The sequence below is a fragment of the Petaurus breviceps genome, unplaced genomic scaffold, assembly GCF_028583685.1.
Source record: "Petaurus breviceps papuanus isolate PSGF00001 unplaced genomic scaffold, PetGlider_PUasm1.0 126, whole genome shotgun sequence".
NCBI lineage: Eukaryota > Metazoa > Chordata > Mammalia > Diprotodontia > Petauridae > Petaurus > Petaurus breviceps.
The window spans coordinates 67728047-67872225 of NW_027185655.1; the positions used below are offsets into that span (position 1 = coordinate 67728047).

The 144179-nt window shown below is 36.3% G+C and overlaps 1 protein-coding gene across 1 annotated transcript; it reads right to left on the minus strand.

Annotated features, from left to right (window-relative positions):
- Positions 1 to 95563: 95563 nt before the first annotated feature.
- LOC138171004 (microtubule-associated proteins 1A/1B light chain 3A-like) lies at positions 95564 to 96154 on the minus strand. Its single transcript, XM_069100448.1, has 2 exons — positions 96114 to 96154; positions 95564 to 95882 (listed from the first exon to the last, which is right to left on the minus strand). The coding sequence occupies exons 1-2, from the start codon at positions 96152 to 96154 to the stop codon at positions 95564 to 95566; spliced, it is 360 nt and encodes a 119-aa protein (XP_068956549.1).
- Positions 96155 to 144179: the final 48025 nt, after the last annotated feature.

Consider the following 144179-nt stretch of genomic DNA (forward strand, 5'->3'; position numbering starts at 1 on the left):
ATAATTGATCATCATATGATGCTGTTGTTACTGTGTACAATGTTCTCCTCTTTCTGCTCATTTAGTTTCCATCAGTTCATGTAAATCTTTCCAGGATGTTTCTGAAATCTTAGTGTTCATCAAAACTTATAACACAAGGGTATTGCATTACATTCACATACCACGATTTGGTCAGCCATTCACCAATTTTTTACCACCACAAAAAGAGCTACTATGAGCATTTTTGCCTAAGTAGGTCCTTTTCCCTCTCTCTCACTTTTTAAAAACTCTTTGGAATAGAAACCTAGTAGTAGTATTGCTGGATCAAAGGATTTGCCTTAGGTACTTACAAATTGCTCTCCAGAATGGTTTAATCAGTTCACAACTCCATCAAAAAAAGTATTAGTGTCCCAATTTTCCCACATCCCGTTCAAAATTTATCATTTTCTTTTTCTGTCATATTAGCCAATCAGATAGGTGTGAAGTGCTAGCTTGGAGTTCTTTTAACTTACATTTCCCTAATCAATAGTAATTTAGAGAATTTTTTTTCATATGGCTATAGATAACTTTGATTTCTTTGAAAACTACATGTTCTTATGTTTTGATTACTTAGTAATTGGGGAATAACATGTATTCTTATAAATTTGACTCAGTTCTTTATATATTCAAGAAATGAGGCTTTTTTGAGAGACACTAGCCATGAAAATTTTTTCCCAGTTTTCTTCTTTCCTTCCTTCTAATGTAGACTAAAGCACAATCTTTTGCAGAAAAAAAAACTTTCATTGTAGGATTGTAGGTAGGGAAAGTATTATCTCCCTGATTCTATTCTTCTTTTCCAAAAGGGAGACAAAATATGTTAAGTAGAATATCCCTGAGACTAAAAAGTTGAAGAAGCTATTGTTTATAATATATACTCTGCAATCAATTTCATATTTAGTGACTATGAAACTGGTCCTATACTTTGATGTAATCATATGTAACTTAGCATCATCATAAATTACCCAGCCATCCAAGAAGGCAAGTAGAGATGCAATTCTGGAAGCAAAGAAGAAAAGAAGGAAGGAAGAAAGGAAGGAAGGAAGGAAGGAAGGAAGGAAGGAAGGAAGGAAGGAAGGAAGGAAGGAAGGAAGGAAGGAAGGGAGGGAGGGAGGGAGGGAAGGAGGGAGGGAGGAAGGAAGGGAGGAAGGGAGGGAGGGAGAGATGAAGAAAGGAAAAAAAAGGATAGATAGCCATTTATATTTTTATTTTAGTATTTCTTAATTCCCCCAGTTACATGTAAGAGCTATTTTCTTTTTTTATACTTTCATTTTAAAAAATAATATTGATTATATATAAATATATTAAACATTTGATTTTAAAATTTTGAATTCCAGAATAATTTCCTTCCTCCATTGTCACCAACCCTTACTGGGAAGATAAGCAATTCAATATAGGTTGTACATGTGTAGCTATGCAAAATATTTCTATAGTGGATATATTTTAAAAGATTGACTATATTTCACTCCCTCCTATCCAACCTCCCAATTATTCTACTCTACTTTGATCCTGTCCCTTTTCAAAAGGGGGTGGTTCCAACTTCCATCCCCCCCCACAAGCCTGACCTCCCTTCCATCATCCCCCCTCTCATGCCCTTCCCCCCAATTCTCCTGTAGGGTGAAATACTCTATTTAATGTTTATGCCATTCCCTCCCAAAGCCAAATTCACTGAGAATAAGGTTGGCCTGTTCCCCTTTGCTTTCCTGATCTTCCCCTCAATTGCAACCATTTCCCCTTACCTCTTCTGTATGAGATAGTTTACCCCATTACTCCCCATCTCCTGTCAATACATCCCTCTCTCACCTCTTAATTTCACCTTTTAAGTATCATCCCTTCCCATTAAATTGGTCCTGTGTCCTCTATCTATGAATACCTGTACACATATACACACATATTCACATATGTATTCATACGCACATATACCCTCCTATATAGACATATTTATGTATGTGTGTGTGTATATATATATATATATATATATATATATTCTATTCCCTTCATTTGTTCTCAGACTGAAAAAAAGTTTCATAAGTTAAAATGATCATTTTTTCATGTAGGGATATAAATAGTTCAATTTTGATAAGTTCCTTATGATTTCTTTTCCCTATTTTCCTTCTCATGCTTATCCTGCTTCTTATATCTAAATGTCAAATTTTCTATTCAACTCTGTTTTTTTTTCATCAAGAATAATTGAAAGTCCTTTATTCCAATGAATCACCATATTTTCCCCTGAAAGAGGATACTCAGTTTTGCTGGGTAGGTGATTCTTGGTTTTAATCCCAGCTCTTCGACATCTGGAATATCATATTCTAAGCTCTTTGATCTCTCAGTGAAGAATCTGCCAGATCCTGTGTTTTCCTGCTTGTGTTTCCAGAATACTCAAATTGTTTCTTCCTAGCTGATTGTAATATTCTCTCCTTGATCTGGGAATTTCAGAACATGGTTATAATATTCCTAGGAGTTTTCTTTTGGGGATCTTATTCAGTAGGTGATTGGTGGATTCTTTCAACCTCTATTTTGCCTTCTGGTTCTAAAACATCAGTGAAATTTTCCTTGGGAATTTCATGAAGGATGATGTCTAGATTCTTTCTTTGATCATGGCCTTGAGGTAGTCCAATAATTTTTAAATTCTCTCTCCTGGATCTATTTTCCAGGTCAGTGGTTTTTCCCATGAGATATTTCACATTGCCTTCTATTCTTTCATTTGTTTGGATCTGTTTAACAGCATCTTGATTTCTCATAAAGTCACTGGCTTCCATTTGCTCCAATCTAATTCTGAAGGAATGATTCTCCTCAGTGAGCTTTTGAGATTCTTTTTCCAACTGACAAATTCGGCTTTTTAAGGCATTCTTTTCCTCATTGCCTTTTTGAGCCTCTTTTGCCATTTGAGTTAGTGTGATTTTTAAGGTGTTATTTTCCTCAGTCATGCTGTTGAATCTCATTTCATAATTTTCTTGCATCGTTCTCATTTCTCTTACCATTTTTTCCTCAACTTCTCTTATCTGCTTCTTAAGGTCCTCTATGGTCTGTAACCAGCTCGTATTTACCTTGGAAGCTTTTGGTGCAGGAGTTCTGACTTTGCTGTCTTCCTCCTCTTCCATGCTTTGATCCTTTTTCTCCCCAAAATAGGAGTCCAATGGATTCTACTGTTTTCTTTGCTTCCTTTGCCTGGTCATGTCAGCACTCAGTCACTTGACCCCTGGGCTTTTTGCCACAGTAGGACTCTGGCACTAGAGAGGCGAGCTTCATTCCAAACACTAGGGTTTTCTAAGCTGCAGGAGGTATTAGTTGGGTGCCCTCTCTGAAGCCTCCACACAATCTGGCAAGTTGGTCACACACCCCAGGACCTCCACCCTAGACTGCAATCCAGATCCAAGCAGGTTAAAGCAAGAGTGATTACCCCTCACACTGGTTGCTTGGTCGCCCTACAATCTGTAATCCAGGAGCTGAAGCTTCTACATGGGGGTGGCTACATGGCCACGGCCCCTCAGTGACTTCTCCCTCCAGGGAATAAAGGCTGACTTCACTCCCAAACTACTGAATCCCAAAGTCCACACGGCACTGATCTCTCACTTTGTCCTTAGCATCTATGTGTTGAAAATTCTGGAGATTCCCACAGCTGCTTGCGATCTGAAGTCCCTGAAGCCAGTGGCTGGTCAGGATGCCCTGGGGCTAAGACATCCAGCTCTCTCAGGGCTGGGGTCAGCTCCCAGAGTGCTACTCTGGCTGCTTCCTGCCAGCCTGTCCTCAGTGAGAGATTAGCTTCTCTTTGTCATTTTGTGGGTTCTGTCAAGAACAATTTTCAATATTTGTTTTTAAAAGTTTGATTTTCCAGTTCTCTCCCTCTCTCTTCCCCTACCTCTCTCCCCAAACCCAAACCCCTTCATTGAGAAGGCAAGCAATTTAATATAGGTCAAACATGTAAAACATGTATAACAATCAGTAATACTCACATTATGAAATAAAACATAGACAAAAACAAGATAATTAAAGTTTGTTTGTTTGTTTGTTTTTAAGTATGATTCAATCTATATTCAGAAACCATCAATTCTTTCTCTGGAGATGGAGAGTATTTTTCATCTAAAGTCCATCAGAATTGTCTTGGATCATTGTATCACTTAAAATAGCCAAGTCATTCTCACTTGATCATCTTACAATATTGCTGTTCCATTGTATATAGTACATTTCACTTTTATATCAACCCATGAAAGTCTTTCCAGGTTGTTCTGAAAGTATCCTGTTCATCATAATCACATAACACAACTTTTTCAACCATTCTCCAATTGATGGCATTTGCTCAATTTCTAATTTTTTGCCCCCAGAAATGAACTGTTATAAGTATTTTTGTACATATAGGTCCTTTTTCCTTTTTTTAATCTCTTTTGCGATACAGACCAAGTAGTGTTATTGCTAGGTCAAAGAGTATTCATGGTTTTATAGCCCTTTGGGAATAGCTTAAAGGTGTTCTACAGATTGGTTGAATCAGTTCACAACTCCACTGACAGTGCATTAATGTCTTATTTTTCCCACATCCTCTTCAATGTTTGTCATTTTCCTTTTCTGTTCTATTAGCCAATCTAACAGGTTTGAGGTACTGCCTCATAACTATTTTAATTTGCATTTCTCCAATCAAGAATGAGTTAGAATATATTTTTAATGTGACTATCGGTAGCTTTGATTACTTCATCTGAACACTGATCATATCTTTTGATCATTTATCAGTTGGGGAATGGCTCTTATTTTTTGTAAATTTGACTCAGTTCTCTGTATGTTTGAGAAATGAAGCCTTTATCAGAGGACTTGCTTCAAAATGTTTTTCACAGTTACTATTGCTAACTCTATTTCCCTTAACCATATCCCCCCACCATTTATACTATTTTATCATTTCATCCTGTCCCTCCTCAAAAGTGTTTTGCTTCTGACTGCCCCCTCACCCAATCTGTCCTCTCTTCTATCAACTCCATTCTCTTATCCTTTTCCTTTCATTCTTTCCTGTAGGGTAAATTAGGTTCCTATACCCAATTAAGTGTGTATGTTATTCTCTCTGAACTAATTCTGATGATAGCAAGTTCCACTCACTTCCCCTTACCTTCTCCTTCCTTCCTTCCACTGTAAGAGCTTTTACTTGCCTATTTTATTAGAGATAATATACCACATTATACCTCTCTCTTTCTCTTTCTCCCAGTACCTTCCTGTCTCTCACCCATTATTTTTATATTTTTTCAGATATTATTATCCTGTCACACTCAACTCAAACCTGTGCTCTCTCTCTCTCTCTCTCTCTCTCTCTCTCTCTCTCTCTCTCTCTCTCTCTCTCTCTCTCTGATTACCCTAATAATGAGAAAGGTCTCATGATTTTCAAATAAACTCTTCCCATGTAGGAAGTCAAAGAGATTAAGCTTATTAAGTCCCTCATGATTTTCCTTTCCTGTTTACCTTTTCATGCTTCTATTGAGCCTTATATCTGAATATCAAATTTTCTCATTTAACTTTAGTATTTTCAACAACAATGCTTAAAATCCCACTATCTCATTGAATGTCTATTTTCCCCTGAAGGATTATACTCAGTTTTTTGGGTAAGTGATTCTTGATTTTAACCCTACCTCATTTACCCTTCAGAATATCATATTCCAAGCCCTCTGATTGTTTAATATAGAAGCTGCTAAATCTTGTACCATCCTGACTGTGGCTCCACAATACTTGAATTGTTTCTTTCTGGCTGATTACCATATTTTCTCCTTGACCTGAGAACTCTGGAATTTGACTATAATATCCCTGTGAGTTTTGTTGTTGTTGTTGTTGTTTTGGGATCTCTTTCAGGAGATGATCAGAGCATTTCTTCAATATGTATTTTACTATCTGGTTCTGGAATATCAAAGCATGATAGCTCATACTCTAAATATCAGAGCTTAAAAACGTATTGAAAGATGATGCCTCGGCTGTTTTTTAATCATGCTTTCTGGTAGTTCAGTAATTTTAGAATTATCTCTTCTGGTTCTATTTTCCAGCTCAGTTGTTTTTGTTATTTCTTTGTTTGTTTGTTTTTAAGATATTTCATGTTGTCTTCTATTTTTTCATTTGTTTGATTTTGTTTTATATTTTCTTGATTTCTCATGAAGTCATTAGTTTCCATATGCTCCATTCTAATATTTAAGAAATTATTTTCTTCAGTGAACATTTAGTCCTCTTTGCCCTTTGAACTAGTCTGTTTTTATTTTCTTATTTCTTATTTTTTTAGTGTTTTTGCATCTCCTTTATCAAGGTGCTGACTTCTTTTTCATTATTTTCTTGTATCACTCTATTTTTTCTTCCCAATTTTTCCTCTACCTCTCTTCCTTGATTTTCAAAATCCTTTTAGTTCTTCCATATCTGATACAATTTCAAATTTTTCTCAGAGGCTTTGGATGCAGAATCTTTGACTTTGTTATCTTCTAAGTGTGTGTTTTCTTCTTCCATGTCACCATATCTACTTTCTATAGTCTGAGGTATTTTTTTTTCAATTACTTGTTCATTTTCCCAGTCTATTGCTTCATCTTTCTCTTTTAAAGTAGGGCTCTGTTAAGGGAATGGGAATATAAAATCTTCCTTACCCCTAGGCCCTTTGTTAGGTTTAAGTGTACTTGGAGACTGCAGAAGGAGGCTTGGTTTTCAGGAAGGCCCACTCCTTGGTGCTCTGTGATTGGGCAGTGGGTCAAGAGGGTTGTGACATTCTCTGAGCCAGGAGAAGGCTATGTATACCCTGATGTGGGATTTAGTTTTGAGGCTCACTTTGAAAAGTATTGTGTGATTTGACCAGATGAGACTCTGGGCAGCCATTGAGCTGCCTGGCTTTGAAAACGCAGATGTCGATGCTTCCCTCTCTGTTAACCGTGACTAAGTATGGATGTAATCGTCAGACAGTTGGAAGCCTGACTGCTGAATTTTTTGTCTGTCTGCTTGTAATTTCTGTCTGTATACTATGAAGTTCAGGGTACTGACTTTTTCCCATGAACTAGGTAAATGATATGTTTTATTGATTAAAGCAATATTGTTAACCCATTTTGAGTCACTTTCCTTTATAAAAGCAGATTTAAGAACCTGTGTTGGCAACCACCCTGGGGATGATGGGGTGCTTGCTGCTACAAATGGCATCATGAACAGGATCTGCAGAGTAAAAAGAAAGTATGGATGCTGGAATTATTGTTTGTTTCCCAGTTGTGGTAGCTGTGACTCTGACAAGCTGATGAGGTATGGGCTCTAGGAGCCCCCTTGAGCTCTCCTTCAGTCCTTGAGGTACAGGCTCTGGGGACCTCCCTTGGACTCTTGATTAAGTTCTCTCATTTGATGAGGCATTTGCATGAGGCAATTAGCCTTACATTGTGGCTGGGCCCAGACCTCTAGCCTAGTTACTAACTGCTAACTACTAGCCTAATTACTAGCCTAGCCCTCTATTGTTCATCTACTTCCCACCCATGAGGCTATCAAAATATGAATACACCCTTGAACTGGCCTAGCCCACCATTGTCTGTAGCCTACAGCTACAGACCTCCCTTAATTTGACCTCATTAACTCTTCCTGAAGACCCTCCCCAAACTTGTCCTCTAGACCAACCCTAGATTCTTCCCACAACTTTCTGCATACAAGACACCATCTCACACCATGTGATGTGAGAGTGCCAGAGAGCACCATGGAATAGGGAGAGCACTATAGAATAGTGAGAGAACCATAGAATGCCATAGAAGAGTGAGAGCAGCATAGAATTGTGAGAGTGCCATAGAATGATGACATAGCACAGACTTACTCTGTGTCTAATTCAAGCTAACTTTTAATAAATTTTACTTTTCTTTGGCTGAGAAGACTTGAGTCAAATTCATTCAGCAGGACCCAGCATCTTGGTATTTTAGGGTCTCCAGAGCAACCCTAACCCTTTTAGTGGGTAACCTCTTCAGAGCTATGGAACAGGAGAAAAGACCGGCCTGCATGCTGACTTCACTGTGCTGACAGCAGGAATGGTGAGCTTCCTGCATCAGGACCTGGGCAGAAGCCAGGAGAGGCTGCCTTCTGTGGGAGGAGAAGGAAGCCAGGAGTTCAGAATTCAGCCGCAGGACAAGATAAGGACTGTACAACAAGGCAGGAGAACTGAATGTGTTTTCTTGCTGCAGCCCACAGTTTGGGACCCAGGAGGAGGATGGAATTGTGTCTGTGGTGTGTGGGGTGAAGTGCCATGGACCCCCAAGGACCCCACCCTGTTGGTTTTGTTGCCAAGTCACCCTTCAGGATTTGGAAGCATGGGCTCGAGCAGTGTGGGGGGAAGAATACCCCCTTCCCCCCAAGAGAACTTTATTTGGACATTTTTGTTTTGGATTGAAGAGATATTAATGCAATGTACAATATGTGTTTTTTTAAGGCCCTGTGGCCACTTTGTAAAACTATGTATGTTGCAAATACAGGAATGGGAATTTGAGATCTTTCCTGCCCCTAAGCCCTTTGATAGGTTAAGTGTACCTGGAGCTTCGTTTTCAGGAATGCCCACTCCTTGGTGCTCTGGGAATGGGCAGTGTGTCAAGAGGGTTGTGACATTCTCTGAGACAGGAGAAGACTATATATACCCTGATGTGAGATTTTGTTTTAGGCCTCACTTTGAGAAGTGTTGTGTGATTTGACCAGACAAGACTCTGGTAGCCTTTGAACCACCTGGCTTTGAAAACCCAGATGTTGAGGCTTCCCTCTCTGGTAACTGTAACTAGGTATGGATGTAATGGTCAGACAGTTGGAAGCCTGTCTGCTGAATTGTTTCTCTGTCTTCTTGCAACTTGTGCTTATAACTTCTGTCTGCATACTCTGAAGTTCAGCTTGCTGATTTTTTCCGCTGAAATAGGTAAATGATATGTTTGATTGATTAAAGCAAGATTGTTAACCCATTTTTGGTTGCTTTCCTTTATAAAAGCAGATCTAAGACCCTGTGTTGGCAGCTCCCCTGGGGATCTGGGGTGCTTGTTGCTACAGGCTCTGCTTCCAGGGTGAAGAGAGCACTGTCTCAAGCTTCAGGAGTTTTGTGCAACTGTTTTCAGAGATACTTCTATGAATCTGTAAATTTTCAGTTCTTCCAAAGTAGAATGACCTAAGAAGAGGTATTTACTACTGCTCTCCTGACTTGTGTTCTGCTCTGTGAGTAACCACAAGCAAACTTTCCTGTCCTGATACTGTCAGCTGTGTCCCCCTATTATTCTGCTGCAAACTCTGCTATGCTAGTAATCCTCCTCACCCTGGGACAGCCACTCAGGACTAGGACCTGGATCAATGTATGGACAAAGCAACAGATTCATTGCTCGGTGCTAACTGAAAGACTAGTTGTTCAACCCCCTTACCCTCTGTGGTCTAAGAGTTCCTGAAGTAGCCACTTCCACTGCTGCTGCTGATTTAGTCACTCTAAAGGCCTGCCTCTGGTTGACTGTGACTAGGCCTGGACTTGTGGGGACTATACCGTATTATGCTCCACTCTCATCCAAGTACAGCAGACTTTTCCTGCTAACCTTATGAGTTGTTTTTGTTGTCTGTGGGCTGAGGATCTGGAAATTGCCACTGCTGCCACTGATTTAGTCACCCTAGGCTTACTCTGGGTTTACTGGTGTCCAGTCTGTTCCTACAGCCTGTGCTAGACTGTGCTCCTCTCTCACCCTGATGATACAGATATTTCCTTCTGACCCTCTAATTTGTCTTGGGATAGATATTTATTTCACTCCTTTTTTGGGGTTTCTGCTGCTTTAGAATTTGTTTAGAGTCATTATTTTTTCAAATGCTTTATTAACTTCTGATTTACATCATTCATTTCTGCCAGATTTTGAGTTACAAATTTTTCCCCCTTTTTCCCCTACCCAATGCCCCAAAATAGCAGTCCCACAGGATATCTATCCCCTCCTCCAATCTGCTCTCTCCCATATTTAGTCCCATACCCCTTTTGACTTTTCCAGTGTATCTCTATGCCCCTATGGGCTGTATATCTTATTTCCTAATTACATGTAAAATAGTATTAATAATATATATTTGAACATTTGATTTTAAAACTTTGAATTCCAGATTCATTCCCTTCCTCCCTTGTCACCCACACTTACTGGGAAGATAAGCAGTTCAGTATAGCTTGCACATGTGTGGCTAATAAAAAACAATAACATAGTATATATATTTTAAAATACTGATTATATTTCCCTCCCTCCTATCCCACCTTCCACTTGTTCTATTCTCTACTTTGATCCCATCCCTTTTCAAAACTGGGTACTTCCAACATCCCTTCCCTCCAGCTTGCGCTCCCTTCCATCATTTCCCCTCTCATCCCCCTCACCTCCTACTCTCTTGGAGCATGAGATACCCTACTTAGTGTGTATTTCTTTCCCTCCTCAAGCCAAGATCAATGGGAATAAAGTTGACCCATTCCCTTTTGCCCACCTATTATTCCCCTCCATTGCAACCATTCCCCCTTGCCTCTTCTATATGAGATAGTCCACCCCATTCAGTCTCTTCCCATCTCCTCCCATTATATTCCTCTCTCACCTCTTAATTTCATGTTTTAAGTACCATCCCTTCCTGTTAAATTTATCCTGTGCCCTCCATATATGTATACTTGTAAACATATATACACACATTCACATATATATTCATATGCCCATATACCCTCATATATATTTCTATTCCTTTCAACTACTGAGAAAGTTTCATAAGTTACAATTATTGTTTTTCCATGTAGAAATGTTAATAGTTCAACTCTGATAAGTTCCTTATGATGTCTTTTCCCTGTTTACCTTCTCATGCTTCTCTTGCTTCTTGTATCTGAATGTCAAATTTTCTGTTCAGCTCTGTTTTTTTTGTTTTTTAGCAAGAATGGAAAGTCCTCTATTCCACTGAATGACCATATTTTCCCCTGAAACATGATACTCAGTTTGGCTGGGTAGGTGACTCTTGGTTTTAATCCCAGCTCCTTTGACCTCCAGAATATCATATTCCAAGCCCTTCGATCCCTCAGGGTAGAGCCTGCCAGATCCTGGTTTATCCTGATTGTGTTTCCACAATATTCATATTGTTTCTTCCTGGTTGATTGTAATATTCTCTCCTTAATGTGGGAATTCCAGAACCTGGCTATAATATTCCTAGGAGTTTTCTTTTTGGGATTTTTTTCAGGGGGTGATAGGTGGATTCTTTCAACCTCTATTTTGCCCTCTGGTAATAAAACATCAGGGAAGTTTTCTTTGAGTACTTCCTGGAAAATGATTTCTAGGTTCTTACTTTGATAATGGCTTTCAGGTAGTCTAATAATTTTTAAATTATCTTTCCTGTATCTATTTTCCAGGCCAGTAGTTTCGTTTTGTTTTCTCCCCATGAGATATTTCACATTGCCTTCTATTCTTTCATTTGTTTGGATCTGTTTAACAGCATCTTGATTTCTCATAAAGTCATTAGCTTCCATTTGCTCCAGTCTAATTCTGAAGCAATGATTCTCCTCAGTGCGCTTTTGAGATTTTTTTTTTTTCCATCTGGCAAATTTGGCTTTTTAAGGCATTCTTTTCCTCATTGTCTTTTTGAGCCTCTTTTGCCATTTGAGTTACTCTATTTTTTAAGGTATTATTTTCCTCAGTCAGGCTGTTGACTCTCATTTAGTAATTTTCTTGCATCATTCACATTTCTCTTCCCAATTTTTCCTCCACTTCTCTTATCTGTTCTTAAGGTCCTCTATGGCCTGTAACCAACTTTTATTTTTTTTTTGAAGCTTTTGTTGCAGGAGTTCTGACTTCCCTGTCTTCCTCCTGTTCCATGCTTTGCTCCTTTTTGTCCCCCAAATAGGAATCTAATGTTGGAATCTTCTGTCTGCTTTGTTTCCTTTGCCTGGTCATGTCACCCCTCAGTCACTTGATTCCTGGGCTCTTTGCCACAGTAGGACTCTGCCACAAGCCAGGGGAGCTTTCATCCCAAACGCTGGGGTTTTCTCAGCTGCTGGAGGTTTTTGATGGGTGCTCTCTCTGAGTTCTCCACACATTCTGGCAAGCTGGACACACACCCTAGGACCTCCACCTTAGACTGCAATCCATATCCAAGAAGGTTAAAGCAAGAGTGATTACCCCTCAGAATAGTGCTTGGTCCCCCTACACCCTGCAGGCCCAGAGCTGAAGCTGCCATGTGGAGCTGGCTGGCTATGCTGGTGTCTCAGCAGCTTCTTGCCCTGGGGGAAAAGCTGATGTACTCCCACTTACTGGGTCACAAAGTCCACATGGCACTGACCTCTCACTTTGTCCTTAGCATCTATGTGTTGATAAATCTGGAAACGCGCACAGCTGCTGCTTATCTGGAGTCCCTCTGGCCAGTGGCTGGTCAGGCCCACCTTGGGGCTAAAGCCTGGGCCTGGAGCTGGACTGGGCTCCCACAGAGCTGTGCTGACCAATTCCTGCCAGGCTGCTGGGCTGTCCTCAGCAGGAAGTTAGCTTCTCTGTGTGATTTTGTGGTTTCTACAGCTCCAATGTTTGTTTAGAGTCCCCATTTACATGGATTGGGGAAGGTGGAAGCCAGAGCAGCAGGGAGGTCCTGCTCCTACTCCTAAAGAATGATTTTCAATGCTATTCCATAAGTTAAGTTTTTTAGTAAAACTTTCTGTTTCATCTTTTAGGAGAAATATGTTACAATTTTCCTTGAAACTAGTAGTTTACATCACTGAGTTTTTTTTATATCCAAATAAATAACAGTTTTGAAAGCTATGTCATTATGAAAGAAATTAACAAAATCAGATTTTTGGGGGCAAAAATATGTAATTTCATATGTCAGTTTCAATAATCTGTTTAAACTTTGCTCTCTTGATAGCCACCTTACATCCATATATAGTAATAAACTTTTATAATTGGAGTCCATGTCTTTCCAAAGGTTTAAAAACAAATAGCTGCTAATTGCACAGCTTTTAAGGAGCTTAATGATTTTAATATCATCATGAAGCACAACATCTAACTCTGGTGATTTTTTTTTGGCTATGATTTACTTCCAATGGATCATGTAGTGAGTAAAAGTGATACCATTACCACCAGTTAAAACTTGCTACAAATCCAACATTCTCACTCATTATTGCTTCAACACCATCTATACATACTCTAATGAAATTTTTCCTCTGTAAACGTGCATTTGTGAAAAAAATCATAAATATGTGAATTCATTCTTGTGTGCATTTCCTAAAGAAAACAAAACAATAATTCTTCATGTGTACTTCTTTCGTAAACATATCTTACATAAAGTAACAACTGTGGCATTTTAGAAATAGCAGTTGTTTCATCTAACTGAATTGCAAACTTTGGACTGCCCCCAAGCCTGATAATAGGCTGCTGGAGTTGTTCATTACTAATTTCAGAAATTCTTTTGGAAACCATATCATTTGATATAGAAATTTTACAAATTTCATCTCCATACTTTTTACCATGAACTATTTTTGACATTTTAATAGCAACAGGTAGCATGAGATCTCCTATTGTGTCTCCTATGATATAGGGCTTTTTTTGGAATTAAATATAAAATTTCATAAGATGCAAATAAATACATTTTTGTTGAGAGTAATGAATTTCTCAAACCATTATTTTTCTTTATTTGAAAGTTTTAAAAGTAATTCTTGGTATTAAGATGTCATTTTAGTTTGGCTCTTTTCATGTCCCCTGTAGCAAAAATTTCATTACAAATTAAACAAAGAGGTTTTCCATATCAGGATCATTATTAGAAGTAAATGCATATTACAAAAGTGATTTCAAATTTTTCTCCTTGTCAGTGTGGGTGTATTATCACCTATTAGAAAAGACTTTGCCACATGATCATCAATATTTTTACCTCTTTTTTTCTAAATATCCATAAATGAAAAAATATTTTTGTCCTAAAATATAAATATTCTTAATACTTTTTTCAAATAAATGCTAGCTTAATATATGAAATGACATCTTTGTGCTTAATATTTCTTTAAATTGATGTTCACATTTACATACCCATACAGTGTTGATGGCAGAGAAATATTATTAAAGTAATTTTGTCTTTACTTGCTGCAATTAAACATTTATGTTTCTGTAAAAGAAGAAGATATAAGCAATTTTGTAAATCAAATATTCTAACACAACACAATCCAAAGATATACTAATTTGATGCTTACATCCAGAGGAATGATGATAAAAAATATTGTCGTTATTTTCCTTAATTAAACTATTATGTTTCTGTAAGAGCAAAGCACTTTGTATGAACAGTAAATAAAGCATTGCAATTCATAACATACAACATTCTTGAATCTGAGCCTAGGTGTTTCTAGCAGTGTCCACTGGCATTTCATGGTGTGAGAGCACGCACAGTGCAAAGTGTGCATGCTGTGTGCTCAGAACCATGGCTTCAGTGAAGTTGCAGGATGCATCACAGGCAAGCTCTGCCAAAAACACCTCTGACTCATTATTCATTTGATTTTAAAATAATTATTGATCTTTGATCTTTCAGAAACCTTTTACTGTTGTCAAATGTTTTGCAACTCCCATATTCAGATACATGACCCTACCTGGGACTGCAAGCCACTGTTTAAAAAGCACTAGTCTAGTAAAGTATGAGATAATGATGTTGGGGCATTATTTAGACTATTAGCAGTGAATAAAAATGGATCAAGAGGGAGAATAAAGACACCAACTTGACAATTCTTCAAACAGAAACCATAGTGCATATGAATCCCACTATGAAAATAGGGTTAGAGTAAGGGAAGGGAATAAGAGAATAGCTCTCCTTTAAGGTGTACCACCCACAATAAAATCTGACTAGGTTTTACTTAAATTTGGATCAGATAACTTGCACTCAGAAAAGGTCTCCCTTGGTGGTACTTTTAATGTCTCATTGACAGATAATCTGGGATACAAGTTATTGTACTCATCACTTTCCCTTATAGACATCCTCTAAACATAAGAAATCCCTTGCCAGTCTCTTACTAATTCTCCTATGTGTTTCTCCAATCTATCTCTTTCTTTTCAATCCCATAGTCACAAAGTTCATGACTTCGTCACCTCTTACCTGAACTCTTGAAGTCAGTTTCTAAGTGGTCTCCACTTTCCATTCATCTATACAACTTCCCAATTGATATTCCTAAATGACAACTCTGAACTTCGTCACTCTTCTGCTCAAGAAGTTTTGATCGTCTCATATGTCTTCTATGAGAAAATTCAAGCTTGGACTAGCATTTAAAACTCCTCACAATCTGGATTTTTTTTTATAGATTAATTTTGCACTGGGTCATAGAGATCCACCATGCCCTGCTGGGAAAGTCAAAGGGGACATGGGAGAAGATATGGGAGAGAGCAGATTGGAGGAGGAGATATCCTGTGGGACAGCTATTCTGGGTCAGTGGGCAGGGGAAAAATGGGGAGAAAATTTGTAACTCAAAATCTGGCAGAAATGAATGATGTAAATCAGAAGTTAATAAAGCATTTGAAAAAAAGGAAAAATAAAGAAATTCTCCCTTTTACATAGCAGAAGTCTTTCCCAATTGCCCTTAATTTTAGTGTCTCTTTCTTTTAATTCTCTCTGATTTATCCTGCATGGAATTTGTTTGTACATATCTGCATGTTCACACATATTTGCTCTGCTATTATATTGTGAGCTCCTTGAGGGCAGGGACTATCTTTGGGCTCTTTCTTGTCTGCCAAGTATTTAGCACATTACCTGAAAAATAGTAGGCACTTAATAAATGTTTATTCACTGAATGAGTACTCTGCTTTTAGCCTGATAGAATATAAGCTTCTTGAGGATAGAGACATTTCATTTTGTCTCTACCTTTAAAATCTTGCACATTTCCCAGATTATGGCAGGCACTTAATAAATGTTTGTTGAATTGAACTGAAACTGAAAACAAATTAATTTAGTAAAAGAAAAGACTAAATTCTCAGGAAAACCTTTACTAAAACCAATAAAATCTCCCATGTATCCCTAGCACTTTAATTTCTTTCTCTGGTTGGAGAGTTACCCAACACACTGAAGGTTTTTGTCTTTCTTTTGATATTTAAAAAATCCAGACTATATGTTTCATCCATTCTATTTTTTCCTATGTGAATTATGAGACCAATCTCTTTCGAGATTAGGTATCAATTAGGTGGCCATGCTGTATTCCATGGTCTTATACAATCTAGACAGCGCAGGGGGGAATTATAGATTGAGTACTGCTACTGGAGTCAGGAAGTCCTGAAATCGAATTTAGCATCAGACACTTACTATTTTGTGACTATGTGCAAATCACAACTTTTGATAGCCTCAGTTTCTTTAATTATAAAACAGGGATAATAATAGACTCTGACTCCAGAGTGCTGTGAAAATTGATACTATGCCATCTGTAAACAGGATGGCCTAGTGCAGTGGTGTCAAACTGAAACAGAAATAGGGTGCCAAACCACAGAGATCCTTCCAAGGTGCAGATTATCTTAAGAAAACATAAATCATCTATGTTCTTTTGTATTTTTATTTTGTCAAATGCTTCCCCATTACATTTTAATCTGGTTCCACTCTTTCCAACGGGTCACATGCTTGATACTTCTGATCCAGAGGGTTTCATCCTCTATATAGAATACCTTTTCCTTTAGATTTAACTCAAGGAATTCCTCCTGATAATTACAAAACTTTTTGGTGAACAGCCATTGCCCAGACTTCTCTTACTTTATATTAATAATCAGAAGATCATTAAATAATTGTGTCTAATTGAATTTTTTCAAGGAACCTTGAGTGATTTTAACATATTCAAGAGACTTCTCATTAGAGAAGAATCTTTATTGTTTTATCCTATTGAGCCAAGTATGTGTTTGTATGTATTGGTGGTGGGGAATAAAAAAAAAAAGTAGACAGAAGGACCATGAATCCTCAGCAGATTTCAACCTATTCTGGGATTATAATAATGTGTTCCACTGTAGAAAATAATTTGCAAAAGTTTGCATTTTCAGTGAGCATAATCTGTAGATGAGTAGATCATTTTCTATGGGCTTTATAAAGAAGAGTAAGTAGGTGAATTATTAGGAATCACTTTCTTGTCAATCACATTTTCTGAGAAGCAATGTCAACCTTAATGTTTTTCATTATTGTGCTATACCCTCTCCCCCAATGTACAACACAATCTTTTGCTGCTTCAAAGATTTTATATCACTGCCAGCATGGATTTCTTCTATGCGTACTTTGATTCAGCCACTCTTCCAGATCTCATCCTCTTAAACATCATTATTTTTTCCTTAAAACAAACAAAAAACAGAGGACAAAACACATTAAGGTGTTAGAGTACAAATGTGGTATTCCCGCTGTTATTTGCAATGAAAATAGATTAAAATAAAGATAAATCTGTTTCATTTTCCTATTTGTTATCCTCTTCCAAGAATCATCCATACATATTCTTGTGAACACTAATGTATTTAGGGCTATGAAAATCTGTTACTTAATTATCTAGCAAATATTAAGTACTTACTGAGTGACAGGCCCTGTGTTAAACAGGTGGAAGGTAGACGTCACAGTAAATATAACTTTAGGCCTAGAAAAAGGAAAACCTGACATAAAATCTTGCCTGAGACATATTTATCTGCTTCAGTTTCCTCCGCTATAAAATGAGGATCGTGATACCGCCTACCTCACAGGGTTGTTGTGGCAATCAAATGAAATGATATTTGTCAAGGACTTAGGCCAATGTCTGGCACATAATAGGCACTTAATTGTTCCTTAACCCCCAAGCCTGCCAGGAGATTACAAAGAAAGGCAAAAAATTTTGAAAGGTCATTCTTCTCAAGGACTTCAGAGTTTAATAGGGAAGACAACATGCAAACAACTATCAAAAAAAATTGAGAGATTTGTAGAATAAGTGGAAAGGAGGCAACTTAGAGTGGATGCATGAAAATTAAAGATGCCTTGGGAAAGCATAGTGCAGAAAGTGGCATCTTAGTAAGACTTTAGGAGAGCCAGGGGAAGTAGGAGACAGAGATGAAGAAGGGCATTGCAGACAGTGTGGGGGGCAGCCAGTGAAAATGTGCAGTCTGGAGATGGAATATAGTGCTTAAGGAAGACTAAGGAGGGCAGTGTCACTGGATACAAAGTACACAAAGGCAAGTAAAGTGTATCGGTGGAAAAGTAGGAAGGAGCAACTTTACAAGAGGCTTTGAAACACCACCATAGGATTTGGTATTGGATTCTGGAGGTGATAAAGAGTGATGGAGATTATTGAATAAGAGAATGATATAGTCAGACATTCATTTTAGGAAGGTCAATTTGATAGTAGAGTGAAGGATGTGTTGGAATGGAGAGATATATGAGACAGGGAGAACAACCAGGAAGCTATTGCAATATTTTGGGCATAAGGTGATGAAGGCTTTTGCTAGAGTGATGACAATGTCAGATAAAGGAAATGGGTATGCGTGAGAGATGCTAAAAGGGGTGGAAACAACAGGACTTTAATACTGATTGGACATGAGGGGTGAAAGAGTGAGAACTTGAGAAGAAGCTCAAATTTGGAGGCCTGGGTGACAGGGAATATGTCTATTCCAATGTCTTTACCCAACTCTTGCTCTTTGATAACATATAAGAGCAAATTATCCCTCTGGGAAGACTTCCAGATTGATTTCCTCAGGGGAAATTTTTATATTCCTTGTTTTGTTTTGTTCCCCAGAGTATTTTGTCTACATCTTTTGTCTACTTCACAGCTTATCCTTGAATTTCATTATTTGTATTGTATCCACTTAGGGGCAGCTAGGTTGCCTAGTGGATAGAATACGAGACTTGAAATCAGGAAAACTCATCTTCATGAATTCAGATCTGGCCTCAGATACTTACTAACTTGTGTGACCCTGGAAAAATCACTTCAACCCTGTTTTCCTCATTTCCTCTTCTCTAAAAAGAGCTGGAAAGGAAATGGTAAACCACTTCAATAGCTTTGCCCAGAAAACCTCAAATGGAGTCACAAAGCATTAGACACAACTAAACAACAATCTTATCCACTTCTACAATTCAGTAAATTTTAAGATTCTCAAGGCAGGGACTGAATTTTTTTTCCCTGATCTTGCTTCAATGCCTAGCACTTTGACTTACAGATGGCAGGTATTAAATAAATGTTTTTGAATGACATCAAATGTTCACTCAGTATGCTAGGATTTATTCTGAAGACAAAAATCAGGCTATGATCATATCTACACAATTAACTTGAAGACATTTTCAAATGAATCCAAGCTATATAATCAGTTAGGATAGAACATTTCAGTTTAGATTGAGCTGAGTGACTCAATTATGTAAATGCAGTAATGCCTCACTGGTTTCACCCCTGTTTTGTGAATGTTATATACGTGCAGATAAATACATGTTATCAAAAATGTGTTTGTATATCTTAAGGCATTTCCTTGCAACATGAGGGACTTTTATTCCACAGACACACACTTTTTAAAGTAGCCTACTGCATGGAGACTTCAACATAATAAATGTTTAATACATGGCTATAGATTTGATTTTTCTTAAACTACTTAGTGAGCTATTTAAATGAATAATACAATTTATGAAAATTTACTCGTGCCTTAGGATAATGTTAATAGAATAACACATTGAACCCCGTTCACATATTTGCAAGAGAAATGCCTTCAAAATATCAATGAGTTCAGATTAAATGCTGTGCTTATCACTTTACCCACATGAGGCTAATTTTGGAATAAGTTGGAGAAAAAGAAGGTTATTAAATTTTAGGATAAGAAGAATTTGAATGTAGTTTTTTTTTCACTATCTTGTATAGTTTGCCACAAAGGCAAGAAAAAAAGTTTAGAGATATGGATAGTAGGAAAACAATAAAATAGAAAGAACAAATTTAAGTCTTTTCAAAACTCCTTTGTTGTCTAGCATCTAAATTGTCATTTCCATATAAACTTATGATAAGAAACCATTCAAAGCAGTTATAGTGGTTGATTAAGATCCATTGGGACCAAAGTACCAAAATTTGGCCAGGTGGCTAGATAGATGGATGGTAGGGACTTACATGCTTTATCATTTTCTTTGCTGGCCATCCCTTCCAAATGCCAAGTAACAAACACTCAAAAGGCAGGCAAGTCAGCTTAACTAAAGCACCAGAGTACTCTGAAAGAGAAATGGGAGGCAGCTAGAGGAATTCTTGTCTCAGCTACCACTGGGGTGGGATCCTATAGGTCTTCCCAAAGGTTGTTCCTTGTTCCTCAGGACATCCATCCTGGGCTAGCTGCAGCATTTGGCCTGGAATGACCTCTGGTTTCCAACATCTTGTTCTACCAACCTTTGAAAGACCTAAGGTCGGAGACTCCTCTCCCTTCACTTAGAATATAAAAGAACAAACCCAAGGGCCAAGAAATGAGCCACATGACCCCAGAAGAGAGAAGCCTTCAGGTCCTATCCCTTTGCAGCATAGTCTTTTACTGAACACCATGAGCTAAGACATGATCTAAAGAATCCAAAAGTGCCAGTATGGAAGAAAGATGAAATAAATGAATCTGAGATTCCTTTCTGAATGCTTCTGCTAATAGTCCAAGAGCCTCCTCCTAAGCCTGTGGTTAGCTGAGAAGAATCAGGAATGGAATATCTATCATGTTACATAGTTTCTCCCTGTTATTTCCTTTACCGGTCATCACAATTTTGCCAGATTTAAGCTCCCTAGACTCTTCAAGTAAAGAGATGCCTTTCCAGGTCCTCTATAGTATGTCATACCTCCATTACATGTTTATGTATGTATACATGTTCAACACACACTAATAATTGTATACACATATTCATAAAGACCTGTATACATACATATACATGCACACATGACCACATGCATGTTTCTGAGGTATGCGTGTGTTATGTATTTGCATGTGAATATGTTGATGTACATAAATATGAATATGCACACCTAAACATATAGATATAATATATGTGTGTTGTGCAAGTACGTGTATGTATGCATGCATGCATGTATCATGGACTTTCAGAACTCCGAAGCTTTTCCATGAAACAAAGGTTCACCTGCTTAACAAAAATGTTTTCCCAGTGATGCTGTGTACCTTTGGGTGATGAAATATCACAATGAGCTGTTCAATTTGGTAGCTTTTTCTTGTGAATAAATGAATGAAGCATTTATTAAGTATTATATATGTGCAACCAGAGATACATGTAGAAAAGACATCTTCGGGGAGGAGGAAGGAGGTGGAAGTATAGGGCAGACTATATCTAACAACAATTATAAGATCCTATACTTAAGCTTTAAGAGACCTCAGAGACCACCTACACCAACCCCCTCACTTTATAAATGAAGGAACTCAGGTCCAAGAAGATTATCTGTTTTACCCAAAGTCAAATAGATAGTATCAGGGAGAAGTTATTAACCTAGGTCTTCAGACTTCAGAAACAGTGTTCTTTCTACTGTTAAGCTATAAAAACACATCTCGATGTAGGATTTTTTTTTTAATATAGAGATTGTAAAATAAATGACACTATGAATGCATAATGAAAAACAGTTGTTGATAAAAGCTAAAAATCAAAAAAGAAAGTTAAGGAGTCTTTAAAAAATCTACATTTTTTCAAATACTAAACAATAATTTCACATATTAATTCTACCAACACCCTATTACCCACTGAAGAAAATATGGAGAAAGGAATTTTGGTGTGGACAGGGGTGAGTGGGACAAGATTGTGCAGAGTCGAACATGTAGATGGGTTAGCTAAGGGTCACCTCTTCATCATAAATTGGGGGAAAAGATTATCTGCTCAATATTGCTATGGGCATTTTTCTAGATGTCTTACATGGATAACGGAGGAGTATATGGCACAGCCCAATTTTCTCTTCTACAGTCACATGATTGGCCCACCTTCTTATCTCATCAAAAGCATCTCTGAAAAAAAAATTAATAGTTCTGAATATATTCTTTATATAGCTCCCCAGTTCTTTCATTCAATTCATATTAGCTCAGTTCAGTTTAGTTTAGTTCAGTAAGCATTTACCAAGCATCTATTCTGTGTCATACACTTTGTCAGACCCTGGAGATTCAAAGGGGAAATGAAATGATCTCTTCCCTCAAAAGAAAAAGATATATGCAAAGTAGATAACGTAATAATTGGAGAGGAGATGAAAACAATTGTCAGGGGATGAGAAAGGGTCTCATGTAAAGAAGTGACCTTTAAAGTGAGCCTTGAAGGGAGCTTGGAATTCCAAGATATTGGTATAAAGGAGATCACTTTTGTAAGGTACAGAGTTGAGAGATGGAATGAGAGGAAAGCAAGTATGACTGAAACAAATGGTGGTACAGTCTGCTCAGACTTGCCATGTGCTATGCCATTACTATGTGCAATGCCATTTTTTAATCGTGTTCTTCTTCTCCAGAAGTCAACAACTATTTATTCAGTCAATCAGCATATGTTAAGTGTTTGCTATGTGTTAGGCATTGTGCTTAGTGCTGAAGATGCAAAGAAAGGCAAAAACACTTTCCCTAAAAGAGTTCCTATTTAATGCCTCAAAGACTGTGATATTTTATCAGTCCCAAACATATAGCATTACTGAAACATTATTCTTTAAAAGATAAGCCTTTGTTTCAGGAAGATTCTTGATGTTGTTTTCTTTTTAAAAAGAAACTTTTTGCAACTTTCCCAAAGGCAATGTAGTCTTTTCTCTGCCTCCTCTTCAAGTCTGGGTTCACCTGATTGTCCAAGATATTTGTATAATTGCAACAGCTCTGTTGGTTGTCCATCCAAAAGCACATCATAATTCTGACTGCCTTTATACCTGAATTTATTCTTATCTGATCTTTGCTTTGGATTTTACCACCACCTTCTTTCCTAGCTTACTTCTGATATTACTTTTCTTGGGCCTAACACCATTTAATTCTTCCTTGAATTGTATTCTCTTCATGAGTTCATTTCTCATTTTACTTATTCCTAATATCTGTTCCTCATGCTGTTAGCCCTGGGTATGAAGAGAATCCATACATTAGCTTCCCAAGTACTTCCTGTTCATTTATTCACCAGTGTGTTCACAATGTTTTTCTATCCTTGACTAGATTTAGATTTCTTTTTAAATATGGAGATGGTAAAATAAGTGACACTATGAATGCTTACCCAAAAAAAGGACTTTAGCAAAAGCTAATAATCATAAAAAGAGATGCTTTTTGAGAAGAGGAGAAATGCTATCTGAGACTTCAATCCTTGTAGGCTTTAAGCTAACACCCACTTTTTTAGTTTTGCATGTGAGTTGAATCTCTTTTCTAAAAATAAGCAAGAGTTTTGACATTTTAATTTCATTCAAAATCCTTACAGTTGCATGAGCCTAGTAATGAGAAACATGGTTTTATAAACATGGGCCTTTAAGAATCCAAGTGAGTGCAGTATTTCAATATTAATGCTATCTTGTCCTTGGAAGTTGATTACATTTCAAATTTAAAACCTTTATTATTTCTGTAAAATTTACTCCTTTAGGTAAAATTTCCCAGTGTGCCAACTTAAGTTTCTTTTATCTAAATGGTTATGTGGCTATTGTGACTATAAACAAGTAAGAGCATTATCAGTATTCATAAATTCAAAAGGAATCAAGAAATTTATAATAGAAAAAGGGACAACCCCATTTTTCCCAGAGACATGGATTAAATATAAATACTAGTCATTACTAGACTACTATTAAGTCCTTGAGAAAAGAAATATCTAATTATACACTTAGAACCACAGAATTCCTCATATAGAGGCATAACCTACTTTGTGCCATTAATTGGTTTTGTGAAAACAGGATATTTGGGTAGATGTTGCTTGAGGATACAGGGAGTTAGTTCCAATGGAATGATAATATAAACAGGGAATCAAGAACATGATATTCATTAATGGGTCCTTCCCTTATAAAACTCTATTAAATATATGCATGGATCACCTGGGGACAAGAAGAATGACTTTTCACTTCTGTATTGTGAAAATTTTATGCAGATTTCTAAGTGAATGGGTTTGCCTAGCATCAACATAATAGTAATAATAATAACTAATATTTATGTAGCACCTACTATGTGCCAGGCACTCTACTAAGCATGTTATTTAAGATTCTTTAAGATTATCTTATTTAATTCTCACAACAACCCTGAAAGGTAGGTGCTATTATTATCCCAATTTTACAGTGAAAGAAACTGAGACAAATAGAAATTAATGCTTGTCCAAAGTCACTCAGAGAGTGAGTCCAGATTTTAAGTCACATCTTCCTGACTGAAGAATCAACACTCAAACCTAAAACCTCTCAGTTTTATCAGGTAGGTACACCTGATACATTTTAGGAAACTTGTGTGGATAATAATTTCATTGACTTAACTGAACATGTATTTACTACCTTTTAGGTACCAGTCCCTATCTAAATGCTAGGGTTACAAAGATAAAAATGGGGGAGGGGAGCAGAGTCAAGATAGAGAAGTAGAAACAGGAATTCCGAGAGGCTCCAGCTTCTACCTCCTCCAATTCATGTAAAAAATGAATCTAGACAAACTTTGGAGCTACAGAACCCACAAAAATGACAGACAGAAGCTACCTCCTGCTGAAGACAGTGCAGCAGGTTGACAGGAAGGGGCCAGCACAGCCCTCTAGAGGGGGAGCCAAAACCAGCCCCTGTGTGAACCTGAGGTTATAGACTCAGGCCGGCCTGACCAGCCACAGACTGGAAGGACTTCAGATCACTAGCAGCTGTGGCAGCTTCCAGAATTATCAACCCATAGATTCCAAAGAAAAAGTGAGAGTTCAGTTTAGAATTTGTGGGAACAGGGAGTTCAGGAGTGTGATCTGGCCATTGCCCCCAAGGGGGAGAAGCAGCTGAGACTCTGCGGCCATGCAGCTTAAGAACTGGTGGCATGAAGTTTGTAGGGGATGAAGCAACCAATCTGAAGGGTAATCACTCTTGCTCTAACATGATTGGATCTGCATCCCTGTCTAGGGTGGCAGTCCAGGGGTTCATGGCTGGCTTGCCAGAGTGTATTGAGGCTTCAGAGAGGGTACCCAACTAACACTGCCAGCAGCTGTGAAATCCCCAGTGATTAGGATAAAGCTCCTCTTTCTGGTAGGAGAGTTCTACTGTTGCAAAAGTCTCAAAAGTCAAGTAATTGAATGGCAACATGAGCAAGCAAAGGAAGCAAAGCAAACAGAACAATCCAACATTAGATCCCTATTTTGGGGATAAAAAGGATCAAAGAATGGAAGAGGAGGAAGACAACTAGGTCAGAATTCCTGCACCAAAAGCTTCTGAGAAAAATATGAGCTGGTTATAAGCTGTAGAGAAGGTTAAAAAGGATTTTGAAAACCAAATAAGAGAAGTGGAGGAAAAAATGGGAAGAGAAATGAGAATGATGCAAGAAAATTATGAAATGAGATTCAACAACATGACTGAAGAAAATAACACCTTAAAAAGATACTAACTCAGATGGAAAAAGAGGCCCAAAAAGGAAATGAGGATAAGAATGCCTTAAAAAGCTGACTTTGCCAGATGGAAAAAGAATCTCAAAAGGTCAATGAGGAGAATCATTCCTTCAGATTAGATTGGAGCAAATGGAAGCTAATGACCTTATGAGAAATCAAGATGCTGTTAAACAGACACAAACAAATAAAATAATAGAATGAAATGTGAAATATCTCATTAGAAAAACCACTGACCTAGAAAATAGGTGCAGGAGAGAGAAATTAAAAATTATTGGACTACTTGAAAGTCATAATAAAAAAATGAACCTGGAAATCATCCTTCAAAAATTCTCAAGGAAAATTTCCCTGATGTTTTAGAAAGACAGGGCAAAATAGAGGTTGAAAGAATCCACTGATCACTGATCAGGATAAAACAGGATGTGGAAGCTTCTATAGTGAGGGATCAAAGGGCTTGTAATATGATATTCCAGAGGAAAAAGAAGCTGGGATTAAAAGAAAGAATCACCTACCCAGCAAAACTGAGTATCATGTTTCAGGGGAAAATATGGTCATTCAGTGGAATAGAGGACTTCCAAGTATTCTTGATAAAAAGACAGAGTCAAACAGAAAATTTGACATTCAGGTGCAAGAAGAAAGAGAAGCATGAGAAGGTAAACAGGGAAAAGAAATCATAAGGAACTTATCATAGTTGAACAATTCATATTCCTACATGGAAAAACAATAGTTGTAATTTATGAAACTCTTCTCTGTATGAAATAGTTGAAGAGAATATAAATGTGTTTATATATATATATGTATATATATTTGCACATATACATATATATGTATTTGCACGTATACATACATATATGACTATATAGGATGGTATATGGGTATAAGAACACATATGTGAATGTGTGTGTATATGTATACATATAGGACACAGGACTAATTGAATAGGAAGGGATGATACTTAAAAGGTGAAATTAGGAGGTTAGAGAGGAATATAATGAGAGGAGATGAGAAGAGACAGAATGGGGTAAATTATCTCATATAGAAGGGGCAAGTGAAAACTGTTACAATGGACGGGGATAACAGGAAGGCAAAAGGGAATGAGTCAACCTTATTCTCATTGAATTTGGCTCAGGGAGGGAATGACATACACACTTGTAATGGAAATGCAAATTTAAAGATCTTCCTTGCCCTTAGGCCCTCTGGTAGGCTTAAGAGACTCTCAGAACCTTCATTGATTTGAAAATATACTCTGCCTCCTACTAATCTGAATGTGGTCACATGGAGCTGTGGCAGGAGGCTTGGTTTTTAGGAATGCCCACACCTTGATGCTGTGTGATTGGGCATTGAGTCAAGAGGGTGGTTACATTCTCTGACCCAGGAGAAGGCTATATAATCCCTGATGTGAGGCTTTGCTTTGGGGCTCACTTTGAGAAGTGTTCTGTGATTTGATCAGATGAAACTCTGGGAAGCCGTTGTTGAGAGCCCTCTGGCTTTGAAAACCCAGATGTTAATTTGGTACAGATGTGATGGTTGGACAGTTTGGAAACCTGTCTACATGATCTTTTAATCTGTCTTGATAATTCTGTCTGTATACTCTGAAGTTCGGGGTACTGACTTTTTTTCCCCTGAACTAGGTAAACGATATATGTTTGACTGATTAAAGTAAGCTTGTTAACCCATTTTGAGTTGCTTTCCTTTAGCAAAGCAGATCTAAGAACCTGTGCTGGTAGCCACCCTGGGGACACTTGGGGTGCTTGCTGCTACAACATTAAATAGGGTATCTCACCCTCCAGGAGAGTAAGGGGGAGGGAGATGAGAGGGGGTATAATGAAAGGGAGGGCAGACTGGGGGGAACGGAAGTTGGAAGCACACACTTTTGTAAAGGAACAGGATAAAAGTAGAGAATAGAACAAGTGAAGGTGGAACAGGATGGAGGGAAATCTATTCAGCCTTTCTCAATATATCCACTATGGAAATGTTTTGCTTAGCTACACATGTACAACCTATAATGAATTGCTTATCCTCCCAGTAATGGTGTGTGACAAGGGAGGAAGGGGAAAGAATCTGGAATCCAAAGTTTTAAAATCAAATGTTTAAATATATACATATGTATATATGTATGCATGTATATATATATGTGTGTGTGTATACATATATGCTTGTGTGTGTGTGTGTGTGTGTGTGTATATATATATATATATACTATTATTACTATTACTTTATATGCAACTGAGAAATAAGATATACAGGCACTGAGGCATAGAGATCCACCGTGCCCTACTGGAAAGTTGGAGGGGGATGGGGGAATATACGGGAGAGAGCAGATTAGGGGAATGGGTATAACAGTGGGATCGCTGTATTGGGGTGGTGAGTAGGGGAAAAATTGGGGAGAAAATTAGTAACCCAAAATCTTGTATAAATGAATGATGTAAACTAAAAAATAAAACAAGAGAGAAAAGAGAAAAAAAAGATAAAAATGTAAGAGTCCCTTCTCCCAAAGAGTTTACAACCTCCCTCTGACAGCGTTGGAGGGGCAGGTAAGAGAGTGAGGGATAAAACATATACAACTATAAATAAATACAAAGTTTTACAAGGTAGGATAAGCACTGGTTCATTATTTCATTTATACACTGAACACTTTCAGCAAATTTTCAGCAATTTATATAGTGCTTGGGGACTACTTAGAGCATTCAGAGTTTAACTGACTTGTCCAGATTTACACAGGCATGTGTCAGAAGTAGGATTTGAAACAAGTTTTTCATGGCCCTAAAGGCTTACTTTTTATCCAGTATACTATGGCTCCATCTACACAAAGTAATGTAATATAACTTAGAGAGTAATGAGCAAACTAGAAGTTAAAAGGAGAAAATCAAGAAAAGATTCGTGTAATATTTTCCTAAGGCTCTTTATTTACACAGATAGAAATTCCTTCTATGTGAAAAAGGACATAGCTATTTATCCACAGCTGGGATGGCTAGTACGTTAGCCTGACACAGTTGCATCTTAGTCTGACTTTGAAAAGAAAAGACTGGGGCAGTACTGGAATGATTCAGAATCAGACTGCAAATGTATGTGGTGAATGGAGTTATTGTAAACCAGCTGAATCATTTAACCTCAGTTTCATGATCTATATTAGAATCTCTAGCCTTCTCTAAGTTAAGCTCAAGCATTGTCTCCTCCGTGACAACAGGAAGATCCTGGGAGCTACTAGTGTTTTTGTCCCATAAATTGCCTTGCATTTATTCACATCCACTTACATTGGTACATGTGGTTTTCCTTAACATGACAAAAGCTCCTCAAGGGCAGAGACTGTTTTATTTTTGTCTTTATGTTGTTGAAATCTAGTATAGTGCCTATTGAGTAATAAGTACCTAATAAATGTGTTGGTTACTTCATCTGTAAAATGAGGGAAATGGGTAAGATCATCTCTGTGTTCCCTAGAATATCTAAAACTTGATGATTCTATTGTCAGGGTGAGAGGTCATGAACTGAATTGATCAGTTATCCCCACCCCATGTAAAGTAATAAAATGTTACACCAACTAGGTGAAAACACATTTAGATTGAATCAAATCAAAGACATTCTAAAATGCATACAGAGAAGTTTGTCCTAATTGGATGAAAGGCTTGTTCATGCCCTATGGAGGTTATAAAATAGCACCACTGAGAAGGAATTGATTAGAGGTGAGGATTGGAGGGTACCTTAGCCTGATGCTTGGTCAAAAATGTTCCACCCTGGGGGCGCCTAGGTGGAGCAGTGAATAGAGCACCTGCCCTGGAATCAGGAGGACCTGAGTTCAAACTCAGCCTCAGATACTTAACACAAAAGCCAGCCATGTGACCTTCGGCAAGTTGCTTAACCCCAATTGCCATCCAAAAAGCAAAAAGAACCAAAATAATGTCCCCCCCTAGCCAGAGGAGTAACAACTGAACATCGGAGAATTTTTTTGGTGGGGGGTGAGGAATTACATAGTACATACCCATTTTCAAAAGTTAGTTAAATGTGACTGATGAATTTCTATCAGTGGATAATATTGCCATTGGGTGCTTATGAGATTAGAAAAGCAAACTTCCAAACACTCAGGGCCAACAGTGGAACTGAAGGCCCCTGAGCTCTGGGGTCCTGACCTGCCAGTGCAGGTGGGGGTTGAGAGAATAACCCCAGGGTCTATCTGTTCTATGTGTTACACAGTAAAACTGTGGGATGATCCCTTGGAAGAAAGGAAATGCAAAGGGCTAGTGAGAGGAAAACAGAGGATACATTGTTCTCACACTAAAAACAAGGGAGTTAGTGAGATTTTTTTATGGAGAGAGAAAGCTACCCTTGATACCATTTGGACAAGAAGCAGAGAGGTGTGCATGAGGACCAAAATCAAAGGCAATTATGCTACCTACTCTTTATTTTTAATTAATTTTTATTGCAGGCGTAAGTATCAACAAACAAAAAGATAAAGAAAAAGATTATATTAGGTACTGTTGTTATTGACTTTGTTTCATTTTAATATGAAGTATAGGTGTGTCTTAAATTTAAGAAGATTACAACAAAACAACTCTCCTGTGATTTTTGGTTTCTCTGAACATTAAATAAAATATATTTTGTTGGTTCCCTTTTTTGTCTATTCCTTAACACCCATCAACTTACCCTCCCACTCCTACTCCTGAGAAGTCTTTCCTTGTAACAAATGTGTGTACTGAAAAAAAAAAATGAAATCAACATATTTGCCATGGCTGGGAATGCAAGGCTCATTTAGCATCTCTGAAAGTAAACTAGAGATTGGGAAGAGGATTATCTTAAATGAATCCAAATGATAATAATAGATCGAATTTAATAGCACTTTAACATTTGCTAAAGCAGCATGGTGGAGTGCATTGGGATCTGGTCTTGGATGCAGAAATATTTTGGATTCAAGTACTTCCTTTGATATCCACTGGTTGTGTGAATGTGGACAAATCACTAAACCTCTCAGTGCTCCAATTCAACTCTTAAATTTTAAGTTGGTAGGAGTTTACTAAACTGGGAGTCCCCTGTACCAATGAAATCACAGGTCCCAGCCCTAATCATATTTCCTTTAAATTTTGCAAAGTACTTTAAAATATTATCCCAGTGGCAGGGGTGCACAGGAAGCACATTCCAAATAGAATATCAGAAAGTCTCCTTTGGAACTTTGTAAAAGTAATGATTATGATTCAGTTCAAATGTTTCTTATTTGAATTCCTTTACACTTCAATCAAGTTTAATTGTGCCCTAAAACAATCTGTGTGTGCTGAACAGCAGTGAGAAATGGAACACTGCTGGAAGAGACCATAGGGAAGATTTGGGATGGAGAGAACATGGTATTTGATGGACAAGTCTCTGCCTTCTCTTTCTTGTATAGTGATAGTAAAAAGTTAACCTGAAAGCTACCAAAGGGAATTCTGTGCATAAGAAAAAAAAAAAGATTGTTTTTTAGTTCCTTGATACCCTCTGGCTCCTGACTTAGATGACCTAAGGAAATCAATATCCTTCCTGTTACTCAGGGCTCTCCAATAAAGTTCTTGATCATTAATCTATCCTACCCACTATTCCCGTGCTCTATACAACAAAAGTTGCCTAATTTTATCTACTTCTTTCAGGATCCTATTAGTCTTATAAGGCAGAAACCAGCCAGTCTTATACATTATACTGAAGTATCTATCCATTCCTGCACATCTTCTTGGATATTTGACTATGTCTTGCCATGAAATCAAAACAGGAGGTCACTTAATGTTCTGGGAGAATGATGCCTCTGTTTCCATTAATGTTGCAAGATTCCAGTGATGAATATGGAACATTCACCTGTTATCCTTTGCTCTCATCTATGACCCAACTTTTTTTTGCTCACCTTTTACTCAGGTTTTGTCCTTTGTAGTCCCTTGTTTCTACAGTGTCGAAGCCTGCTCATAACCCCTGTACTCCTTTCCAACATCCTGTACATGACGCTTATTTCTGTATCTTCAAGCCAGATCTTATTAAGTCTTGTAAATGGACAATTGAGCACAGAATTAAATGGGAGGAAAAGGAGGAAAGTGAACTAAGTTTCCTTTAAGAAAGAGGACCGGCCCCGGCGTCGGGAGACCCGGGATCAGTTCCAGCCTCAGATACTTGGCACCCACACAAAATAACTGGCCGTGTAACCTTGAGAAAATTACTTAACCCCAATTGCTTATCAAAAAAAGAAATTTCAAGAATACAAAATTTCTCCTTGAAATAAAGGCACTTGAAGTGTAAGTGTTGCTGTATGGTCAAGAATCATAGAATACAGACTTTCAAAATATTAATAGATGTTGATGCATATCAACATATGGTAGCAAAGGAAGACGAGTCCCAAGATGTTCTCTCCTCCCTTTCCATTTTGGCAGTAGCCTTCTGGAGATATCTGAACCAGAGATTAGGCAGAAAGGAAATACTATGGTGTTTCTTGAAAAAGTGTATGCAGTCACTGCCCTGGAAGAAATCAGAGAAATCCTCAGTTCCCAGAATGAGAGAGAAAGATAAGAGGCATTGTGCTCACCACTAAGTATACTGTGATGAAGACAACAGAATCCCCCATATCTATTGCCCACACAATAGTTATCAGGCAAACGTGGAAATGTTCTTATGGGGTTTTTGATGGACCAGTTTATTGGCATTAGTGTCATGATATTTTAGATCAATCTAGAAATAAAATACTAATCATGCATTTCTTGTGTTCAAGGCTGTAGGGAAGTTATGAAGAATTGAGGTTCGTGTCCTGGATTTGAAGGACAAGGACCTCTAATTGAATCCTGGCTCTTCTTTACAGGGGACATTTAGTGAGGAGAATAGAGCACTAGACCTGCAGTGAGGAGCATTTTGGCTGCAATTCAGGTTGCATTGTTAACAAATTGGGTGAATGTGGATAAGTCATCTAACCACTCTGAATCTTGTTATCCTTATTGTAAAATGAAGACAATATCAATTTTACCTATCTCAACAGTTTAAAAGGAGGCTAGAATGGGATGCTGCATGGAAAACCTGTAGTCATTTCTATTGCATATTAAGTGAAGGAACTTGGGTAGGGCACTAATTCTTGTTGGGCTTCAGTTTCCCTATTTACAAAATAAAGCAGTTGTATTAGATAATTTCTTGAGATCTTTTTCTTTTCTTCTAAATAGGCTCACATGATCCTGGGAAAACAGGATATAAATAGTTTTTTGTTGTCGTTTTCAAACTGTTCAAGACAACAATGGAAAAGATACCATGGTGCTGTATGTGCTACCACCAAATTAATTGTCCAGATGAAAATTCAGAGTTCAAAGTAGGGAGATTTTATCGGATGCTGGAGTGGAGCAGAGGATCAAGGAATGAGTTAGATAGACAAAGTAAAAGAATGATAGCCCAGCATATGGAAGAACACTGGCAAAGTAGGAAAACACAACACATTTTTGGATATAATTAGTGAAAAAAAATCCTTTAGAGAGGAGAGATTCTGAAAATAAGTATTTAAGTACATAGATAAACAGCTTGGTTAGGGGCAGATTTCAGAAAACCTAAAACAGCAGGTTAAAGAGTTGGATCTTTGTTCTGTAGGAAATTGGGAACTCTTGAAAGTTTTTTAATTCTGAAATCAGTATTAGTGTGTGCAGGACAGAGTTAAAAGGAAGGAGTCTGGAGATACAGATGCCATTTAGGAGACAGCTGCAGGTGTACAGATATGAGGTGAAAAGGAATTAATTATGTGTGGAAGATGTTGGAATTTTGAGACTACAGTGATACTAGATTTTTATTTTGACAAAATAAAAACTATTTTGTTCTAGTCAAAACTTATAAAATCACATTTTCATGAGATTTTCTTAATCTTATGAAATCTTAATCTCCACCAGATTTTGTGTTAGAAATTTTCTCCCCGTTTTTCCCCTATCCACCGCCCCAAAATAGCAGTCCCACAGGATATCCTCTCCTCCAATCTGCTCTCTCCCATATTTCCTCCCATACCCATTTAGACTTTTCCAGTGGATCTCAATGCCCCAGTGCCTGTATATCTTATTTCCCAATTACATGTAAAATAGTATTAATAATAGTGTGTATATATATACATATAAATATATATATATATTTGAATATTTGATTTTATAACTTTGAATTCCAGAACCATTCCCTTCCTCCCTTGTTACCCACACTTAGTGGGAAGATAAGCAGTTCAGTATAGGTTGTACATGTGTAGCTAATGCAAAACAATAACATAGTAGATATATTGTAGAAGACTGACTATATTTCCCTCCCTCCTATCCCACCTCCCACTTATTCTGTTCTCTATTTGATCCTGTCCCTTTTCAAAAGAGGGTGCTTCTTAACCCCCCCTACTTTCCTGGAGGGTGAAATACCCTACGTAGTGTGCATTTCATTCCCTCCTCAAGTCAAATTCAATGGCAATAAGGTTGACTCATTCCCTTTTGCCTTCCTATTCTTCCCCTCCATTGTATCCATTTTCCCTTGCCTCCTCTATATGAAATAGTTTACCTCATTCTGTCTCTCCCCATCTCCACTCATTATATTCCTTTCTCACCTCTTAATTTCACCTTTTAAGTATCATCCCTTCATGTTAAATTGGTCCTGTGCCCTCTATCTATGTATACCTGTAAGCATATATACAAACATTCACATATGTATTCATATGCCTACATACCCTCATGCATAGATATATATGTATATATATATGTGTGTGTGTGTGTGTGTGTATGTGTGTGTGTACATATTTCTATTCCCTTCAACTACTGAGAAAAGTTTCATAAGTTACAATTATTGTTTTTCCATGTAGTAATGTTAATAGTTCAACGTTGATAAGTTCCTTATGATTCCTTTTCCCTGTTTACGTTCTCAAGCTTCTCTTGCTTCTTATATCTGAATGCCAAATTTTCTGTTCAACTCTGGTTTTTTCAGCAAGAATGCTTGAAAGTCCCCTATTCCACTGAATAACCATATTTTCCCCTGAAACATGATATTCAGTTTCGCTGGGTAGGTGGCTTGGTTTTAATCCCAGCTCCTTTGACCTCCGGAATATCATACTCCAAGCCCTTTCATCCCTCAGTGTAGAAGCTGTCACATCCTGGGTTATACTGATTGTGTTTCTACAATATTTAAATTGTTTCTTCCTGGCTGGTTGTGATATTCTCTGCTTACTCTGTGAATTCTGGAACCTGGCTATAATATTCCTAGGAGTTTTCCTTTTGGGATCTTTTTCAGCAGGTGATAGGTCATTCTTTCAACCTCTGCTTTGCCCTCTAGTTCTGAAACATCAGGTGAATTTTCTTTGAGAATATCTTGGAGGATGATTTCTAGGATCTTACTTTGATCATGTCTTTCAGGTAGTCCAATAATTTTTAAATTATCTCTCCTGGATCTATTTTCCAGGTCAGTGGTTTTTCCCATGAGATATTTCACATTGCCTTCTATTCTTTCATTTGTTTGGATCTCTTTAACAGCATCTTGATTTCTCCTAAAGTCATTAGCTTCCATTTGCTCCAATCTAATTCTGAAGCAATGATTCTCCTCGTTGAGCTTTTGAGATTATTTTTCCATCTGGCAAATTCAGCTTTTTAAGGCATTCTTCTCCTTATTGCCTTGTTGGGCCTCTTTTGCCATTTGAGTTAGTCTATTTTTAGGGTAGTATTTTCCTCAGTCAGGCTGTTGATTCTCAGTTCAAAATTTTCTTGCTTTGCTCTCATTTCTCTTTTCAACTTTTCCTCCACTTCTCTTATCTGCTTCCTAAGGTCCTCTATGGCCTCTAACCAGTTCGTATTTTCCTTTGAAACTTTTGGTGCAGGAGTTCTGAGGTTGCTGTCTTCCTCCTGTTCCATGCTTTGATTCTTTTTGACCCCAAAATAGGAGTCTAATTTTGGAATCTTCTGTCTGCTTTGTTTCCTTTGCCTGGTCATGTCACCCCTTAGTCACTTGACCACTTTCTTGCCACAGTAGGACTCTGACACCAGACAAGGGAGCCTTTGTCCCAATCACTGGGGTTTTCTCAGCTGCAGAAGGTATTAGATGGGTGCCCTCTCTGAGGTCTCTACATGCTCTGGCAAGCTGAACACACACCCCAGGAACTCCAAGACTCCTAGACTGCAATACAGATACAAGCAGGTTAAAGCAAGAGTGATTACCCCTCAGACTGGTCCTTGGTCCCCCTACACTCTGCAGACCAGGAGCTGAAGTTGTCATGTGGCTCTGGCTGGCTGTGCTGGAGTCTCAGAGGCTTCTTGTCCCAGGGGCAAAAGCCACGAACTCCCACTTACTGGGTCCCAAAGTCCAGACTGCACTGACCTCTCACTTTGTCCTTCGCATCTATGTGTTGATAAATCTGGAAATGGCCACAGCTGCTGCTGATCTGGAATCCCTCTGGCCAGTGGTTGGTCAAACCTGCCCTGGGGCTAAAGCCTTGGTGTGGGGCTTTGCTTGGCTCCCAGATCACTGAGCTGGCTGATTCCTGCCAGCCTGCAGGGCTGTCCTTAGCAGGAGGTTAGCTTCTCTGTTTCATTTTGTGGGTTCTGCAGTTCCAAAGTTTGTTTAGAGTCCCCTTTTTACATGGATTGGGTAAGGTGGAAGCAGGAGCCACTCAGAGGTCATTCTTCTGCTCTGCCATCTTGACTCTGCCCCCAATATAATATTTCTTTAAACAACTATCTTTGACTATAGGTTGCAGGTATGGTGTTGACCACCATTGGTAAAATGAATTTTGTCATCTGGAAGATTCGAAATTGATGAAATCACAAGGGCAATCCCTATTCTCAATCAGAGAAAAAAAAATTACACTCATTAAGTTCCTTCAATTTGTCCCAACCAGTACAAATAAATTTTTATTCTACTTATATTTTATATCCTTCAAAAAAGACACATATTTTGAGCAATAGAGGTAATGCTAATTATTAAAAGAAGCTTTGCAAAATGACTTGTTATCAATTATTTTCTTATCAACAAATTTTTGCAGGAAAGGAAGTACAGCATTGAAAATAAGGCCAGCATTTGAGATAAAAATTGGGCTCAAATGCTAATACTAGGTATATAACCATGTATAAATCCCTTAAGAATTCAGTGCCTGTGGCAACTTCGTAATTGTATAATATAGACCAACTCTTGATCTGTACTTGTAAAAGGAATTTTCACAGTGGAAGTTTCCATGTATCAATGAAATCATAGATATAAAACACCAAGTAAAAATAATGTTTGTACAATTCATATTGTTTATATATCTGCACAATTGAAATGTTTGCACAATTACATTTTTCATTTATGTCTTTTGCCTAACTCCTTGAATTCATGTCTTTTATTTGTAAAATATGATCTGTGATTCACAGAAAAGCCTCACAATAATTGACTGAGATTTTAAAGAAAGATTTTTCTTAAATTAGACTTTTGAAAGATAATCATTCAGATAAAATTATTTGATAAGTAATAGAGTTCCTTTCTCTAAAGAAATATTCACATTAATATATTTCAGTCAGTGGTATTTCCTATTGAAGAGTGTTTGGTGTTCAACAACTTGAGTTCTGTGATGACTCTTTGTTGATTCCTCAATATACTTTTGTTTAGCCTTCTTCAGGAAAGGGGGAAGTTGCTCTGAATGTGGTTGTTTTTAGCTCTTCAATGAGGTTTTGTCTAAAAAAATGCATTGATATCCAAGTCATGTAACTGTTGGAAAACATTGAAAGATTACCAACACAAATATTTTGGTATCTTACCAAAAATAAATGCCTTTTCTGAAAACACAAACATTTTCATCAAAGTCATAATTCCTCTGTGATAGCCAATGTTATTTTAGGGGGTATATTATACAATGACAGCATTTGTAGAACTCATAAGGTTCAGAATTTAGAAGAAAATATAGGTTCTAGGGAAAAGTTTTCTTCCAGGTCTATAGATGATGCAATATGAGTTATATTCACCAGAAGATAAACTTACAGGAAATTCTCCATATGGAATCTTTGTGTACAATGAGGAAATTAGTTGAATAAAAATTAAGAAAACATATCTTGGAATACTCTTGCTGTGGTTGGTCATTTTTTAAAACATTCTGTTTGTTTTCTCTGTGTTCTCTCAGGTAAGCACATTAGAAACAGCAAAGCAACTTAGTGATGTGTAAATGAACATTGCCTACTTACATAAACGGTGATGAATAGTGAAAAGCTGCTTAGAAATCCAAATCTGTATGGGGGGGGGTGCCCTAGCATTTGTGGTGGGGGGAGATAGACTGATGTTTTTAAACTTTTAAATCACTATGTTCTAAGGTTAAAAGAAGGATGCAAAACCCATTGTGTACTTGTGGAAGTCAGAAATCAAAAGGCTTTTAGGCTGTTTACCTTGTACTTAAAACAGTTCCAAGTATACCATGAATGTTCACTAAATGGGTATGGTAACTCCCACAAATCTTACTCTAACTAGAATAATTGCAATCATTCTATATGCTTGAAGGACAAATTGCTAAGATACATATAGAGTGGTAAATATGACCTAGTACAAAACTACTTTAAGCCTGATGTTAACTTTTTTCCAAAAAATAAATACCACCTTTGAAATTTCTCAGTTTTTACACCTAACTGAACATAATAATAAGCCAAGATTCCACTAAAATCTCTGTTTTGTACTGGGTTTAGCCCACTTGTGATGCTGAATAACTATTACAAAATCCATCTCTTGACCAGAAGGAAAAGTTTCCTTATTTGGGATATTAGCCTTAACATTTTAAATAATGTTAGATGGCTTGACTTCAGGAGTTATTGCCTTCCTTGTCAAAGTCTTGATGAAATCCAAACTTCTAAATTGAATTCAATAAGCATTTCTTAAGTGTCTACTATAGACAGAGTACTATGCTAGTTGCTAGAGATACAAAAATAAGAAAGAGAGACAGTCACAGTTCCCAAGAAGAATATATTCTATTAGAGGATACATTGTGCTAGGCTGGACTTGATTTAGGCCACTTCCTTGGAATTAATCAGTCAGTCAGTCAATAAATTCAGTGTTTGCTCTATGTCAGCCATTGTACTAACCCTAGGTATACAAAAAATGGAAAAGATATTTACTCCAGGCAAATATTCTTAGCAATTCTTGTTGGGTATACTCCATTCCTGGGTAGGAGACTATCCAGAAATCAAAACCTTGTTTTTAGAGACCATCTTCTTGAGCAAAAGTTAACTCCTAAAATCTGTTTTTCTCCTCTGAGGCCCTTATCTTTTTCATTTTTTAACAGATAAAGCCAGTACATATACCCCTAAAGTCTGCTGTTTCTTGTCCAAAATTTTATGATGTATTACAATATATTCCATTACAAGCAGTATAGCTCGTGCCCACATAAATAAGTCAGAACTGTGTGGTAATCATTTCTTTTGATAAATCATGGAAATTCTTAGCTATACAAGCCCTGGACATGTAACAGTGCTCTTTGTTATTACAAGATGGACACATTACTGCAAGAGGTCCCATCAGCACAGAGTCACCAAAAATTGTCTATTTTTCTAATTTTCGAGTATATTTATATGTATAATGGTGTGTGATTTCATTTATGTGTATACAACCCTCTCCAACAAAAATCCCAACTTCTTCTTGCCTTAGTATAATTTGCACATACTGTCTATTTGATGAAAACATTCTTTGGACCACAAATAAGCTTACACCTAAAATAATCACATAATACCTTTCCATGGGCTATGACTCAAACACTTAACAGCTTGGTAGGATCTGCCATTCCAAGGCATACACTTTGAAAACCAGAGGAAACTCAATGTCACAATGAGTCATTGGAGACACATTTTAATGTAGTAAGAAAACGAGAGAGGAAAGAGAAAGGCAGAATCTATTGGTAAAAGCTAATATGATATTACAGGATAAAAATAATGCAATACAGTACTCTGCAATTTAAGTTCAAGTCAGCCAGAAACAAATTGATTTAATTTATAAGTAATCTATATCTAAATCATTTCTAGCTTGGAGAGGAACCTATGTAAAATTGTATAGCTCCCTATGCCCTCTAATATTAATCTCTGACCCAAGATTTCAGGTAACAGAAACATACATATACATATATACTACATATCACAAACACACACACACACATATATACACACACACACCTTATGAGAGAGAGACAAAGAGAGAGAGAGAGAGAGAGAGAGAGAGAGAGAGAGAGAGAGAGAGAGAGAGAGAGAGAGAGAGAGAGAGAGAGAGAGAGATCTTAAAATATAGCCTGAGATCTGAGGAACCAAATTACAAACTCATTCATTTCTCCTGGACTGCAAAAGAATTCTGACTGTTCATTGATAACAATCATAGATGAATAGAAAGGGGTGGGAGGCAATGATGTGAACCAGACTTTAAGTATTAGGATAGTTGCCATTCCTAATTCATTCATCCAATAAAAGGCTCCCTACTCTCCCTTTTTATTCCCTTATACATCATTCATCTTTTGAAGAGGCATTTCCAAAGGGTCTCCAAAAACCTTTAGAAAAAAAATTCTTATTTTTAGTTATATGACAAATTAGGTTTTAAAACATTTCCACAATGGCATACTGGATAAAAGGCCTACTTGTAGTCAGGAAAACCTGGGTGCAAGACTGAGCTCTGATGGTACTAGGTGTATGTTCATTGTCACCAATAAGTTATCTAAAATGACAAATTGTAGAGCTGGTGCCTAACTTGCTTTTGAAAAAGGAATTCCCTTTTTTTAGTGACATCATTGGTCTCCTCCAAATCTGCTGCAGGAAAAAAAAAGTTGTGAAGGAGAAAAGCATCACCAGAAATTCATTATCCAACACTTATTTACTATCCCTTGCTATCCATAAACATAATTAAGAGTTGGGATGTGTGGATACTAAGTGATAAGTGTTAATTAAATTTCAGGCTACTAGTCTTTCCTCAAAAGCTCCTCTTGAAAGTTTATTGCTCATTGAGCTAGGACTCAAACAATGTAATTTGTGTTATTTAAATTAGATTTTAGTGCATAGTCTGGATACGTTTTTTTTTATAAGAAGAAAGTAAAGCTTTAGCATAGAGACTATTTTTCAGGCAAGCTTAGTCACCCAGTAATTTGGGAAATTCAATAACTTTCAGTCATATTTACATGCATCAGTAGAATTTACCAACATTTTATTAGATTATATGTAAATAAAGATTTATGTAATCATGTCAAAAATTGAATCTTTTCCACACATTTTATTGAAATACACTGCATTTGCACAGCATGTTTATTCCATCTTGCTAAAAGGATGCTGTTTTTGTCACCCAATAATCATGTAAATTGACAAAAACTGTGAATGATCATATAAAAATATATTCAACAACATTAAAGAATAAATAGAATTCAAGGGTTGTATCTGGTCTGTTAGTTCTCAATGGCTTCTTAGATTGTGGACTTAATGACTCTCCCATTTCAAGCATCTGCTTCTTTTATAAAGCCCAACAAACCTATTCAGCATCTTTTCAGGTTGGACTCCACTATGTAAAGAAAATTTTCCTTAATGACACAAAATTGAGAATTTAATCTTCTACTAACAAAGTATATATTGCTCAGAATATTCTCTGTTATCCCAATCATTAGGGGAGATGGAGCATTTATTTACTTTTCGCATAAATGCACCATGAAGAATGTCACTGATAACCCACAACACAGACAAAAATATTAGGTGTACTTTTTTTTCACTATGCTATTTATATTTAGAATATTGGAGATCTATTTCAAAAGCAGTCATGCCTGATCTCAGTAGGCAGCCAACATGGATCTCATTGTATAAAGATAAAATGTCAAAAGGTAAAGAAACAAGATTCTTGCCCTTTCTGTGATCACTATTTTTGAGAGCTGTTATTTTCTCTTTTTTTTCCATCAATAAGTGTATGAGGTCCTTCCTGGTTCTCATCATTCCAAAATATATGACTGGTAAATGCCATAAGCAGTCTGAAAGCAGTCTCAAGATACAGGAAATAGCTCCAATACTTGGGACATGCTATAGTCTCCTTTTGTTCTTAGACAAGATAGAGCTAAAAGAGAAATTCTGACACCCAGGGAAAAGTGTGTTCAGTGGATAGGGGGAACCTGGAGACAGAGAGGAGTCTAATATATAAGCACTCTTGATTCCTATGCATGAGTGAGGTGGATTGGAGAAAAAAAGATGAGGAATTTTTAGGAATAGGAAAGCTAGAGTATTTGGAGGGGACAGAGATTGAGATGGACACAATTATATGCAGTGTTGGAATTTATTGAGGAAAGAGAGATTGACCTGGAAGTCTAAAAATCACAAGCAAAAATGATCCTGGCAGAATGGAATTAATTCCAAAGGAGGAAAAGTAATTGCTGAGAAACAGTAGCAGAGGAAAGTTTTTTTTTTTAATTTTAGTGGGAGATTGGACTGTGCTAACTATTCTTCCTCATCCTGTGAAGCAAATGCTGTGAGAAAAGGATTAGGCCACTGTTGAGATGATTCCAAGAGATGTGGTGTCTTGAAGAGAAAGCTAGGTTTCAGTGAACAAGAGAGGATGGAAGGAAAGTGATAGTAAAAATATAAGATGAAAAGGAAATTCACTCTCAAAAGAGGAGTGTATTAGAGGGCTCAGTGGAAAGGGAGAATGAAGAAAAATAAATACTTGAAATATCTGAAAGTATGGGGGACAGGTAGCAAGGGAGTCAGTAAAAGTTCAGGGATTAGAGGAGCAGGAATTAGAAATTGGCTAGACATTGTGGATGAGGAGCACTAAATAGGAAATGCTAAACCATCATGCACATGCTTTGTCCCTATTATTAGAATATAAGCTCCTTAAAGTCAAGGATTGTTTGACTTCCATCTTTCTATCTCCAGTTTTTACAATAATACCTGGCACATAGCACTTAAATATGCCAATTAATTAATTGTACTGGTGTATCTCCAGATATTGACTTCAAGGTGGAACCCCCTTAGTTAATGGTATCAGAGGAAGGGAGATACACTATTTGTTTGGTGAGAACATAAACTCTTATCACTGACAAATTTATTGAATATTCTGTGCAGAGCGTTGTACTTAGTCTAAGGGACACCAAGGAACATGTTTTTCTTTTTCTTTTTTTTTTCTTTTTTGGAGGGCAATTGGGATTAAGTGATTTATCCAGGGTCACACGGCTAGTTTTTGTGTTAAGTGTCTGAGGCCAAATTTGAACTCAGGTCCTCATGACTCCAGGGCTGATGATTCACTGCGCCACCTAGCCACCCATATCAAGGAATATGTACAGAATATAGTCCAAAGTTTCAAAGAATTTACCATGGGAGAAAGGTACAGTGTTTGGCAATGCCATTTTCACTAAAAATTATCTCTAGTCTAATCAGTTACTTGTTTGCTGCATCCCATATGGCTATGGGTCCCAAGCGAGGTAAAGAATGTTGGCAAAATAGTCAGATGTCCATGGAGCCCTGTTAGTTGGCAGACAAGTCAGAAAACAGAATTGGGTTGTCAGGCCACTACTAAAGGAAATGGAGAAAAATGCTCTCCCAGATGCTGGTGTGCGAAAGCAAAACCTCAGTCACCTAATTTTAAATCTAGCTATAATCTAAGGACAGCCAGATTTTTAAAATTTGTAGCGTAAACTATTAACACTACTGATCCTTTCAAATTCTAACACAATTAAATAAGAACTATGAGCTAGAAGTAGAATAAAAAAGGTAAGAATAAATAAAATAAAAGGTAATAGAGGCAGAAAAGGAAAAAATAAATAAATTGGATAACCATATAAATTTTACCCTTACCCTCCATGGCTGGCAAAGGAAGAGGTGAATTCTACCTTTTAAAAATCAAAAGTAATACATAAAATTGCAGTAATAATTTGTTTGATCCTGAATACATTCCTAGTTTTGATGCTTAGTAGAGTAATGAAACCTACTTCTAGTAACTTATGCTTCACATGTGGTAAATAGAATTGATATAAAGACCATGTCAAGTCAACAAGGGTTATATTGGGAGTAGACCTCATTAACTCCTTTCAATCAACACAACTGAATAGTCACCTTCATGGTGACTATGCTTTCAATCTAAGGAAATTAAACAAATGACTAAAAACATCACAAGATTGAAAATCTGTCATACATATATATATATATTCAATTCATTCTTCCTTTTCTTCTCTGCTTATCATAAGAGACAATCATACATTTAATTTTAAAGGTCTGCAATTACAATGGTGTAAGTATATTTTATGTTAAAAACTACTCATCATGATCTTTGTAGACTATCTTTATTAGTTGTTATGACAAGATCTGTGGTTTATAATATCTAAAACTATGTTAGCATATAGCATATTTGAGGCAAGTAAAAGGAACCTTACCCTCACATTATGAGGGGGGTAGGGTAAGGGAAAAAATAGGAAGAGCTTACCTGAAAACTTCACATTTTAACTAATTCTTAACTAGCTGATAACATCTGTAGTTTCTTTCCTGTTGAAAGACCCCAACAGTTTTCAGTTTCTTCTCAATTTGGTGCTCTAGAGCAAAGCTCCTCTCATCCCAACTGAGTTATGTCTATGGCCAACCCACTCCCCCAAGTCCCACCCCCCAAAAAACTAATTTAACTAGTTTTTTTCTTGCAAGACAAGCAAATGCTCTTTGGTCAATACAACCTAGAAGACTTTCAAGATTTGTAGGACCTTTAGAGCAGTGATGCCAAATTCAAATAGAAAAAACAAGGCCACTAATCTGTAGATAAGCCTGCTGGCCACATATTCACTCAGTTTGAAAATGTATGATATCTATATTTTATTGTATTTTTATTTATTTTGTTAAACATTTTCCAATTGCATTTTAATCTAGTTCGGGAGACCATTGACCTTGTATTTAACACCTCTGCTCTAGAGCACTGGCTCTGATGAAATACCATTCTGTGACATGTAAGGGAAACCATATATATGGCCTTTTAAGGTTTGTAAGGTGCTTTACACACATAATCTCCTTTAATCCTCACTACAACACTGTGAGGTAAGTGTTATTATTATACACATTTAGCAGATGAGGAAACTGAGGCTGAGTGAAGGTAATAAGTATATGCTATGGAACTTGTACTCAGTTCTTTCTGACTCCAAGGCTATCACTCTATGGACTATACTAAGTTGCTTCTCAGCCACTGGAGGAATACATCAGGAGAATACTGTATAATTTTTTTAAATGCACATTTTTAAGTGACAGCAACTGTCATCCTAAAGGAACATATGCTTATTTCCTTTCTCCCCATGGCAGGCATTATTCTAAGCATCATACAGAATGAATTTATCACCTTTTAAAACACTCAACATGAAAACTCAGACAATTAGTCATTTTACCATTTATTCCTTTAACTAAATGAAATAAAACATATTCACAGCAAATGTCATTACTGTTGGGAAAAGAAGGACGGGACAATCTATTCTCCTTAAGGAAGGTATATCCTAAAACAGTGTCCTTCATGTTCAAGGCCTTTGTCTAAAAAGGAAGTTTCTTCCTTCCTTAGTCAGTGCTTATTTATTTTCCTTAATATTCTTTCAAGAGGGACTTTTATCAAAGCTTTGTGAAATGCTAAGTTAATTACACCCTGCTGATCAGCATTATCAGTTCTTTTATTAACCTTTTCAAAGAAATTTTAACTGGTTACAAAAACATGTCTGAGGTCCCTAAAGAGGAAAGAAGTGTAAAAATGATTTAATAAGTTTAAGACAACTTTAAAAAAAAGCTTATTTCACAATTCATGAAAGTGCAATTTAGAAAAGCTGAGAAAGTCCCAGAGTTTAAATTGAAGCTGCCCGAATAAGTGTTCCAGAATAGAGTAGTGAGTGATAATACAAATTACTATGCAAAGACTGACCTTGGAATTCCTTTGTTTTATTACACAAGTAAGAGGTGATGTGAACAGAAAGGGGAAATGGTGTTGGGAGGCAGAGAGGAATAATTCAGCAACTCAAAATAAAAGAAGAATGTGAAAGGTCAAAGAAATACCACCTTATGTTAAATTCATTCCTCCCTTTGATTCTCAGGGACCTTTGTTTGTCTGCTCCCTTCAGTTTCTAATTTAAATTATGACGAATTTTTCAAATGTACTGGTACTTAAAATTCCTTTTTTAAAGTAAAAATTAAAGTTAAAAAAGTAATGCCTTTTATTATCAGCTATAGAGTGACTTAGTGACTGGAGAGACAGCTTTAAGACCAGATCTTCAAGACTGATTTTTCCCACATGTCATTCTCTGTGACACTGGGAAAGTCAACAAACCTATTGCTGTTTTGGCAGCATTGTCTCTAAGACTTTAAATTGCAAAGAGGATGCCCACCTGCATTAGTAAAGGAAGTTTCTTCACCTGGAAGATCCAATTAAATGATGGGTCTGGTCCTCATATCTACTGACAGATTAACTTTGAATATCAACATAGACAACAATACTTGTTTTCCTTTAAGAAGTGCACGTTCTTGGGGCAGCCAGGTAGCACAGCCCTGGCTAAGAGCACCGGCCCCAGTGTCAGGAAGACCTGGGATTGAATCTGGGCTCAGATACTTAGCACTACACCCAGAAATAACTGGCCCTGTAACCTTGAGCAAGTTACTTAATCCCAATTGCTTTAAAAAAAAGTGCACATTCTATTTATATGTATAGATGGTGAACAGGTATTTGCCCATTTAGACACTCAAAGGATACTTATTAGTTTTCAAACATCTATTTTCCTACAATCAATTTAGGTCCTGAAATGTAAAAATGATTAAAGGTCAAAATTGTATTGTCATTGAAGATGCTATCTACATTCAAAGAAAGAAATAGAAATATATAGAATGATTTTACATATTTCTGTGTGTGTGTGTGTGTGTGTGTACACATTTGTTTCTAATAGTAACCATATGGGGGGTAGAGAAAAAAAAGAATATTTATATGATCATTTTATTATGATGTGGATACAGAGGTGTCCTAAGGGTTAAAATAATATTAAAGGTAGCTTTTTCATTACCTTGGGAGGCCCTCTGGAGCCTGAGACCATCCTAAAATAAACTTTCCCCTTGTCCTGGACCATAATCTTCCTTGTCACCCCTCATCCTGGGTCATAAAATTTCTCCTGTCTCCCTTATCTTGTGTCATCCATCTTCCTCATGCTGTGCCTAAATCTCCAACCCCCATTAGAAACCCTAAAGTTATATCATCATCCTACAGGCTGTGTAATTTTCTGTGTATATGTCTTTTCCTTGTCCTATATCATTGTCTTTGTTTAGCTCCTTGCTAAGCCTCAGGGCTTCATGTATTTGTATTAATAAAACTTCCTTTGACTAAAGAGAAGGTCTGATTGAATTCTTTCAAAATTTGAACCAGCCCTCCCAACTATAAACCTCGACAAATACATATTACAAAAGCATAGCCAGTTGTAAATAATAGATTTGCATTTTCATGTAGAATTGTTTTATTTTTTTCTACTACATTATGAAAATGATTTTTTATTTCTTAAGTTCAGAATAAAAATAAATATTTTTTAAAATATGATTAAATCATAGCATAGAATGTTGTCATACTGTCTAGCCCAATGCTCTGGTTTCAAATATGAAACTGAGGATCAGAGATGCTTAGTGACTTGCCTAGGGTCACAGTTAATCAAGTATCAGAGGTAAGAAATGGACCCAGATGTTCCTGACTCTAAGTCCAAAACACTACACCATCAAGGAGGCACTTCCTTCCTTTATTCCCTCCTTCCCTCTTCCTTTCTCCCTTCCTTCCTTCTTTCCTTCCTTTCATCCCACTTTCCTTCAAGGTGGTTTAACTCTTCAGTTGTCACTAGTTGAAACTAACATTCCCTTTGAAACACCTTGATTAATTTAAATTGGTGCCCAATCAATTGATGAATTGTAATCACATTATGTCTTGCAGGGATTGAAGGACAAAGAAATACATACTATAAACATATGGGAAAAAATTATGATGATAATTAATGCTGTCAGGACCTAACTGAACCATATCAGAGATATCGAGGGCGTTGAAGATAACTGCCTGGATGTCTTTCTGCTTTGATAATTCTCATAGTAATTATTCTACTTTACCTCAATTATCTTTCATATGTTATGGGCTTGAAACACAGGAGCAAAAAATTCAGCATTTTCATGCAGGCAATAGTGGATATGGTAAAGAGATTAAAATTTAGGGGCAGAACCAAAATGGCAGAGTAAAAGCAGGATCTTGTTTGAGATCTCCCCCAAACCCCTCCAAATACCTGTAAAAGTGACTCTAAACAAATTCTAGAGTATCAGAACTCACAAAATTACAGAGCAAAACAAATTTCCAGTCTAAGACAACCTGGAAGGTCAACAGGAAAGTTCTATTGCACTAGACTGGGAGAAGAGTTAAATACAGCATGGTCCATACCAGCACAAATGTGGCTGGAGTAGGCCTCAGGGGACTGAAATACTGGAAGCTGGGGTAATTTACAGACTTCTCAACTCACAAATGCCACAAAACAACTAGAAGGTCAATAGGAAAACTTTGTTGGACTTAAGAGGAACACTGTCCTGGCCCAACCCCAGGGTGAAGGAGGTGGCAGCAGTGGTAGTGACAGCAGCAGCAGCAGTTGCTTTCAAAGCTCCTGGCTCATAGATGAAAGGAGCATAGATTGGCTGATCACAGGAAGATTGCAGGGATTTCTTTTCTGGAACTGAGGCAGGATTCTCTTGCTTTCCCTTGCTTGGATCTGTGTCTCAGTCCTCAGTGATGTTCCTGGGGTGAGGAGGAGTGCTGATATGGCAGTTTGTGACAGTGGTGGAAAGGGAATCTTCCTCACAGTTCCAAGACAGAAAAGAGTGCTTGCAATCACTCACAGAGCAGACCACAAGCCAGGACAGGAGTAAATACCTCTCCTCTGATCATAAAAATTTGGAAGAACTAAAAATTTACAGGCTCCTAGAAGTATCTCTGAAAAAAGTTGCACAAAACTCCTGAAGTTTGGGACAGTACAGCTCCCTCTCCCCACTGGAAGCACAGTACTACTTTGACAAAGAGCTAAAAAAGGATAACAATTTCAAGTAGTTGGATGGGAAAATGAGCAAACAGCATAAAAAACTCAAACTGTAGAATCTTACTTTGGTGACAAAGAAGATCAAAACATACAACCAGAAAAAGACAACAAAGTCAAATCTCCTACATCAGAAGCCTCCAAAAGTATGAATTGACCACAGGCAAAGGAGGAGCTCAAAAAGGATTCTGAAAATGAAATAAAAGAAGAAGAGGAAAAATTGAGAAGAAAAATGAGAGTGTTGCAAGAAAATCAAGAAAAAATGAGTCAAGAGCTTGCTAAAGGAAACCCAAAAAACTACTGAAGAAAATAACACCTTAAAAAATAGACTAATCCAAATGGGAAAATATGTGTAAAAAAAAAAACTAATGAGGAGAAGAATGCTTTACAAAGTATAATTGACCAAATGGAAAAGGAGGTCCAAAAATTCACTAAAGAAATAATTCCTTCAAAATTAGAATGAAGCAAATGGAAACTAATGACTTTATGAGAAATCAGTAAAGTGCAGAACCAAAAGAATGATAAAATAGAAGATGCTGTGAAATATCTCATTGGAAAAACCACCTACTTGGAAAATAGATACAGGGAAAATAACTTTTAAAATATTGGACTACCTGAAGGCCATGATCAAAAAAAGGAAGATACATATCATCTTTCAAGAAATTATCAAGGAAAATTGCCCTGATGTTCTAGAATCAGAGGAGAAAATAGAAATTGAAAGAATCTACTAATCATGTCTTGGAAGAGATCCAAAAAGGAAAACTAGGAATATCATAGCTAAATTCCAGAGGATAAGGGGAAGAGGGATAATAAAAGGGAGGTTGTATTGGAGGAGGGATAGTAAGAAGCAAACACTTTTGGAAAGGGACAGGGTCAAAGGAGAGAATAGAATAAATGGGGGTGGCAGAATAGGATGGAGAGAAATATAGTTAGTCTTTCACAACATGACTATTATGGAAGTGTTTTGAATTACTACACATGTATAACCTATATTGAATTGCTTGCCTTCTCAATTAGGGTAGGTGGGAAAGGAAGGAGGGAGAGAATTTGGAACTCAAAGTAATCTATCTTGCCCTACAAAAAAAGTAAGGGAAAGGGACTAAGAGGCGGGGGAGGGTGACAGAAGGGAGGACAGACTGGGGGAAGGGATCATCAGAATGAATGCTATCTTGAGGTGGGGTGAAGGGAGAGATGGGGAGAAAATTTGGATCTCAAAAAAACAATTAGGAGAATATTGATAACTAAAAATAAATTAATTCATTAAAAAAAAAAGAAATGGTGAGCAGGGGAACTTCAGAAAAACCTGGAGAGATTTGTATCAACTGATGTTGAATCAAGTGAGCAGAACCAGGAGAACACTACACAGTAACAGCCACATTGTGTGATGACCAAATTTGATAGACTAAGCTCTTCTCAGCAACACAATGATTATAAGACATTCCCAAAAGACTCATGGTGGAAAATGCTATCCATATCCAGAGAAAGAAATATGGAGTTTGAATGTAGAGTCAAACATACTATTTTCTCTCTTTTTTTTTCTTTCTCATGGTTTTCCCTTTTGTTCTTATTCTTCTTTCACAATATCACTAAAGAAAAACATGTTTAATATGATCATATTTGTATAACCTATGTCAGATGGCATGCCATCTTGGGAAGGGGGGATAGAAAAAAGGGGGGGGGGAATTTATTACCTAGAATCTTATAAAAGCAAATGTTGAAAACTAGAAATTAATTAATTATTTTTAAAGACATTTAAATTTGGACTGATTATTTTCTGAACAATCAAGATACTATATATCCCATCTCACACAAAGAGATCATGTTAACTTTTTCCATCCCAAATATTCAACATCTATTACCTTCCAAGGGCATTAAACATATGCAGGCATCACTCTCTGTAATGCTGCCCTAATAATTCTAATAGTAAGACTCCATGATAACTTCACTTAGCCAATATTTTGACATTCCATGTATTAGTGATAATTTGAGAGCCAGTGGTGTTTACACCCCAGAAAGATAGTTGCATATCAACTGAATCTTGGGAAATATATGTAAGAATTTATATCTCGATATAAAAATGATGAAAAACACAATTCTTCATTATTATTAACACATTCCTTGCAACCCTGCTAAGAGAGATAGTATAAGACATTACCCAGAAAGATTTGGTAACTAACATATGATTACAGCCAAATCACTGTCAGAGACAGGAAAGAGCCTTAGCTTTGGAATCAGAAAACCTTGCTTAAATCCTGCCACTGATATTTACTTACCTGTGTGACTTTGGGAAACTCATTTCCTCTCCTTGTGCCTCAGTTTTCACATCTGAAAAATGAAGCATTTAACTAGATGATCTCTAAGCTTCCTATAAATTTTAAGATTATGATACTATGAGCTCATTTTCTTATTCCAGATCTAATGACCCTTCCAGAATACCATACATGACATTTAAAGTATTTTAATTATTCTTTTACCATATTTATCCCATTTGTGTACAAATTTCTCAAAGGACTTAAAGAAATATATTCATATGTTCCAATTAGGAAGTAACTAAGTAGATTCATTATCATTGTCAGGAATTTCTAGTATAGGAATTCCTTCTACTCATTAAGAGAGAAATTACTCTATGCCAATAAATCAATTTTAAGGAGTTAACTGAGGCTTTCAGGTTCTAAGTCTTTCCTAGCTTTCTGCTTTCCTTCTAATCTTGGGTGCATTGGCTTTGTGCAAAATCTTTTTTAATTTAATGTAATCAATATTATTCATTTTGCATTTCATGAGGTTGTCTATCTCTAAGAGGGATTTATAAAGAATGAGAAGTCCTATGCTGTAATTTCCTGTCCAAAAGATCCTACAATGGGAAAAGACTTGGTAGTACCCTTTAACAACCATTTCTCTAACACATTATAGACTAGTTTTAAGTCGGTTAAGTAAAGGCAAGATGTGATTATTATATGAATCTGGAGAGAAAAATACAGGTCATGCCAGAGTTGGTTATATATAATATTGGCCACTAGGAGAAATCAACCAGGAGAAAAATATCTTAAAAGAGCAAACAAGGAGCTTTGGGTTTTAAAACATTCTAATAACAAGTTGCTTGAAAACAGGCTATTTCTCTAATAATCTGCACTCCTTTAGGCATGAAGGTATCCTAAGACTCTGCCTTGTGTCCTTGTCTTTACTTCTCCTGGTTTCAATGATCTTCTCCATGCAAATGATTCAAGATTTTGTGCATTTTTCATTTATCCTTCTCCTGAACTTCCACTACTGCCTACTCAAGTAAACATTGCACCTAGAGGTTCCATCAAAATTTTAAGCTCAATATGTTTGAAACGGTACTCATTATGTTTCCCCTAAATTATCCCCTCTATATAACTTCCCTTTTCTCTTTCTGGTACTATCACTCTACCAGCCACCTTAGAGTCATTCTCAGCTTTCCACGATGAGTCCCCTCCCCTGATTCAATCAATGTCCAACTTATCTGAATTCAGGCTCCTTAATGTTTCTTGTTTCCATTTTCTCTTCACTCAATCAGCCTCCACCCTCATTTTGGCCTTCATAACCTCTTGCCTGAGCTATTGCAATAATCTTAGGAAACTTTCTACTTCCCTACTTCTCCCTCTCCAGTCCATTCTTCCCATAGCTGCTAAATTGATGATCACAAGGCAGAGGTCTGACCATGTCAAGCCTTCTCTGTTAAAAAAAAAAACTTTAAAAGTTATCTTTGGACTATACAATGAATCACAACTCCTCTCTTTGGTGTTTAAAACTTTTCACAGTCTAGCTATATCTTTTCTTTCCAAACTTATTTCATGTTACTTACAAAACCTTATATTCCAGTCAAATTCATCACTATACATGAAATTTCTTGACCTGCCTTGATTCCTTTGTATAGGTTCCCTGAAATGCTCTCACTCAAATTTTCTCTCTCTGGGAATTTCTCCATCTGGGAACTCCCTTCCAGGCTAATATCAGGTTCTTTTTCTTATATCAGGCTCTCCCTGATTTCCCAGTTGTTAGTACTCCCACCTTTTTCTCCAACAAAAATAAAAATTACCTAGTATTCACTATGTTTGTAAAGTTTTTTTATTTGAATTTAAATTTACATTCTTTCCCTCTCTCTACTCCCTCTCCAACACATTGAAAATGCAAGAAACACAATAGCAATTATACATATATGTATTTAGATATGGATATAAAATATGTTTCAGTCATGTTCCCCCCCCCCAAAAAAAAGAAAACGAAAATATAAAGGGGAAAATATGCTTTACTCTACATTCTGAATCTATCAGATCTCTATCTAGAGCTGGATAGCATTTTATGTCATGAGTCCTTCAGAGTTGTGGTAGAACATGGTATTGGCTAGGATTTAATTGTCCTTACAATACTGGAGTTACTGTAGACATTGTTCTCTTTGTTCTAATCCCTTTATTTTCTGTCAGTTCATTTAGGTCTTCCAAGGTTTTTCTGTAACTTACATCATTTCTTATAGCAAAATAATATTCCATCACATTTATATACCATAACTTGTTCAGTCATTCCCCCAGTTGATAAATATCCCCTAAGTTTGTCCAATCCTTTGCTACCACAAGAAGAGCTGCTATAAATATTTTTGTACACATAGGTCCTTTTCCTTGTTCTTTGATCTCCTTGGGGTATAGACCTTGTAGCAGTATTACTGAGTCAAAGGGTATTCACAGTTTTATAGCTCTTCAGGAATAGTTCCAGATTGTTCTCCAGAATGAAGACCAACCATCAATGTACCCATTTTCCATCATGCTTCACAGCATTTGTCAGTTTCCTTTTCTGTCATCATAGACAATCTGATAACTATGAGGTAGTATCTCAGAGTTGTTGTAAATTGCATTTCTCTGATTACTAGTGATTTAGAGAATTCTTTCATATGACTATTGATAGGTTCGATTTTCTCTGAAACCTGCCTGTCTATATCCTTCCGTGAATATGTAATCTCTTTTTTGTGGGGAGAAATGAATCTATTTCTGCTGAGTTGCCACCAGCAATACTTTTTTTTAATTTAATTTGCTTTTTTATCTTTAGTTTTAAACATTTATTTCCATAAGTTTTATAATTTTCCTCTCTCTTCCCTCTTTATCCCCTTCCCTTCCCTTGACAACCAGCAATCTGATATAGACTTTACATATACATTCCTATTAAACATATTTTCACATGTCATGTATAGAAGAATTATAATGAAAGGGAGAAACCATGAGAAAGAAAAAAAAAAGAAAATAGTCTGCTGACACCTAATCTCTACATTCAGACTCCATAGTCCTTTTTTTTTAATGTGGATGGCATTTCCCATCATGAGTCCTTTGGGAATGTTTTTGGTCCCTGCATTGCTAAGAAGGGCTACATCTATAAAAATCAGTCATTGCAGACTGTGACTGTTACTGTGTAAAATGTTCTCCTGGTTCTGCTCACTTCACTCAGCATCAGTTCATATTAATCTTTTTAGGTTTTTCTGAAGTCTGTCTCTTCATAATTTCTCTTTTTAAAATTAAATTGTTTATGTTTTAGTTTTCAAAATTCATTTCCATAACTTTTAAATTATCTCCCCCACCTTCTCCCCTCCTTCCCCAAAATGACTTGCAATCTGATACAGTCTCTACACATACATTCCTATTAAACACGTTTTCAAATTAGTCATGTTGCATAGAAGAATTTTAACAGATGGGAAAAACCACGAGAAAGAAAACAAAACAACAAAAAAGGAGAATAAAACAAAACAAAAAAGAAAATAGTCTGCTTTGTTCTGTATTCCAACTCCATATTTCTTTCTCTGGATATGACTGGCATTTTCCATTGTGTGTCCTTTGGAATTATTTTAGGTCCTTGCATTGCTGAAAAGGGCTAATTTTATCAAAATTAGTCATCACACACTGTGGCTATTACTATGTAAAATATTCTCCTGGTTCTGGTCCCCTCAGTCAGCATCAGTTCATATAAGTCTTTCCATGATTCTCTGAAGTTCATCTGTTCATCCTTTCATATAGCACAATAGTATTCCATTACATGCATATACCACAACTTGTTCAGCCACTATTCCCCAATTAATAGTCATCCCTTCAATTTCCAGTTCTTGGTCACCACAAAGAGAGCTGCTATAAATATTTTTGTACACAATCTTGATGTACGTTCCTCTGTATATATTGAACCCCCCAGTAGAATATAAAATCCTTGAAAGCAAGAACTACTATCATTCTGTATACTCATCACCCACTACATAATGGCTATCAAATGGAATTGAATTAATAAAAGAAAATTAGCTTTCTAGTCTAGGAATCAAGGACCATCTTTACATAGCTAAGCAAAGGTTATTATAACATAACAGAATCAACATTTGGTGGACAATTGGAAGTATTGGTGAATGATGTTAGAAACTTCTATCTGAAAGGTCTCAGTCTACTTCATTCTTAAAACTTTAAATGAGAACTATGTCATTTACTGGTAGTATGTGTATCTAAGAAAACTCATCCACTATTTCACATTACTAGGATATCTTTTAGTGCAGAAGACAATTTAGGTATTGGGAGAAAATATTATTCACTGACAAAACAGTGAATCTTTACTTGTTAAAATTTATGATACAGTAATACAAATGCAGCATTTCCTGTTACCAGAATAGCTGAGATTTCCCAGTGGATATTAATTCACTGATTGAATTTAATATTCATACTGCATCACCCCCTGTGTTTTGCATTTTTATGCCTCCACATTTCACCTTAAATCTGAAGATCATTTGTACATTTTATGAGGCACCAAAGGTCTTCAGGACAACATTAAGGAAGCAGAGGCAAGCACATTTCTATGCTAATTTAACTCAAAAATAAAAAAAAATGTTCAAGTTTATATTTATATTTTTTCAAAATATGATCTGTGTAAGCAGAGTGACAAAGTAGGTAGAAAGCCAACCTTGAAGGCACAAAGACACATATCTCACCTCTGATATATACTGACTATATGACTCTGGACACCTAATCTCTCAGTGATCTGGACAACTTTCTAAGACCATAAATTGAGAGAAAACTATGACCTGCATTGGTAGATGGAATATCCTCACCTGGGAGTTCTCTATACCAATGAATGTTAGGTTCAGTCCCTAACTTTATGAAAGCCCATATCCCATTCCTATTCCTATTCTACCATATGATCTGTTATCTTCTTATAGAATAAAAATGTAAATTAGAAAATTATACTCTGAAGATTTATGAAATACAATACTTGTTCACCAGCCATAATAAATTCTATCCCTGTAGACAATTTTATAAAAAAATGAAATACATCAAATCCATAAATCTAAGGGTTTCATTAAAAGTTATGAAAAGCATTTACATTGCCCAGAGAAGTCTAGGGGCAGGGAGAAGATGATGTTGTACTGGTCAATAACACCCTAAATCTTACTTCTAAGTTTCCTTAAGCTTTCTAATTTGTAATCTCTTCATGGATGAATGGTATAGTCCCTGATCATATTACTTTTATTACTTGTGATTTATTATTATTACATTTACTTTAAAAAAAACACCCTTCCACTTGAAATTATTTCATGGTTCTCTTTGCCACTAAGGTTTCTTTTTTAAAAAGTGGTTTGATTATAGCAGGGCATAGAAAAAGGGTTAAATCACTGGGAGGATGTCTTAAAACTTAGAGTCCTGGGGTCTTTGCCTCTGAGATGATTTGATGGCTAGGCAACATCAACCCAAATTCACAGGTCTGACTATCTCCATTCCTTGCTTGAAAGCTTGTGAAGAGGTCTGCTTTGACTACAAAATTAAAAAAAAACACAAATATTTGTTGTTCTACACAAGCTAGATTCTCTACCTTTTCAGACTCTTTACATGATATTTCCCCTTTGTAGTCACTAGGTCTAGCTTACTACACTTGCACTAAAATTGTTCCTTAATCTCCTGTCTTTGCCCATGTAATATGCTATTTCCTCCTTCTTCACCCTATGTGAGAATGGCCATGCCTCATTTCTTAAGAAGAGTTTCCTGAACTTCACACTGAAAGGGATCTACCACAGTTTTCATAAAGCAATCTAGAGTCATTCTACCTGTCTATTCTTTCATTTTTTCTCATCTTTCTTAGTAAATTATAAGCTTGTTGAAGGCAAACTACTTTGTGCTGTTTTTAATTTGTGTATTCATAAATCCAATCACTGTGCCCTGCTTATTTTAGGCACTTTATAAATATTTGCTGAACTACTTTTAACCCAGTTCCCTGAAGCAAAAAGTTTAAGTAGATATGGTTGCCTAATGTTTTTAAAGCTCTGTAATGACATTGTTCAATCAATTAACTAATCAACATGCAATTATTAATACCTGCTAATCAAGGTACTGAGGATATGAAAACTAGAATAAAATCACCCCTGTCCTTGAGTAGCTTATATTCTCCTATAAAGCTGTGAATGAGCAGCTTTCCAAAGGATGGGTGCTGTGAATGGTTTTCAAGGTTCTAATTGCATCGTATAGTGAGCTCTGTATTTATTCAATAACAAATCAGAGCAAAACATTCATAGAAAATCAAAATGTAGCATTTTCAATGTTACAACTTATAACAGAAAATCAAAATACAGTATTCACCATGTCACAACTCAACAACTTATCACTAAAATGGCCACATAGTTTTCACCAAAGTGGTCACATAGTTTTAAACAAAGTACATTCATTTTGTCAATCAGAAAATCCATAATTCAATCACAAAGTACAAAAGTCAAAGTTCTCCACCCTTATGTCACTGTAAATCATGATCTTTTCAGTCAGTACACAGTATTCAAGTAAAGTCTTCTTTCAGCTTGACCTAAGGCTGTCTCTCAACTCCCATGGTTCCTCTTACATGGTTCTGGCTACAACTGTCACCTGGGTTCTAAAGCAGGAAGCTCCCAGTTCCTTGTCTAGTCTTCATCCAGTTCCTGTTCCATATTGAAATTCACAGTGCCCAATCCACCACAAGTCCTTCACAGTTCCTGTTTCTGGGAAGACAAAGCTTGGCAGAGCCACGGTAATATTCATGCACATTGCCAGCACCATCATCAATTCACTCTCTTCCTGTGAAATCAATTCAGACCCACCAACAAGGTCTGAGAACTCAACACAAATCATAAACATAGAAATCAACACAATCCCACAAACAAAGTTCAAGAGGTCAGCATAAATTATCAGTAAAGTCCTAGGACCTCCAAAACCCTCCTCCAGGACTTCTGTAAACATACAACCAGAAAATCCTCTTTCAAGGCTTCCAGTAAGGTCCCAGGGTTTCTGTACAAAGTATCACAAATAAACATCAACACAGACAGAACAAACACAATACCTGGATGCCACAAGTTTTCTCCTTCTTGACTCTGACACCACAAGAGTTCTCTTCTCAGTTCTGCTGCCTCAAGCCTCAGCCTCTCCTTATACATTATCATTAGCTCCTCCCCTTCCTGTTGAAGGAGTTCATGAGTTCTAGGTTTCAGAGGTTCTGTTTCTTAAGAGACTTGATACAAGGCCCAAAAGAAACTTGAACTGAAACAAGGTGTTAATTCAGTAGCTGAAACAAGGTGTGAACTACTTCTGTGCTTGCCATTACGTCTACTAAGAGAGACATCATTTAGACTTATAAGCATATATAAAATATATATCTAAGATGCATATGCTCATGTGTAGTATATTTGCACCCATTTATTATCTACATATGTATATGGGTCTTATCTGCCTCTGAGGAAAGAGGGAAAGATCCAGGGAGTTCCCAAATCACCATCAGGATACTTGCAGGGGTCAGATGCACAGATAAAAACCATATGGGATACTGAACTATATTATTCATTTTCTCCCTCAAAAATTGCTGTTCTGGGGGCAGAACAGTTTCAAAATAAAAACTGCACCTCTTGTCACTAGCCCTTTAATAACACCAACCTTCCCACTACTCTTGGTTACACATAATACCATAACCAATAGTGAATATCAAGTAAACCCAGCCAAAAAATAAATAGAAGTCAAGAAGCATGTGAAAACTGCAATATCCTAGAAAATACATAGGAGGGGATGAACTCTTCATACAAAAATAAAATAAGATTGTAACTGAACCAAGAGAGAGCTCTTAGTTTCGTACAATGGGAAAGTGTCTAAATTCTCCAGGCAGGCAAGCTAGAAATCAAGGATATATTGAGAAGCCAAAATCCCGTCAATGCCTTCAGTTTTTTAAGTCTCTATTCCTTTCCAAAACAGCTTTTATACCAGATCTTCCCCTCATTTCAGTGTCTTACTAATCTTCTGAAAACTTGTCAGCATGCAAAATGCTCAGTAGCATTCACCACAGGCATGAGAGAAAGCTCATTTATCAAATAAGCACAAGCTAATTTGTAGCAGGAGGGTGAAAAACAAGTCACTAATAGCTGGGGGCATCAGGAAAGCTCTCATGTTGGAGGTGGTATGTCAGATAAATTTGGGAATAAATTATTTTATTTTATATGCTTTCCTAAACTATAGGTAATTACTAAAAATTCCTTTGAATTCTTCTTCATGGCATAAGTTAGTGTTTAGGCATTCACCAACACTCTAGGAAATGTGATAAATCATCAAGGAGAGGTTGTACACCATTCAATTACATCCACTCCCTGGTGCCCACTTTCCAAACATTCTACTCAAAGAAGCATAGTCAATTATTCCACCACTAATCAGTACATTCCAGTGGAACCTGGGTTCAGGAAACATGAAAACAAAGGTATTTAACACTCTCACATTTACAGAAGCAGGGCAACGACAGAAAACTCCACAATAGCCCACATAATAGCACAGTTAAAAGTCTACTTTCAGTGAGGAGACCCATTATGTTAATATTTTTAGGATAAGAAAATATCTGTCTCAGGAAGAGAAAACCATGCATCATGACGGCAAAATAGCAACACTTAAACTTTGTATAGCACTATAAGGTTTGAAAACACACACAGAGATACATACACACAAATATATCTGTACATATTTATGTACACACATATGTATACAAACATTCTCATTAAAGTCTCACAATCACTCTCTGAGACAAGTATTGTTATTACCATTTTACCAATGAAGAAACAGGTTTGGACAAGTGATTTCCCCAGGGTAATACAAAGTAATATTCTCAGTAACTACCTGTGTCAGGATTTGAACTGAGATATTTCTCAGTGGATAGAGTTCCAGACTTGGAGTCAGGAAAACCTGAGTTCAAATCTGGTCTCAGACACTTAATAACTTTGTGACTCTTGGCAAGTCATTTAATCCTGTTTGTCTCAATTTCCTTATCTGTAAAATAAGGTGGAGCAGGAAATGACAAGCCATTTTATTATCTTTGGCAAGAAAACCTCAAGTGGGGTCACAGAGAGTCAAACATGACTGAGAAACAACGGAACAACAATATTCCTGATTCCAGATCCAGCATTATATGTCCTGTGCCACCATGATGCTCCTAAATAAAAATGTACCTGATAACAGCGGTAAATAAGTACTGCCAATACCTATATATTCTCTTGCCACTCAAGTAAGTTCCCTTTACTAAGGCTGGATGGGATCTGTGACTATCTCCCATCAATTTGTTCACACAATGATTTGCTATTTAGAAAAGGAGATTACATTGAAGTATGAAAAGCAGAGTTTTTGTGGTCTTTCTCCCTCCCTCAGAGGGGGAGAATTTAGCTTATTATTTGCTAAAGCTTCAATAGATGGAAAAAGTGAAACAGCAACCCAAGTTCTCTATGCAACGTAGATCCTGAACATAATGTTTACCCTTTCTAAAATCAGTGTGAGTTGCTGAATTTACTCTTGACCACAGGCAATCTGCTACTTGCTAGACCACAACTTAGCTACAGCACAAAGATTCACAAGGAGCAGACATAAGTCTTCCTAAAACACTAACAAATGAAAAGGGATGAGAATAGAAAGATAATGATGTCTTCCCTGCCAGAAATAGCAAATTGCATCTAAGGTGATTCTTCAATGCTAAATTGCAGAATTTCTAATCATTAAATAACTAGAGAAAAATTAGACTAAGGTGATAGAGAAATTAGCAGTTTGTTCTCTTTCTGAAAAAGGAAACTTTTTATAAATCAGATTTCTTGGCTATTAAATAAATGTAAGAGAGATGGGAGGAAAGCTAACTTCTAAAGAGATTTATGCTCCAAATAAATCCGCACTTCAGAAACAAAATGAAAGGATATAGAAAAAAGTTTTCAAGAAATTTAAAATTGAACAGACTATCCTAGAAAATAGTGGAAAGAAAAAGGGAAATAATGTAGAATGTAATAGGTTTAAATTAGTCTGTCCTGATGATGATTCTGAAAGGCTTGTTTGGGTTTCATAATACAGGTAAATTTTCATCCAGGGACGATCTTTTCCATGTGAAATATAGGTCTGGAAACTCCTCATTTTGTCTACATTTTTTTTGGTTCTGATCTTAAATACTCCCCACCCAGAGTGTTTCTATATAAATAGCAAAACACACAAAAAAAATTATACGATACCATGAATCTCCATTTAATTATGCTTGCTTTAAAAAAAGAGTAATAATAAATTCCACATGCTACATTCAAAACTGTACTGATTACCTGTGCTTCCTTTGAAACTTCCTTTTGTCCTTTTCTTTTTATTACCAAAAAAGCTTCAATAGTCTTTTTTTGTCTTCAGTAATGTTAACCAACCTATCCACTGCAACCCCCTGGCACTATTAAAACTGTAAAGGGTCAAAAAAAAAAATCCCTGTAACAAATTATCGTAGTCAAGCAAAATAAATCCACACATGGTCTGTGTCCAAAAACATATGTCTCTTTCTGCCCCCTTGAGTCCATTATCTCTCTTTCAGGAGCTAGGTAGCAAGTTTTATCATGTAATAGAAGATTATAATTTATTATGTTACCTGGTGACATGCTTTCTTGTTCATTGTATTGATCAGAGTTTTAAATTTTGTCAAAATTGTTTCTTTTTATAATGTTATTGCATCAATTGTTCTGTTCACTTTCTTCTGTGCATAAGACTTTCTGTAAACTTTTATTTTTTACTGATGGTATAGTGAGATTCCATTATATTAATATGATACGTTTTTTTTTTCCATTCATTCTTCTATTATCTGGAAATGACTTTAGATTTTAATCCTTTTCTTTTTTTTCCTTTTAGAGCCCCACCATGAGCAGTTTGTTTTGCTTTTAATCATTCTACCCCCATGATTACCTTTCCTCTTAAACCTTCCTCCTCTTCCTCATTGTTTCACTGTCGAGTGTATGGTATTCCTAAATGATACTCATTATACTTTTTTTTATAACTTTCTTTATGCTGTCCATCAGGGTTAAGTGACCTGCCCTGGATCACACAGTTAATATGTGTCTGAGGCCAGATTTGGACTCAGTTTTTCCTGATGCCAGAGCCTGTGCTATATCCACTGTACAATCTAGCAGCTCTGTTGTTGTTTTTACAAATTTTTCTGTAGGTATGTGATTTTATGTTCAATTGTAAATATATGTTTGTATAATCATTTCGCCTTTGTTTCAGAAAAGAATGTGGTAATCTGCAGATCATTGCATTTACCCCCTTCCTTCCTATGTATTTACTCTTACTATGAAGTCCTTTATTACTTCTTATCCTCCCCGCTTTTTCTTCTCTGAGTTCTTAGAACAGTGCCAATCCACCTTCATATCTTCTCATTTTCTTATTTAACTCCATCAATTTCCTTTGAAGACATTAAAGGCTGAAAGGTCTCTTTTTCCCCATTAGAAAGTTAGTGCTACTTCATCATAAATGCCCTTTTAGCTCTGGACTCTTACATTTATATTTCAGCTACTTCTCAACTCTGGTTTTTTCATCATTAATACTTGAAAATCCTCTTTTCTACTAAAGGTACATTTTTTTCTCTGTAAGAATTATTGTAATGGCAAGCAAAGGAGTATCCTTCTTTCAGTTATTCAAGTACTTAGCTCCTTGTTTCAGTTATTTAAATACTTACCTCTTAGTTTCAGCTATTCAAGTGCCTTTGAGCCCCACCTGCTATTCAGAGGTGAGAGGAACTTGCTGATGCAACAGCAAGGATGGAACAGGAAGGAGCAGAGCATATAAAAGCAGGAGAAGGAGCTGGAACCAAGCAGAACTGAGAGGGAGAACATTTGTGGTGTTAGCACTCTGTCCATCCTTTCTATGTGGATTTCTGTTTGTGTTACTTTGTCAGACAGAAGCATTCTGTCTTTTGAATTGTGTTGTTTGTCAGACAGAAGCACTCTGTTGTCTTGTGTTGATTTCAGAGACAGAAACTGAATTGATATGATAGTGCCAGTAATGTGTGTGAATATTGTTGTAATTCTGCTAAGCTTAATGTGTGTAAATATTGTTGTGGTTCTGTTTAAGCTTTGTCTTCCTAGAAACAGAAACTTCAAAAGGATTGGAGTGGACTAGTCACCTTGATCTTCCATATGGAACAGGAGGTGGAACAGGAGCTGCCAGCTGCCTACCTGTGAATCCAGGTAACAGCTGGGTCAATTCAGGCAAGAGCTGGAAGTGTGGAAGAAGAGGCATGCAGTTTGGAAGTCATCTCAAGTCAAGATGAAAAGACTTTTACTTGGGTACTTACATTATAATGTAAAGCCAAACATAAGCAGCTTTCTAGAGGACTGCTGCTGTGAACAGCTTTCAAGGTTCTGCTTACACAGTATAGTGAACTCTCTATTTATTCAATAACAAACCAAGACAAAACATTCACAGAAAAAAGTACAGCATTCAGAATGTTTTCACTTCACAACTTATCACTAAAATGGACACATCGTTTTCACCAAAGTCGTCACATTGTTTTAAGCAAAAGATAACATGCATTTAGTAAGTCTTTCATTTAGTAAAGCCTTAATTCAATCACCCTTAATTAGGCAACCCTCCTTAATTGACACAAAGTACAAAGGTCAAAGTCCTCCATCCATGGAGTGCAATTAAGCTACACTATCATCAGTTACTACTAAGTGACCTCTTAAGGGGTAGAGGAAAGTACAAAGGCCATCCACCCTTAGGTCACAAATAAGTTACAATCTCAACTGTCAGCATTAAATACCCAAGTTGAAGTTTTCATTTTGACTAAAGGCAGACTTTCTGCTTTCATGGTTCCTCTTCCATGGGCCCAGGTCCAACCAGAATCTACCAAACCATCACCTGGGTTCAAAGGTAGATGGCTCTCAGTTCCTTGTCCAGCTCTCCATGCAGCTCCTGTTTCATATTAAAGCTCACAGTGTCTAATCCACCTCAAGTTCTTCACAGTTTCTGTTCCTGGGAAGACAAAGCTTAATCAAGCCACAATAGCATTCATTGCCAGCATCTTTCTCAATTCACGTTTTGCCTGGGAATCCAACACAGCCCCAAAACAGGCAAAGTACTGATACCACAATCATGCTTCCTCTGGCAGCTCCAGCTGGCCCTCAGAAATCTTTGACAGCTCCGGCTAGTTCTCAGAAGCTCTAAGCAGAAGTTTCAGTTGGCTCTCAGAAGAAGCTCCACCACCATAACAAGCACTGTTCTTGAAATCACTTTCCCCTTGAAGTTCTGGGAGGTTCTGGAAAAAGCTTTGCCACCATAAGTTATGTTCTCAAAATCAAAATCAATTTCTCTCCCTGGGCCTTTCCTCTTTAGTCGCCAGGCTGCTTGCTCCAATAAGTTCTGACTCTCTAGCTTGTGCCCTTCCTTATATGAGTCATTACCTCCTCGCTGTTCCAGATACTTCTTGTTACATCAAGAAGTCTTTCCCAATGTGGTATTCACAAGTTCTGGGTCTTAATACTTAAGTTGAAACTAAGTGCTAAGTACCTGTTAGCTTGCCAATACAAGGGGAAATCTAAAGATTCCGTTACAATTACATGTGGCCACCCTAGTAATTACTTATGTTATATTGTTGTGAATGTTGTACTTTGGTTTCTGGAATGTTTTGCTTTAGTTTACTGTTGAATAAAGAGAAAATTCACTATACTATGTGATCAGAAACTTAAAATTATTCACAGCAGCAGTCCTCAGGAGAGGTGCTCATGTTTGGCTTTACAATTATATATGATCAGCTTGGCAGGGTAAATTTACTTGGATTTTTTTTTTCCTTTTGCTTATGGGGGGGGGATGGGAATGCAGGGCAATTGGAGTTAAGTGACTTGCCCAAGGTCACATAGCTATTGTTAAGTGTCTGAGGCTGGTTTTTAACTTAGGTCCTCCTGAACTCCAGGGCCGGTGCTCTATTCACTGAGCCACCTAGCCACCCCAATTATACTTGATTTTAGGCATAAGTCTTTTGCCTTTTGGAGTATTATATTCTTATATGTCCTTTTGTTTAGAGGAGAAAATGCCACATTTTGCATGATCCTGCAATATATTTTCTTTAATACAAAAGTTCTGAATTTTGGTTATGACTTTCCTGGTACTTTTGCTTTTGTGCTCTATTTCAGGAGAAAACAGTGGATTCTTTCTGATTTCATATTGTATTCTTATGATTACAGCTTGAGCATTTTATGTCATTTTTTTGCAATATGTTGTCTTTTTGAAGCATTTATTCTCCTTTCATTTCTTTCCTCTGTAATTTTTATTTCATTTTTTAAAATAATCTACCTAATTTGGGGCGGCCAGGTGGCTCAGCAAGCAAGAGCACTGGCCCCAGTGTCAGGATGACCTGGGGATCAAATCCGGAATCAGATACTCAGCACCACACCCAGAAATAACTGGCCATGTAACCGTGAGCAAGTTACTTAACCCAGATTGCTTTAAATAATAATAATAATAATAATCTACCTAATTTCTTCTAAATATTGTTTTAATCCTTGTAAAACACATTTCCATTTGAGCCTCTATTTCTTGTCTTTATGAAAATAATTTCTCCTTTTAGGGTACATTTTAGGCATATCCATAGCTACAGTAATTTTTTAAAGTACAAATCAATACCTTGTTTACTTTACTCCTTTCTCTAATGTTAGTTCTTGAATTTGGGATTGGTGCCAAGGCTAGATTCTGCCTCCTATGGCACTTTTAGGTTGGAGTGGTCAGCCAGGTTTCTTCTTACTCAGGACCACCTGTTTTCCTATATAGACTCCAGTATACCAGAGTTAAACTCAACTGATTCTTTAAAGTTCAGAACACTATATCTTCAGTGCCTTCTGTGATATTCCAAGGGAGTACTAGGGACTTTAGATCCCTAGGCTCCCTGAATTGTGTTTTTGCCCTGGTTGTTGCCACTCCTGGTAACTTTCAATGTTGTCAGTTTGGGTTTCCAAATAGCCTGGGGATTTTAGACCTCATTGAGCATTTCTCTGTTGCTTCTAGACACAGAGACTTACAGGCTACATGGATCTCCTTCCTATACCTAGGTGCACTGACAAATTACTAGCTCTTTTTTGCCCACACAGGTACTGGTCTTGTTGGAAGCTCCCTTCCTTAATTAATGTGGGCTTTCGACAGAATTTTTGTGTAGTAGTATTGTGGTAGAAAAAAAATCAATTGCTCTGATTTCTTATTAAATTGATCAATCCCTCTTTGTTGAAAAAGCTAACTCCCTTCAGATAGACTTCTTAACTGGACATCCTCCTAATTTTCCAGATGAAGAAACTGAAACTCAGTAATGTTAAGTGATTTACCATTGGTCCAACATAAGTAGTAAATGTTAAAGATGGAATTTGACTTCAGGTGTTCCTGATCCCAAATATAACATGACATTTTCAATACCAACTACCTCCCCAAGATATCCTTAGCTTTGGAAGGTGTTGACCACTTAAATATGCCACAGAGAATAAATGTGTAGAAAGTTTAGGAGTAATTGTAGTGCCAGTGCAATATTCACAGCAAAAATGGTGGCTATGAATATGCTGGCACAGATTAAAATATAACAGACTCTCCATATAGAAGACAGAAGAAAAATATTTATTCAGATACCAGAAAACCAAATACCTACTCCAAAAAGTTGAATCCATCATAGTAACAAAGAAATTAACACACCATAACACAGCACGAAGTCACACCATCCTTTAGCCTTCTCCAAAACACTCACAAGCCAAGCTGTCTTCTTGCCTGCATCCTCTCTCTCCCAGTGTGCCAGCTGCTCTAAGTCCCAGCTTCCTGTGGGCTCTGCTCCACCCTTCACCAAACTCCCCCCACCACTGTCTCCACATGATTGCATTCAGCCTATTAAGGGCGGGGCAAAGGTCTTCAAATTACCATTACCATTACATTTGACCCGAAGATCTTTCATGTCCCTTACGTAGCAAAAAATGTTAACAATACATTCCATTACATACAATAATTGGAATTTAGGGGTAACTGATATCAAAAGAAATTTACAACAATATAACAGGGATAACAGAAAATAAGCACACAAAACAACATATCAGTGTGGGGGCTTGGACACAAGCACCCCATAATTTCCCCCTCAGACAAATGGAGCTCAAAAGTTTGGGGTAAGTGATGAAGGTTTCTTCCTCCATAGCTACTTCTTGCTGAAATTGGACTGTCCCTTCCCTGAGAGGTCCCACTCAAGAGGTCAGGTCTTTAGCTGGCATCCAGAGCTTGGTCAACACCAAGTCCTGGGGTGACACATCACCGTTCTGGATAGGAGGTGACATCTGGCTTAAGTAATCAGACATCTACAGGTGGAAGGTACTAAACCTGCAGAAAACAAATCTAGAAAACAAGTTTAACAGACAAAAAGCTAAAAAAGAACAAGGAGAAAATAACCAAAAGCTGGATAGATATAGGGTCAGCAATGCTTCTAGAGTCCATGAACCCACTATCATAGCCTCATTCCCAGTAGAATATATGAGTTCATGGTACAATTTGGTAATCATCCTCTCTTGAATAAACAACAGTTACAACACTATCTTTCCCATGTACCATAAGTTCTGCAGCCTTTGGAACATCATCTGTCTTCCACTTTACCCATACTTTAGCTCCCAATTTTATTCTATCAGTAGAACCAAACCTGTCAGTTCCTCTGATAGTTATTTTGGAAGGAGCATCCGTTTTCACAAGGTGTATTGTTTCTCAAGGAATAATGATCACTTGAAATATTCTATCATTTTTACACAACTGTATAGGCTCTTCACCAAAATTTTGGAATGTCACAATATTTTCTCCTTGATAATTAGAATCTATTACTCCAGCCAATACATATATTCCTGAAACTACTGATCCTGATTTAGGTAATATCTATCCAAAATGATTTTTAGGGATTCTCATACATATTCCAGGGAAGATTTTACTTATTTCTTTTGTATCCAACCATGGATACAGTGCTGGAACTCAATATTTGGGGCTTTATGTATTTGTTGTCCTCTAATTTGCACATTTTGGGTCATCATTCTGGCTAGAGGTGTACTTCTTCCCAATGGTCTATTATTCAAATTATATAAAGTGGTGAACAAATTACCTTTTCAATAGTGATATGAATTATTAGTACTTAACTTCCTTAATTGTTCTTCCAATAATCCATTCATTCTTTCAATTAACCCTGATGCTTTTGGATAATACGGAATATGATATATCCATTCTATATTATTTAATACACAATATCTCATTTCATTACCTTTGAAATGTGACCCATTTTCACTTTGAATCTGCACTGGGGTTCCATAATATAGACTTATGATACAGAGAGTTTTATAGCTGTTTTTCTGGGTCACATTATTACAAGGACAAACCACTAGCACACCTAAATAGGTACCAACACAAGTACATATAAATTTGCATCCTTTATCTTGCAGTAGAGGACAAAGATAAGCTATTTGCTAAATTTGGGGTGGAGCTTTTCCCCTTGCTATATCTCCAGTTACTACCCAAGGAATGATCAGTTCCTTTTCTAGTTGACATATAGGACATTTCTCTGCTACCTATTTTAACAATGAATGTGAGATACTAACCCCTCAATCTCATGCCTACCAGTGTGTGGCCTGGACTCCTAAATGGCCAACTATTTGATGGACCCATTTTGCTAGTACTGGATCATCAGTTGGTGTCAGACTAGGGACAATATGTTGAGCAGCAATCTTTGCTAGTCAATCAACATGTGCATTGTATTCACATTCTGGCATGGTAAGGTCCATGTGAGCATCTACATGAAAAACTGACAGATTAGTAACCAAAGACATGTCTTATATATCTTCCCATAATTCTCTTCCCCAGACGTGTTTAACATGAATTTTCCATTTAGAATGGACATGGGCATCCATTTAGCTAACCCATTAACTAGCCCATGAATCAGTAAATATATGACACTGTCCTCCTTGCTTTATTTTAATGGCTTGCTGTACTGCCATAAGTTCAGCATATTGACTACTTCCACCTACCCAGTGCTTTCCTTAATCTGAGTCTAGCAGAATGTGTGACAAACTTGAATACAATGGTTCAGGAATATCTGTAGAGGCAGTTCTTAATTTTCTCTTCCATCTAACAAGACGTCCCTTTTCTCATCACATTTTGTATAGTTCATTAGTTGGAATACCATCAATTCTTCCAAAATCTGCCCCTGCTTTCAATAGAGCAGTAAAAATTTCTTTTCTCATCAATCTATTCTGACTCTGAATTTGCTGGCTATTTACTCTTCTTTCTTGAGGAAATTTATCTTTTTCCCATGCCCCTAAGCCACTTAGTTGTAAAATATTATCTAGCACCCCCAAAAAGTGGTTCCCTATTTCACCAATTAGTAGTCAGAATTAGGTGCTTATAAGCAGGAGGAACCATCTTCACTATGATATTTCTATGAGAAACTGCTAAGGGGATATCGTGACACACATTTGCATCTTTGACCATGATAGCAGTCTTTGTTACCTCCTCCTTTAACTTTCTCATACAGTCCTTAAGCAAATATCAGGGTCTCTCTCCACTAGTCCACATAGAATCGGTGGGACACATTTTATTGCATCCATCTGCTGCTAAAGCTAACAGATTGGTCATTAGTCATATTGTTACATCCTTGCATATGGTAATCCCTACAAGTTTGCTCTACCAAAGAATTCTAATATCTATAAATTTCAAACAATCCATTCTATCTACCCATATTCCTCCAGCTCTTTCATTACTGATTCTCACAATCTGAGACACTAACGATTCTCCCATCCTCGAGATAAGTTGACTTCATATATTAGTAACCTCCTGCTGAGTGAAATCCTCAATTTTCTCCTTGAACTTTGGTTGGCGTCCCAGATTCTCCTATTTTCTTCTCAGTATGGGGCAAACTTCTGCTCTTGTCTCCTCATTTAACTTTGCTTCATTTTCCTCCCACATATTCCCCTGGCAATTGTCATCATGGCAACTAGGCTCAGCCTATATTAGGATGGCATGCACATTCATCTTATTAGTTTTTTTTTTTCTTAGCTAAATTCACAGGTTTTTTTTTTCTTCTACTACCTGAAATCCTCCAGCTTGCTCTTCTTAAGGAGAGCCCAAATGCTGTAATACAACCAATTCTCTTCCCATTTGATTTTTTTTTCTTGGAGCCACTTTTCTCTGCCTTTACATATAACATGATAACTTGTTAGTAAAACCCAGCCTCTTCTATACACCCCTTCCAGTTCCCTTTCTGATTTTATTGGTGTTCCTTGCAAACATGCTTCTAAATCTTGAGGTTGTCCCTTCTGTAGCCTTATTTCCCAGTTTTCACAGAGCTCTGTACTTTTAGCCCATTCCCTTCCTGGGGAGGAAAAAGGTAAATCCTCCTATCCTGGCATTTGTATTTCTTCTTTTAAAGCCCTTCTGCCTCCAAAGAAAGGTCTGATATTTTGCAATCCCATCCTCAATACCAAATGTAATTCCACTGCAATATTCACAGAAACAAAGGTAACTATGAATATGCTGGCACAGTTATGAATTGCAAAACATAACAGACTCTCCAGATAGAACACAGAAGCAAAACATTTACTCAGATCCCAGAAAACCAAACCTTAACACCAGAAAGTCAAATCTATCCTAGGAACAAAGAAGTTAATACACTATAACACAGAAAGGAGCCACACCATCCTTTAGCCTTCCAAAAAACAAACACAGGCCTAGCTGTCTACTTGCCTGCATCCTCTCTCTCCCACTGTGCTAGCTGCTCTGACTCCCAGCTTCCTGTGGGCTCTGCTCCACCCTTCAACAAACTCCTCCCACCACAGGTTTCATGTGGTTGCATTCAGCATCAGGGCAGGGAAGATCTTCAAAGCAGGAACGATCTTCAAATTCCCTTAGGTTTTTTAAGGGGCAGGGAAGATCTTCAAATTTCCATTACCATTACAGTAGTGTAGATAGGCAATGCAAAAGGATATATATTTTTGTACAATTACCAATAAATGTCATGTTTAAAAAGATTCATTAATTTCCCCTGAGGCCACACTAGAACATGGCATCTGCATAGAAGCTTAGAGTTAATAAGGTCCAGAGAAATTATCCAGCCCATTCTTTTACCCTGCTTAGGAATTCCTTCTGCAAAACCATGGAAAGATGGTTATCTAGCTTTTTCTTAAACACCATTGACAGGAAGGTACTTCCCTAATCAGGTAAATCCTTCCACTTTCATATAGATCTAAAAATTGGAAAATAGTGTTTTCACTATGCCTGGAATATCCTCCTTCCTCACCTTCAAAACTCAGAATCCTAGGCTTCCTATAAATTCACTTTCTACAAGAGTCCTTTCCCAAGTCCCCTGTGTACCCTGCTTTCCAACAGATAGCTCCTCCAACCCCTTACTACTCTGTGGGTTATTAGAGATATGCATACTGTCTCCCACATTAGAATGCAAGCTCCTTGAGGATAGGAACTATTTTTTTTGTATCACTAATGCCTAAGATAGTGTCTGACATGTTGGAAATTATTAATAAATTATAAGAAAAAGAATTTAGATTCAACATAATTTCTGTCCATTGGTTTTAGTCTAATCCGACAAAATTTTACATATTGTATCATCTTTTTTATAGAAACCCTACAAATATTTGAGGGAAACTACTGGATCACCAAGTATTCTCTTTTCCAGGATAAACCTTGCTCCAAATTAAGTATGTTCTTGAAGTGCTTCCCAGGTAACATGGTTTCATTTTTAATCCTCATCCTGACCACTCTTTCCCAGATGCACTCCAATTCATTACCGTCTCTCATTAGAGTAGTCTCCATAACTACACAGATCATCATAGAACTTGGCCTAATCAATGCATACTACACAGAGAATAGACTTATTTTTGAACACTTACATCTAGGACTTAAAGCCTGACACAGACAAAGGGATTTGTTATTTCCTGCATTGTGTGATCTCAGAGCAATAAGTTCCAGAGTCTGTTGGCATGGAGACCACCATATAACAAGGTAAATTCCCATGAAAAACAGTAGGAGCTAATGTTGTTTCTGCTGAACAATTTTCAGGTTCCCAAATAAGAAGAATCTGGTGGGTTAACACAGTGCACAGAGAAGCAGGAAAAGCAAAACAAAACTGGCTAGGCATCTGTGAGGAGGTAAGGGGGGAGAAAGAACTGATCATTAATATGCAATAGAGCACACACCTGTACACAAGCCCATCATTTGTTCTTTCTATCTGGAGCGGAAATATACTTAAATATGTTTACCTAGTGTTTTCACAATGTTGAAAAATAAAAGTAATTTATATCAAGTATAGATTAGAGAACTGAAAATTAAATGTAGTAAATAATTTGAAAAAAGTAATCTAAAAGACATATTTAACTTTATTAGATACATAATGCATTAAATAGTCATAAAAAGTAAATTATGAGGTATTGAAAATAATAATTCAAAGATTTAGGATAATTTAAGTCTTCAGTACAGTATTGTTCTTCATTTGTTAATATGTATCATCATCATCATCATCACAATAACAGGTAACATTTAGACAGTTCCTTGTTAAGCACTTTTCAATTTTTAGCTTATTTGATATTTATAACATCTCTGGGACATATGTGTTATTATCTGCACCTTATACATGAGGAAACTGAGCTAAGCACAGATTAAGTGACTTGCCCAAAGTTCACCCATCTTGTAAGTGTCTGAGTACTAAGGTCTTCCTGACACTGGACCTAGCATTCTATCTACTGTGCCATACAGTATATATTGTTTATATTTATATATACATAGACATAAACAACTTTAAAATAGCACAAAGATGTTCAGGACACTCCCTATGTAGGCAGGGTATATATTACATCTGGTTTAAGATATATTGAGTTTGAGGCAGCAACAGGGGCATCATGAACCAAATGAAGGTAGAGAGATGGGGATTTGGAACTCAGGAAATATGTTACAGCTGGAGATAGAGATTTAAGATTAAGTTTCATGGAGACAATTGAAACTAAATATGAATAAGATGTATTGTGGTTATTCTTTATAAAATAGTATATATGTGTATGTATGTACATATGTATGTATGTGTTTTTTAACTGAAAGGTTTAAACCCCTTCTAAGTTTGTTTCTGAATATCACTAACATCTATTAAATTCCTATTTGAATGCTTCACTGTGATATATAGCTTACTCTCAGTTCTCAAAGGCTTTGCCAGTGAAATAAAAGATCCAGTAGGTCATACTAAGCTTCCCACTGACAGAGAGGGTATGTCTGTTATCTGAGAGCCAGTCAAACTCAGTACAGAGAAGCTTTTTAAAGTACCAATCCCATTTCAAAGTTTATGACTCAGATAAATAAAGGTAGTTTTCAAGCTGATAAAATCATGAACATTTCAATTAGCATATTTATGATTACTGAGTTGTTTTCTGGCTCTAAGAGTAGGGAGTTCAAGTCATAAACTAATTAGAGAAGTCTGGTGACATACACTAACTAAGATTCAGGGGGAAAAAATGTGAATTCTAGAGTATGAGGACCTGGGTTCAAATCCTGCTTCTAAAATGTCCTATCTGTGTGACCTTGGGTAAATCATTCAACCATTCTGGCCCTCACCATTTTCAGTTGTAAAATGATGGTTAGGTTAGAGAGGAACTGAAGCCCTACAAGTTCCAAATTTATGATCTTAGGGTCTTTGAAAGACTAAACTGAATACAGATCAATGTGCACGTGTGTGTAGATTTATATACATATATGTATAGATATATACACATGTATATACACACCCATACACATATCACATATAAGTGTGTATATATACACATACATATACAGACATACATACTTACACTGGCCACACACAGACACACACACACACACATATATATATATATACATATACATAATTACATATGCAGCTATACACACAGAGCATATATCTATATTTAATGAAAAGGTTTTGCCTTTAATAGCATTCAGCAGTTCTTTCATATACTAATGCTTAGTGTTATGAAATAGTCAGAAGTTAGAGAAGAGACAACCTGCATCAAAAGATTGAGTCATCACATTTGCCATAGCTCATTGACAAGATTTTACGAGTGATTGGTCAGTAGTTTCTAGGTTTCTATCTCCTATAATTTTCATAATAAAATCAGAACAAATCAGTTCTATCCAACTTTTCCCTGAACATATCCCATTATGAATTGTAGACTGTGGTGTATATACTAATGAGGATTAGTACACAAAAAATGGCTTTTCTTGGAGAGAATAATTAAGTGGTCTCTAATAGGCTATAGCACACACAAGTATACTTAGCAAAATCTTTCTCTCCTCTGAAACAATCCGAGAAGGTCACATCCGTTTTTTTTTTATCATTATGGAGATCAAATAGAAAACAAACGAAGGCATTTTTAAATATTCAGAAAGGTATTTCCACTACCATATTATTATAGTTGAAGAGAAGACATTGTTCATACTCCTCAAGAAAATACAATATAAAATGTTCCCACACAGAAAAGGAAAGTCATTTAGGCTGAAGAAGTCAGTGTTTAACTTGTAATCATCATGGAAGACTTACATGTGACCATCTCTGAAAAACAACTTACAGTCCATATTCTAACAAAGTTTAGAGGGGAAAATAATGTCTGAAGAAGAAATATTAGGTTGTGCCTTTCCTTTGAGAAAACAAAGTGGAAAAAAAACATTAAAAACATTTTAAATGAAAACAACACAATTTGAAGAAAGGTTGGAAATAAAATGAAAGAACTTTCCACTAAGGAGGGGGATAAAAAGAGAATCTACATAAATCACAAAAGAATTCTTTTCCAGAAGCAACAAATGTGTGGTACTTTGCATTAAAGGAATAAATGATATGAAATGTCATAGTAGATTTTTAAAAACAAATACGAATGTCTAGAATGAAATAAAGTAGAGCTGTAACTAACAATCTTTGTGCTTGGGGCAAGTAGCATCAACTGTACCATGGGCAAAAAGTAACAAAAGGGCTCAGTGGAGAGAACTCACTTGGCAGCTATATTGAAGTTTCTAATCTGATTAAAGACTGAAGGTCCTCTCAGAATACTCTAAATTCAGCATCTTTAAGGAAGGTCCCACTCATCCCACCCTAGTTATGGCTCTGAAAAACAGTAAATACATGGATGGAGGGAATATATTCCCAAATGAAAACTCTTGTCAACCCAAAATTATTACTTACAAATTCTTACTCTTGAGAAATAAATAAGAGAGGTTCTCTGTACTTTGGTTGACTGGCCCTCAGATTACCATTTTAAAAGGAAGATTAAAATGTACATTAAAGAAAGGGAAGAGCATATGAAAAAAGGAAAAAGAGGAAGGCAGAAGAGAAGAAAGAAAGAAGTATTTGCTAATTCAGTGCAATACTGAATCAAACTTACCTCAGAGATGAGAGAGAATTAACTGTCACTGATTCAGCTCAGCAAAGTATGAAACAATATACTATATTCATATTAATAGTTTTAACTAATGTCTCTAAGAAAATGAATTTTAAATCTGTCTCAAGTTGTAACTTCTTTCCTAGGTTCCAGTTTCACCATCTCCTTTTTGTGCTCATTTTTACATTGTGTCCCTCCTCTTGCCTCAAATCCAATATACTACACCCCCCCCAAAAAAAAACAAACTTACTGCTTTCCCAGGAAAAAGCTATGTAAAGTGTTCTTCACTTCTTTAAATGCTATTTATTTCCAGATTTTTCCAGTTGTAGCCTCATTCTCTTGGATACTCACAATCAAATCCTGGAGACATCTTTAACTTCCATCATCTTCCCATGTCAATGACATTCATTTAATCACCAGTTTTGGTGATTTTCACTTTATGTGGTATATCACATGTATACATCTGCCCTTCTGTTTCCATTTACATATCAATCCAGAACTAAATCATAGTTAAACTAGTTTACCTAAGTCCAGTCCTCTCCCTCCTGCAATGCCATTAATAGAAAACAACTCGATTTTTGTAAGATTTCTTTGTGTACGCCATGGTCCTTTTCTTTTCTTTTTTTTTATTTTTGGAGGGAGGGAAGACAGGTCAATTGGGGTTCAGTGGTTCAGTGACTTGCCCAAGGTCACAATGCTAGTAAGTATTAAGTGTCTGAGACTAAATTTGAACTCAGGTCCTCCTGACTCCAAGGCCACTGTCTATTCACTGTGCCACCTAACCACCCCATGCCATGGTCTTTTTAAAGATATTCTATGATTCACTTTTAGAGGTTAAAGTACAAATGTCATAGTTAAGCATTCAAAATTCATCATAATCAGGCCCTAGCATAACTGTCTAATCTTATATCTCCATATCCCTTTAAATACATGTAATATACATAATTTTAATATTCTTTTTTAAATTTTGAGCTCCAAATTTTCTTCCTCCTTACAAGAAAATTGCATTAAATATACTTGTGAAATGATGCAAAACCTATTTCCACATTAGCCACATTTCAACCAAACAATCAATGGATAAATAAATGAAAGGAGAGAGAAAATTATACTAGTACTCCTAGTTTATCAGTACTTTCCCTCTGGAGGTGGATATTTTTTTTTCAACATGGATCCTTAGGAATTATGTTGATCATTGCATTCATCAGGCAAGACAAAATTTTCATAGTCAATCATCATTACAACATTGTTGGTCACTTTCAGTTTGCTTTCCATCGGTTCATTTAGGCCATGTCATGTGTTATTGTTGTTGGGTTTTTTTCTCCTGAAACCATTCCCTTTATCATTTCTTACAATGAAAACAGTACTCCATCACAATCATATGCCACAACTTTTTAAGCCAATTCCCAATTGATAAGCATGCCCTCAATTTCCACCACAAAAAGGAGATACTATAAAGATTTGTGTGTGTGTGTGTGTGTGTGTGTATATATATATATATATATATATATATAATTTTCCTTTCTCTTTGATCTCTTTAGGTTACAGATCTAGTAAAGCCATTGTTGAATCAAAGAGTATGCACAGTTTTATAGCCCTTTTAGCACATCTCCAAAATGTTCTCCAGAATATTTGGACCAGTTCATGTAATAGTAATGAAATTTGAAGATACATTTGTATTGCCAAGTACCTAGTTTCAAATTAAGCCTCTGTTAAAGAAACGGAAGTTATTATCTTCTGTTGCTGATGTAACAGGAAGGGGCTGAACAGGGAGGAGCTATACTATATTTAAGGAAGAGCACAAGCTGCACAGTCAGAATTTCCTGGCGTAAACACTGTGGAGGCAGAGTAGCTACTGCTGGACTGAAGACTCAACTGAGAATTGAGAAGAACTGAGAAGAGGAATGAGAATTGAGAACTGAGAGAGAATTTCTTGGAGCAAACCACATGGAGGCTGGATAAAGTTATTTTGGTTTTGCGAATGGAGTTTATGGTGCTGAAGATTTTTGAAGGCCAGATGGAGCTGCAGAAAATGGAGGAAGTATGACTGTGGTGCTGGTACTTTGTGCAAATGTTGTTGTGACTTTGTTAAACCTTTATTCCCAGGAATAGACACTGTGAAGGATTTGAGATGGACTGGACACTGTGAACCCCAAGGTGGAGTAGGAAATGCATGGATAGCTGGACAAGGAACTGGGAGCTGTCTGCCTTTGAACTCGGGTGGCAGTTGGTTACATTCAGGCAGGAGATGGATCCATGAAAGAGGAACCATGGGAGCTGAAAGCCTGCCCTGAGTCAAGATGAAAAGACCTCTCTGTGGGTATGAGTAGAGACTGATGAAATTGACTGAGTAGTAACTGATAAAATTGTAATTTACTTGTCACATGGAGGTAAATGGTTTTTGTATTTTCCACTACCCCTGATACTGAGTAGTGGATACTGAGTAGTGACTATTGATGTTGTAACTTAATTGTACCCCGTGGGTGGAGAACTTGGACTTTTGTACTTTGTGACCCTCAAGCCTCTTTAAGGATGATTGAATAATTGGGTAAATAAATAATTGTAATTTGTTGAAAACTATGTGACCACTTTGGTGAAAACTATGTGGCTATTTTAGTGCTAAGTTTTTGAGTTGTGACATGCTGAATACTGTATTTTAATATTCCATAATAAATTGCAACATTGTGAATGCTGTACCTTGATTTTCTGTGAATGTTTTGCTCTGATTTGTTATTGAATAAATAGAGAATTCACTATACTATATAATCAAAACCTTGAAAGCTGTTTACAACAGCAGTCATCTGGAAAGCTGCTCATGCTTGGCTTTAGAGTTCACAAGACCAATAGTTTATTAATGTACCTATTTTCCTTCATCCCCTCAGCATTCTTCCTTTCTGATAGGTGTGAAGTCATATATCAGCATTATTTTCAGTTGCATTTCACTATTTCAATAGTGATTTAGAGTATTTTTTTCCATATTACTATAGATAACTTTGATTGTTTCCTTTGGAAATTGCCAATCAGAGAATAACTTATTTTTATAAATTTTACTCATTTCTCTACATATTTGAGAAATGAAGCTTTTATCAGAAAAAGCTGCTGTAATTAAATTAAATATTGCTTCACTGTCCATATAATTTCCATGATTATCTCTTTTAATTAAGTCTTTTTTATTATTTTTGCTTTTGCTTTGTATGCAATTATGATTGCTACTCCTACCATTTGTTTTTACTTCAGCTGAAGCATAATTGACTTTGTGCCAGTCTTTTAACTCTGTGCATGTTTCTCTTTCAAGTGTATCTCCTGTAAGCAACTTATTGTTGGATTCTGGTTTTGAATCCATTCTTTATTCACTTCCATTTTATGGATGAGCTCATCCTAGGAACATTCACTATTATGATTGTTATGTATTTCCCGCTATCCTATTTTTCTATGTACCCATTGCTCTCTCTTTTTATCCTGTCCCTCCTCAAAGGTCTGTTTTACTTTGGACCACTGGCTCCTCTAATCTGCCCTCCCTTTAATCATCCTCCCTCACATATCTCCTATTCCCTTCCCTTTCTATTTCTCTATTGGGTAAGATATATTTCTAAACATAACTGAGAGAATATGTGTGTATCTGCATATAGATAGATTTATGTGTGCATATATATATATGTATGTGTACATATATGTACACGCAGACATCCATATATCCTTCCTTCTTCCAATCAATGCTGATCAAAATGAGATTCAAGACCTACCTACTACCTCCACCACCATCCTGTACATTGTAGAAGCTCTTCCTTAATGCATATCTTTTACATGAGAAAAATTTCCCCATTATACCTCTCCTTCTCCCATTCTCCCAGTGTATCCTTCTTTCTCTCCCCTGCATTGTCTTCTTTTGGAGATCATTCTAACATATTAGACTCATGCCCTCTTCCTATGAAGAATCATACTAACTGTCCTAATAATGATAAAGTTCTTAGGAATTACATGTATGTTTAAATTTATTGAATTCCTTATGATTATTTTTTCATGTTTACATTTTTTATGCTAATCTTGAATTTTCAGTGTGAATGTCTAATTTTCTATTCAACTTTAGCTTTTTCTTCAAGGTGTTTGAAAGTTCTTTTTTTTTAAGCAATCAGGTTTAAGTAACTTGCTTAAGGTTACAGGGCCAGTTATTTCTGGGTGTGGTGCTAAGTATCCGAGGCTGGATTCGATCCCCAGGTCATCCCAACACTGGAGCTGGTGCTTTTACTCGCTGTGCTACCTAGCCACCCCTTCATGAAAACTAACCTTTTTTCTCCTTAAGGATTATAATCAGTTTTTCTAGGTAGGTTATTATTGGTTGTGATCCTCACCCTTTACCCTCTAGAATGTCATATTCCAAATCTTCCATTCCTTTAACATGGAAGCTTCTAAAGCTTGTGTAGTTTTGACTATGGTTCCATGATATTTGAATTGTTTCTTTCTGGTTGCTTGTAATATTTGCTACTTGATCTGGGAGGTCTAGAATTTGGCTGTAATTTTCCTAGAAGTTTTCATTTTGGGATCACTTTCAGGAAGTAATCAAAAGATTGTTTCAATTACTATTTTATCCTCTAGTTCTAAGATATCAGGGCACTTTTCCTTCATTCTTTCATGAACTATGGTGTCTAGACTCTTTTTATTTTAATCATGGCTTTGAAGTAGTCCAACTTCTTAAATAATTTATCCTTGGCCTGTTTTTCAGGTCAGTTGTTTTTCAAGTGAGATCATTCACATTTTCTAATACTTTTAATTCTTTTGACTTTTTTTATTTTTTGATGTTTCATGGAGTCATTAATTTCACTTGCCCAATTCCATTTTTAAGGAATTATTTTCTTCAGTGAGTTTTGTACCTCCTTTTCCATTTGGCAAAGTTTATTTTTAAAGGAATTCTTTCTTCAGCGAATTTGTGTACTTCCTTTTCTATTTGTCCTCTTCTGTTTTACAAAGAGTAAATTTTCTTCAGTAAATTTTTGTGCCTGTTTTGCCTTTAGGTCAATTCTATTTTTTTTAAGATATCATTTTCTTTAGTATTTGTGTGTCTCTTTTATCAAGCTGTTATTTCTTTCTTTTTTTTTAAAGCAATTGGGTTTAAGTACCTTGCTGAAGGTTACACAGCCAGTTATTTCTGGGTGTGCTGCTAAGTATCTAAGCCTGGATTTGATCCCCAGGTCATCCCAACTCTGGGGCCAGTGCTCTTACTTGCTGTGCTACCTGGCCTCCCCTGTTATTTTCTTTTAATGATTTCCTTGCATCACTGTCATTTTCCACAATTGCTCCTCTACCACTCACCTTTCTTTTTTTTTTTAATTAATTTTAAGCATACATTTAAAAACTTAAATACACAGTAAGAGAAGGAAAAGAAATATAAATTTAAATACTGAAACTTAAATACAAAATGAGAAAAGAAAAACGTTGCTATTTGTACAAGAGAACTTAAAAAACAATTCAAAATATACAGCAATAAATTTCCATTTCAAGGGAGCCTATGTAATAAATACTACTCATGTTCAGAGCTTTTCTTTGCTTTGCCTCCTTATGAGTTTTCTTTTGTTCTTTGCTGTGCACTTTTGACTTTGTTCTTTTTTTTCCCCTTTACTCCCCCAAGAAAGTATAATTAAGCATGGAGATATAGGTGATAAACATATATTCATACATACACACATACATACATACATACATACATGTAAATATATGCATACTTACACACACATACACATCTGATAGGTAAGTCTAAAATAATATTGATTAGTATTGCTGACATATAGTATAGTTTCGCTATTTTCTCTTCTGATTATTCTAGTTTTAACTTTGTCTGAGATCATGATTACTATCCCTGTTTTTTTCCCTAATAAATTCTACTCCTAATGTTTTATATTTATGTGTATCTTAGTTCCTTTCCCTCCTCACTCCTCTACCTTAGTTCTACCTGCTACCTTGCCCTCCTGTTACTTAACTGACTCCTCCTTCCAAGGATCCCTCCCTTATCCTTATTCCTTATCCCTTATTCCTGTTCATATAAATACCCTTCTATTAAGTGCTCCCTTATCTTAATCCCTCAGCTTCCCCTCTAGAAATCCCTCCATTACCTCTCCCTATCCCCTTGGCCTTTATTTCTTTCTGAATTTAAAAGACTTTTATACCCTTCTAACCTCTTTAACCCATTACCAATGAAATTAGGGTTTCAGAACTACTAGCCCTCCTCCCCCATCTAATTACTGTCTCAGTTCTTCTTCTCAGATATCATTTGTAAGAAAAAATAATTACTCTTTTTACTTGTTCTTAAGCAGTTTTACTTTTTTAAAATTATACCATACCCAGGCCTACCCAAATCTTTCTTACAAACTACCTAATTAATAATAAGACACTTAGATATATGATTTACATTTCCTCTTATGAAAGATAATCAGTATGCCCTTATTGGATTTCATGTAATTAATCTTTGATATGTACCTTATATTTCTCTCAGATCTTATATGTAAAATCTTTTTTTTTATTAATTTCAGGGTTTTTTTTAAAACAAATCCTGAAAGTATTAAAATTAATTAAATGTCCATTTTTTTTTCATTGAGAGTTAAGCTTAACTTTGCTAGGTATCATATTTTTGGCTACAAACCCCATTTTTTGCTCCTCATTATATACTGCTCCAAGACCTGGGGTCTTTTAGTTTCACTATTATATCTTGTGTTATTTTAATTGTGGCATCACTTTATTTAAAATGTTTTTTTCTTCTTGCCCAAAATATTTTGTCCTTGAGCTGGAGTTTTTTTTTTTAATTTAACTATTATATTGCTATAGGTTTTGCTCATAGAATCTATTTCAATTGGTGGTAAATGGATTATTTTTCCCATTTCTACTTTTCCTTCCTCTAATGTTACAGGATAATTTTCTTTTTTTGTATTATTGTATAAATATTCTTTTTTATTGTAGCTTTCAGGTAGTCTGTTTGTTCTTATGTTCTCTAGATCAGTTGCTTTTCTTATAAAATGTCTCACATTCTCTTCACATTTTGTTGTATTATTTCTTGGTCTCTTAGACCTTCACTGGCTTCCTCTTGCACAATCCTAATTTTCAAGGAGTTGTTTTCTTCCTTAAGACTGGGGATCTCCTTTTCTAGTGTTGATTGAATTTCTTTTTATAGTCTCCTTGATTTTCTTGGATTGTTCTTATTTTTAAAAATTTTCCTCAGTCTCTCTCATTTGGTTATTAAATTCCTTTTAAGTTCTTCTATGAATTCTTTTTGGACAGGTGACCATTTGTCATTATTCCTTGAAATGGGAGAGACTTTTATTGAGTTTATTAACTTCCTCGAAATATGAACTCTGGTCTTCTCTATTCTCATAATAAGTTTCTCTGGTTGGATTCTTTCTTCTTTGCCTGCTCTTTTTTTTGGAAGCAGTTTATTATTTTTAATCAATCACCTCTAGTCTTGGGCTATGTGGAATGATGACTCTGGTCACAGATGGTCCTTCAGTCCTCCCCTCTAAATTGAAACTGAAACCAAGAATTCTTTCCTCCTGTAAGTACCTACAGCCAGAAGTATCCCCACCAACTGCTTCTGCACTCACTCCACATGTGTTATTTCCTTCTCATGCAGGATCGTGTCTACATAGTGCGGCTGGGGCTGGCATTTATTATCAACAGAGGTTCCCTCAATCTTCCCTGAGTCAGATGCCCAGATCACCACAATGTCCAGTACATGAAAGTTCCTGTGACTGAAATGAGGTCCCCTCCCAACCCAGCTAGTCCCTGAAACTTGATGTTTCTGTGGAACTAGCCTAGGGGTGTTTACTCTTTGCAGGGACCAAACCTTGGTCCTTGGATGTTTTTTTCAGATCTCCTGAGATTGTCCCAGGAGGACCATTGTTCTACCTCAAGTCTTGATTATTTCTGAGATTCCATGTTTTCCCTGAGGAATTATTTTGTCTTGTCTGTGGGGGAAATCTGGAGATTATTTATACTCCTCTATCTTCCGAGAATGCTCCTTCATTACTCTCTTTCTTTAATTATTCCATGAATACCAATTCCCCCAATATGGCTTAGGTCTAATTTGGACTTTTTTTCTTCATGTCTTTACTTTTACCAACTTTGTCATTGTTGTCTTCTTCTGAGTTTATATCTTAGTCTTCCCTGCCACCACAATAGGTTTTAAAGTCAAGTTGTTCATTTCTGCTCATATTTCCCGCTTATTTTTTTTGTTTCTGAACTTTATGTTAAAGCTGGGGTCTGCTCACCTCAAAATGGGGAGGTACTGTCATAAGTTTAAGGGTTTTTTTTTCTCTTTTTTTTTTGTTTGCTGCAGTTTTCAAAGCAAGTTCTATAGTCATAAAAGTTTTCCATGCTTTCACGGTGATGGTGGTATGATGTTGGGAAAGGTGTATTCCCTGCTCTACTCATCTATTTTCTGGTCTTTACCCAGGAAATGCTCTCGCTCCTCTGCAGCCAGAAGTGCTAGCACTTCTCTTGACCTTGGAACTGTGACTAGTTCACTCATCGTCCTGCACAAGCTTGTAATGGCGAGCACAGTAGCTCATACCTTGTGTCAGCTATTGAATTAACACCTTGTTTCAGTTCAAGTTTCTTTTGAGGCTCATATCAAGTCTGTTAAGAAACAGAATGGGTGGACCACACAAATTGTGAACCCTAGAACTCATTCACTCCTGCAACAGGAAGGGGAGGAAGTGATGACCATGTATAAGGAGAGCCCCAGGCTAGAGACAGAAAAACTGAAGAGAGAACTCTTTGGGTGGCAGATTCAAGAAGGAGAAAACTTGTGCTATCCTGGTACTCTGTTTGTCTGCTCTGTCTGGGTTGATGTCTGTTTGTGACGCTTTGTACAGAAGCCCTTGGACCTTACTGGAAGCTCTGAAAGAGGATTTTCTGGTTGTATGTTTACAGATGTCCTGGAGGATTGGCTGTGCTGAGGCAGGCCAGGAAGGCAGTGGCACGCAGAGGCAGGCTGGGAGGAGGCCTGATCAATTTGGGGGGCAAGTCGTCCCACCAACCACAAGGGCAACTATCAGGCCTATCACCAAAGGGCTGGGACTGGAAAAAGCAAGGTAAGAACCAAATGCAGAGCCCCTGTCCAGAACAGCAAATACTTCTGGGACTACCACTCCATAGCCCAGACATTTAAAAAAAGGCCCTATCAGGACCTCCGCCTGCACCAACCCACTCCCCCTCTCACCCTGAAAACATAGTAAATATTGCCCCATGGCAAAACCATCAAAAGTAAAGGCTTGGGAAACTTAGAGGAAGGGCATGGCTAGGGTCCTGCCTCAAAATGTGTAGAAAGCAGACTACAAAGACTCTCAAGTCCTACTATCCTCAGAGGGAGTAATCAAACTCAGAGGGAAACAATGTGGACTCCAGACTCACATTTGAAACATCAACAAGGAATGGGTCCCAAGCACAGAAAGCTCTCCAAGATGAGCTCAAAAGGAATTTTGAAAACCAAATGAGAGAGATAGAAAATAAAATGAATATTTTTTAAATCAAAATTACAGAATTAGAAAAACATTATAATGAAGAAAAACAGCTCCTTAAAAAGAAAAGTGTATGATATGGAAAAAAGAGCTCCAAAAACTAACCAAAGAAAATTATTTGCTAAGAACTAGAATCAACCAAATTGAAACAAATAACTCTATGAGGAACCAAGAATTAGTGAAACAAAACAACAAGAATGAAAAATTAGAAAAAGAGGTAAAATATCTCAATGGAAAAATAATTGACCAGGAAAACAGATCCAAGAGAGATAATCTGAGAATCATAGGCCTACCAGAAAATCATGATGAAAAAATGAGCCTGGACAACATTCTCCAAGAGCTCATTAAGGAAAATTTCCCTGAGATACTAGAACCTGAGGGTAAAATAGAAATCGAGAGAATCCACCTAACACCTCCTGAAAGAGATCCCAACACTGAACAGTTCACAAAATGTTGTGGTCAAACTCAAGAACTACCAGGTAAAAGAGAAAATACTTCAAGTGGCCAGAAAGAAACAATTCAAATATCAAGGAACCACAGTGAGGATCAAACAGGATTTGGCAGCCTTTACACTGAAAGATTGGAGGCAGTAGAATACAATTTTCCAGAAGGCAAAAGAGGTTGGGTTACAACTACCCAGTGAGGCTGAGCATATTTTTCCAGGCAAAGACATGGTCATTCAATGATATAACAGATTTCCAGACCTTCCTGATGAAAAAGCCAGAGCTCAATGGAAAATTCAACCTCCAATTATGAGATGCAAGAGTGACATAGAAGGTAAATAAGGAAAACACACACACACAGACACACACACCCTGATATTTAATAAGAGCAAACTGTTTATAGACAAGTAAAAAGTATGAGTATAAAATACAAAAAATGATGATTTAAAAATATTTTTCCAAATGCTTAATTAACTTCTGATTTATATCATTCATTTACACCAGATTTTGAGTTACAAATTTTCTTCCCAATTTTCCCCTACCCAGTGCCCCAAAATAGCAGTTCCACAGGATATTCCCTCCTACAATCTGCTTTCTCCCATATTTTCTCTCATACATGTTTCAACTTTCCGGGAGAACTCTATGCCCCAGTGCCTGTATATCTTATTTCCCAATTACATGTAAAATGGTATTAATAATAATAAATATATATATATATGTGTGTGTGTGTGTGTGTGTGCGTTTGTGTGTATGTATGTATATTTGAATACTTGATTTTAAAACTTTGAATTCCAGATTCATTCCCTTCCTCCCTTGACAACCACCCTTACTGGGAAGATAAACAGTTCAGTATAGGTTGTACATGTGTGGCTAATGCAAAACAAAAACATAGCAGGTATATTGTAAAAGATGGACTATATTTCACTCCCTCCTATCCCACCTCCCACTTGTTCTATTCTCTACTTTTATCCCATCCCTTTTCAAAAGTGAAGTGAGTGCTTCCAAATTCCCCCCCCAGCCTGCCCTCCCTTCCCTCATACCTCCTCTCATCCCCTTCCCCCCTAATCTTTTGGAGGGTGAGATAGCCTATTTAGTGTGTATTTCATTTGTTCCTCAAGCCAAATTCAATGGGAATAATGTTGACCCATTACCTTTTGCCTTCCTATTGTTCCCCTCCATTGTAACCATTTTCCCTTGCCTCTTCTATATGAGATAGTTTACCCCATTCTGTCTCTCCCCATATGCTCTCATTATATTCCTCTCTCACCTCTTAATTTCACCTTTTAAGTATCATCCCTTCCTGTTAAAATGGTCCTGTGCCCTCTATCTATGTATACTTGTAACATATATATACACATTCACATACGTATTCATATGCCCATATACCTTCATATATAGACATATATATTTCTATTCCTTTCAACTACTGAGAAAAGTTTCATAAGTTACAATTATTGTTTTTCCATGTAGGAATGTTAATAGTTCAACTTTGATAAATTCCTTATGATGTCTTTTCCCTGTTTACCTTCTCATGCTTCTCTTGCTTCTTGCATCTGAAGGTCAAATTTTCTATTCAACTTTTTTTTTTCAGGAAGAATGCTTGAAAGATCTGTATTACACTGAATGACCATATTTTCCCCTGAAACATGATACTCAGTTTTGCTGTGTAGGTGATTCTTGATTTTAATCCCAGCTCCTTTGACCTCCAGAATATCATATTATAAGCCCTTGGATCCCTCAGTGTATAAGCTGCCAGATACTGAGTTTTCCTGATTGTGTTTCCACAATACTCAAATTGTCAGTTTCTAGCTGCTTGTAATATTCTGTCCTTTTGAGGGGAATTCTGGAACCTGGCTATAATATTCCTAGGAGTTTTCTTTTTGGGATCTTTTTCAGCAGGTGATAGGTGGATTCTTTCAGCCTCTATTTTGCCCTCTGGTTCTAAAACATCAGAGCAGTTTTCTTTGAGAACTTCCTGGAGGATGATTTCTAGGTTCTTACTTTCATAATGGCTTTCAGGTAGTCCAATAATTTTTAAATTATCTCTCCTGGATCTATTTTCCAGGTCAGTGGTTTTTCTCATGAGATATTTCACATTGCCTTCTGCTCTTTCATTTGTTTGGATCTGTGTAACAGGAGCTTGATTTCTCATAAAGTCATTAGCTTCCATTTTCTCCAATCTAATTCTGAAGCAATGATTCACCTCAGTGAGCTTTTGAGATTCTTTGTCCATCTGGCAAATTTGGCTATTTAATGCATTCTTCTCCTCATTGCCTTTTTGAGTCTCTTTTGCCATTTGAGTTACTCTGTTTTTCAAGGTATTATTTTCCTCAGTCAGGCTATTGACTCTCATTTCATAATTTTCTTGCACCATTCTCATTTCTCTTCCCAATTTTTCCTCCACTTCCCTTACCTGCTTCTTAAGGTCCTCTATGGCCTGTAAACAGCTCATATTTTCCTTTGAAGCTTTTGGTGCAGGAGTTCTGACTTTACTGTCTTCCTCCTCTTTCATAATTTGATCCTTTTTGTCCCCAAAATACGAGTCTAATGTTGGAATATTCTGTCTCTGTTGTTTCCTTTGCCTGGTCATGTTTCCCCTCAGTCACATGACCCCTGGGCTTTTTGCCACCAGACAGGGGAGCTTTCGTTCTAATCCCTGGGATTTTCTCAGCTGCCAGAGTTATTAGATGGGTGCCCTCTCTGAGGTCTCCACACTCTCTGGCAAGCTGGACACACACTTCAGGACTTCCACCCTAGACTGCAATCCAGATCCAAGCAGGTTAACGCAAGAGTGATTACCCCTCAGACTGGTCTTTGGTCCCCCTACACTCTACAGGCCAGGTGCTGATGCTGCCATGTGTCACTGGCTGGCTGTGCTGGAGTCTCAGAGGCTTCTCGTCCCTGGAGGCAAAAGCCATGCACTCCCACTTACTGGGTTCCAAAGTCCAGACTGCACTCACCTCTCACTTTGTCCTTCACATGTATGTGTTGATAAATCTGGAAATGGCCACAGATGCTGCTAATCTGGAGTCCCTCTGGTTAGCCCTCCTTTTAGCCCTGGGGCTAAAGCCTTAGTGTGGGGCTGGGCTCGGCCTCCAGAGCACTGCGCTGGCTGATTCCTGCTGGCCTGCCAGGCTGTCCTTAGCAGGAGGTTAGCTTCTCTGTGCCATTTTGTGGGTTCTGCAGCTCCAAATTTTTTTCAGTGTCCCCTATTTACGTTGATTGGGGAAGGTGGAAGCCAGAACCGTGGGGAGGTCATGTTTCTACACTGCCATCTTGACTCCTCCCCCTAAAAAATATCTTATTAATGGGAAGAGGAATGAATGAAGTGTAAAAGGGTAAATTATGCCACACCAAGAGGCATAAAACAATATAGCATAAGAAAAGAAGGGAAGGAGTATTATATCAGCTTTTCCCTCATTGGTCCTGGTGCTAGGAGGAAATAACAGCCAGTTAAGCATAGCAGTCTATGGAGAAGAGATGCAACACATATCATATTAGAGGGAAAGAGGTGAGGGTGAAGAGCTTTGCATGAGATTTGTTCCTGTCACACTTGGTGCAAAGAAGAAATAACATACTTCATTAAGTATAAAAATATCCTATAGGAAATAGGAGGGGGAAAGGGGTATGAAAGGGAGGGATGGTTAGTAGGGAGTGAAGAAATAAGGGGGAAGGGGGGGAAAGGGAGGGGGTCTTATAAGGCAATACTGAGGGTGGTGGTGATAAAAAGGAAAAATATTAAGGAGGAGAAGGGAAGGGGAGAAAAATATAAACATTAACATGGGAGGGAAAAAGATGGAGGGAAAGAAACAGATAATAATCATAAATGTAAATGCGAACGGAATGAACTCTCCCATAAAACGGAGGCAGATAGCAGAAAGGATTAAAAATCATAATCCTACAATATGCTGTTTACAAGAAACACATCTGAAACAGAGGAATACACAAAGGGTAAATGTAAAAGGCTGGAGGAAAATATAGCATGCCTTAACTAAAGTAAAAAAGCAGGGATAGAAATCCTTATCCCAGATAAAGCAAAAGCAAAAATTGATCTAATTAAAAGAGATGAGGAAGGAAACTATATCCTGTTAAAAGGCACCATTGAGAATGAAGCAATATCATTACTTAACATATATACACCAGGTTGTATAGCATCCAAATTCAGAGAGGAGAAAGTAAAGAAATTAGAGGAAGAAATAGATAGCAAAACTATATTAGTGGGAGGCATTAATCTTCCCCTCTTTGAACTTGATACATCCAACCTCAAAATAAACAAGAAAGAAGTTAAGGAGGTGAACAGAATTTTAGAAAGGGTAGGTATTATAGATCTCTGGAGAAAACTGAATGGTGATAAAAAGGAATATACTTTCTTCTCAGCAGTTCATGGCACATACTCAAAAATCAACCATGTTCTAGGGCATAAAAACCTCAACATTCTGTGCAGTAAGGCAGAAATATTAAATGCATCCTGCTAAGATCATGATGCAATAAAAATTATATGCAATAAAAGGCCATGGAAAGACAAACTAAAAACTAATTAGAAATTAAACAATTTAATCCTTAAGAATGAGTGGGTCAAGTAAGAAATTAAAGAAACAATTAGTAATTTCATTCAAGAGAATGATAATAATGAATCATACCAAAATTTGTGGGATGCATTAAAGGCAGTTCTTAGTGGAAGTTTTATATCCCTGAGTGCATACATGATGAAATTAGAGAAAAGGGAGGTCAATGAATTGGGCATGCAATTGAAAAACCTAGAAAAAGAACAAATTCTAAATGCTCAATTAAATACTAAATTAGAAATATTGAAAACCAAAGGAGAAATTAAGAAAATTAAAATTAAGAAAACTATTGAATTAATAAATAAAACTAACAGCTGGTTTTATGAAAAAAACAATAAAATTGATAGACCCTCAGTCAATATGATAAAAAAAAATAAGAAGAAAACCAAATTATGAGTATCAAAAAATGAAAAAAGGTAAATCTACCTCCAATGAAGAGGAAATTAAAAAAATAATTAGGAACTATTTTTCCCAATTGTATTCACATAAATTTGACAATCTTAGGGAAAAGGAAGAATATTTACTGCAATGCAAGTTGCCCAGATTAACTGAAGAGGAAATAAATTACTTAAATAGCCCCATCTCAGAAAAAGAAATTGAACAAGCCATCAGTTAACTCCCTAGGAAAAAATATCCAGGGCCAGAAGGATTTATTAGTGAATTCTATCAAACACTTAAAAAACAATTGATTCCAATACTCTACAAACTATTTGGGAAAATTAGTGAAGAAGGAGTCCTACTGAGTTCTTTTTATGACACAAATATGGCACTGATACCTAAATCAGAAAGTGATAAAACAAAGAAAGAAAATTATAGACCAATCTCCATCAAGAATATAGATGCAAAAATTTTAAATATAATATTACCAAAAGGTCTACAGCAACTTATATCAAGAATAATATACTTTGATCAGGTAGGATTTATTCCAGGAATGCAAGGATGGTGTAATATTAGGAAAACCATCAGAATAATTGTTCATATCAACAATAAAACTAGCAGAAACCACATGATTATCTCAATGTATGCAGAAAAGGCTTTTGACGAAATACAACTTCCATTCCTATTAACAACACTAGAAAGTATAGGAATAAATGGAGACTTCCTTAAAATAATAGGTAACATCTCTCTAAAACCATCAGCAAATATTATATGTAATGGGGATCAGCTAGAAGCATTTCCAATAAGATCAGGGGTGAAACAAGGGTGTCCACTATCACCCCTCTTATTCAATCTGGTACTAGAAATGTTAGCAGTAGCAATTAGAGAAGAAAAAGAAATCAAAGGAATCAAATTAGGAAAAGAAGAGACCAAGCTATTACTCTTTGCAGATGATAAGATGATATACTTAGAGAATCCTAGAGAATCAAGTAAAAAATTACTTGAGACAATAAATAAATTTGGCAAAGTTGCAGGACATAAAATAAACCCACATAAATTCTCAGCATTCCTATGTATTTCCAATGAAATTCAACAGCAAGAGATAGAAAGAGAAATCCCATTTAAAGTTATTGTAGACTTTATAAAATATTTGGGAATCTACCTGCCAAAACAAAACCAGGACTTATATAATCACAACTACAAAACACTTTCCACACAAATAAAGGAAGATCTAACTAATTGGAAAACTATCTATTGCTGGTGGCTGGGTTGAGCTAATATAATAAAAATGACAATTTTACCTAAATTAAATTATTAGTGCTATGTCAATCAATCTACACACAAATCATACACACAAAAACTAGCCATGTGACCTTGGGCAAGTTACTTAACCCTAGTTGCTCTCCAAAAAGAAAAGAAAAGAAATGAAATGAAAGAAATTATTCCCTACAGTGATTAAAATTTGTCTTCTCTGCAACTGTGCCTCCTTATTCCTACTTTAGCTCTCTTCCCAGTGCAAGAAAAAGTCTAATCCCACTTCCAAATGGCAACCCATTAAATATTTTTTTAAAAGCAGTTATAATGTCTGGGGATGAGGTGGAGTGTTTCTCTTAACAATTAGGTTTTCTGGGTTATAGTTCTACTTCAGTGTTCTAAGAAAGCAATGACTGAATAGTATGTCTCAGAGCTTTGAATCGGAAGTGTGATTGCAGACAAGGACTACTTAGTGCATTGTTTCAGTTAATCAAGTATTTAGCACCTTATGACACTTCTTCAAGTGCCTTTGAGTCCTGCCTAGGAGGGAGTAACTTGCTAACACAACAGTAAGGGTGGAAAAGGAAGAAGGGCAAATGGAGGAGAACAAACTGGAACAGAGCAAAACTGAGAGGGAGAAAATTTGTGGTGTCCAGTAATCTGTTTGTCTGTTCTGTCTGTGTTGATTTGCCTTACTTTGTCAGACAGAAGCATTCTGTCTGTTGATTTTTATACTTTGTCAGACAGAAGCCTTCTGTCTATTGTTTCTGTTACTTTCAGATAGAAGGACTCTATCTGTTGAATTGTGCTACATTGTCAGAAAGATGCACCCTGTCTGTTGACTTGTGTTGATTTCACAACTGGAAGTGAATTGAGATGATAGTGCTGGCAATGTGTGTGAATGTTGTTGTAATTATGCTAAGCTTGATGTGTGTAGATATTGTTGTGGCTGTGTAAGTTTTTTGCTTTCCAGGAACAGAGTCTTGGAAGGGCTTAAAGTGTACTAGTCACCATGAGCTTTAATATGGAATGGTGACTGGATGAGGAAGTGGATGAGGAGCTGGATGAGGAGCTGAGAGCTGCCTACCTATGAATACAGGTGATGGTTGGGTAAATTCAGGCAAGATCTGGGAGCATGGAAGAGGAACCATAAAATTTGAGAGCCAGCCTAGAGCCAAAATGAAAATACCTTTCCCTGGGTACTTAGTGCTGACCGACAAGATCATGATTTATTGTGACCTAGGGGTGGGAGAACTTTGTATTTTGTACTTTTTACCCCTGAAGGATGATTGAATTCAGGATGATTGGAAGCTAGTCTCCAATCAAGATGAAAGAAGATCTTCTGACCCACAAGATAAAGACAATGTGACCTAGAAGTGGGAAACCTTTGTACTTTGAATCTTAAGTATGATTGCTCCTTAAGGATGATAGAGTTAAGGACTTACTGAATGACATCTTTTGTTTAAAACTATGTGGCCACTTTAGTAGTAAATTGCTATGTTATATCATTGGGAACGTCGAACTTTGGTTTCTGTGAATGTTTTGCTTTAGTTTACTGTTCAATAGAGGATTCACTATACTGTGTGGTCAGAACTTGAAGCTATTCACAGCAGCAGTCCTCTGGAAGCTTCTTGTGCTTGACTTTACAAGTAGCTGCTCATTTGCATACGACAGACTATAGAAATGTGGAGCAAATACAGACTAATGCCTTTAAATCACATATCAAAATTTGAAATATTAAAGTTAATAATTGGGGAAATATGAATGCAAGATTTTGTTTATGAAATCACTGCATATAACTTGGTTATGGCAATATGATAAAATGATATTTTTGTTGGCAACCATAATAAGATGACATCCCCCAGAGAACACCCAAGTGATGAGCTAAGAAAATAGAAAGTTAAAAGAACAAACTACATAGCTCTGTCAAAAATAGGTAATCTGTTCCTTTCACTGTCATGTGTTGTCAGGAAGATTTGGTTGTCCACAGAAACTGCTGCTATCTTTTTACTATTACTCGCTTCTTTTAAAAAAAGTTTATTTATTTTATTAAATATTTCCCAATCACATATAAAATTCTTAACAATTGGTTTAAAAAAAAAATTTAGTTCCAAAATCTCTTCCCCACTGCTACCTCTTTTCCCTCCTTGAAAAAGCAAACAATTTGATATTGACAATATATATGAAGTAATACGAAACATGATGCCATATTAGCTATGTTGCAAAACAACAGACAAAAATAAAAAGATAGTTTTAAAAAGTATGCTACAATGTGCATTGGGAATTCAACCATTCATTCTCTAAAGTGGATACCATTTTTCATCATATGTCCTTTGGAATGTTTTGTACCATTGTCCTAATCAAAATAGCTAAGTCTTTCATCGTTAAGCATCATTACAATGTTGTTATTGCTGTGTTCAGTGTTCTCCTAGTTCCACCCACTTCACTTTACATGAGTTCATAAAAGTCTTGCTAGGTTTTTCTGAAATCATCCCTCTTGCCATTTCTTATGGTATAATAATATTCCAACATAAGCATATACCACAACTTGTTCAGCCATTCCCCAATTGATGGGTATCCCCTTGATTTCCAATTCTTTTCTACCAAAAAGAGTTGCTTCATATATTTTTGTATGAATAGGTCCTTTTCCTTTTCTTTGATCTCTTTGTGAAAAAGAACTGGTAGTGGTATTGCTGGGCCAAAGGGTATGTGCAGTTTTATAGCTCTTTGCATGTAAGTCCAAATTGTTCTCCAGAATTGTTGGACTAGTTCACAACTCTACCAACATTACAGTAGTGTCCCAATTTTTCACATTCCTTCTAGCATTTGTCCTGTTCTTTTTCTTTCATGTTAGCCAATCTGATTGATATAAGGTGGTATCTCAGAATTGTTTTAATTTGCATTTTTCTAGTCAGTAGTGACTTAGAACAGCTTTTCTGTAACTATTGATAGTTTTGATATGTTTTGAAAACTGCCTGTTTATATCCTTATCAATTAGGGGATGTCTCTTATTTTTATGAACTTGGCTCAGTTTCCTATGGACTTAAGAAATGAGACCTTTATCAAGGAAACATGTTATTAACATATTTCCCCAGTTTCTTATTTCCTTTCTAATTTTGATTGCCTTTGTTTTGTTTGTGCAAAAACTTTCTATTTTCATTTAATCAAAATTATCTTTCTTACTTCCTATTATCCTCTCTAGCTCTTTTTTGGTCATGAACTCTTCCTTGTCCATAGATCAGACAAGTACATTTTTTCATGTTCTCCTGATTCAATTATGATATCACTTTTTATGTCTAGATTATTTATCCATTTTGACATTATCTTGGTATACAGTGTGAAATGTTGGTTTCTGCCTAGTTTCTGCCAGATTACTTTCCAGTTTTAATAGCAATTTCTTTCAGAAATTTTGAGATCTGGTGCGGCTAGGTGTCACAGTGAATAGAGCACTGGTCCTGGAGTCAGGAGGACCTGAGTTCAAATCCATCCTTAGACAATTAACACAAAAACTAGCAGAGTGACCTTGGGCAAGTCACTTAACCCTAACTGGCCTGCCTTCCCCCTCCAAAAAGAAAAAAAAAAAAGAAATGTTGAGATCTTATCCCCAAAGTTTGAATCTGTGGATTAATGAAACATTAGATTACTATGGCTACTTGCTACTGTTTATTGTGGACTTTATCTATTCTACAGATGCATCACTCTATTTCTTTTTTTTTTTTAGGACTTGAATTTCTCTTTATTCATACAGAGTAATGGTAGCTCAAATAGGCTGGTGCTCCAGGACATTGTGGTACAGAACATGGAAGGAACAGCAGGCAGGGTTGTGGTCACAAGGGGAAAGTTCAGTCCCTGGAGTGGCTGCCAGCATGGGACGGGTGCAAACTGCATGCAATAAAGACGGGAGGGACAGGTGCCTAAAAAAAAAATCAGAACAGAGCCAAGGGCAAGAACAAAGCCACAGGTGCCCACCCCCTCTCCCCCAACCCCACCCCACACTTTCACCAGAGGCCACCTTCAGAACTGGGAGGGGGCAGCCACTTAGCTATATTCTCTCTATTCTCATCTCCCCAACTACAGACACGCAGACAGAGCGGCCCCCAAGGCTCTAGTATCAGGGGGTAGCACCGAAAGTTGATATGTGTACAAAGTTGGTATAGATGAAAATTCCTTGTTGACACAGGATATCCTCTGTTCAGTTCCAGCCCTGGGTGGGAAAAGTCCTTAGTTTGGCATTGATCTAAGCCAACTACTCCTGCTTTGGGTCCTGGGGAAGGCTCCCAGAAAGGGGGTAGAGGCAGCTTTATAGTTCTGGAGTAGGGGGCTGGGTTGCCCTCCTCCCCAGCTGCTATCCTCCCAGGGCCAGGATACTCCCTGCCCCATTTTGCTCAGTAGCCAAAGGTCTCTTGGGAGGCATAAATCATGTGGAGGAAGCCATCTTCATCCTTCTCCTGCTCATTGATCTCTGAGATGGGTGTGGAGACTCTCACCATGCTGTGCTGGTTTACCAGCAGAAAGAAGGCCTGAGTGGGGTTAAACTGGAGTCTTCGCCAGATGATCTTCACTAATTCACTCATGTTGACATGGTAAAGGACAAGGAACTTGGTCTTGTCCAGGACAGGCAGCTGTTTTTCCCCTTTGTACCGCTCAGTGATCACTGGGATCTTACTGGGGTGCTGCTTGCGGATCTGCTGCACTTCCTTGCATCTGTCGGCCAAACCCCAAGCACAGAATCAGACGATCTAGACATGGGTCCAGGGCACCCCCGCCTGGGTGGAGAGGCAGATTCCGACGGCCAGGCTGGGGTGGGGCGGGTGCACCCAGCGACCCTCGCCGCAGCCCAGGCTCTCCCCTGGCGCTGAGCCAGCCCCCTCCCCCGCCCCCATCACTCTATTTCTTGGTCAGTATCAAGCTGTTTTGATAATTACTACATTGTACCGTAATTTGAAATCTGTAACTGCTGGACTGTCTTCTGTCATGTTACTTTTTTTTCTTTTTGGAGGGGGGGAAGGTAGGGCAATTGGGATTAAGTGACTTGCCCCAAGTCACACAGCTAGTCTTTTGTGTTAATTGTCTGAGGCCAATTGAACTCAGGTCCTCCTTATTTCAGGGCTGGTGTTCCATTCACTGTGCCACCTAGCCACTCCCATGGTTTTTTTTTTTTTTTTACATTTATTCCCTTGATATTTTTTGCCTTTTATTCTTCCATATGAATTTTGTCATTATTTTTTCTAGTTTCTAGTTATTTGATTGGTATAGTGATAAATAAGTAAATTAACTTAGCATTGTCATTTTATTATATTGGTTTGGCTTACCCATGAACAAGTAATATTTTTTCACTTACACCTGTATTTTGTTTAAAAAGCAATTTGTAATTTTCTTCCTATAATCTCTAGGTTTGTCTTGAAAGGTAGACTCCCTATTACTTTATATTTTCTGCAGTTTACCACTTATTTCTGAAAAAAAAAAAGAGTAGACAAGAGTAAGGATGAGAAGAGAAAACTGAAGAAAATTTTCTGAATTTCTCATCTTTTGCTGAGAGGTGAATAAGAAGAATTTGGCAAATGAACAAAATTGGAGAGGCTTTCTATAAATGTAAAGAAGATTCACTATATTTTCCTAAATGAACTACTTCCGAAATGATGCTGCTTCAGTTGAAGGTATCAGCTAAGAAGGTAGAAGTGACAGATGCTATAGCTGTTGTCAAGGACTGTAATGTAATGCCAAAAGAAAGGCAACTTCCCAAGGTTCAGAATACCAGCATAGGTGCCTTCTATTTTATTCAGTGACAAACCAAGAACAGAGAAGATCAAAACATGACATCATTCCAAATTACAGCATTTACTAAGTGTGATTAAATAATCTCCAAGTACTACCCCACCCCAGGACCTTCCAATCATTCAATCAATTACAAAGTCCCTGTTCTAAATACTTCTCCACCCCTAGGCTATACCTTCATTTGGTCCACCACAAAACCCCTCTTCTCAAATGGAGATTAGTTTCCAAACATAAGTAAAGTACCTTCATTTGTCAATCACGGAGCACAATAAGGTCAAAAGTTCCCCACTCCTGGATCACAATTGAATCTACCCCAGAGTTACATCAAGTTTAAACACAGCACTTAATACCCAAATGGAGGTCTTTTCTTCATCTTGACACGAGGCAAGTTCTCAGCAATCTTAGTTCCTGGGGAGACAAGGCTTAGCAAGGCCATAAGATACATTGCCAGTCCCTTCATGAATTTATCCTCTGTCTGTAGAACAGTCCTAGAACCCCTGAACACATTAGCAAAGCCCTCTCCCAGGATTTCTGTAAACATCCAACAAGAAAATCCTTCTTCAGGGCTTCCGAACCAACAGAAAGGTTCCCAGACCCCTGCAACAACAGCACTGTCCTTCACCAGTGGACAGTATTCACTCTCTGTCTGCAGGACAGTCTCAGGACTTCTTAACCAAATGCCAGGTTCCAGGACTTCTTCAACAGGACAGTCTTTCACCAGTGGACAAATCTGGCAAAACAACATCAAAACAGACAGACAAAGTACCAGCAAAACAGCCATGTCTCCTCAGTCCTTGGCAGCTCAGGGGGCAGGTCTCAAAAGTCCAGGGCAATTCAAAGCGGCCACCAGCAATTCTCTTAGTCTCTCTCTCTCTCCACGAGGTGCTGCTTCCAAAAAGATCTTCCGCCTCTCTCTAGTGTCTCTCCAAATCTACCTCACCAGCTCCTCCCAGTTCAGGACTTTCTTTTCACATCAACAAGCCCATCCCACAGGTGGGATTAACAAACTCTGGGTTTTAACACAATCAATTTGAAAACCAAGCCAATACAGGGGAATCTTTAATTGCCATTACTATCACAAGGACCAAGTTCATCTCAGCAGTGGAATAACTTAGAAGGAGAACATCAGAGAAGAAACTCAGAAGAATGACTCATCCAGCTAAAATGTTATACCCAGTGGGCTTGTGGTTGTTGGAAAGTAGATAGTCCAGCACAGCATGAATCAGCTCAATTATCATTTTTTAAAAATTGATAAACTCAGCAGGCAATTTTTATGTACAATTCCTGAGACAGAAGTTGTAGATTACCTTGACCATATGTATTCCCCATATGTGGGCTTTATAATCCTGAGACTTGAGTATGTGCCCACCTTCCCCACCAACACAGTAGTAACTGGTGAGAAAGTGTGATCCAATTTTATGGTCACAATATTATTAAAATGTAATATTCACATTAAATTTTTAGTAAATATTTAGGGCTGAGTATTTATTACTGATTTCTTATTAGAAAATATAGGGGTGGAGCCTCAAGTACTATAGAATTAACACCATGATAGTAGATGTTGCAGAAATTATTCTCCCTCAAAGGAAACTCCATTCTTCTAGCATAGAGACAGGTCAAAAGGGAAGAAGTCATGCTTTTGAGAAGAGTTTGTAGGGTTTAAATCATAAAAATATTATATGCAAAAAAACAAAGACTACTTCCTCTAAAGCTCTGCTTATACATCATCATAGCATGGAAGAAACTGAGTCTAAAAGCCTATGGAAGTAGAGTGTGTTATAACAGGTTCTACAAGGCTGAAAAAGAATTAAACTATGTAATGTATCTTCATTGTTTAAGTTTTATTCTAGACAGGTTTGAAGAAGCTCATCATTAAAGTGGTTTCTCATACTGACTAAAGCACAGATATGTGAAGCACTGAGGGAAGGCCTAAAGTTATTGAAATGGAAATTTTAAAAGAATGGAAATAATCAGCATCACTAAAATTACCAACACATCACAGAATCAGGAATAGAAAGTGGTTCATGGACTGAGGAAGGCCAGCATTCAAGTCCCACTTTCAATTTTGCTGATTATGTGAATCTGAGCAAGTCACTACACTTCTCAGCACCTCGAACAACTCTCTAAGTCTTTAAATTTCAGGAAACACTGACCGGCATTCTTGCAAAAAAGGTATTCACTAGTAGTTTTCCTATACCACAAGTTTAGTGAAAAAAAATAATTACGATATTTCTTTCTAAGTCACATTTTGTGACTTTTGGGAGTCAGGAAATGATAATGAATAATTATTTTTCTATAGTGATTGAAAGCTTAAGAGAAAACTTGAAGAGAATTTGTATTTTTTTTCCAATTCTTCATTTTACAAATAAAGAAATGTTAGCTCTGAAAGTTGTTTCTTCAAGAAGTGGGAGTAGGGAATGTCAAACATGTCTGTCATGAAAAAAGTAAAAACTATTTTATTTGTTTTTGATTTTTTTCATGACAGACATATTTATAGCTCCTAGTAATTCCTTGGAACAATAAAAAATTTTCAAGAAATCTTTCAACTAATGGAATACTAGAACTGGATAGAGTTTTAGAGATTATTTAGTACAGTCTGCTCAGATCAAATCATCATGATGTTGTAAAGTTGTTAAGGACATTATACATTATCTAGGTCAACCTTTTTCATTTTATAGATGATAAAATGGAAACAAAGAAATACAGTGACTTGCTCAAAGTCATACAACTAATAGGTGGAAGAGCTGGGAATCAAACATGTAAATAGCACTCCAAACCCAGAATTCTTTTTACTATACCAAGGAATTATTCTCATGTGAGAATAATTCCTCCCATCCCCTTTCACTGTCTTGGGAATTTCACTGTCTTCTTACTTATAACCCTGATTATATGAGGTAGTGAGTTCTACCCACCCTTCCCCTTTTATTACCTAGTATATTCCTTTCCCCTTCTCTTTTATTTCTTTTTTTTAAGATTATCTTGTTTTAAATTACTATCAGATACTATGTCTTATTTAATTCCCTCTATTATTCTTGAAGACCTAAGCTTTCTGATCCCTCCCACTAGAATATTAGCAATTCATCATAACATACAGAGTCACTTTAAAATGTTCAAATGTATTTTCTAATTTGTATTCTCTTGACTTTTATGTTTGCATTTTAAAGATTCTACTCAGCTCTGTTCATTTTATCAGAAATATTGGGAAGTCTTCTATGGTGTTAAAGGTACATTTTCACCCTACACCCCCCTGCATACACAGTTTTTGCAGGTTTGTTAGTCTTCTTTTTAAACATTTATTTTATAAGCCCATTCCTTTTCCAAGCTCCCCTCTTTGGTTTTGTAACATATGCCAAGGCTTGTGTTGCACTGACTGTGAATTATTGGTTCTTTTTGTTCTAGTTACTTCCAGCATTTTTCTTTAACTTAGAAATTCTGTATTTTGTCAGTAATATTGATTGAAATTATCATTTGGGTTACTGATATCACTTTTTGACTAGATGTTACAAGTCTAGGAAGTTTTCATGAATTATTTCTTCAAATGTGATCTCTAGAATTTTTTTATCATAGTTTTCAAAACCTTGTTAGTCTGATGATTCTTAGATTTTTCTCCTGGACAAGTGTATTTGTTTAAAAAAAATCTCAAACTCCTATTTTTTAAACCTTTTAATTTTGTCCTCGTAATTTTTTTTTGTTATCTCATGGAATAATTTCTTTCTTTCTGATCCATTCAAATTTTCAGGGATTCTGTTATTTAGGTAAAGTTTTGTACTTCTTGTCCCAAATTTTTTATTCTGCTTCCAGTTGTTTCCTTTTTAAAACTTATTTAATTTCTGGAATAATCAATTTGTTTTCCCTCTTGAATTTTAATTTCATTATTCTAGGAATTCTAGTAGACTTTTTGGAAAAGCTGTTTTTGTTTGAGGCTTTGGTCACAGATGTTGTGAATTTATTCTCTTCCTAAAAGTTTGTGTCTTAAGTGTTCCCAGATGCAAAAAAGTTTCTTTAATATTGATATTATACTTTGGCTTATTTGCATTCCACCTGTATTTTCTTAGTTGGGGATTTGTGTGATGGCTACTCTTATATACTTCTAGAAGAAATCAAAGCCTCTTTTGTTCTGGATGTATTATCTAAAATCCTGCCATTTCTTTGTTGGAACATCAATGCTATATTCTTTAGGGATCTCAAAGGCAATTCAAACTAATTACAAACTTTCAGCACACTAAGCAATCTGATCTAGAGTACAGAATGAACATTGCCCTAACTCTCTCAGTTTTGCTGTCCTTCAATACTGGTATGAGTTTATTATTTTTAAATAAAATTATTTTTTTAATTTTAACAAAATCATATCATAAACTTAAATATTGGAACATAAATACAAAGTTAGAAAGAAAAAAAAGCATTCCATGTCCATAGCAGAACATGAGAGGATTCAAAATATGTAAAAATAAATATTCATTTCAAGAAAGCTTCTATAATAAAAATACTTGTGTTGATAATCATTCATCTTTTCTTTGCTTACTCGTAAGTTTTCTTTTGTTCTCTGCTGTGCACTTTTTTTTTGTTCTTTTTCTTCCTCTCCCTACCACCCTCCAGAAGGTCACAATAAAGTTTAGATGTTTTCGATAGCTAGAATTATATACATACCCTGCCCCATACCCCAGAAGGATTCAACAAAGTTTAGATATGTTTCTCTATAGCTATAGATATTTACATACACACACACACACACACACACACACACACACACACACACATATATATATATATATATACTTTCCCAAACCTATTCTTCTCCTGATTTTTGTTTTTATATATGTGCATATCTCTTGTTTCCTATCCTTCTTGCCTCCTCTAATTCACTTCTACCCACTACTTTGCCCCCCTTGAGTCTCCAACCCCCTCCAATAATCCCTCCCCTCTCCTCCCATTCCCATACATCTAAACACCCTTATCTGGCCCCCTCTTATCTATTACCTCACCCTTTCCTCTAAAGATCCCTCCCTTGTCTTCTGCCCCTGCCTATACCCTTACTGTTTTATTTCTCCTTAATTTAGAAGACTTTTATACTCTTCTAAATATATATGTATTGTTCCTTCTTAAACCCATTTCCTGATGAAAGTACATTACCAGATCTACCAGACCTCCTCCCCATCAAATTCCTCTGTATCAATTATTTCTCTTACACTTCGTTTGTATAAAATAATTACTCTTTTAAGCTGCTTCTAAATGGTTTTTTCTGAAATTCATATCATACTCAGGGTTAACCCAATCTTTCTTAATAACTATCCAACTATTGATAATCATATTAGGTGTGAATTTTACATATATAAAAAGTAAAGTCTGTCCTTAAGGAATCCATTATAATCAGTCTTTGTTAAGTACATTATTATTTCTTTTGGTTCTTGTATGTTGAATCTTCTATAAAGTTCAGGATTTTTTTTTAAACAAAGTCTTGAAAGTATGAGAGTTTATTAAATGTCCATTTTTTTATTCATGATAATTCTTAAATTTGCATGGTATGTTATTTTTGGCCAGAGCCCCAGTTCTTCAATATGCTGTGTTCTAAGACCTACAGTCATTTAATGTCTCCACTGTTAGGTCTTTTGTAATTCTAATTGTGGCACCACCATATTTAAATTGTTTTAATCTTGAAGCTTTTAAGTTTTTTTTTTCCTTGAGCTGGGGGTCTTAGAATTTGACTATGATATTCCTATGAATTTTCTTTATAGTATCTCTTTTAAGCAGTGATCAATAAATTTTTTTTCTATCTCTATTCTCCCCCCTCCTTGTTCTATGCTTCAAGGACAATTTTATTTGATTCTTTCTTGTATTGTTGTATCAAGATTCTTTTTTTGATCATAACTTTCTGTTAGTCAAATTATTTTTATGTTTTCTCTTCTTGATCTATTCTCCAAATATGTTCTTTTTCTTATAACATATTTCCATTTTTCTTTTATTTTTACATTATTCATATTTTCTTTAATAATTTCTTGATCTCTTATAATTTCACTAGCTTTACTTTGTCTAATTCTAATTTTCAAGTTATCATTTTCTTCCTTAAGATTCTGGATCTCCTTTTATAATTGATTGAAACCCTTCTTGGGTTTTTTTTTATTATTCTTATTTTTTTTAGTTTTTTTTCCTCCATCTCTGTCATTTGATATTTAAAGTGTTTTTTAAGATCTCCTAAGAATTGTTTTTGGGCAAGTAACCAATTGACATTATTCTTTGGAGTTTTCTTAACTTCAGTATCCCTCTCTGAAGATGAACCCTGGTCATCTCCATTCCCATAATAGTTTTCTATGGTTGGATTCTTTCTCCTTTGCCTGTGCATTATTTTTGTGGTAATAGCTTAATTTTTATAATCATCTCTACCTCTGAGTTGTGGGAAATGGTGCCTCTTGCCCCAGATCTTCAGTGTTCCCCTCTAGCCTGCAACAAAAGCCAAACCTCCACCTCCTGTAAATGCCCACAGTCAGGGGTTTTCTGCCCCACTTTTGCATTCACCAGGGTTGCTTCTCAACCCTACTGCTCTTCACAGCACATATGGGTCTGGCATTCCTTGTCAGCATAAGTTCTCTCAATCTTCCTGAACTTAGACACCCAACTCCTCTCACTATCCCAGGGGTAAAAGTTATGATGGCTGGGACCCAGACACCCTTTTCAAACCAACTGCCCCCAGCGATTTCCACTTGTTAAGATGTTTACTGTTTGCTCTTAAAATGGAACCTAGCCTGGAGGTGTTTACTCTTCACAGGGACCAAACCTCATCCTGGGATTTTTCTTCTGATCTTCTCAAATTGTCCCAGCAGGACCCTGGTTATGCCCCTGTTCTTATTTATCTCCACCTACACTTTTTGAACCTAAGGTGCTATTTTTACTCTTTTATGGGGAAAAATCTTGAGAGCTAGGAATTTTCTGAGCTACGCCACCATCTTCCCAGAATCCTCTGCCTGGTTTGAGGTTAAAGAGAAAGAGCTGAAGTTTCCAGGACTTTCTGGTTCTCCCCTTGTGTGAATTTCCTTTTGCTTCTATAACCTACACAGCTACAGGCTCTAGGTTTCCTTGGCTGACGCCTCATTTCCAAGCTGGAAGGTTTCTACATGCTGTGTTTTCAATGGTCTCCTTGCATAGTGACTGAAAGTCTCTGGATGTCTCTCTGTGTGGACTCATGCTGGGAAAACACATTTAATGAAATTTCTTCTGGATTTTTTAATTATTAATTGTTCTAGTATTCTTTTTTCCCATCTTTTCCTGAGTACTTGTAAGGGAGAAGGGCTGCTTTTTTTGTGAGAACTCATCCAGCTTTCCTAAATTCCACAATACAATCCAACAAATATTTATAAAGTATAAAATGTATAGTGAATTGAACCTCTCAGGATAATGTAATATCCATGAGGGCACAGACTAATTCACATTTGCATTATGTCCCTAAGACTAGAATATTGTTTTTGACCTAATAGTTTAAATATTTGTTGAATTTCTTTATTTTACAAATGAGGAAACAGACCCAGGGAGATTAAATGATTTTCCCAAGGTTGTAAAGTCAATAAGGAGGAGAATCCAGACTTGAGCACTGTCATTTATGATTGGAATTCCTGAAATCTTTCTGTTATACCAGAGGAACTCTTCCATGTGTTAATTGACTAAGTGACATGGAGTGGTGAATAGTAACAGACAAGTTATATCTCTCCTTCAAATATAGAAAATTTCTCTCATACCCTCAGAGTGAAAGTTAAGGATTCAATATTTCAATCAATTAAGAATCCAATTATCAAAATCTATATATCATATGAAAATACTATATACCTTTGGCATTTGTTAAAGAGGATAGCAGGAATGTGAGTAATCATTTAGTCACTCAGATACAAATCTGAATTTCATGCTAATATTTATTATAATAAAGCTAATTCTATTTTTATGGGGACATGAGTTAGAAAATATGTCTCCAAAAGATCTAACTTTAACAGAAATAAAGAGAAATTCTACTACTTAATATTATTATTAAGACTTCCAAAATGTATTTGTCATACATTTTATTTTCTAACTACTATCATACTCTGACAGTTCATCTGTGGTATTTTATAGGGTGAACTTAGCAAAATCCACTAAAGTAGAATCATTGTTCAATTATAAGATATTTAATAGCTCACCTTCATTTGAACTGGAAATGTATTAAAACTCATCAGTTTCCTTGTCCTTTCATCATCATGAACTCAATACAAATCTAGTGAACCCAATTCAGAAGGTTGACTGATGCTGCTGAGTTCAATTATAGAGCATGTCCCAAAGCCATCATCATGACAGTTAAGTACAAATCAATATTCCCAGTACTTTGTGAATTGTGAGACATTCTGGATAAAGAGAAAATACTGTTCACCAAATCCACTTGCATGATACTTCTAATTAGAGCTCATCAATAGACTGATAAGTCTTAACTCCTGAATATTTTTTTCATCTGCATTCACCAATACCTGTCATTGTAGAAGCACAAGATGAATCATTTCATAACTTTCAGACAGTATGGTAAAAAAGAGCATTAGATTTGGAGGTAGTAGACACAAATAGGTTTCAATTGCTGTTGTAACATAGTTGTCATAGTATACTAGATGTGGGACCATTAACAAATAATTTAAAATCCTTGAACCTCAGTTTCTTCATCTATAAAATTAGGATGATTCTCATACTATTTACATCCACAGAAGTTTTGGTAAGAGCCTGGTAAATTTTAAAATGTTATTGTATGCTTAATAGCTGTGCAACTGTGAGCAAGTCACCTTTACACTGTTCATTTCAGTTTCCTACTCTGAAAAATGAGCTAGAGAAAAAAAAATGGTAAAACAGTCCAGCACCTTTGACAAGAAAACCCTAAATGGGGTCATGAAGAGTTGGACATGAATGAAGTGACCCAACAAAAGCAACAACTATATTCAAAGACTCTTAAATAGATCCTTAAGACTAAAGTCATAGATTAGTTTCCCAGATGTATCAGTGGAGAGAATTGAAAGGCCTACACTAATGGAAGCATGGTTCTAAATGTCTTCCCCTCTTATGGGTATTAACATTTAATGATAAGAATGAAATCATTTATTGTTTTATAATAAGAAATTTAACAATATTCATGCATCATCTGATTTTTTTACATAGTAATGTAGTAATATCTCTGTTCTTTTGTTTCATTTTACCATGAAACTTTACCTAGCTTCTTGATAGATCCTTTTGAGTTGGAAAGCCTTTTAGTATTAGCCCAGCAATTGAAAGTATGGTCCCTGATCTTGTCTGATTAATTTTCATAACTCATTGTCCAAAGTTAGACCACAGGATTTAGTTTTGGAGTGAAATATTTAGTATTCTAGTTTCCCTTCATTTTCAATGATCCCAGGTATGTTCTCTAAAGACAGAGGCTAACATGGTCCTTTAATACTTTAAAGGCCTAAAAGTATTCCCTGATCAAATGAGTCTGGGAAATGATATCACAACATGTTCCATTATTTAAGAGTAAACAAAGCTTTATAATAACATGTTTCACTTAAAGGGCATTAGTGTTCATGCTAAAGAATGATTACATGAGATAAATGAATTGATAATCTCTCTTGAACAGTGACCTTAATGAGTATTTGAACAGAATTCTCATGGAAAGACAAGTACACACACACACACACACACACACACACACACACACCAGAAACAAGGAATCCATGTATAATTGAAATATTACTTGCAAAGTCTGATTTAAAAGCCAATAGCAATATATCATATGATCATTTCATTAAACTAACAAGCACTGCTCTTCTCCATATTCTTTTCCTCCTCTCTTAAGACCTTCTTAACCCTCTAAGATACATCTAAGTCAGAGAAAAATTACATGAGATCAGACTGTTGAAAGATCATAATTCCTAGATTTTAAAGCAAAAAGAAATTGGAGTACTGGGTATCATTTGAATAATGGCAAGAAAGGACAATACTGAATTCTGTAAAGGATTTAGGGATAGAATTGCTTTTAGGCATTATGATCATTAATCACAGAAAGGCTTCTAAAATAATAGCCATTTTATCGACATCATATACTTAGTGATGATAGCTTCCTGAACAGTTGAAGTTTTCAGGCTTGAAAATTCTCAACTTGATGGTCTCTTGGCGAATGCTATAGCCACTCTGGAAATGAGAGCATTTACTATGCATGAGAGAAAGGTAGAACAAAAATGTGGACAAGATCAAGGTATTTGCAGATTATATACAGCAAAGGCATCCTATTCTAAGACTTAATGGAACACTGGTCTCAGAAGGATGTTTTTCTTTTCCTTTTATCTCCCCACATAATCTTCATGGAAAACTTTATATATCTCTATTTGAATGGTGCCTTATTCTCCCTTTTGCTATAAAAGTGCCATGGATGATACTGTTAGAAAATACTGCAGGCTACATGTGCATGGATATACTCACACTATAAACTAAAAATGTTGTTCCCCATGGCCAGGTCTACACATATGGGAACATATCACATGATTTCTTATAAGTCCTTTTTCCAGACTCACTAATCTTCATTGTGACAGAGAAAGAAAATATAAGTATGTGAAAATACATCTCTTTTTTTTCTACATAATTTCTGACCATGTTGGTAACAGTGGACATCTCTGTGGGTACGACCTTTAATTTTCAATGACTACAAGTTGCATTATTTTGCAAAAGGCCATCTATTTTTCAAAAATATTCTCCCAGTTTCATTCCATACTTTGTTCATCAGATAATACAATGCTGTCAAAAAAAATTGCAAAGGAATGAGGCATGGTATGTATATTTATATTAGTAATTATTTGTACATTGATTCAACTCAACAAGCATTTCTTAAGTGTTTACTAGATGCAAGACAATGAGGTGCTAGAGAAATAAAAGACATTAGCAAGTATATGTATGCAGGAGGAAGAATAGCCAAACTGGGAAGTTACCAAAGGGATAGACTATGTGACACATGGAATTTTAAAAGAACTTTAGTTATTTAGTTTTATTAGTAAAGCTTCAAGAGCACTGAATAGGCTATTTAGAGTATTATTGTGGAAGGGCATGTTTAAAACTCAAGATAAAAAGATGTGAGTAGCTTGTGATATATACAAACGCAGGGGGTGACCACAATAATGAAATCAAGGTTAAAAAAATAAAAGCACGATTATTTCTCTCTTGCTACCTATTATACTATCTTTTCCCTAATCATATTTCAGATACTATCTGGTTAAATTCTTATGCTGGCCTGTCATATTTATCTCTTTCTACTATATTATAGTTTTAGATACAAGCCTCTCTAAGGTCAAGAAGAAATAGCCAAGCCCAATACTTTGCTTCAAAAAGAAACATTTACAAGGAATAAATTTTAATAGCTTAATCATCAGTTTCCTTTACAGACATCCTCTGCTGTAATTAAATAAGTCGGCAAATAGGGGAGGCCCTATGGATTAGGGGGAAACATATTATCTACATAAACATTGAAAGAAGTATGAAAGTTTAGCTTGGAAAAAAAGATGTGTAAACATTATGGCAATTAATAACGTGATGATAGTTTTAAACATGTACACGTGGCTTCTGTAGAAAGAACTAGAACTTTTGATTGAATTTAAGGAAACACTCCAAAACTTAGAGTGATTTAAGTGTATACTAGATTGCTTTAAGGACCACTGAAAGTCTTCAAGTGGCTTGCCATGGATGTTGTTGAGATTCTTCAGGCTTTAGTTAGGCTAACATGTGGCCCATGTGCCTCCAAGGGACCTTGCATCACTATAATCTATGCTTTCAAGATAATAGTTCACCAAAATGATTTGACAGACAATTGTTATTAGTAAAAATTAAAGTTGCATCAATTTCTCTGATGGTAATGAAATAAACCCTGGTTTTAAGAGATAAACACTTCCTTTATTGCAATCCTATTATCTCTAGTGGATTACTGTTATGCTATTTAATCAGTAACTTATTCTTGTGTTTAATTCTCCTACTTGTATGGTATACATTGAGTTTCAAGAAAATTACCAGTTGGTTGAACCAGCATCAATTTATATCAAGTTAAAAATAATTACTCTTGTTCTGGAACTTCAGAGGTACAGTTTGAACCTATCCAGGCTGTGTAACTTGACCATAAGGATTGGGACAGGGATCACACATGTAATTTCATTGTAATGTGGACATCTTGAGGGAATAAACTCCTTCTACCAATGCAGATCCCTGTATTCTTAGAAAAAAATATATTCTTAGACTTGATTATAGTCTTGAGACATCAAATGAACTGTCTAGATTGACATAGCCAGCACATGTCAGAAGCTAAGATATGATGTGTATTCTGAGATTAGTGGAAACAGGGTATATATTCTTGTACATTTCTATAATAATTCTATGAAGTCTGAATTTTGGGTGAAGGACAATTAGGAGGGTGGAATTGAGAAGAGTTATGTAATTTTAATAGCCACATGCACAGTCATTTGGAGTGGGTAGCAGTTAGTTTCTGGGTAACCAAATCAGTATTAAGAAGCAAGGTAGCCATACTTTAGAGGCAGCTGGATGGCTCAGTGAATAGAATGCTAAGGCAGGAATTAGGAAGACCTAATTTCAAATTTGGTCTTAGAAACTAGCTGTGTGACCCTGGGCAAATCACCTAACAGCTGTTCAATTTAATATACTGGAGAAGAGAATGGCTAACCACTCCAGTATCTCTGCCAAGAAAACCCCAAATGGAGCCACAAAGTTTTGGACATGATAAAAATGACTGAACAACAACAAAAGATGAGGAAACTGAGGCAAACAGAGCTGCATGATAATCATTTTTAGTTCCTCCTTAACTATAGTGTTCCATGACTCACAAACATAAAAAGAGGCAGGATAGTGTAAGTGTAAGATTACTGAGATTGAAACCAGGAAAGCCTGGAGTCAAATGCTGCCCCTAACATTTATTTATTAACTATATGGTCTAGAGTTAGTCACAATCTCTATATGCCTCAGGTAATTCCTTAGGGTTCACTTTCCAAGGCATAAGGTTGTTCTCTTCTTGGTAATTCCTTATTGCTGATAAAAATCTTAGATCCTTTGCACAATTAAGCTAGATAGATCCTATATATAATAAATAGATATAGATATTCTTTTAATCCATTGGCCTAAATGCATAATAATAATTTTGGGCCACCAAAATAACACCAGTTACAGACCTTAGTCAGATTTTAAACAACTTAGATTTAGAGAAAAGAATTATATTTTCATATACCTAAGGTTTTTTTTTTTTGCATTCCCCATTTTACTATCTTGTACCCCCTGCCTAAACACACACACACACACACATATATTTCATAAGTGTGGATACTTCCTGCCACCAATGTAGATTGCAGTTCTACACATTGGTGATGTTCATGAGTTACTGTAGCTTTAAAAAGGAGGATTATCACATGGGGTTGACTTTCTACTGAGGGGCTTCCCTGATCCTAGCTAAATTAGTGTCAGGTGATGGTCACACACTGGGTCCACTGCCTAGCAGAACTTTATTTAAATTCTTTTCTGACTTGAAAGAACCTACCAAAATTTGTACTCTGCTTGTATAATCTTCCTGAATCCAAGGTCACCTTCATGCCGCAATGAGACATTGGACTAGGGTGTAGGATGATTTGTTTATGTGTGTATTTATATACACACTAATATACATTCAGATGTTGACAGACTATAATCCAATGGTAAGATATATTTGTATTTGTATACGTAATATCCACCAGTAAAAGATATACATGCCTCCATTAATATTTTATCTAGATGATGAAGATCTAGATGTACAGTAAGACATTCAGCCATATGAGTGGTCCTTAACATAAAAGAGATTGAAATCATGTATAGATGAAATATTTCTAGAACCATAATGGAAACCATGTTTCCCTACTCTACTATGTTATTCAATTCCTTTCTTACTGTTGTGGAATGCATTTAAGAATATAATAACATTTAATTAGCCTGGACTAACATACCACACACTTACTTTGAAAGAACAGCGCCATTCCTAAGTAGGAGGCATTATGTTCCAAGAGAACATGATGTGAAATATAATTCACTTGTGCATCAAAGCAATAATACATACACTGAGGTGACATAGCCAGAAACAGCACATAAGGTCTAGAAATAGCATTCAGCCCTTACCAGTCATAGTACAGCCTTTCTATGGAAAGAATGGCTTGGTACAAGTCTATCTCTTCAGGCACATCTACAAATAGAGAGAGAAATAATTAGTAACATCCCCAAGAAGATCTTTCATGGGGACAGTGTAATGTCATGCCAAGGAAAGGCAACTTCCCAAGGTTCAGAATACCAGCATAGGTGCTCTCCATTTTATTCAGTGACCAACCAAGAACAGAGAAGATTAAAACATGACATCATTCAAAATACAGCTTTTACTAAATGTGATTAAATAATCTCCAAGGACTACCCCACCCCAGGACCTTCCAATCATTCAATCAATTACAAAGTCCTGGTTCTAAATACTACTTTACCCCTAGGCTGTACCTTCATTTAGTCCACCACAAAGCCCCTCTTCTCAAATGGAGATTAGTTTCCAAACATAAGTAAAGTACATTCATTTGCTCAACCATAGAACACAAAAAGGTCAAAAGTTCCCCACCCCTGGATCACAATTGAATCTACCCCAGAGTTACATCAAGTTTCAGCACAGCACTTAATACCCAAATGGAAGTCTTTTCTTCATCTTGACAGGAGGCAAGTTCTCAGCAATCTTAGTTCCTGGGGAGACAAGGTTTAGCAAGGCCACAAGATACATTGCCAGTCTCTTCATTAATTCATCCTCTGCCTGTAGAACAGTCCTAGAACCCCTGAAAACATTAGCAAAACCCTCTCCCAGGATTTCTGTAAACATACAACAAGAAAATCCTTCTTCAGGGCTTCTGAACCAACAGAAAGGTTCCCAGACCCCTGCAACAACAGCACTGTCCTTCACCAGTGGACAGTATTCACTCTCTGTCTGCAGGACAGTCTCAGGAGCTCTTAGCCAGCAGCCAGGTTCCAGGACTTCTTCAACAACAGGACTGTCTTTCACCAGTGGACAAATCTGGCAAAACAACATCAAAACAGACAGACAAAGTACCAACAAAACAGCCATGTCTCCTCAGTCCTTGGCAGCTCAGGGGGCAGGTCTCAAAAGTCCAAGGCAATTCAAAGTGGCACACAGCAATGCTCTCAGTCTCTCTCTCTGCCTCCACGAGGTGCTGCTTCCAAAAAAGTTCTTCTGCCTCTCTCTTGTCTCTCCAAATTTACGTCACCAGCTCCTCCCAGTTCAGGACTTTCTTTTCACATCAACAAGTCCATCTCACAGGTGGGATTAACAAACTCTGGGTTTTAACACAATCAATTTGAAAACCAAGCCAATACAGGGGAATCTTTAATTGCTATTACTATCACAGACAGTTACATGAAATTGATTGATAATTATTATTTTTATCTTTTTTTTGATTGTGGAGGGCAGGGCAGTTGGGGTTAAGTTGCCCAAGGTTCACACAGCCAGTAAATGTTGTGTCTGAGGTCAGATTTCAACTCCAGGGCTGGTGCTCTACTCATTGAGCCACCTATCTGCCCCTTGATTAATAATTATTAGCCATTTTTATTATTAACTAATATTATTTTAATCTATTATGTTATTGTTATTATTTATTGCTGACTACCCTATCACACTTTAAGACTTGCAACGTTCTTTATCATACACTATCCGATTTGATGTTTTCAGTAATTTTGTGATTGAGGTACTGTTGATATTTGTTTTATAGAAGTAACAGAGGCTCAGAGAGATTCAGAGACTTGTGCAGAGTGATATACCTAGTAAGCATCATAGAGAGGGTTCAACTAAGGTCTTTCCACCCCAACTCCAGCATTTTTCTCCACATGATCTTTGAAAAGATATGTCTTGCCTGTGTAGTCAAAGACAAGAGACTTTTCTCTCTCTGAGATAGAAGGGCAATGAAATGTGACAGACCTCTTAAGCTAGTGTAAATCTGACTTTGAACTTGCCATCTTGGTAGGAAAAAATAACATAAAGGAAAGGTGTTCTTAAACATTTAGACTGATGCAAGTGTCAGAGATGACAGAGCAAAATGATCCACAGAAGATTGGAGATAACACTTTTTTTCAGAACCAAAAGTGAGGAAACAGATTTAAGGACAAACTTAAACTTGTCCAATGATGAAGGGAATGTTTATATAATATGGATTAAAGAAGATAATAAGCTTCCCATGAATGAGACTAGTCGATGGAATTCCTGCCCCCTGGATCATAACTGACAAAGTCTGTAAGTCATTCTTTGAAAAGATATGAAGTGCTATAGTTGAAAGAGGGAAGTAGATTTAGCTTCAGAACACTCTTGTTTAAACTGGCCTCTCCCATTTCTTACCCCTGAGTCTCTAAACTAATGACTTCATATCTCTGGGTTTCAATTTCCTCATATATGCTATGAGCTAGGCTCTTGAATTTTGAGGTACCAAGGACCCCTTTTGAAGTCTGGTGAAGTATATCAACATCTCACAATAACATTTTAATGAATAAAATAAAAATGCATGGAAATAAAGTTATCCAAATTAAAAAGTTCCCAGATGCCAGGTTAAGAATGAATGGGCTAGATAATTGAAAAGGAGAGGATTTTTTAGGTTTATTATTAAAGGACTACAGTGAACTCTAGGTGAAGAAATATTCCCTACCAGCGCTGATCATAAATTTTTCTATAACATTTTATTTGAGAGTTGCCTAGAGCACTAAGGGTTAAGTGACTCATTCAGGATCATAAAGTCAATATGTGTCAGAGGTCAGAATGCAGTACAAGGTTTTCTGACTCCAAGGAAGGTTTTATATTCACTCTATCATGCTATCTTTCTACAATATACAAAACATCTAAGATGTGAAATGTATGACCAGAATCTGTAAGGACAGGGAAAATGTAGCCCCTTAAATAAGATTAAAATAAAATAAATAAAATAAGAAAAACTAGAGAAGTAACTTTTTGAGAGATGTGTTGAGATTGGGCTACCAAATGGAAATGATAATAATGACTAGGATTTATTTATTGCTTTAAAGTTTGCAAATATTTTATACATGTCAACACAGTTGATCAGTACAACAACCATGTTAGGTAGAATTTATCATTATCCCTATTTTACACAAAAGAAATTTGAGATGCCAAAAAGGGAAGTTTCTTGCCTAGGATCACATAGCTAATATGTTTCTGAGGCAGGATTCAAAGTCAGGTCTTCCTGACTTTAAGTTTCACCTTCTATCTATAATACCATTTAAGCTACTATTTCCTGGTAGAGTTTTTTTTTAAACTAGTAGATCACAATGTAGGTCTAGAATTGGGAAGGGAGATTAAGGCTAGATGTTTTTAATTATAAGTCTGAAACATAGAGATAATGACTCAATCTATGAGAGATGTTGTGATTATGTTGTAATTATCAAGAACGCATAGAGAGAAGAGCTGAGAGAGCACAAGACATAGTTTTGATGGGACCTCATGCTTAAAGAGAAAGAGATGCATAATAATCCAGAAAAGGTTAAAAGGAACAAACAGGCATCAGTAGAACCAGGAGAGTCAATTGTCACATAAGTCAAGGGTGGATTATCTTTCAATTATTTTTACAAGTAACTTGAATTAGCATTTATGTGTCATCAATTAAATATCCAAACAAGCAAACATAAATTTCTTAGAGCTGGATGAGATCTCAAAGTTCATGGACTACAACTCCCTCATTTTTCACATGAAGGAATTAAGTCCCAGATGAATTAAGCATATACTAGTGATATACCAAATAATTATATGTGTGTGAGTGTGTTTTATGTGTGAAAGGTAATCGATTGAATTTGTCATATTACTACAATACACACTGTTAAATTTCAAAAGACCCTGATATTAATCCACAAGATTAATAAAAATCAAGAGAGACACTCTCAGTTAAGCTAATTTCAGAATACTGAGACTGTTCAGATATTCTTTGTAATAAATTAATCATCTTTATATATTCATAGGAGAAATTTCTTTTTTGGGAAGTGAGAGTTGACATAGATATTTGTGTGGCTCTTGGATGTCAAGGGCTATGCCTGAATGACAATTCTCACCATAGCTACAATGAGTAGGTTATTAATACAGCAGAGGAGTTAATTTGTGTTACACTATTAACCACTTCTGGACATGAATTTGGAATAAAAGATTATAATTAGGAACATATGATAAAAGGAAGAAAGTAATTTATCTTGATGGGCAATGACAAATATATAGAAAATTATTTTTCCTTTTCCAAAATAAAAAGCCTTGCATTAATTACTAGTAACAGTTTAATTTCATTAACAAAGAAAATATCAGATATCATAATATGATATTATATTTTACCTACAAAAGATAAGTACTAAAAAGACTATATCTAAGATATACTGAAAATCACCTCAAACCATCAATCAACAAATGAATATTTACTTAGCAGCAGATGGTAAAAATTGAGTTAGGGTCTCTGTGGTTCAGAAACTACAGAACCTGCCCTATGAATATAACCTTGAGTTATTAAACTTCCAATCTTGTGATTTTGGGGGGGGATGTGGGGGGAGAAACATGTGATTTCATCTGTGGTGAAAAGTCACAGGGAGGAAACTGACTCTTCAGATGCAGATTCCCATCTATTTGTAACTTAAAAGGTTTAAGGAGTTATCTGGAGCATTGATTAATTAAGTGAATTGCCCTAAATACTTACGGTCAGGATGTATCAGAGATGGAACTTGAACCCAAATCTCCATCCATTGTGTCATAATTCCAAATTGCCACTCCAGCCTTGTAATAAACATATAGACTTTGCCATCCAAAAGGTCATATAGACTAAAAATATAAATGAATTCAGTAAAAATAATAAATATATAGAATCTTGAATGATATATCAACAATAAGTTATTGAATGAAAGTGAAGTGTGTTCAGTAATAATAGCTAGCATTAAATAATGTGAGATTTGTAAAGTGGTTTACAAATGTTATTTTATCTTTATAACAATTCTGAAAGGAAGGTGCTATTATTATACTCATTGTATAGATGAAGAAACCAAGGGATACCAGGTTATATGAAATGCCTAAGGACACAAAACTATTAAGTACTTGGCTATTACATATCGGGTTCAAACTGAGGTCTTTCTTCTCTTTCTATGCAGCACTCTATCTTCTGTGCCACATAATTGCCTGCCTCTCTACTGTATTAGGGAAAGATGGTAAGCATAATTGTGCTTTCACTAATTATCCACTGTTATGGCACTTTTTTCTCTTTTAAAAAAAAATATAATCAAGAGGAAGCTATACCTGTTGATAGATGGAATCACCTTAGCCTTTAAGGTACTTAGATAAGCCTTCATGATAGTCTTCTTTTGATTCCTCATCATTGCAAAGGTAACAAAAGGCTCTGGAAGCCTAAGATTTCCCTTAATTTGGAAAGGCTGGTGACACCCAGTTACATCTGTTATGTGAAGAGCAATCACCGAAAAATTGGGAGACATTCATTCAATCCCAGAAGATTGTCCACCAGGTTTTAACTTTCATTTGTTCAACAGGCACTCATGAATACAAGTACAGAACAGTTATGAGCTAAACTGACTGAACAAGTAACATACAAGGAAATCATAGACCCTAGAGTTTTGAAGTGTGCATTAGTAAAGAGTATATTGTGACCCATATGCCAAATAGCTATAAATGTAGTAACTTATGCACTCATGGCATTTAGAACTCAAAAGTCTTCAGGGATAGTTTAATTAAGGAAAAAAAAAACATTTGACAAATGAGAAATTTGAGGTCGAAAGAGGATAAAAGACTTTCCTCAAGTCACAAAATTAGCCGCAGAACACATAGTAAAATCCAGGTTCCCTCAGAACACAATGAGGAGCAAAATTGTAAGCAAAGTATTAAAGAATCCAGTAGTACTTAAAAGAGATGGAGAAGACCAATGATGAAGAATGTTACCTACCTTCTGACAGAAAGAAGATATGTTAAATATCTTTGGATGAATGAAACTTCTTTGGACAGTGCCAATATACTTTAGTATAATAGTAGATAAAACATTGAACTTAGAATCAGAAGACCTGAGTTCAAATATGGACTCAGGCATTTACTAGGTGTGTGATCTGGGGCAAGTCACTTAACCCCGTTTGCCTCAGTTTCCTCATCTGTAAAATGAATTGAAGAAGGAAATGGCAAACCACTCCAGCATCTTTGTCAAGAAAATCCAAATGGGCTTATGGTTAGACACAATTGAAATGAATGAACAACACAACAATGACAACAATAATGAATATATTTTGCTTAACAATGCATATATACTACAAAGGCTTTGACTTTTTTGTTTTTCTCCAATGGGGTGGGAAGGAGGAGAAAAAGAAATGGCTCTAACACAGGCTCTCTATCCACTATCCACTAAAATATTATTATCCCCATTTTGAAGTTAAGGAAACTGAAGGAAAGTACCTTTCACGTGGTCCCATACCTAGAAATGAGTAAAGCTGATATTAAAATCCAGCTTTCCAGATTCAAAAATCTAAGGCTAATTTTTTTCATTGTAATGTATTTCTTCTACTATTACAGTTTGAAGTACTCTGCAAAGTGATATCCAAAGAGAATTGAACAGACATAATCCATTGACTCAAGGTAGCTTGTGTTCTAAAAGAGAAATTGGAATATGAACAGAACCACTGAGGGTATAAGTTATATAAATAAATTGATTAATTTCAGTGTTTGAAAAGCCCCTAAACTGTGAACCCCATGAAAACAAATGTTGTGTCATATGTAAACTACTTCTTTGATCTCAATACATGGTATGATGTTCTGCACACAGTAGTTGTCCAATAAGTTTGGTGCATTAACAAGGGAGTGTGGAATAGGGGAATGAGTGTTGGAGCTGGAATCAAGAGCAGCTGAGTTTAAATCTTAGCTCCACTACTCACTGCACCTTGGGCAAATCAATCAGAGCTTCAGTTTTCTCATCTGGAAAATATGATGGTTGGATTATTTACTTTGAGGTCCCTGTCATCTCTATGTATGTGATCTTATAAATGAAAATATGTCTGTAATGCTTCTATCAAGTAGTAAATAAATACAAAATAGTCCAGAGAGAACTACCAATATCACTTCAGAGAAGCTTCTTAAAAGGGAGAGGAGGCTAAATAGAGATGGTGGGGAAGCATTGTTTGATTCAGAAAATGTCAATATCTATTAAAATGACTGTAAGCATAAAGCTTCTTCAGGTGGCACCTTAGGTTTGCTGTGTATCCAGGGGAAAAAAAATTGAGGTAGTAGTGGAGTGAAATTTGAAAATTGTGTTTTTCCCCCCTGGGAGGGACATTGGTTTCAGATTTTAATAGAATAAAAGAGAAATGAGATAATTGTGAGCATTTTATCCAGGAGATTTAGGTTTTGATTGATAGGGTAAAAGAAAGCTCTTGAAGCCTTAATGGACAAAGAGTGCTCTCCAGAGTTTTAATAAAACAAAGATCTATCTGTGATCTGGAAAGACACTTTTCCCAGCCCTCCCCCCCTCCCCCAACAGTAAAAAGATCTAGCGCAATAAAGTGGGATTTCCCCCACACCTTCCCAAATTTCCCACCTGCTTCCCCCCACACACATATCTTCCTCTCCAAGTTACTCTGGTGGTTCATAAAAGAGAACGCACAAGATCTGTTGTGAAATAAAAAGAACTGATGCTTAGCCCCTGGGACTTTGTTTCCATTTTCTCCAGGAACAAGATTTGGAAATGAAATCACTAGAGCCCCAATCCGCCGAGTGTGGAAATGGGGCTAGAATGCACCCCCCACCCAACACAGACACACTCTTTAAGCTGGTCCGACACCCTCTCCTCTAAGAGACGGGGTCCTCAAACCGCACAGCTAAGGCATCTCAATCGGGTACAGAATCAATTATCTTCTTTTCTACTGTATCTTCTCCCCCAAACCCCACCCCCACCCCAGTCCCTGGCAACCACACATAGTCCCATTTTCTTCTCAAGTGCCCAAAGCCAGCTCCTTTAAAGGACAAAGTGGTAAGCACCGCCCGTGGTCCCGAAGGACCTGTCAATCCATGGGGCCGCGCAGCTGTGATTGGCGAGAAGGACAGCGTTCCCTGGTACCTCCCTCGCCCCTATTCGGATTGCCAGCGGTCTTTTGGTTTGGATTTTGCTGGAATGTGGAGAGCGGGCTTTGGGCTGACGCCTGAAACAGGTGCAGGAGCGGACACAGAAACTGGCGGTGGGGAAACCCTGCAGCAACCTCTAGTCCAGTGGGCTCAGAACCCTGAGGTGGATCTATCCTCTTTCTTGGCGTGGACAACTCTGCTAGAGCTTCAGCGAGCTGTTATCCACAGAGAAAAGGATTCACAGATCCCTACTCTCTGTCCTCATCACCCTGCCTTTCGTTGGTGACAGTGTATAAATCACCTGCGCTTCTGCCACCTCTGCCTTTCTCCTCCATTCATTGTACTGGGGGATAAAGAGATCCTATTGGAAATTGAAGGTGCAACTGGCTGTTGGGAGCTGTCTAAGGTTCTGAAGCAATCTCAGGCACATTCTTTTTCCAGAAACTATTGGTAGTTTGTGTTTTCCATCACGTCCCTTCTTTTCCCCATGCCTTGGATACCCCTGCCTTCAGTAATGTAAATGACTGATTAGAACATGGCCCACGTGAAATATTTTCGGATATCTGCTTCGGGATTTTACTTCTGGGAAGCAGCTGTGTTACTCAGGTAAGTCCACTTGTAGGTAGCAGTTGGGCAGATGAATTCCCTCTGTCTCCCATCTGAAAACAACCACTTTGTTTCTGGCAAAAACAGAGACTGCTCTTACTATGTAATACTGGCTGAAGGTGTCTCTCCTGCCTCACTTATTTTTCTAGCTTAATTGTCTCTGAGGTTTTGAAAGAAAATGAAAAGGAGCTGGATGATTGAATGTAACTTTCTTCTAGTTGTCTTTGTCTAGTGATTACTGAATTTCAGTAGTTGATCTTTACCTTTCACAGTCATTACTTTCCTTTGCAAGGGAGGTATCCTTAGAATACTTGATCATCTGGAAACTCTGGATTGTCTATTGCTTCCCCAATCCCAGATTTCTTATGTAGTTTTCCCTTTCTAAATGGGTTCTGAACCCATTTCAGTTTTCCAGACCTGCTGTTTTATATACAAAAGTTGTACAAAGTTTGATAACTTATTGTGGATAACTTGACATTTTTAAATGTATAAATTAGAGTTCAGGAACATTTCTCAGAAAAGGACAATTCTTAAGTGAAGAAAAATTCTGATACCTAGAATAATAGAAGGGAAATTAATGTGAAGAGGTCTGAATTCTTTGTAATGGCATTTCCCTTAAAACAAGTCTTTCATTTTTATTTACCAGGTCCAGAACTGTTTAGTAAAAATATTAATCTGATATTACACTTCTTCAAAAAATTAGTCTTAAGAAATAAGCCTACGCTGTGGTTCAGTGAGAATTTGTTGACTACTAGCTATTTCTTACAAAATTCTTGCTCCTTTTAAAAACCTTGCAAGAAGGAGGAGGGGTAAGAGTAGGCAAATATTGTGGAAGCTTTATCATCTTTTGGGTTCTTAATTTTACATTACAAATGATCCAGTCCTACTTATGAAAGTACTGTATGGTGCTTTCCTTACACCAATTAAAGGTAAATTTCATTGGTGTGTAATATATCTTTTCAGGACTAATGAACTTGCCATATTACTAACTAGAATTTTGTTCTATAATGATTTTTCTTTGCATTTAAGAGCATGCTTATTATCAGTTTACTTTTATTTCTTAGTGTTGGAAACCTTTGAAATATACTTTAAACGTGTTGAAGAAATAATATCAAAGAATGTAGGAGAGGGGGGCAAGCAAGTTTGAATGTAAGATGAAAGAATTAGAGCAAATATGAGTATGAACTTTTAATATCATTGCATATTTTATTTCCAAAATGAAAGGGTAAGAATATGTGGGGCAGGTGTTTGAAGCACAACTTCAATTCATTCTTACAAATTTCATACAACTTCATGCTTCCTTGAAACTTATAACCTGTAGTATTTAAATGGAATAAGAATACAAAGCTTTCCTAGTTAAGACCATTAAGATCTACTTACTGTATTAGAAATCAGGTGATATAATGAGTTTTTATAACTGGATATTATTTTACTTTTATACCCTAACATTAACATGTGTCTTCTTTCCCCAAGAAAAAAAAGTGAAAAATTTTTAAGGAAATTTACATTTTTTTCTGTTAGAAACATTTTTATTATTTGGAATCGGGAGGGCAGGATTACTAAACTTTCTATAGACAACTATATTTTGTGAATATCTGTAGTGACACTTTATTTTTGCATGCTATTGGGTCAAAATATCTCTTCAAAGATACCCTTAAATAACTGGGTTCCATGATCTTTATTAAAATAATTGATAATATGTATAAATTGGTTGTATCTTGTGAAAGTTTTTTTCTGTTACCTGAAATTACTTTAGTCTTAAAATGCACCTATTTAAATGATACAAAAGAAATTTCTACACATATGAAGGTACAGTGTGAAAGTACTGATGACTTTGTTTTTGTTTTAACTTCTTTATTTTTGTTTTTGCATGAATATGAACATATTTTCATGACCATGTTACAGGTTCGTATTAGAGTAGTCCTTCATCCATTGAGAAACTTTCAACTTCAATAAAAAATGAAATATTTGCTGATACAGGGTGACCAAAGAAGTACAAAACACCCTTAAATAGTACTGGAAAGGAAAGCTCCCCCTACTGGCAACATTGTATAAAAGTGATTTTCATAAAGAAATAGTTCTCTGACCATACACTTTGAAAAGTAACTACATTTTTTCCTGATATCATCATTCATAGAATGATGAAAACAACAACAACAAAACATAGTTGTCCCATGCAAAGTTGTGTCCTAACCTTCAGTACTATTGATTCATAACAATTTAATTGAAAACTCCACTTTCAAAGATACCCTTTTCAGAATAATTAGGAGCTAACTCATTTCAAACTATAAAGCAGTAGTCATATGTATTAACCCATAAGGAACTTAATGGAATAAACTTTTGATGATGTCATTGTTGATCCCTACATTATGGGTGTTACGGTATTTTATTACTATGACATTCCCCTACTTTTTCAGGCTATTTCTTAGCCTATAGGGTGATTTTGTCCATCTTTGTGCCGATTTAATATTATGTTTGACTTATTCTACTAAATAATAAACTACTATATATTTTTAAATATTATCAGGTTAGGAAAATGTAATGAAGAAACCTAATGTATTTAATGTTAATTTTATGCCCTTTCTGTGGTGATATTCAATTCATTTATGGGTGTTTCCTTTATATTCCTTGTATTTTTAACTATCATAATGATCTCCAAATTAGGAATTGCTATGCAAAGGTATTTATCTCCCCAAATGTCTTTCACAGCTCCACAAACACTCTGTATCTATAGGGTTGGGTGGGGAAGGTGGGAGGTGGTCCCATTAACTGAATCTTTGAAGCAAATAGAGATTCTAACAGGTGGTAAAAAGGAAAATCATTCCAAAACAGATGAAAAATTGAGTTAAATATAAGAAAATAACAACAAAAATAATTTGATTGCATCATAGAGTATGGAAAAGAGTAATAACCTGTAATAAGTGTGGAAAGGTAATTTGGGGACAGACTAATTTAGAGCTTTAAAATTCAAACAAAAGAGTCTATGTTTAATTCTCAATCTCAAATGTGGAGTCCCTGAAGTTTATTGATGGACAGGATTCAAGATTGTAATGCGCAATATATTCAGGCCTGAACTTTAGGAATATCAGCTTGGCAGCTATGTGGACAATGGTTTGTTTTATAGAGAGACTTGAGGTGAGAAAGCAATGTAGGAAGTTAAAGAAATTTTCTAAGTTGAGAGATGATGAGGGCCTGAGCAAGAGCAGTAACTTTGTGGGCAGAAATAAGGGAATGTAGGTGAAAGATGCTGTAGAGGTGAAAGTAATTTGTCCACTGGTTTTATATGTGAAGTGAGAATGAGTAATGGACAATGACAGAGTAGATATTAATTTCAGTGACTGGAAGAAAAGTGGTGACTTCAACAGAATTAATGAAATTTTGAAGAAAGGAATTTTTGGGAGATGAAGGATTGGTTTTGTACTAGAAATGTCAATATTATGATATCTGAGGAACATCTGGTTAAAAATATTCAACTGGTAATGATGTGAGACTAGAGCTCAATTGACAAAGGGCATGTTCAGATGATTAGATAATGAAAATTTTCTCTATATATTCATTCTTCATTAAATTCCTCTACCATCCACCAGGGATGAATTCTCTGAGAACCTGATAGTTAGTATGCAATACCAGAGAGAATAGGGACATAATAGATTAATTAAAATAGTAAGGTCACCAATATATGATCCACAATTATCTCCCTGCTTGCTTGAAATTTTCATCATTGTGGTCACAAAACAGCAAACAGTAAAGAGAGCCTTTGGTTTGTAAAGGACAGATGAACTGCATAATAGGAATATGTGTGTATGTGTGTGTGTGTGTGTGAACTTCACAACATTCTTGAGGGCTAGCACTAAGGAGCAGGGTAGGCTTGAAAGAATCTGTTTTAAGAATGGTATGTGCCAGGTTGTAAACTATTTTTGGTTCTGTTAAGATCAATGGAAATATTCCTGGTAGAAGGGAGGTGAAATAAGGAATCTTTCTGTGTGAAGAGATTCGTATAACATTATATAATGTCTAGAATTTCACTAATGCCACTGCTTAATTATCATATGAAAACAATTTTCTATCTCCTGTAGATTAGCATGCTTATAATAGAAAAATATAGAGACTGATGAGTTAATGAAGTAGCCGAATTAATAGTTACAGGCTTGGAAAAAGAAAATGATTTTAATTTCTTCCACTTTATTCTTTGATTTTCTTGAAACTATACTCTGTTCCCTTCCTGCTCCAATTCAATCTTCACATCTACCAAAATTATCTTCCTCAGGCACAATTCTCATAACTGTTTCCTAAATCAAAAACAGAAAAGCTATTTCTTGACAATTATAATATCTAGGCTCTTCAACCTGCTTTGTAAGGTCCTCTATTTGCTGTCTCCACTATATTCAACCAGCCTCTCATTTTCCCTTTAAAACATTGCTTAAAGAATCAAAATAAACTGCTTGTCTCAATCGGGACACAACTTACTTTCCCTCATTATGTCATTTACATTGAGTTTTAAGATATCTGAGGAGCAAACTTTCCTCTCCATATATGAGGAATACTCTTTCCTATAGCAACCCTTCCTTAGAAGGATAAAAGGTTTAAATTGTAAGGATGTAAGATGTAAGTATTACCTTATAGTGTACCACAGGAAATTTTTCTTGATAAATCATATCTGAATACCATAATGCTTACATTCTCAATTTGTGTGACATAACTTTTATGTATAGCTATTTTCTTCTTTTATGTGTTTATATTATATATTAGTTTTGCATATACTTTATCCTACATAGTATAAGATAAGCTAAGATGGTCTCTGAGATCCTTTATGATTGTGTACATGTATGTGTGTGTATAAACATGGAGTAAATATATATGGGTGCCTGGGTATAAGTGTCTATATCCTCCAGGAACAAACAACATGCCACTAGCACATTACCTAGAAGAAACTTGCTGAGTGACTGAATTCTGATTATGTGGTGTTTTCCTAGTCTGATATGGCCCTGGGAATGAATAATATGCCCATCATTAATACATTGCCTTAGCTAAATTTATAGAATCTCCTTATGGTTGTCATGGATATAGAGTCATGGGCATTTCAGCTGCAACATCTACTCTGTGACTGTAGGAAGCTCCACAACTAACAAACATATCTCTTGAGGCTTTGAAGTAGAATTGGAAATGTTCAGAAGCATGAATATAGCTACAAACCAATAATCCCCATGTAGTAAGTATCTCTAATGTACCTAGTACTGCATGACAGTGACTAACTAGAAGATCTGGCAAATGTTGGGAAAGAGTTGGGTAGATAGGTGTGTCTAGGTTGAGGAGACTGGAAAATCATATGAGAGAATTTGAGTATAGCACTTATTTTGTTGCATTATTATAATGCACATATTGTTATATATCCACACACAGTTCTAGACTTTTGTTTTTTTATGACTCTACTATAGGTTCCTGGACAGAGGAGTAAGGTAATTTTTAAAATTCTCTTTTAGAAAACTCAATCTTACTGCATTATGGGTAGGTGGATTGGAAATGAAAGAGTTGGAATGGAGATTGAGATTAATTTGAGGGACATTGCAAAGGAACAATAACAAGAGATTCTTGTGATTTCGTATAAAGATGAGGGAAAATTTCAGATAACCCAAAATTTTCCAGCCTAGATTACAATAACAATATTGTTGTATCACCAACATAAATGAGATAACTGGGAAGAAACAATATATTGAAGGTATAGGGGGATTCAGTTGTGGTGATATTAGAACATTTCATGGAAAATCAGTCAATCGATCCAGGTAGCTGGATGAATATTTTGTAATCCCAAGAGAGAGATGAAGTTTGAACAGTCAGCTACATAAATTTATCATTAAAACCACCAATGCACATAAGTTCATAAAAGGAGAAATAATAGAGAATGGCATACTGGAACACATAATATAGAAGGACACATTGGTTGGAGAATGGGAAGATGTAAAGGAAATGGGGAAAATGAGTGGCAAGACAATCAGGTTCATAGGGTTCCAAAAACACAGAGCCAATTTGTCTTAGTATAACTATAAAGTTCAATGAATAGCATGCAAGGCACCAGTGGAATATTCAGTTATTCCAAAAGCATATAAGATATATTGCTGTGCATGTCATTTTCATCCCTGGTCTCCCATTTTGCCTGGTGGAGGGAAATAAAGTCATACATAAAAGCTGAATACTTGGAAGGTGCCTTTGTCCAGAGACTAGATTGGTGCGGATATTAAGATACTATGTAGTTTTATCTTGCAATAGAAAGAGGAAACTAGAATCTCTTACAAATGAACTTAGGGCAGATGTTAGTGAAATTCCTTTGTAGTAAGGGTCTGAAATAATGAATATTCATAATTCTTTTTTTCTACCTACATATTCCCTCTTTGCTTTGGGAAAGAAACCTACTTCAGGTAATCAGGAGACCAAAGTGTTAGACCAAAAGAGGAGAGCTTTTCAAGGAAGTGTAATCACGAATGTCAAGTGTTAAAGAGATATCAGAGTTTGAGAGCTGAGGAAAATTTATTATCATATTTGGCCAGAAGGCACATATTAGTGAACAATAAAAAATGCAGTTGGGTGGATTGGTTGGAGTGAAAACAGATTGAAAGAATAAGGAGGAAGTGGGAAGAGAAAGCAAAACCAGTAGATGAGGAACACATGGGCAAAGAAAGTTGAGTCACAAAGTTATTAAAAATTATGCAGATTTATATAATGTTTTAAGGTTTATAAAATGTTCCTGTCACAACTTCCTATGTAGCAAGTATTGTTATGTAATACTATCTCAATTTTCAGACCAAAAACTCAAGTTCAGAAAGATAAGGACCTGAATAAGTTACATAACAAATAGACATCTGAAATAGGACTAGAATTAATGTCTTCTTACTTTGAACAATATTATAATCACTAAAAATTTTCTGCAAAAAAATGGATAAGAGGGGTGGCCAGGTGGCTCAGCGAGTAAGAGCACTGGCCCCAGTGTCAGAATGACCTGAGGATAAAATCTGGGCTCAGATACTTAGCACCACACCAAGAGAAATAACTGGCCATGTAACCTTGAGCAAGTTACTTAATCCCAATTGCTTGAAAAAAATTGCATACACTCTGGGGGTGGCTAGGTGGCACAGTGAATAGAGCACCATCCCTGGAGTCAAGAGGATCTGAGTTCAAATCCTGCCTCAGACACTTAACACAAGAACTAGCCATGTGACCTTGGGCAAGTCACTTAACCCCAAATTGCCCTCCAAAAAGCAAAAAAAAAAAAAAAAAAAGAAAAGAAATGGATAGAGAGTTTGGTGTCTGGGAAATGTTATAAAGGCACTTTTTATTTAATTTTTAGTATGTCTTTATGATGAGGAGGTAAAAAGGAAGATTTCCATAAAAAAAAAGCGTGAAATATGTAAAGTAGAGGGGGCGGCTAGGTGGCACAGTGAATAGAGCACTGGCCCTCCCTGGAGTCAGGAGGACATGAATGCAAATCTGGCCTCAGACAAAACACACACACACACACACACACACACACACACACACACACACACACACACACAAACTAGCCATGTGACCTTGGGCAAGTCACTTAAGCTCAATTGCCCAGCATTTCTCCCCTCCAAAAAAAAAAAAGATGTAAAGTGGAGAGTCAACATTAGTAGAGACTGGGTCCTTTAAAAGATGGGAAGGGGTGAGGTATGGAAATTAGTAAAAGGGTTAGTTCTAGAGTAGGAGAAATAAATGAGATTCAGAAGAAAGAAGGCAGATATGGGTACCTTTGGAAATGATGATAAGGATACAAAAAGAAACAAAATAGGTGCTCACTCATTACTATAAAGCATGAGACAAGATATATATTAAATTAGAGAAGATGAATATATAGAGGCAAAAGACATTTTGACCATCAGAATTCTACATTAATTTTTTTAAACACACCATCACAATTTACAATGAAGAATTCAAGAATCCAAGGTCATAGATCTGACAATGTTGTAAATTTGACACAATTCTGCCTACGTGTAGTTTTTATATTTTTCTTATTCTGAAAGTCAAAATTATAATTAAAAGGATTTAACCATAACTTTATATATTATCAAAATATACAACTTTCAGTCTAGCAGAATATTGGTGTTCATAATGTAGTGATTTATAAAATAAAAACCTGAGCTAACTCATATTTTTAAAAACTCAAGTATAATATGGGTACTGACTAGATCAAGCTCCTAAAATTACAATACTTGCCTCTTTATTTTCATCCATTGCCTAAACTCCAGACTAAAACTGTTGTTTCCATATGATGGCTAAACTGCAATCCCTATTAAAGGACCTGCTTCTCTTGACTCTGTTCCTAGTGGACAAAAATCTGTGCCACAGAAATCACCTGCATAATTAGTACCTTTATTACTTGAAGTTTCAGCCAAGAGGTCAAGAACTGAGTATATATAGAGGAAACCCAAGAAATAGTCACACTACCGAATGTCACAGAACATTCCTTCTAGGAAAAAGAATTACAAAACTTAAGAAAATCTCTCTCCTCCCCACTCCTTTCTTCGCCTTTCCATTTTGCTTCCCAACTGATATACAGACATAACCATATGGCTAGCTTTGTGTTTCTCTTTTGCTATTTGCAGACCTATAAAAGTTGTGTCTTAACTACATTTCATATTTCCTCCGTTGGCTAGCATGATTGTCTCTATATAAATGGTTGCAGCTTTTAATTCATGCTATTAAGTTGAAAAAATGTCAATAACTTATTAGAAAAAAAAATTGTTTCCTTTTTGTTAAGTTGTTGCATATGATAGGTAAATTGTCATTTTCAAATTCAACATGATTTTATGATACATCTCTAGTGGGAAATGTGCTAATATCATGTCATATATACGTAAGGATAAAGATAAAAAGGATAGGCTTTCAAAGAGGTTATTTCTTGAAATAGGTCCAAGTGAAAGATTCACAGAAATTGAGGTTAGAAATATGAGTGTGGAAGTCTCACAATTCTAAAAAAAACTTTACTCAGTTTTGCCTAGAAAATGTTTCTGTGAACCCTTCCTTCTCTTTGGTCTTCATGTTGTAGTTCTTATAGTAATAAAGCAAAGAACAAAGTTTCAGTGTTCAGGCTTTTTTGAAATGCAGATAAGTGATGATTATGAGGCAAAGGCAGAACAAATGACAAAAGGAGGGAAACTGCCAAAAATATTTCATTTAATTTGATTATTTTCACAACATATAATTTCATAACAGTTCCTTATCAACATGTACTTGGAATTTGAGTAAATTAGGATAAATATTTTCTAAAATGTTGAATATATTCCATGTCAACCTGAATGTGTAAATAGTCTAACTCCATCATGAGAGAGAAAGCATTGGGAAACTAGGCAAAGTTTTTTTTCTTAAAAAAAAAAAACTTCAAAATGATTTCTGGCACAAAAGTTTTGTCTTCATATCTTCTTCTTTGGAAACAAATTATTTCTGGATATTTTTATTAGTAATACTTTTTCTGTTAGTGAAGATCAGGCAGATAGGTAAACAGGGGCTAGAACATTTGATCTAGAATCATGAAAACCTGATTTCAAAATCAGCATAAGTCATTTATTAGCTGTGTGACTCAGAGCAAGCCTCTTTACTGCCTCAATTTCCTCAAATGTAAAATGGGGACAATAATAATATCTAACTCCCAGGGTGATTATGAGAATAAAATGATATAATATTTTCAGCATTTTGAAAACATTAGAATGCTATATAAATTCTAGCTATTGCTAAGAAATTGATTTTCCAGAACAAGAACAAAGAACAAACTCCTTTAAAAAAATGATTTACTAGATTTCAATCACATTGATAGTATGCTAGGTGAGGTTTAGAGAAAAAAGTTCTTGACAATCACTGGGTAATAAAGGGGTTACTGAAGATCTTTCTAAGTAAAATGAGATGAATGCCCCTCACCTTACTGTGATTCTAAGGAAAATCTAATGAATATTTGAAGACATCTTCCCATGAAGTTTCAGGAAGAGTCATTAGATTCCCCCCCTCCCACCAAGGTATAAGTGAAGAAATTGATTTTAAAAATTTGTATGTCATACTTACTACATACATAGCTCTGTACTAGGTACTTTGGGGAAAATCTATACATATGTTTAAGCATCTAGTTATGCCATCCCTCTCTCAAATGTCTCCTGTGGCTCATTATGCCACTTTGTTCATTATAGAGAAAAAGTCTTTCTGTGGACTCCAGGAAAGAATATGGAACAAGATATATTATAAGAGAGATATAAAACAAGAGATAGATAGATAGAGATGTACATTTAAATGCCTAGTTTCCCAAAATCCACCTAAAACAACACAACTAAAAATCTTTAAAGAAAATAAATTCATATTCAAGGAAAAGGAATAATGGAAGAAATGAACAAGGGAAAAAAATTCCGACCGGGTGAACAAATTTTATGAAATAAAAGGTACTGAAAATAATCATAAAGGAAAAAAATAAATCACTTTTTTTTCACCAAAGCTGGATACATCACAAAACTCATCATGACATATGATAAATATATTAAAGTAAATTCTTAAAAGTCCTGACTTCACTAAAATAAAGAGCTCTTTAAAAAGCAAGGTAAAATAAAACTTATATACACATACATACATATGTGCATATATACATATTATATGTGTATATATACATATAGATACATTCATACATTTGTAGGCCACAATCTAAAAAAAATCATTAAATGGTATCTGATCAATATATACACGCCTGGGTGGAGACAAAAATTCATTCCCAAATAAAATTTGGGAAAAAGAACAAATTATATAAGCAATGAAAAGCATATTAAGTATCATTTGGCAAAAGGGTATCACGTATTTTTATTTTGGATAGGACTTGTGATGTCATTGGAGTAAGAAATTCTAGGCGAGGGAATTCCCTCTGGTAGTACAGATCAGCACCTGCACTCTATCTTTTAGTCTCAGAAACTTAGCTAGGGTTCTTCAAGGTAAATGGATTTGCCCATAGTTACAGAGCTAGTATGTGTTATAGTTGGAACTTGAATCTAAGTATTATTAAATTTGAGGCCACCTCTATATCCATTGTATCTTACGCATCAACAAACTGCCATATGAACGTAGACACACACACACACACATACCAAATGGTTTAAGTGAATTCAATAAAACATTTAAAGAACAAATAATCTCTCTATAAATTATTTTTTTTTCAAAATTAATTTGGCATTCATTCTCTAAGTCAAATATCTTGCAAGGAATGGTAGAAATTATATATATAGTCATTGGTTAATATTGATTGAAATTAGTGAGCAAGAAAACTTAGTATTACATTTAAGCATTTATTAACTCCAAGTTGGATTTATGTAGGAAGATCAGGATTATTCAACATTTTAAAAAACTATCATAATAAAGCATGTCAACAGAAGAAAAGTATTTGATAAATGACTGCACTAATTTATGACACCAAATGCCAAAACACTATGAAGATGAAAGGACTTTAATATGATTACAAATTATATTTTTAACACCAGGGTCAGAATTATGCTAATGAAGAAATATCATTCACTTTCCAAATTATACTCTGGGTAAAGAAAAACTGTCCCTTTTTGTCATTATTATTTAACCTTTTTTAAAAAATAGCTAAAATAATAAATAAATTAATTAATTAGCTAAGAAAAAAATTAAATAAGTGAATACCTTAAGACAAAAATAATAACTTAGCAGAATAGTGGAATATATGAGAAATCCACAATTTACTAACAGCTATTTATTTTTAAAAATTAAAAGATGATGAAAATAGTAAATAAATTTTTCTCAAAATTTTATTTTTACTCAATACAAGAACTCAAATGCATAAAGAATAACAAAAGACCAGAAGAAAAAGCATGTAATTTCTTTTACTGGTGTTTTTCATTTTTGTGTTTATCTAATTGTTGGGTTTTCACTTTTATAAGGTAATTCCTTTGTTTCTTCCTTAATAAACTTTCCAGTGAATTCCTTCTAGAGGTTTGAAATCTGTTCATTATAAACTTGTTATTGTTCATATGAATTATCAAGCTTTTTTGTACTGAAAATCTCCCACATTATTGTTTCTTCATTACTCTCATCAGCTGACCTCACCTCACATTTTGCTAAGAATGCCACTCTCCATGAACTCCTTCTGTGTACATTTTGACATCATTCCTTTTTCTCTCCTTTACCCCAATTGTTGAAGAAGTGAGCCTTCTCATCACCAAGACCAAGTCCTCTACTTGTGCCTTAATCTCCATATTCTGCTCTGAAAATAATGGCCCCACAATAACTCTCTCTGTCTCTGATATGTTCATCTTCACTTTGTTTATTGACTTATTTCCTGTAACCTACAAATACAGCCAAGTTGCCCTCATCCTCAAAAAAAAAAAACAAAAAACCCTCCGTTGATTCTATCATTTCCTTAAGGTATTATCCTTTATCTCTCCATTTTTTTTCCACAAAGTACTAGGGGAGGAAAGAAATGCCTCTACTAATTGCCTCCACTTCCTTTTCTCTCACTTCTTCTGTTTTTTTTCCTAATTAATAAAACATATGAAAATGGTTGTGGTGAAGCTTATGGTTGTTGCTCTCTGTTTTTGATTGGACCCATAATAATACTGGTGCAGGAATTCCTGATAAGCAAACTCCCTCTGCCAAATAAAATCAACACCTACCTAGTCCTGAATTTGTAGTTTTAGAGAGGTATTTGGGACACTGAAAAGTAAAGTGACTTGCAACTCAGACTCCTACAGTCTATCTTCTATCTTCATCACTCACTTGAAACTTCCCTCTCAAAGTAAACAGTGATGAAATTTGATGGGCTTTTCTCAGTCCTCATATTTGTTGATCTCAGTGCAGCATTGGGCAATTTTAATTCCCTCCCCTCTGAGTTTTCATGAGACTTTTCTCTTGGATTTCTTTCTACATTTCTAGTCTCTCCTTGATGTCTGATGATGGCTCATCATCCATATCCCACCACCTAACAGTGATTATATTCCAAGGCTCTGCCCTGGACCACCTTCTCTTTTCTGTTTTCTATGTTGGTAATCTCATAACCTTCCATGGTTTCAGTTATAATATTCATGTAGGTGATTTCCAAATTATTTATCTAAGTTTAGTCTCTACTGCCATCCAACCTCCATCACTAACTATCTGTCAGACTTGTAAAACTCAGTGTCCTGCAGGCATCTCAAAACCACCATGTTCAAAACAGTTTTAACTGTGTTTCTCCCAGATCCCATCCCTCTTCTTAACAGTTATTTCTCTCAAGGTTATCATTATCCTTCTAGTCACTCAGAATCACAGCCTTTGAGTCATCCTTGACTCTTCATTCTTATTTGTCCTTGCTGCCATATCTACGGAGTTGTCATATCTTACCATTTTCATGTCTTGTGTCTCTTTCTCTCCATCACTATAATGACCTTCCAAGTTTATTCTCTCTTTATCTCCCATCTGGGCTGTTGTGATAGCCTCCTTAACAAAAATTATCTTGAAAAAATATTAACATAGAAGAACAACAGATTATGTAAATTAGAGGGAGATTTATGCTTCCAAATGTCTCTATAATAAAGCTATAATTATAAAAACAGTACCACAGATCAAATAATTTTAATTACATCAACAGAAAATATCCAACATTATCTAGAAACAAATGGATATAGTGGACTAGACTTCTTAAGTCATTTGAGTTGTTTCTGACTCTTAGTAACCCAATTTGGGGTTTTCTTGGCAAAGATACTGGCATGGTTTGCCATTTCCTTCTCCAGTTAAATCTGCAGATAAGAAAACTGAGCAAACACCATTAAGTGACTTTCTCAGGGTCACGCAGCTACTAAGTCTGAAGCCAGATTTGAACTTGTGGGAAGATAAATTTTCTTGATGGAAGATTTGGTGCTCTATCCACTGCATGACCTAGCTGCCTCATAGACTAGACTAGTGCTGTATAAAATCAAGCTCATATTTTATGAAGAAAATAATTCATTGTGCAACTTAAAAGGACAGTGTATTATAAAGACCACTGGATTAGTAGCTAGAGGACTGATATTCTTATCCCTAGTCTGTTATTACCTATTGACTTGGGACAAATGGTTTAAAATCTCTGGGCTTCATTTTCTTCTTGCTAGATGAGGGTTTGGATTACATAATCCCTAACATTCCATTTATCTCTAATTCTGTCATTTCATCCTAAATTTGTTGGAATAATTGGATAGAATCTGAATAAAAGAGATTTGCAGACCCCTACTTGACACCATTACACCACAAGAAATTTCGAAAGAATTATCTCTTTTTCAATCATTGGAGAGAGGAGAGTCTTCTGCAATGGTGAAGAAGGAAAATTTCCTTAAAATCTTTGACTTAGACTAAAGGACAAAATATAATACATGTATCCAATTACATATAAATGTAAAATATACAATAAAATATTGTGCATCCTGAAGAAGCAAGAGAAAAATATATTAGGGATTTTTAAATGAATATATCTTATAAAAGTGTGACATCTAAAATTTATAAGGAACTCAGTCAAATTTATGAGACATTCTTTAAATGGTGAAATGATATGAATAGTTAATATTCAAGGAAAGAAATACCTCATGCAAAGGGTTCAATTCTGATAATATGAGACTGGCTCATAATCATCAAATTGCTATAGACATTACAATAAAACTCACTGTTGACCCAACTACATTAAAATAGACATGATTATACCATGGCAGTAATGCTGTGAATTAATGTGATATTTTTGGAAAACATGATGGAATAGAAGTTATGAAAATTTAATTTCCATTGATTAGGCATATTCTCCAAGAGGTTGTAGGTGAGGGAAAACAATCTGTACAAATATATTTCTATCAACATTATTTGTGATATTGAAATAGTAAAGGAAAATGCCTAAGGGAATGGCTAAACAAATTATGGCATATGAACACTGTGGAATATCATTAGATGTAGGAATACAAATAAAGTGATGGGAAGGAAAGAAATCAAAAGAAAAGGAAAATATGCACCATAACTGTAACTATAGAAACATCCAGAGGAGTTTAAGAAAACAAACAAGATGATTTTGTTGCTACCTTATTAAATTTTATCTTTTTAAATCTTTTATTTTTGTATCCTGAAAAGGACATAAATTAATGGCTAAGTTTACAGTCTTGTTTGTATTTTTCTTCTTTCCTTTTGTTCTTTTTTGTATGTTTTAATATTTTTATATGAAGCTAAAATTAATTATTTTGGGGATGGCAGTTTCTCTTGCCTGGGATTTGAGACCTCAACATTATATCATCCATGCTTCTCTATTTCTCCCCTCCATTCACTCTATGATCTATCCAAAATGTGTTCTCTCCTTCCATCACTCCCTGGGACTTCCAATCTCTATGTCTTTATTCACATTTTCCCTTTATTGAAAGTGTCCTTCCTTCCCTTTGTCATCTATTGAGCTTAAACCTCTAAATCCACCTCTAATGTCCTCTCTCCATCTCTCCCTTTTCCATTTCTCATCCATTTCAGAGGATGACCCCCTTTACATCTTAGAGAACACCTCATTTTAGATGTCTCTAATGCATGTCATATGTGTGCATTAATCTATATAGATACATAGATACAGGTATATGGATAGAGATATATCTATATCTATACATTGATATCTATCAACATATCTATAATACATATGTACACACAGAGACTATATATCTATACACATATATACATACACACACACACACACACACACATATATCTGGAAAGTAACTAGAAATCTTCCACTAAAGTTCAAAATGGGCTGCTAGGGGGCATAGTGCATATAGAACCAGGCCTAAAGTCAGGAAGCCTCAGTATCCTGAGTTCATTTGGCCCCAGGCACTTAGAAGCTGTGTGAACCTGTGCAAGTCCCTTAACCCTGCTTGCCTCATCTGTAAAATGTTTCCTCATCTGTAAAATGAGCTGTAGACACAAATGGCAAACCACTCCAGTAGCTTTGTCATGAAGGTCATGAATGAAATGATTGGACAATTACAAAGTCAAATGAGAGAATAGGATATTTGGTGTAGAAGTTAAAGTTGAAACCCTCGGGGTAGAATTGGTCACTGAAGAGGCAATACAAGAGAAGAAAGCCAAATACCAAATCTTCAGTAATAACAACTTTTAGACATTTAAGAGAAGGAAAGCTATCCAGGACAGGTGATAGGGAAAGGATAGCTAAATGCATGCCAGGAGCATATATTGGAGGAGAAGACAAGACTTAGGCATTGCAATGTAAACTATTTGAATTTGCTCAATACAGCCTACTTCTAGTATCCAGTGCTCTTTTCTTCCTACTGCCCATGGTAGTCTTTTCTATTCAATTGGCTGAAATGTGTTATATTTTCTCATCCTTCTATCCCCCCCCTTTATAATTACCTTAAAACCTTCAAACATTTCTTTGTATCTTGTATACTAATCTGGGACAAAGGGTGATTATAAATTAACATTTATCCTTTTAGTTAATATATTTACATTGTTAGAGGTTATATGGGAGAAGAGGAGGGACAGAAATATTATGAAAAGATAAGCCAATCATTTTCCTGAATTCATAACACACAAAAGCAGCTGTCTACTCAGCTTACATGCAAAGTGGTTTTTCTTATGTTCCATGCTAACCTTCACACTTTCAACTTCCTTATTCCATGAATTATATAATAAAGCTGTCTTTTCCACCTTTTAGGAGTGGGAGGAGGGAAGGAGATTGGGAAAGGCATGTAATTATATTTTTAATATAAGAAACTCCTGATGAGGAAATTCATTCAGCATTGTTTTGTAACTAGAAGTCTTAGAAAATTTCCTGGAGGTAATGAAAGGGTTAGTGACTTAGTCAGGGTCACAAAGCCAAGTATATGTGAGACTATAGAATTGAATCCTACTTGGCCTTCCTGACGGCTCTCCATCCACAAAACCTCTTGCCTATTTCTATTCTTCATTTAATAAATATCTTCATAGCCAGGATGCCACCCTTCATCCTGTATAATTGTATGTGTTTTAAGAAATTTGTAAAGAGTAAACAATCTATCAGTACAGAGTGAGAGGAGGCAAATTTAGAAAGAAAACTTAGAACTTAGAAAAGAAAGGAAAAAGAGATAAGATAGTAGGCTATTCAATAGAAGAAGCATTGTGAATATGCCTACTTTATGGGTGGAGGTTTTTATTACTAATGAGATAGGGAAAAATATGTCCTTTGAAGCATGAGGAAACTACAACCTGGACTGAGTTGGGCATAAACATTTGACCAGAAAGAATCATGCATGTGTACTTATGAATATGCACACACATACACACAACCTCTGTCTTTCCTTCTTCCTTTTTATCTCTCCTGAAAAGTGCATAGAATGCAAGACCTGGAGTTCCAAAGATCTGAATTTAAATCCAATCTTAAACACTTACTGGGCATGTGGCCCTGAGTCAATCATTTAATCTTTTTGTCTCAGTTTATGCATTTGAAAATGGGGATAATAGTATCTACCTCAAAGGATTGTTGTGAGGATCAGAAAAGATTATAATTGTAAAACAATTATCACAGTGCCTCACACTTAGTAAGTTATATACATATATATTTATATATATATATATATATATATATACACATATATATGTTAATTATTAGCTATCATTCCTTCTAACCTATCTTTAACTCCCTGTTTCTCTCTTCCTCCTCTCTATGAGAATGAGGGAGATGTGGAATCTAGGCTGGATTTAGAAATGGAGTAGTCACTTGTTTGGGATTCAGGTTGAAAATTTTCCTGCTAAGAAATCTCTAAGAGTTATAAAATGGATGGGGTTAGATTCTATAAGTATCCTTTGTACCTAGAATTTTCTGCAGGTACTTTTTGTTCCTCTTGGTTGTAAAGGTGACTGTAAATATTTGACAAGATTGTGATATTTTAGATGATTCAGTAATAACCCTTACACCTTTTTAAAAATTTAGGAAGAGTTATGTTATATAATATAGTATCTGGCACTATTAATAAATGATTCTTTGTTGATTTGTAATTATATTAAACATACATTTATTAAGTTCCTATTATGTACTCAGTAACATTTTATATAATAGAATAGAAATTATGTGAACAACTAACTTGGGAAGGCTAAATATATATTAAGAGTTATGTTGGTTATTCTAATCAAATAAAATGACTGTAAAATTTATGTTGTATATGATATTCATAATTAAGATTGTGCTACATAGTATCTAGCCATAAATAAGAATCAGTGTGTACTATTACTGTTACTTTAGCTCAGGTAAAACAATCATTGCTTGATTCAATTGGAAAATGCTAGAGTGATATCTAGGTGCAATGGAATGGAGAAGAATTTATTAAGTGCAGTGGTAGAGTAGGAAACTGTTCTGAAGACTCAATAAAAACCTCCTACCCCATTAGAAGAGAGCTCCAGGTGGTAATACTCTTAGTTTTCCTAAAGAGCATTGTCAATAAATTTTGGCAAAGGATGCATTAAAAACCTGGCTCCATTCACTATGACATTCATCACTAAATAGTAAAAAGAACATAGGAATCAGGACCACACTGACAAAAGGTTCTTCACAGACAGGGTGGGGGAGATAGAATCAGAGAAGTTGACAACACCTAATTCTTATCTCTCAGCACACAGATTACCCATGATTTAGAGGATAGAATTGTGAAAACATTATGTTCCTCCCTTTCTCCTGGCTTTAAGGATCCAAGTATCTATCATAGTATGTCAGAGCAGTTCCTTCCTCAACTATTTCTCCCAAGATTAAATGTGTCTGGAGAATCACAAATGTTCCATTTCCCCAACTTTTACAAGTATTGGATATTATGAGCCTGAGTAATAGAATTTATTGGAAAGCCTACCATTAACCACTCCACAGGGTCTAATTTTTATTTTAATTAGAGATTGATTGAGCTTAACAAGTAAAGACCTGTGTAGGAGATAAGGTAGATAGTAATGATCAATGATTCATACCTTAGTGTGGATGAGTTTAATCAGATTGCTTTTTTCTTCACATCCTGATGAGATACATGCTGGAGGAGAAAATAAATCTTTTGAGATGATTGAGTGGGAAAGTATTCAGGAAGCAATTTTAAGTCACAGGGCATGGTGAAAGAGGGTAGGTTGGGGCAGAATGCATCATTATGAGACAAAGGACAGTATTTGCTCATTAACTTGTGGAGGATAGTGGGTGGAGGAAGGACTAGGAAATGGGGATAATCTACTTAAGATAAGCCTTTCCCATTCCCCTTTACCAAGAGACCAAGGACAACTTCCTCAATTCTCCTCTGGGCCCAGCAGCCTTTTACCTCTCATGCTGCCCTGTCAAAATTATTGATTGAAAAAGAGATGAACAGCACAGGTCAATAGTAGAAGTATTCAAAGACATACTTGAGCTTCTCAGGTTTGGCTCTGGGGTCAAATATAGAAAACAGTTCTCAGGAACAAATACAAAAATAAAAATATGCGGTCAACAGAAAACAATTACAGAGGAGTTTGTTGTATGACAGTGTATAAAACCATGTAAGTATAAAAAGATGGCCATGGTGATGCAAACAAATTTATAGTATTAGAAAAGATAGGAATAGGGACTGAAACAGTGATCACATTAGCATAAGGGACTCCTTCTTCCAATGCAGGATGGTGCTAGAGCCTGGAGAGTTTAAGTACTTTACCTAGGGCTATATAGTTAATATGTGTCACAGATAGGGCAAGATCCTAAAGGCTTCAGAATACTTTGGCTGTCTGAAAAAACTAATGGGATTTTCAAAGACCATGACACATCTTTATGACATCTTGGAAGTTCTACTGAATCACAATGCCCCTAAGTTTTAGAAGAGCACAATCAAATACTTAGATAGTGGAAACAGAAGAAAAGGTTTGAGAGACAGAAGTTTCATGTCATTTTTTCATAGGTTACAAAGCCAAAGTTGCATTAATATGTTTGCTTATGGTTGTTACCAAATCATTTAGTGCACACAAGTAATAGTTATGTACATGGTAATCTCATGGTTTAATATGGAAAAATACAAATTCTTAATGTGCTTTATTTACTTCCTTACAGGAACTAGTTCTGTCACTGAAATAATATTTCATGAACCACATATAAAATCTTTGATTTCATTGGTGCAGGTATTTCTTTTACTGACACACATTACAATCCCATAGCAGGCACACTTCATGATTTTGGTGGCCAAAAAATTAATCACCCTCCAAGTCAATCTCCTGGTGCTGACTTGCCTTTTATAAACATGATTTTGCTTATGGCAGCCAAACAGATTATTACCTTTTTTGGACTCAAAGCCTTTCAGGATGGGTTGGATATCTCAGAGCTTATGATCCATTGACAAGGCTTCCAAGAAGTAGAAAGAGTTGTGGAATTGGAGACAAAAAACCTGGGTTGAAGTACTGGCTCCACCACGTACTATTTGTGTTACCTTGAACAATTTAATAAACTTTATGGGCCTCAGTTTCTTCAATATTAAAATGAGGGAGTTGTACTAAGTGACCTTAAAACTCCATCCCATCTCTAAAACTATTATTGTATTGATTCAAGGTGACCTGCATACCACATGAAGCATCAGATTATTATTAATCCAGCAGAAGATGCACATCTGAGCCTATAATCACTTAGAGATTTTGGCAGAGCCAAGACCCTGGGCATATTTTTCCTAAGATTAGTCTATGCCCCACACTGACTTGTATTCTTCTTGATTATACTTGATTTTGTTATTAACTGGAGTGGGGAAAAGAATTTACTCTCCTTTGTGAAGATTTGTGCCCAGGGGCCTATCATAACTAATCTCAGGATCAAAGAAATTTCCTTAGGAAATGTCTACAGCCCTAAGAACTCATGGTGATCTAAATGTTAGTTGACAGTATCTAACAAAAAAAGAAAAAGATTATGTTCTATCTCTTGTTCCATCAGCCCTACTGGAAAATAAAGTATATATCTGATGATAAAGTTGGTTCTTTGTGACATTACTTCTGCACATGTTAATAAAGTTTCTCATTCTTGGACAAGATTTAGAAAAAAAACAATTTTTTTAATTATGCATTATTGATCTAGACACCCTCAACACTCAGTTTAGGTGCCAGAATTAAGTGTGATAGTTTGGAAACTGCATTAACATGTCAAAGTCTCCACAGGGTACTTTAGCTGTCTGAAGGAACTAATGGAGCTCCCAGAGATTGCTTATCTACTCCCTGGGGAATCTGTTTTATTAATGGTGCACAATTATTGGAAAAGTTTGGGGGCCGGGACTGAGGGCTAGAAATTGGGGTCTAATTGTTGCATTTTAAAGACCCAGAGCCCTACTTTGAGCAATATAACTCAAAAAAGATAAATGACCCCAAGGAAAATATTCTAAATAAGGACATTTCAGTGTTTCTGCTTCTGAATGAGTGACAGAGGATAGAAACCTTGAAGAACAAGTTTCCTTTCCTGAATAGGCACATAGTGGTTTCTTTTTTTTTCTTCCATTTTTCAAATGCTTTATTAACTTCTGATTGACATCATTCATTTGCCAGATTTTGAGATACAAATTTTCTCCCAGTTTTTCCCCTACCCACTGCCCCAAAATAGCAATCCTACAGGATATCCCTTCCTCCAATCTGCTCTCTCCCATATTCTCTCCCATACCCCTTTCGACTTTTCCAGTAGGGCATGATGCATCTTTATGCCCCAGTGCCTGTATATATTTTTTTCTGAATTACATATAAAATAGTATTATTAATAGTACATATATATATATAAACATTTTATTTTAAAACTGAACTCCAGATTCATTCCCTTCCTCCCTTGTCACCCACCCTTACTGTGAAGATAAGCAGTTCAGTATAGGTTGCACATGTGTGTCTAATGCAAAACAATAACATAGTACATAAATCATGAAAGACTGACAATATTTCCCTCCCTCCTATTACACCTCCCACTTGTTCTATTCTCTACTTTGATCCTATCCCTTTTCAAAAGTGGGTGCTTCCAACTTCCCTCCCCTGCAGCCTTCCTTCCCTCTCATCCCCTTGACCCCTACACTCCTGTAGGGTGAAATACTCTATTTAGTGTGTATTTCATTCCTTCCCCAAGCAAAATTCGATGGCAATGAAGTTGACCCATTCCCTTTTTTGCCTTCCTTTTCTTCCCCTCCATTGTAACCATTTTCTCTTGCCTCTTCTATATGAGATAGTTTACCCCATTCTGTCTCCCCCCATCTCCTCTCATTACATTCCTCTCTCACCTCTTAATTTCACCTTTTAAGTATCATCACTTCCTGTTAAATTGATCCTGTGCCCTCTATGTATACCTATAAACATATATACACACATTCACATATGTATCCATATGCCCATAGACCCTCATATACACACACACAAACACACATACACACACATATTTCTATATTTCTATTCATTTCAACTATTTTCATACTGAGAAAAGTTTCATCAGTTGCAATTATTGTGTTTCCATGTAGGAATGATAATAGATCAACTTTGATAACTTCCTTATGATTTCTTTTCCTTGTTTACCTTCCCATGTTTCTCTTGCTTCTTGTATCTGCATGTCAAATTTTCTATTCAACTCTGGTTTTTTGAGCAAGAATGCTTGAAAGTGCTCTATTCCACTGAATGACCATATTTTCCCCTGAATCATGATACTCAGTTTTGCTGGGTAGGTGATTCTTGGTTTTAATCCCAGCTCCTTTGACCTCTGGAATATCATATTCCAAGCCCTTCAATCCCTCAGTGTAGAAGCTGCCAGATCCTGGGTTATTCTGATTGTGTTTCCACAATATTCAAATGGTTTCTTCCTGGCTGCTTGTAATATTCTCTCCTTAATCTGGGAATTCTGGAACCTGGCTATAATATTCCCAGGAATTTTCTTTTGGGGATCTTTTTCAGGAGGTGATCAGTGGATTCTATCAACCCCTATTTTGCCCTCTGGTACTAAAACATCAAGGCAGTTTTCTCTGAGAACTTCCTGGAGGATGATTTCTAGGTTCTTACTTTGATAATAGCTTTCAGGTAGTCCAATAATTTTTAAATTATCTCTCCTGGATGTATTTTCCAGGTCAGTGGTTTTTCCCATGAGATATTTCACATTGCCTTCTATTCTTTCATTTGTTTGGATCTGTTTAACAGCATCATGATTTCTCATAAAGTCACTAGCTTCCATTTACTCCAATCTAATTCTGAAGCAATGATTCTCCTCAGGGAGCTTTTGAGATTCTTTTTCCATCTGGTAAATTTGGCTTTTTAAGGCATTCTTCTACTCGTTGCCTTTTTGAGCCTCTTTTACCATTTGAGTTAGTCTGTTTTTTAAGGTGTTATTTTCCTCAGTCAGGATATTGATTCTCATTTCATGATTTTCTTGTATCATTCTCATTTCTCTTCCCAATTTTTCCTCCACTTTTCTTATCTGCTTCTTAAGGTCCTCTATGGCCTGTAACCAACTTTTATTTTCCTTTGAAGCTTTTGGTGCAGGAGTTCTGACTTTACTGTCTTCCTCCTGTTGCATGCTTTGTTCCTTTTTTTCCCCAAAATAGGAGTCTAATGTTGGAATCTTCTGTCTCTGTTGTTTCCTTTGTCTGGTCATGTTTCCCCTCAGTCACTTGACCCCTGGGCTTTTTGCCACAGTAGGACTCTGCCACCAGACAGGGGAGATTTTGTACCCAACACTGGGATTTTCTCACTTGCCAGAGGTATTAGATGAGAGCCCTCTTTGAGGTCTCCACATGCTCTGGCAAGCTGGACATACACCCCAGGACCTCCACCCTAGACTGCAATCCAGATCCAAGCAGGTTAAAGAAAAAGCATTAACCCCTTAGACTGGTCGCTTGGTCCCCCTGCACTCTGCAGGCCAGGAGCTGAAGCTGCCATGTGGCTCTGGCTGGCTATGCCTGCATCTCAGTGGCTTCTTGCCCTGGGGGCAAAAGCTGATGTACTCCCACTTACTGGGTCCCAAAGTACAGACTGCACTGACTTCTCACATTTTCCTTCGCATCTGTGTGTTGATAATTCTGGAAATGGCCACAGCTGCTGCTGACCTGGAGTTCCTCCTGCCCTGGAAGCTGGTCAGACCTGTGCTGGGGCTAAAAGCCCTGGCTCAGCTGGGTCTGGGCTCCGCTCCCAGAGTGCTGTGTTGGCCTATTCCTGCCAGCCAGGCTGTCCTCAGTGGGAGGTTAGCTTCTCTGTGTCATTTTGTGGGTTTTGCAGCTCCAAAATTTTTCAGAGTCCCCTGTTGACATTGATTGGGGAAGGTGGAAGCAAGAGCCATTCGGGGGTCAGGCTTCTATTCCACCATCTTGACCCCACCCCCCACAGTGGTTTCTTTGTAATAGCAATTATCATCATCATCATCATTACAACATACATTTACAAAAGCACTTCAAAACTATAAAAGTGTTTTCTTCATAGCCATTCTGTGGAAAAGGTAGAACAAGTATGAATGACTCCATTTTTCAGATGAGAAAAAAAAG

Coding starts and splice junctions, on each gene's coding strand:
- LOC138171004 (XM_069100448.1), bottom strand. CDS start 96,154: ATGACAGAAGACAGTCCAGCAGTTACAGATTTCAAATTACG. Junction 95,883..96,113: donor GTTACAGATTTCAAATTACG/GTACAATGTAGT, acceptor TTTGGCCGACAG/ATGCAAGGAAGTGCAGCAGA.